Below are 141,091 nucleotides of genomic sequence, written 5' to 3'. Positions count from 1 at the left end.
GGCATGCACCACCACACCCAGCTACTTTTTGTATTTTTGGTAGAGATGGGGTTTCACCATATTGGCCAGGCTGGCCTCAAACTCCTGGCCGCAAATGATCCTCCTGCATCGGCCTCCCAAAGTGCTGGAATTACAGATGTGAGCCACCATGCCCAGCTGCAAATAGCACTTTTTCAAAGACATCATCCCTCAACACTCCTGACGGCCCTTCCCTGCTTCCTTTTTCTACTTGAAGTTTCACTTTGTATTGTAACTATTTCTTGAATGTCTATCTGCCACAGACCAGAGTGTCCCTCCCATGAAGGCAGGATTTGTATCTGTTTTGCTCACAGCTGCATCCCCATGCCTACAACTGCACCAGTGCCTGGCACAGGGGAGACACTCAGTTGTAATTGCTGAGTGAGTGGATATAAGAATAAATGGGGCCAGGCATGGTGGCTCACGCCTATAATCCCAGCACTTTGGGAGGCCGAGGCGGGTGGATCACAAGGTCAAGAGATCGACACCATCCTGGCCAACATGGTGAAACCCCGTCTCTACTACAAATACAAAAATTAGCCGGGCATGGTGGCGGGCGGCTGTAGTCCCAGCTACTCAGGAGGCTGAGGCAGGAGAATGGCTTGAACCCGGGAGGCGGAGGTTGCAGTGAGCCGAGATCCCACCACTGCAGTCCAGCCTGAGCGACAGGGCGAGACTCCGTTTCGATAGATAGATAGATAGATAGATAGATAGATAGATAGATATAGATATAGATATAGATATAGATATAGATATAGATATAGATGTATGTATATTCCATCTCCCCTGGTGGTTGTGAGGATGAATTGGGTTTGGATTTGCAGGCTTCCTGAGGTAGCGACATCGTCGATGCAAAGGTGGGCTTTTTGCGCGGCGCCTGTGCTTCCGCCTTCTGCCGCTCGGGGGCAGCAGGCGCCCGGCGGATTCGCCCGCGCGGCCGCACCGGGAAAGGAGCGGGGGCAAGTCCTCAGGAGGAAGCTGATGAAATCCTGGCCAACTCGCAGTGAGCTCATCCCGCCCGGGCGCCTCCGGAAGCCACGGGGCCGCCCGGCCTCCGCCTGGCCCGAGCGATAAAGCTCTTGTGCCGAACCAGGGCGGAAAGTCCTTCCTGAAGTCTGCCCTGCGTGGGGCCTGCTGCCAGAAGCCTGGGCCGGAGGGGAGGGGAGAGGACAAAGTAGCGAATGGTCCCCTGGCTGTCTTAGAAGGATGAAAAGTGAATTCTGAGCCTGGCTGTGGGAGTAAGAAAAAGGGCATTGGGGCCGGGCGCGGTGGCTCAAGCCTGTAATCCCAGCACTTTGGGAGGCCGAGACGGGCGGATCACGAGTTCAGGAGATCGAGACCATCCTGGCTAACACGGTGAAACCCCGTCTCTACTAAAATACAAAAAAAAAATTAGCCGGGCGAGGTGGCGGGCGCCTGTACTCCCAGCTACTCGGGAGGCTGAGGCAGGAGAATGGCGTAAACCCGGGAGGCGGGGCTTGCAGTAAGCTGAGATCCAGCCACTGCACTCCAGCCTGGGCAACAGAGCCAGACTCCGTCTCAAAAAAAAAAAAAAAAAAAAGAAAAAGAAAAAGGGCATTGGGGGAGGGAGAGCGGGGCGGAAGAGACAGAGACAAGAGATGGGAGAGACGACGGGAAGAAGAGGCAAAGGTGGGGAGACTGAGGCAGAGGAGGAAGAGAGAGAGACAGAATCAAGGAGGGACAGCTGAGAAAGTCAGATGGAGCAACAGAGACAGGGAGAGACAGAGATGGCAGAGAGGAGAGACAGAGATAGGGAGAGACAAAGATGGAGGAGACAGGGAGCTACAGAGGTGGCAGAGACAGTGATGGGGAGAGACAGAGATGGCGGAGACAGAGATGGAAACAGTGGTGGCGGAGACAGAGATGGGGAGAGACAGAGATGGCGGAGACAGAGATGGGGAGAGACAGTGGTGGCGGAGACAGAGACAGGGAGAAATGAGACAGAGTCGGGAAGAGACAGAAGTGGCAGAGACAGAGACGGGGAGAGACAGATGGCGGAGACAGAGACGGGGAGAGACAGCAGTGGTGGAGACAGATGGGAGAGACAGATGGAAGAAACAGAGGTGGGACACGGGAGACAGAGACAAAGGCAGAAAGAGATCTACAGGGAGACAGAGACAGGAGAGAGAAACACGGGAAAGAGAGAGACGGAGAGACCCCGGAGTGGCAGAGATGGGGGAGTCAGGAGCGACGCAGAGGTGAGGCAGATGGAGTCAAAGTAGGGGTTCAGAGGTGCCGAGCTGGAGGTAGGGGAGACGGGGCGAGGGGGCCGGGGAGGGGCATTCGGGGCGGGCCTGCGAGATCCGGGTGGGACGGGGCGGGGCGCGCCCCTCCCCTCCCCGCCCTCCCAGCCCCCAGCCCGGAGCCCCGCGGCGGCGGCGCGGGCCGAGTCTCCAAGTTACCAAGTTACCGCAGGATTCGGGAGCTTCTCACTGGCGCGGCCGCGGCCAATCAGAGAGCAGCGCCGCTGTTCTCGGGCAGGAGGCCTGGAGACACGCGCACCTTCCCCCGACACCCAGCGAAGCGCGCTGACACACAATCGCATCGGCGCGCTCACACACACACACCGTCCCAGAGACAAACAACGTCGCACCCCGCACATACACAATCACAGTGACACACACAGCGAAAGACACACGTCTCAGGAACACACAGACACACAGCATCACACAGACACACAAAATCGCAGTGACAGCCGGGCACGGTGGCTCATGCCTGTAATCCCAGCATTTTGGGAGGCCGAGGCAGGGGGATCACTTGAGGTCGGGAGTTCGAGACCAGCCTAACCAACGTGGTGAAGCCCCGTCTCTACTAAAAATACGAAATTAGCTGGGCGTGGTGGTATGCACCTGTAGTCCCAGCTACTTGGGAGTCTGAGGCAGGAGATTCGCTTGAACCCGGGAGGTGGAGGTTGCAATGAGCCAAGATCACTGCCACTGCACTCCAACTTGGACAACAATAGCAAAACTCCGTCTCAAAAAACAAAAAACCTCAGTGACACAGACAGTCCCAGGACACATAGCACTCCCCAGACCCACAACCACAGGTCCACACAGTGCTGCCCAGGCACATGCAATCTCCATGAGTTATGCACAGTCCCTTGAACACACAACATCACCCTGAAACACAGTATCAGTGACATACAATCAATGCAGTGACACTCATAATCCCACAACAAATTGGTCCCAACACACTCACTAGATCACAGTGATACAATCGCAACAGTGACACATTCAATCACAGTGAGACACAATATTGCACACACACAATCTATTAGACACATACACAGTTCCATGGACACACAACATCACACAACCAAAATGACACACAACCACAGTGACACACAGCATTTCACAGGCACATACTGTCGGTGATACACAGTCCCACAGACATGCTTTTCAGACAAAATCACAATGTGACACACACCCACAATCCCACCACGCACCACATTGTCCAGGCACACACAATAACAGTAGGATGTATGCACATCTTCCCCCGACACCCAGCACAGCACATGGTCACACACTGTCACAGTGACACAATCACAGTCCCACCACCCACAACACAAGTACCACTGACACACTCAGTGGCACACAATCCCACATACACACAGCATTGTATACATGTGCACACCATCACCACGACATACACACACAACCCCAGTGACACAGCATTACACAAACACATCCAACCACGACAACAGGACAGTACAGTGTGACATAGCACCTTCACAAATCTTCCTCCTAACACAACATCACTCTGACACACATACAATCCCAGCATGACAGAGACACAATCACATGGGCACACACATCTCACTGCCAGACCAGCGTGCTGCACAGAACCACACACATCACACCATCATGATCACACACAGCACACCAGAACATCACACAATTGTACACTGACACACAATCACATTGTCACAGCAGCCCATGACATGTAGCATTGTGACAAATGTAGCATGCTGACACACACCATCACACTGACACACAATCCATCAAGTGACACACAATAGCACACACTGACACAACCACCACCATAATGTGTGAACCCCCGACACAACAGCACACTAACATAGACCTACAGAGGACTCCAGCACACACACAGTCACACAAACACCCAACCCGCCCATCCCTGCCCTTGCCCCAGGAAGCTGTGTTAGATGTGGGACGGTGGGGGAGGGATGCGCTGTGTGTGTGTGTGTGTGTGTGTGCGTGTGCGTGTGTGTGTGCGCCAGCGCGGGCTGTGCCTCCCCCTCCCAGCCCTTCCCCGGGGGCGGGGCCGTGCGGCAGCCGCTGTTACCGGGTAAACTTCCCCGCCCCCCCCAGCGCGGCCATTAGTCAACTCCCCCCCCCAGGATGATGTCATCGCCTCATTCTGGAGGCTGAGTAATCCTCAACTCCGCCCCGCCAGGTACCAGGGTAGGGGCGGGCCGCACCTGGGCTCACCAAGTCTGGAGCTGGGATCTGGAGCTGCAGGCGGCGCTGCCTTAGGTCTCCCGGGGAGGGAGGGGACTGAGGAATTGGGCCTCTCTGAAGTGGCCCAGCCATGCACGTTAGGGTCTCTCGAGACTGGGGGCTCCCAGTCCGGATCCACGGGGCCAAGTAAAGGTGCTGCAGGGCTGGATCTTCCAGACCTGGGGGTCTGGGACTGGGGAGGGCCCCCTAACCTCTCCACTACCCCCTCGTCCCCAGCTACACCACTGTGAGGGGCTGGGTCGCTTGACCAAGTGTCTGGGGAATCTGAGACCCGGGGCTTGGACTTCTGGGGTCCTTGGCACTATGAGGCCTGGGACCCTGGCGCAGGGTGGGGGGTCGGTGCCAACAGGTAAGGAGAGCGACTCTGAAGTCCGATGCCCACGTCCTGGGAGATCAACCACCTGGACTCCGGGGAAAAGGGCTCATAGGGGTGGGAAGTGGGCAGGTCTGCACCCTGGGGCTGGGCAGGTGGTCCCACCTAGGTAAATTGGATGCCTGAGGGTCTGGTGACTGTTAGGGGCAGGAGTGTCTCCCATCATCAGTGTGGTGAGGGCCAAGATGCCCAGGAGCTCTGTGACATCTTAGGGTCGGGAGCCCAAAGGCCTGAGTCCGCGTTTCTTGTGGAAGTGGGATGTTTAGCCCTAGTTTTCCTGGGATCAGACATGGCTGTGTCCCCTTCTGGGGGGACCCTCAGTTTTTGTGTCCCGGAGCTGGGACATCTGCATCTCCTAAGAGGAGGGGGTTCATATCCTTGTTTTCACAGGTTCAGGCATGCCTGCGTCCTTTGGGGGTGCAGTGACACCCCTATTTTTATAGGGTCAGGACGCCTGGGTTCGATTCTGGAAGGGAACTTCAGCCACTATGTTCAAGAGCCACCATACCTAATCCTGTTTTGCGGGGTGGGGCGGGGGAACAACCAGTCCCTGTCTTCATGGAGTCAGGGTGCTCAGGTCTCCTTGTGGGAGGAGGGCCCTTGGTGTCTGTTTGCACAAGGCCAACTCCAGGTTGCCATTCTGGGAGTAGGAACAGAATGCGCAACCCCGTTTCCAACCCATCCCAACTGCCCATCCTCACCCGAGAGTGCGGGGCAGGGGAGCAGGGAGGTGGATGGTGCACAGCCCGGGTATCACCCAGCCGGTCGCAGGTTTGCAGGCCGCGCGCCCGGCAGCTCCCCGGGGCCCGGCTCCCCGCCCCCCGTGCCGAGGGCTCCCCCAGATCCGGGCGGACGCGGCGGTGGCCAATGAGCTCGCTCGCCGTCTCCGGGAGCTGGGCCGGCTCTGCCCGCCTGGCATTGGGCACGCGGTGGGCAGCGGCGGGCGGGGCCTAGGGGGTCCTCGCGCCTGGTTGGGCCAGGCTTGTTGCTGGGTAACGGGGCGGCGAGTTTCCCCTGGCAACGGCGGCGGGTACCGCTCACTGGCTGGCCGGGAAGGAGGGGGGGCGCGGGCGCAGGCAGGCCCCGCAGACCCCAGCAACAGCGCGCGGCCCCCGCCCCGCCGGGAAGCGGTAACCTTCACACGCGCGCCGGCCGCTCGGACCCTGCGGACGCCCGCGCCCCCGCCCAGCCCCCACCCGGCCCCGGTCCAGCCTCCGGGCCTGCAGGGTCGGCCACACCGAGGGGACCCGGGAGACCCCCTCCCCACCGCGGAAAGCCAGGACTCAGACCCTGCAGTGAAAAGTTAAGTCCTTCCCAACTCCCTCTCCCCAGGCTGCGAAATCTGCTTCCCCAGAATGGCAGACAAGATCTTGGAGATGAGACGGTTTTAGGTCTGCAGTCAACCAGCTCTATTTTGTCTCACCAGCACTTCACATCCGGCTTACTACCTCCGGGCACTATTCTAAGTATGTTACAAATACGAACTCATTTCATCTTCACAATATTTTTGGTCCTGCCTGTGCCGATCCCTTTTGGACAGAGAGGGAAACTGAGGCACAGAGCAGGGAAGCTGCTTGCTCAAGGTCATAATTTGAACCCATGTCGGGTTCAAATGACTCCAGCGCCCGGGCACGTTATCGTTCCTCTGTGCTGTGAGCCCGTGGGAGAGGCATTAACGTTCAAAATAAGAAACTTCACAGTCAAGAAAACACACTCGTGGCCGCCCTGTGGGCCACCAGTTTGAGACCACGGCCTCACCATGAGCATCTGTGCAAATAGACACCAGCTGTCTTCCTCCCAGAAGGAGACCTGGGCATCCTGACCCCATGAACACAGGGACTGGTCGTCTCTACCCAAACTGGATTCAGGCATCATGGTTTTTGAACATAGGGCTGATGATCCTTCCCAGAAGAGAATGCAGGCATCCTGGCCCCATAAAAATAGGGGTCCTGGGCCGGGTTCAGTGGCTCAGGCCTGGAATCCCAGCACTTCGGGAGGCCTAGGCAGTTGGATCACCTGGGGTCAGGAGTTCGAGACCAGCCTGGCCAACATGGCAAAACCCTGTCTCTATTAAAAATACAAAAATTATCCAAGCGTGGTGGTGCATGCCTGTAGTCCCAGCTACTCAGGAGGCTGAGGCAGGAGAATTACTTGAACCTGGGAGGCGGAGGTTGCAAGTGAGCCAAGATATCGCACCACTGCACTCAAGCCTGGGCAACGGTGAGACTCCATCTCAAAAAAAAAAACCGAAAAACAGAAAAAAAAAAACCCCACAAAAATTAGCCAGGCATGGTGGCACATGCCTGTAGCCCTAGCTACTCAGGAGACTGAGGCAGCAGAATCGCTTGAACCTGGGAGGCATAGGTCGCAGTGAGCCAAGATCGTGCCACCGCACTCCAGCCTGGGTGACAGAGCGAGACTTCCTCTCAAAAAAAAAAAAAAAGGGGTCCAGACCGGGCCCAGTGGTTCATGCCTGTAATCCCAGTACTTTGGAAGGCTGAGGTGGGGGAATCACTTGAGCCCAGGAGTCCAAGACCAGCGTGAGCAAAATCGTGAAACCTCATTTTTACTAAAAATACAAAAATTAGCTGGGCGTGGTGGCATGGGCCTGTAGTCCCAGCTACTTAGGAGGCTGAGGCAGGAGAATCACCCAAGCCTGGGAGGCAGAAGTTGCAGTGAGCCAATATCGTGTCTCTGCATTCAAGCCTGGGTATCAGAGTGGGACCCTGCCTCATAAAAGAGGCAGAGGGGTCCTTAGCTAGAGGTTTCCTTGCTTGGATTCTCAGAGTCAAGGGACTCCCACACTGGTAATAGTAATGATAGGTAAAATATATTAAACATCCACCATGCCCCAGTACTTTTATTGTTTAATTTTTTTGTTTGTTTATTTATAAAACAGGGTCTCTTTATTTTATTTATTTATTTATTTTTGAGACAGAATCTCACTCTGTCGCCCAGGCTGGAGTGCAGTGATGGGATCATAGCTGTCTGTGGCCTTGGCCTCCTGGGCTCAAGCGATCCTCCTTCCTCAGCCTCCCAAGTACCTGGGCCCACAGGTGCACACCACCACACCTGATTAATTTTTTAATTTTTTGTAGAGTTGGGGGTCTCACTATGTTGCCTAGGCTGGTCTGAAACTCCTGGGCTCAAGTGATCCTCCTGCCTCAGTCTCTCAGAGTGCTGGGATCACAGGCATGAGCCACTGTGTGCCTGGCCCAGTGTTTTATCTTTATTCACCTTCTGACTACACATCCTATGAGGTAGCGACCTGTGCTGTCTTGTCTTAACTCACAGATGAGGAAACTGAGGCACAAAGCTGTGACCAATTCCCCCAACATCACCCACAGCCAGTAGGTGGCACAGGGGATTCTAACTCAGGCCATCTAGACTCACAGCCCACAGTCTTTTGTGAGGACTGTATGCGGGCGTGGGAAACCAAGGCAGGAGAATGGGTTCAGGCCAGGAGTTCGAAACACGCCTGGGCAGGCAACAACCTCATCTCTACAAAAAATTAAAAAATTAAGGCCGGGCACTGTGGCTCAAGCCTGTAATCCCAGCACTTTGGGAGGCCGAGACGGGCGGATCACGAGGTCAGGAGATTGAGACCATCCTGGCTAACATGGTGAAACCCCGTCTCTACTAAAAAATACAAAAAACTAGCCGGGCGAGGTGGCGGGCGCCTGTAGTCCCAGCTACTCGGGAGGCTGAGGCAGGAGAATGGCGTAAATCCGGGAGGCGGAGCTTGTAGTGAGCTGAGATCTGGCCACTGCACTCCAGCCTGGGCGGCAGAGTGAGACTCCATCTCAAAAAAAATAAAAATAAAAATAAAAAATTAGCCAGGTGTGGTGGTGTGTACCTGTAGTCCCACCTACTTGGGAAACTGAGGTAGGAGAATTGCTTGAGCCTAGGAGGTGGAGGCTGCGGTGAGCTGTGATAGTCAGCTGTGATCATGCCACTAGACTCCAGCCTGGGCAACAGTGCAAGACCCTGTCTCAAAAAAAAAAAAAAAGAGGCAGCCCTTAACCCACCCACAAACTTCTTTTTCTTTGCCCACAAGGGTTTTGTGTTGTTGTTTTGCGGGTGGGGGTTGGTTTTTTATTTTTGAGACGGAGTCTTGCTCTGTCGCCCAGGCTGCAGTGCAGTAGCACGATCTTGGCTCACTGCAACCTGGGCCTCCCGGGTTCAAGCGATTCTTCTGCCTCAGCCTCCTGAGTAGCTGGAATTACAGGCATGTGCTACCGCACCCAGCTAATTTTTGAATTTTTAGTAGAGACAGGGTTTCACCATGTTGGCCAGGCTGGTGTTTTGTTTTGCTTTTGAGATAGGGTCTCGCTCTGTTGCCCAAGCCGGAGTACAATGGTGCGATCACAGCCGACTGCAGCCTTGAACTCACAGGCTCAAGCGTTCCTCCCACCTCAGCCTCCCAGTTAGGTTCCTGCATGTTGCCCAGGCTGGTGTGGAACTCCTGGGCTCAGGCAATCCGCCTTCCTCGGTCTTCCACAATACTGGGATTACAAGCGTGAGCCACCACGCCTAGCTGTAGGGAGGACTTTGACTAGTGACAATGCTTATGGCCAAATAGACTCTTGGCCTCTCCCCGTCTTTTCTACCTCCAGCCACCAAGCCAGATTCCCATTATCTTTCTTTTTTTTTTTTTTTTTTTTTTTTTTTTTTTTTTTTTTTTTTTGTGAGACGGAGTCTCGCTCTGTCGCCCGGGCTGGAGTGCAGTGGCTGGATCTCGGCTCACTGCAAGCTCTGCCTCCCGGGTTTACGCCATTCTCCTGCCTCAGCCTCCCGTGTAGCTGGGACTACAGGCGCCCCCCACCTCGCCCGGCTAGTTTTTTGTATTTTTTTAGTAGAGACGGGGTTTCACCGTGTTAGCCAGGATGGTCTTGATCTCCTGACCTCGTGATCCGCCCGTCTCGGCCTCCCAAAGTGCTGGGATTACAGGCTTGAGCCACCGCGCCCGGCCGATTCCCATTATCTTTCACACTCATTTTCTTCTCAAAAGAACATTACAGGCTGGTGCGGTGGTTCACACCTGTAATCTCAGCATTTTAGGGGGTCAAGGAGGGAGGATTGCTTGAGGGCTGGAGTTTGAGACCAGCCTGGGCAACATGGTGAAACCCTGTCTCTACAAAGAAACAAAGAAAGAAAGAACATTCCGGGGCCGAGCATGGTGGCTCATGCCCATAATCGAGGCACTTTGGGAGGCCAAGGAGGGAGGATCACTTGAGCCCAGGAGTTTGAGACCAACCTGGGCAACATGGTGAGACTCCATCTTTATAAAAAAAAAAAAAAAAAGAAAAAAGAAGAAGGAGAAGAAGGAGGAGGAGGAAGAGGAGGATGAGGAGGAGGAGGAGGAGAAGAAGAAAGAAGAAGGAGGAGGAGGAGGAGGAAAAGAAGAAAAGAATATTACAGGCTGGGCATAGTGAATCATACTTGTAATTCCAGCACTTTGGGAGGCCAAGGCAGGCGGATCATCTGAGATCGGGAGTTTGAGACCAGCCTGGCCAACATGGTGAAACCCCATCTCTACTAAAACTACAAAAATTATTAGCTGGGCATGGTGGCACATGCCTGTAATCCCAGCTACTCAGGAGGGTGAGGCAGGAGAATCACTTGAACCCAGGAGGTGGTGGTGGTTGCAGTGAGCAGAAATCGGGCCACCACATTCCATCTTGGGCGACACAGCGAGACTCCATCTCAAAAAAAAAAAGAGAACATTCCAGTACATCTGACCTCCGGGTATCTGCCCTGCAATGGGCAGTCTGGACACTGCTCAGTGAGTGAGAGGTGTGAAGTACAGGCAGGACCATGAGCTAGCAGAGGGCTAGAGACTGCCCTTCTCTCAACTTCATCACTGTCAAACACAGAGGAAATACTGGCAATAATTAGTTATACAAGTGATAATAGCTAACACTTATTAGGCACTTACTATATGTCCAATACTGCACTAAATGACTTCCAGTGTGATCTCATTTAATAAGTGTCTAAAGCAGCATTTCTCAAACGTATTTATTTATTTATTTATTTATTTATTTTTTGAGACGGAGTTTCGCTCTGTCGCCCAGGCTGGAGTGCAGTGGCCGGATCTCAGCTCACTGCAAGCTCCGCCTCCTGGATTTACGCCATTCTCCTGCCTCAGCCTCCCGAGTAGCTGGGACTACAGGCGCCCGCCACCTCGCCTGGCTAGTTTTTTGTATTTTTAGTAGAGACAGGGTTTCACCATGTTAGCTAGGATGGTCTCGATCTCCTGACCTCATGATCCACCTGCCTCGGCCTCCCAAAGTGCTGGGATTACAGGCTTGAGCCACCGCGCCCGGCCTCAAACGTCTTTAAACTTGATCTACGGCCAGAAAAATACTTTCCTTGTAACCTAATATGTATTCACTATACATCAATAAAATGTTCATAAAATATTACTTTCCCTTGACTTCATAATTTTTCAAAATTATATATATATATGTATTTTTTTTTTTTTAAGATGGGGTCTCGCTCAGCACCCAGGCTGGAGTGCAGTGGTGCAATCTTGGCTCACTGCAACCACGGTCTCCCGGGTTCAAGCGATTCTCCCATCTCAGCCTCCTGAGTAGCTGGGATTACAGGCAATGCAACCATGCCTGGCTAATTTTTGTATTTTAGTAGACCGGGGGTTTCACCATGTTGGCCAGGCTGGTGTCGAACTCCTGACCTCAAGTGATCCACCCTCCTCGGCCTCCCAAAGTGTTGGAATTACAGGCAAGAGCCACCATGCCCGGCCCGTAGTGTATTTTTGTTGTTGTTGGCGTTGTTTTGAGACGGAGTTTTGTTCTTGTCGCTCAGGCTGGAATGAAATGGCGCGATCTCGGCTCAATGAAACCTCCTTCTCTTGGGTTCAAGGAATTCTTCTGCCTCAACCTCCCAAGTAGCTGGGATTGCACCACCATGCCCGGCTAATTTCTGTATTTTTAGTAGAGATGGGGCTTTACCATGATGGCCAGGCTAGTCTCGAACTCCTGACCTCAGATGATCCACGCCCCCCAGCCTCCCAAAGTACTAGGAGTGAGGTGTGAGCCACCGTGCCCGGCCTGTAGTGTAGTTTTTAAAACTCTGGTCAAAGCAGTCATGTATGCCTATAATCCCAGCTACTAGGGAGACTGAGGTGTGAGGATGGCTTGAGCCCAGAAGTTTGAAACCAGCCTGGGTAACACAGCCAGATTCTATCTCAATTAAAACACCACTAACAAAACCTCTTGTCTAGGGCCAGTAAAATTGCAGGTAGAAGTTGTGGTAATACAAAATTGTGTACTTTTATCACCACTTACAAATCATACACCTAAAAAGAGTGAATGTTCTTGTGTTTAAATACATCTCAATAAAGCGCAAGTTGGTTGGGATGTGAATGCATCTTACTGAGAAAAATGCATTAAGATCAGCCAGGCATGGTGGTTCACACCTGTAATCCCAGCACTGAGGGAGGCCGAGGCAGGAGGTTTGCTCGAGCCCATAAGGTCAAGACCAGCCTGGGCAACATAGCGAGACCACCCATCTCTATTAAAAAAAAAAAAAAAAAAAAATTAGCTGGGCATTAAAAAATTTAAATTTTTTGGCCAGGCGCGGTGGCTCAACCCTGTAATCCCAGCACTTTGGGAGGCCGAGACAGGCGGATCACGAGGTCAGGAGATCGAGACCATCCTGGCTAACACGGTGAAACCCCGTCTCTACTAAAGAATACAAAAAACTAGCTGGGCAAGGTGGCGGGCGCCTGTAGTCCCAGCTACTCGGGAGGCTGAGGCAGGAGAATGGCGTGAACCCGGGAGGTGGAGCTTGCAGTGAGCTGAGATCCGGCCACTGCACTCCAGCCTGGGCAACAGAGCGAGACTCCGTCTCAAAAAAAAATAAAAATAAATAAAAAATTTAAATTTTTTAATTTAAAATTTAAAAATTTTAATAAAAATAAAAATAAAAATTACTTAGGAGGCTGAGGCAGGAGGATCTCTGTAGCCCAGGAGTTTGAAGCTGCAAGGCTATTGTACCACAAGACTATCTATTGTGCCACTACACTCCAGTCTGGGCCACAGAGTGAATCTTTTATCCAAAAAAAAAAAAAAAAAGCTGAGTGTGGAGGCTCATGCCTGTAATCCCAGCACTTTGGGAGGCCAAGATGGGCGGATCCTGAGGTCAGGAGTTCAAGACCAGCCTGGCCAATATGGTGAAACCGCGTCTCTACCAATAATACAAAAATTAGCTGGGTGTAGTGGCGCACACCTGTAGTCCCAGCTACTCGGGAGGCTGAGGCAGGAGAATTGCTTGAACCCAGGAGGTGGAGGTGGCAGTGAGCCAAAATCGTGCCACTGCACTCCAGCCTGGGCAACAGAGCAAGACTCTGTCTCAAAAAAAAAAAAAAAAGTAAGATCCATGTAAGTGATGTCATATATCATAATCCATGGTTTACTCATGAACCACAGTTTGGAAAACACCAGGAAGAAGGAAGGGAGAATGAATAATCAGGGAAAGGGAAAGAGAGAGGAAAGCTGAGGCGTTCCCAATGTTTCAAATGGGAAAATTTCATGTGAGATATAGATTAACTGCTTTTCTTGGGGAAGCTAAGAGTGTGTACTTGGAGGCAGTCAAGTTTGAGAAGTCTGACATCTTTTCTCAGCCAGCCCCATGCTAGGCACTGGAAGGTGACTCACTCTGATGAGGCGATTGTGATTGGGTGAGACCCGGTAGGGATGGAAAGTGTAGAGGAGGAGACAGGAGTCCACAGCTTTGGAAGAAGGAAGGACAAAACTCAAAACTCCCTGAACCAGAGCAGAGAAGGAAGTAACAATGAGAAACTGAAAAAGGAAAGGGAATAGAAAACTATGAGACAGGATAAAATTTGGCGTGGGGTCTGCCCGGGCATGTCCATGCCAGGTGCCCAGGGCTTCTTCTGCGACGTGGGTCCCCTGCCAGATTTGTGGTGAGTGTGGCCAGGTGTGCATGCTCCCGTGTGTGTGCAGTCAGTGGACCAGTTAGCAAGAAGCTGTCACAGGTGTGACTTCATGACATGTGTCGGTGGTCAGTTTCTTCTATGTCTATGTCTGATTTGGTCTGTCTATGAATGTCAGTTTCCTTCCTTTTTTCTTTTTTCTTTTCTTTTTTTTTTTTTTTTTTAGATGGAGTTTGCTCTTGTCGCCCAGGCTGGAGTGCAGTGGCAGGATCTCGGCTCACTGCAACCTCCGCCTCCCGGGTTCAAGCAATTCTCCTGCCTCAGCCTCTCTAGTAGCTGGGATTACAGGCATGCGTCACCACACCCGGCTAATTTTGTATTTTTAGTAGAGACGGGGTTTCACCATGTTGGTCAGGCTGGTCTCGAACTCCTGACCTCAGGCGAGATCCGTGCACCTTGGCCTCCCAAAGTACTGGGATTACAAATGTGAGCCATCGTGGGGGGCAAATGTCAGTTTCTGATAGTTTTAATGTGTTAGCTGTGAAATTGCGTGAGTGCATTTGTGTATGTCCCTGTTGGAGTGTGATTTGGATTTGGCTGTGTGTCCAGGTATCCCTGTAACAGGTGTCTGTGTGTGTCTGGGTGTGTATGTGTGTCCCCTGTGCCTATCAGCAAGTTTGTGTTTCCAGACAAGCATTCCGCCTGTGTCTGTTGTGGTTGCACCACCGTGTATGTGGTGTGGGTGCCTGTTCGGTAGGGTTGTTTGTGAACACAGTTCGTGGGCCCAGGTGTGATCATCAGTGTGGGTGTTTGTGCAACTGTGTGTGGCCCTGCCATTGTGTCCGTCTGCTTGTCCGGGGGGCCCTGTTAGTGGGTCTGTGCATTTGCGTCTGGGTGTGTGTGTTAGCCCCATCAGTGAGTGTGTGTGTTCGTGCCCCTGTCCATGGTGTGGATTTGTGAGACTGTGGCCTTGTGTCCATGAGTATATCCTCTGGGCTCTGCCTGCACGTGACTTGGTGGACCCTGGAACGTCGGTCGGTCTGTGTACGCATCCCTGGGGGTGTGGATCTGTGGGTCCCAGTCAGTGTGTGTGTCCGACTGTCCCGGTGTCTGGGCGATCTCCCTGGACCCCGCTGCACAGCGCCTGGGTCCTCCTCGCCTTGGGCCAGGCCCTGCCCCGTCCCCGGCTGCAGGGAAACCCCCGGCGCGGAGGTAGGGGGGGGCGCGGCGCGCGCCTGCAAGTCCCGACTTGTCCGCGGCGGGCGGGCGGGGCCGTAGCGTCACGCGGGGGCGGGGCGTGGGACCCGCCGGGCGGGGGCGGGGCGGGGCGGGGCGGGGCGGCTTTGGAGCGGGCCCGGGATCCGCCGGGCGGCCTGAGACGCGGCGCGAGCCACATGCGAGCGGGCGCCTGGCGGTGGCGGCGGCACCGGCGATCCCAGCAGCGGCGGCCACTACGCGGACGCGCCTGCGGCCCGGGGAACGGCAGCAGCCACAGCCACAGCAGCCGCCACTGCAGTTAGAGCGGCAGCAGCAGCGACAGCCCCAGCAACAGCCGCCGCGGAGAGCGGCGCTTGGCGGGCGCGCCCTCTTGAAGGAAGCCGCCCGCCCCCCACCACCGCCCCCTCCGGCGTGTTCATGCCCCCGGGGTGAGTGTGCGCGCCCTGACTCCTCGCCGGCGGCGATCGGCCAGGCCGGGTGGACTCCCTGGAGGAGGTGACGGGAGTGCAGGCGGAGAGCAGTGTGGGCGCCCTGCCTCCCCCCACCGCGCCTCCCTCCAAACCCCGCGAGGGACCCTGGGCCGAGGTCGCCGGGTGAGAGGCGGCTCGGCGTTGGGGCGCCGGTCTGGGCGCACAGGTGCCTCGGCGGTCTGGCGGGTTTGTTTACAAACAATGGGGTGCGGGCTTGGCAGCGCCCCCTGGCGGCCAGTGCGGCCCCGGGGAAGAGGGTCGACCCCGGGGTGCCCCAGCCCCCAGAGTCCGGGAGGGGCGGGGGGGCGGCACGGAGGGGCGGCCACACCCAGGGCGCGCGCCCGCTGGGGGCGGCGACGGGGGGCGGCTCGCGGGCCGTGGAGTCTGCGGCTCCTGCGGGCGGGGGCTGCGCCCCAGCAACAGCCGGTTATTGGCCCCGCGCTCGCCTGGCGGGCGGGGCGGGCGCACGTGGCGGCGGTGGGGGGGGCTGTGACAGCGGAGGGGGGCGTCTGGGACCGCCGTGGGAGCGCGCGTGTGCGGGGTTGTGGATCTGCAGGTGTCTCGCCTGGGTGTGTGCGCGTGTCTGGCTCTGAGTTTGTGCTGGGTTCTGCAGCGAGTGGTGGTGTCGATCCGGAGGAATGTTGGGGTTTCTGACCCGTCGGGGTGTCTGCGTGAGTCCCCGCGCCTGTTTGTGTGGGGTTCTGTCTGTGGGTGCCCTGCCTGTGGGGTGGGTGGACCTGCGTGTGTTCTCGGTGAGAGTTGTCTGTGTGTGCTGTTTTGGGGTGATACTGGGGGTCTGTTGCCTGCGTGTGCTGGGCTGCGGAGGTTGTAGTGTGTGTGTGTGTTGCTGGAGTGAGCTGTTTGTGTGTTTCTGTGTGTGTCTTGCCCGAGCGTGCGGTGTGTGCGCTTGTGTCTTGCCTGTGTGTTTCTGTCTTGGCTGAGGCTGTCTCTGTATCTCCGGGGCATGTGTGTCTTTGCCCAGCGTTTGTGATGCTGCGCCTGCTAAATGCAAATGTCTTGTTTTCTGTCCAGGTGTCTGTGTGAGTTCTCAGGTGTGTGTGTGTGTGTGTGTGTGTGTGTGTGTGGTGGGGGATTGTTTCAGTCTGGGTTTGGCTTGTGTGTCTGGCATCAGCGTCTGGGATTTGAGGGCCCAGGATCTGTGGGGTCTATACAGTGTAGACGGTGGGTGTTGCTCGCAGCCTCTGGATGGGGTTGTTTCTGAGCCTCTGTGTGTGTGTGTAGTGTATGCGTGTGTGTGTTGGGTCTGAGGGGCTTGTCACTGTGATCGGCTGGCTCATGTGTGTCATGTGGGCTGCGTGTGTGTAGTGTTTATGTCAGTCACGTGAGACCAGTGTTTTCTGTGGGTGCGCTAGGTGTGTGCGCTGCTGGGCTGTGTGGGATTAGAGTTAGCTGTAGGGTGTGTGTGTGTGTTGCTGACAGTTGGTGATGGTGTTTGAGGGCTGCTTGAGGAGGGTGGGTTGGTGTCTGCTGGTCGTAGCCTGCGTGTCTGGTGGTGTGTTGAGGTCTGATGGCATGTGTCTGTGTGTGCCTGATTTACGTGTGTCCTGAGAGTTGGTGACATGTGGGTGTGTTTTGGGGGTGTTGATGTATGTGTGTCCGTGGGTGTCTGTTTTGTGTTGATATGTGAGTCCAGAGGTGTGCCGGTCTTATCTCTGGAGTGAGTGTGTGTGTGTGTGTGTGTGTGTGGGGAGAGGGGCATGTTTGGGAACTGAGGCAGTGCCTAGCTGGTGTGTGTGTGTTTGTGTTTGCAATGGCTGCATTGTGTTTGCATGTGCCCCTGGGCATATCAACAGTGGGTCAGTGTGTGAGACTTTGACAGTTTGGATGTGTGTGTGGGGATGGGTTGTGCCAGCCAGTGTGGGCAGTACGTAGAGTGCTTGTGATGGTCTGTCTGGATGCTCCTGCTTTGGTCGGGGTGTATGTGTGTGTGTGTGTTGTGTGTACCGAGTAGTGATGTCTGAGACTGGGGCCATCTCAGTGTTTGTGTGCAAGTGGGAGGTGGGGTGGGTGGTCAGGCTGGCCAGTGCCGTGTGAGTCCTTGTGTGTGTGTTGTGGGGGCCTCACTGTGCCTCGCTGCCCTCCCTGTGTGCCCGTCGCTGTGTTGGGAAAGTTGTCCCCACCAGCCCATGCTGTGAGTCCCAAGTGGAGTGAGTTTGTGTTGTGGGACTGTCACAGCCCACGTACACACACCTGCTAGACCCCTCCATCCGTCCTGTGTGAGCCCTGCCTTTGCTGTGAGAGCCATCCTGTGCTCCCTGTCCCTCCTGTGTGCCCATCACCGTATGCAGGGGAGGCTCTCCAGACCACCCAGGACCCGGTGGTGTCATCCCCTGGTTGGGCGTGTCTCTGTGGGGCCATCACCCCCTCCGCATGCACACACACCTCCACTCTTCTCCATCTGGGTCCTGACCCCGGGTAGACTGGAGGTACAGTGGGTCCTGGTACTTCCCTGCTGACCTGCTCCTCCTCCCGTTTCCCGCAGGCCCCAGGGAGCGCCATGGCCCGCGCACGCCAGGAGGGCAGCTCCCCGGAGCCCGTAGAGGGCCTGGCCCGCGACGGCCCGCGCCCCTTCCCGCTCGGCCGCCTGGTGCCCTCGGCAGTGTCCTGCGGCCTCTGCGAGCCCGGCCTGGCTGCCGCCCCCGCCGCCCCCGCCCTGCTGCCCGCTGCCTACCTCTGCGCCCCCACCGCCCCACCCGCCGTCACCGCCGCCCTGGGGGGCCCCCGCTGGCCTGGGGGTCCCCGCAGCCGGCCCCGAGGCCCACGCCCGGACGGTGAGTGCCCGCCCCGCCCCCGGGGTGATAGGAGTCGGGAAGAGAGAGGACCTGAGACTCGGAGGAACTGGAGAAGTGGGAGAGGACGGGGTAGGGGGGAAGTGGCGAGCCCGGCCGGGCCACTGGGAGGGTGTGGCCAATGTGGTCTTTGTGTTGAAAGAAGCAGGAAGAAGGAGGCTGGGGGTGGAGGGGGAGGTCAAGTGGGAAGTCCCTCCTGGAATCTGACTGCAGTCCCCGAATTGCAGCCCACTGTCTCTTCCGGGCCTGGGGCAACAGCTGCATCCGAGCTGCCCTCCCCCAGTCTGGGTCCCCTAGACCCCCTGGAGGATTCTTGTTGCAGGGAGTGTGGGCCGAGCGGGAGGACTGTCAACTCTGGGCTCTGGGGAGGGGTCGAGGGGCCTTTGCCTTTATTTGCATCTCTTTGGCCAGGGTTGGCCCTCTCCGCAGTCCCGGCGGAGGAAGGAGAGGGGGAGGGGCCATTGTGTTGGGAAAGTCCCCTCGGGGAGGGGGGAGTCTTGGGGAGGGAAGGGTTAAAGGTCCCCTGCCTGATGGGCTGTTAACCCTGTGGTGCCCGGGGAGCCCCATCCCTGCCAGCAGGCACTGTAGCCCGGGAAAGTGAGTCCTGGTTTCCCATCCCCCATCCTGTCCCGGCAGCCCAAGGGGAGCAAGGAAAGAGAACACTTCCCTAGCTCAGTTCCTGGAAGCCCTGGAAGGGGACACCGATTTCAAGCCAAGGTCATAGATGTGGAAACTGAGGCCCTGGTTGTAGGCCTTAGGGAACCCTCAGACCAGGATCTGGTGGGACGGGAGGGCAGGAGCCTCCCAGGGCTCTCAGAAGGGGGTGGGGCAGCAAGGCATCTCCCGCGTCCCAGCCCCCAGGCCCGCGCTCTGAAGCTGCCACAGTCTCTGGCCTTCTGGTCTCTAGGCCTCTGCCACATCCGGAGGTGTGGCTTCCCTGTGGTTGGACACGAGAGGGCTGGAGACCTGAGGCTTGTGATCTGGGTGGGGTTCAGTCGCTGTATCCCTGTGTGACCTTGGGATACTCCCTACGGGCGGGCCTCAGTTTCCCTGTCTGTCACATGGAACAGGCAAGATGTGTCCCCGTTGGGAAATAGAGGTCGTTAAGCCTGACCACCCCCGGGGTCACCTGTCTGGCCGTCTACCTTCCACACTGACAAGGGCCGTGGGGACGTAGCTGGCCAGACAGGTGACCCCAGAGCGGCGTCCCCAGGTCCTTTTTGCTTTCTGGTGCCTGGGGAGGAAAAGCTGAGAAATTGACTCTAAGACGGGGCGAAGGGATCACTAGAAATGAGTCGGGGAGCAGTAGCTGGGAAAGAGGGAAGTGGGCCCGTACACTTCGAGGCCTGGAGGGGTAGTGGGTGCTGACCGCGCCCCTCTGCTTCTCCAAGGTCCTCAGCCCTCGCTCTTGCTGGCGGAGCAGCACCTGGAGTCGCCCGTGCCCAGCGCCCCGGGGGCCCTGGCGGGCGGTCCCACCCAGGCGGCCCCGGGAGTCCGCGGGGAGGAGGAACAGTGGGCCCGGGAGATCGGGGCCCAGCTGCGGCGGATGGCGGACGACCTCAACGCGCAATACGAGCGGCGGGTGAGTGCTGGGGGTGGGGTAGACGGCAGGTGGGACTTCCCGCCGGAGGAGGGGGCGGCAGGCGGCCCCCGCCAGATGTGCGGCAGCTGCTGCCCTGCGCGGCTGGGTCGCTCCGCGGACAGGCAGGTGGGGGGTGAGTGGGTGGGGGGTATCGCGCGCCCGCAGAGCCGCCCAGGGACTCCGCGCGGCGGCTGACATAGCCGGAGCCAGAGCCCGGGCCAGGGCCAGGGCCAGGGCCGGGGACTAGGCCGCCGCGGAGACTAGCGGCGCGCCCGCGGCCCGCGGCCGCGGGGACTGAGGGCGGCGCTGGGCGGCGCGGCTCATATATCCCGGGCTATTTATAGCTGGTGAGTCAGCAGCCGCGCCGCGCCCGCCCCCTGCCGTCCCTCTCGCGCGGCCCGCAGCGCCACACAGCTTCCCGGGCGCCGGGGCGTGCCGGGGACAGCCGGGGCGGGCTGAGGACTGCAGGGGAGGGCTCGGAGCTCCGCCCCGCGGGAGGCCCCGCCCCCAGCCCCTGGCACGGCCCCGATTTTTTAAAACAGATATTCGAAGCCCACAGCAGAGAATGGGAAATCACAAACATCGTGCGCCCACTAGCCAGCTCTGTTCAGTCCGAACATTACACCCGCATTGCTTATTAACAAACCAAACAAAACCGCAGAAACGCATGTGGTGAAGCTCCTCACTCTCCCCATCCCTTCCCCCTCCCTGCATCCAAAGGAAATCTCTCAAGTTGGCCTGTCTCAACCCCTGCGGGTGTTGCTTTTACTCCATATTTACCAGGCCAGAACCAGGGCTTAGGATCATGGGGCAGTCTTAGCTTAGCCTACATGACATAGTTTTTGTTCCTCCCCAGAATTCGTTTTTCCCTTAATATTAGGCTTCAGATTCACCATATGTTCAGCCAGGCTCGGTGGCTCACGCCTGTAATCCCAGCACTTTGGGAGGCGGAGTTGGAAGGACACTTTACCCCAGGAGTTCTAGACCAGTGTGGGCCACATAATGAGACCCCTATTGCTACAAAAAATATAAAAATTAGCCGGGTGTGGTGGTGCCAGCCTGCAGTCCCAGCTACTCGGGAGGCTGGGGTGAAAGGGTCCCTTGAGCCAGGGAAGTCCAGGCTGCAGTGAGCCATGAAGGGCCACTTAACTCCAGCCTGGGGGCAGAACAAGACCATCGCAAGAAAGAAACAACAAATACAGCCATTTTCGGCCGGATGCAGTGGGCCACTCCTGTAATCCCAGCCCTTTGGGAGGCGGAGGCAAGCGGATCACTTGAGGTTGGGAGTTTGAGACCAGTCTCACCAACATGGTGAAACCTTGTCTCTACTAACAATACAAAAATGAAGCCCGGGCACGGTGGCTCACACCTGTAATCCCAGCACTTTGGGAGGTTGAGGAGGGCGGATCACCTGAGGTCGGGAGTTTGAGGGGAGCCTGACCAACATGAAGAAACCCCGTCTCTACTAAAAATACAAAATTAGCTGGGTGTGGTGGTGCAGGCCTATAATCTCAGCTACTCGGGAGGCTGAGGCAGGATAATTGCTTGAAACTGGGAGGCGGGGGTTACCGTGAACCGAGATAGCGCCATTGCACTCCAGCCTGGGCAACAGGAGCAAAAATCCGTCTCAAAAAAAAAAGAAAAGAAAAATTAGCTGAGCATGGTGGCACACCAGTAATCCCAGCTACTTGGGAGACTGAGGCAGGAGAATCTCTTGAACCCAGGAGGTGGCGGTGTGGAGGTTGCAGTGAGCCGAGATCAGGAGATCAAGCCACTGCACTCCATCTTGAAGGACAGAATGAGACTCTGTCTCAAAAAAAAAAAAAAAAAAAAAAAAAAGCCATTTTCACTGCTACATAGTATTCTGTTGGATAAACATAGTATCCTTATTCATTTTCTCATTGATGGATAGATATGTATTTTTATTTTATGTTTAGAGACAGGGTCTCACTCTGTCTCCCAGGCTGGAGTGCAGTGGTTCAATCACAGCTCCCTGCAGCCTCCAACTCCTGGGTTTAAGGGATCCTCCCGTCTCAGCCTCCCAACTAGCTGGGACCACAGGCAGGTCCACCATGCCTGGCTAATTTTTATTTTATTTTTATTTTTATAGAGATCAGGTCTTTCTGCGTTACCCAGGCTGGTCTCAAACTCCTGGCCTCAAGTGATCCTCCTGCCTCAGCCTCCCAAAGTGCTGGAATTATGGGCCTGAGCTACCTCACTCAGCCTATTTTAAAATATATTGGCTTTCTTTTTTTTTTTTTTTTTTTTTGGAGACAGAGCTTCGCTCTTGTTGCCCACGATGGAGTGCAATGGCACGATCTTGGCCCATTGAAACCTCCACCTCTCGGGTTCAAGCGATTCTCCTGCCTCAGCCTCCCAAGTAGCTGAGGTTACAGATGTCCTCCACCATGCCTGGCTAATTTTTGTATTTTTAGTAGAGATGGGGTTTCACTGTGTTGACCAGGCTGATCTTGAACTCCCGACCTCAGGTGATCCACCCACCTTGGCCTCACAAAGTGCTGGGATTACAGGTGTGAGCCACTGTGCCCGGCCATTATTTATTGCCTTTTTTCCTCTCCTACACATGCATGTTTCCAGGTGTGCTCTTGTGTTTCTAGAGTAGGTACCTGGGTGGTCTGCCCACCATCCACCTTACTAGGTGATTGCTAGCTTGCTCACCAGGTGGCACCCACAGCAGTTTGACAGTGGTGGGTTTTATAACTTACGCCAATCCGATGTGCCCCCTTTGCCACCATCTCCTGGCCCCAAGAGTTGCTAGGGAGTGTTGAGGAGACTGGGCTGGTACCAGGCGACTCACTGCCAGGTAACAGGAGGAAGATGAGGATCATTTAACCTTCTGTAAAGTGAGTTTCTCCTTCCCCAGCACCTGAAGGGGAGGAGGTTAGGTGGTCCCCACTTAGCATAGAGCCTGCCTGTGGAGCTACAGGGAGTGGCAGAGAACTGCCGCTCTCTGTACGCTTTTTTGTTTTGTTTTTTGAGATAGTCTTGCTCTGTCGCCCAGGCTGGAGTGCAGTGGTGCAATCTCAGCTCACTGCAACCTCCGCCTCCCGGATTCAAGCAATTCTCCTGCCTTGGCCTCCCAAGTAACTGGGACTACAGGTGCATGCCACCATGCCCGGCTAGTTTTTGTTGTTTTAGTGGAGATGGGGTTTCCCCATGTTGGCCAGGCTGGTCTTGAACTCCTGACCTCAGGTGATCCACCTGCCTTGGCCTCCCAAAGTGCTGGGATTACAGACATGAGCCACCGTGCCCAGCCATTTTTTTTTTTTTTTGAGACGTAGTCTCGCTATGTCACCTAGGCTGGAGTGCAGTGGCGCGATCTCGGCTCACTGCAAGCTCCGCCTCCTGGGTTCACGCCATTCTCCTGCCTCAGTCTCCCGAGTAGCTGGGACTACAGGCGCCCACCACCACGCCTGGCTAATTTTTTTGTATTTTTAGTAGAGACGGGGTTTCACTGTGTTAGCCAGGATGGTCTCAATTTCCTGACCTCGTGATCTGCCCGCCTCAGCCTCCCAAAGTGCTGCAATTACAGGCATGAGCCACCGCACCCGGCCTGTATTTTTTTTTTTTTGAGACGGAGTCTCGCTGTGTCTCCCAGGCTGGAGTGCAGTGGCGTGATCTCGGCTCACTGCAAGCTCTGCCTCCCGGGTTCACGCCATTCTCCCGCCTCAGCCTCCCAAGTAGCTGGGACTACTGGAGCCCGCCACCACGCCCGGCTAGTATTTTGTATTTTTAGTAGAAACAGGGTTTCACCATGTTAGCCAGGATAGTCTCGATCTCCTGACCTCGTGATCCACCCGCCTCGGCCTCCCAAAGTGCTGGGATTACAGGCTTAAGCCACCGCGCCCAGCCCCGGCCTGTATTTTTAATAGAGACGGGGTTCCACTATGTTGGCCATGCTGGTCTCAAACTCCTGGCCTTAGGTGATCTCCCACCTTGGCCTCTGAAAGTGCTGGGATTACAGGTATAAGTCACCGCACTGGGCCTCTGTACACTTTTTAGTATTGCCTTTAATTTTTACCAGTCGGGAGCCTTTCCTAGGACTTAGCCTCCTGCCTTCCCACTTCCTAGCATGTTGGAGCTGAGAGGTCCCTAAAGACCACCTTGTTGGCCGGGCGCGGTGGCTCAAGACTGTAATCCCAGCACTTTGGGAGGCCGAGACGGGCGGATCACGAGGTCAGGAGATCGAGACCATCCTGGCTAACACGGTGAAACCCCGTCTCTACTAAAAAATACAAAAAACTAGCCGGGCGAGGTGGCGGGCGCCTGTAGTCCCAGCTACTCGGGAGGCTGAGGCCGGAGAATGGCGTGAACCCGGGAGGCGGAGCTTGCAGTGAGCTGAGATCCAGCCACTGCACTCCAGCCTGGGCGACAGAGCGAGATTCCGTCTCAAAAAAAAAAAAAAAAAAAAAAAAAAAAAAGACCACCTTGTTTTCACCCTGCCACTGGAGAGAAGGCAGGGGTTTCACTCAGCATTGCCTAGAGGTGCTTCTGTTGAAGCCTTTGCAATGGGGGGTGAACTCTTCCCAGTTCTCCTCCTTCCACAGAGTGTTCTAGAACTGCCAAGACTGTGGGCACCCTGCTCCTTTCTCCTCATCTTGCCGGCCCTGCAGGGAGGGGTAGGATAGGTTGCAGTCCATCCTTCAGCCCCTTGTGGGATCTTTCCTAAGTGTACAGCAGGGCTGGGGCGGCCGCAGCTAACATGTGCCACACACTCGCTGGGTGCCTAGCTCTCTGCTGAAGACATTCCGTGTTTGTCCTCTGCCTCCTGGTCTCAGGTCCTGGATGAGGATGTGACCTCCAAGACATGGACGTTAGCCCAGGTGTGGGGAGGAGCCGGAATAGGGGTGGGCGAGACAGTCGCCTCACTGCTGGAGCTGACCATCCCCTCTCCCCTCACCATACTCAGTCCCCTGCTAACTGCCCGGTCTCTCTTCCCCAGAGACAAGAGGAGCAGCAGCGACACCGCCCCTCGCCCTGGAGGGTCCTGTACAATCTCATCATGGGACTCCTGCCCTTACCCAGGGGCCACAGAGCCCCCGAAATGGAGCCCAATTAGGTGCCTGCACCCGCCCGGTGGACGTCAGGGACTCGGGGGGCAGGCCCCTCCCACCTCCTGACACCCTGGCCAGCGCGGGGGACTTTCTCTGCACCATGTAGCATACTGGACTCCCAGCCCTGCCTATCCCGGGGGCAGGCCGGGGCAGCCACTCCAGCCCCAGCCCAGCCTGGGGTTCACTGACAGAGATGCGGACTCCTGGGTCCCTGGCCAAGAAGCCAGGGGAGGGAGGGCTGATGGACTCAGCATCGGAAGGCGGCGGTGACCAAGGGGGTGGGGACTGAGCCGCCCGCCTCTGCCGCCCACCACCATCTCAGGAAAGGCTGTTGTACTGGTGTCCGTTCCAGCTGCAGGGGTGACACTGAGGGGGGGCTCTCCTCTCGGTGCTCCTTCACTCTGGGCCTGGCCTCAGGCCCCTGGTGCTTCCCCCCCTCCTCCTGGGAGGGGGCCCGTGAAGAGCAAATGAGCCAAACGTGACCACTAGCCTCCTGGAGCCAGAGAGTGGGGCGCGTCTGCCGGTTGCTCCAGCCAGGTGCCCAACCATCTTCCCTGAGCCAGCCGGCGGGTGGTGGGTGTGCCTGCCTCACCTTCATGCGGGGGTGGCCAGGAGGGGCCCAGACTGTGAATCCTGTGCTCTGCCCATGACCGCCCCCCGCCCCATCAATCCCATTGCATAGGTTTAGAGAGAGCACGTGTGACCACTGGCATTCATTTGGGGGGTGGGAGATTTTGGCTGAAGCCGCCCCAGCCTTAGTCCCCAGGGCCAAGCGCTGGGGGGAAGACGGGGAGTCAGGGAGGGGGGGAAATCTCGGAAGAGGGAGGAGTCTGGGAGTGGGGAGGGATGGCCCAGCCTGTAAGATACTGTATATGCGCTGCTGTAGATACCGGAATGAATTTTCTGTACATGTTTGGTTAATTTTTTTTGTACATGATTTTTGTATGTTTCCTTTTCAATAAAATCAGATTGGAACAGTGGATACTCTTTCTGCTTGCCTTCCCTGCAGCGTGGCCTTGAAGAGGTCTTCTTTTTTTTTTTTTTTTTTTGAGACGGAGTCTCCCTGTGCCGCCCAGGCTGGAGTGCAGTGGCCGGATCTCAGCTCACTGCAAGCTCCGCCTCCCGGGTTCACGCCATTCTCCTGCCTCAGCCTCCCGAGTAGCTGGGACTACAGGCGTCCGCCACCTCGCCCGGCTAGTGTTTTGTATTTTTTTTAGTAGAGACGGGGTTTCACTGTGTTAGCCAGGATAGTCTCGATCTCCTGACCTCGTGATCCACCCGTCTCGGCCTCCCAGAGTGCTGGGATTACAGGCTTGAGCCACCGCGCCCGGCCGAAGAGGTCTTCTAATCAGAGGCTCTGTGAGCCCTGCTTGTGAGTGGGTGGGAGAGGCGGGCCCGGGCAGTTGTGGCTCCATCAGAAGAAAGGCTAAGGGGCCTGAGCTCCACCAGACTGGGACACTCCCAGCCTTCATCATCCCCATTCCTGGTAAAAGTGAAGCTCGGCCTGGTGCCATGGGTCATGCCTATAATCCCAGCACTGTGAGAGGCTGAGATGGATGGATCTTTTGAACCCAGGAGTTCAAGACCAGCCTGGGCAACACAGTGAAACCCCATCTCTACAAAAAAAAAAAAAAAAAAAAAATTAGCCAGGCATAGTGGTGTGGGTGTGTAGTCCCAGCTACTCAGGAGACTGAGGCAGGAGGATCACTTGAGCCCAGGAGTTGGAGGCTGCAGTGAGCTATGATCAAGCCACTGCACTCAAGCCTGGGTGACAGGGTGAGACCCTGTCTCAAAAACAAAAAGTGAAGTCCCCAAAAGGGTAGGGGTTCTTTGTTGCTTTATCCTCACTTTGTCCCCAGTGGATAAAGTATGTTGTAAGGGCACTTGATATTTAATGGATGAGTGAATGACCCATAACATATTCAGAGGCACCACTGTGACAAGTGCTGGGGATAGAGTCATGAGACAGACCTCATCTCTGCCCTCACAGAGACAGAAAGGGACATCTGGCCTTGCACTGTGATCAGCCGTAGGCTGCCTCTCCAGCTGGAGGAGCACCTGGAGCTAAGATCACAGTCCCCGCACACTGCCCTGAGGCCTAACCAGGCTGGGCATAAGCAGCTGTGTTGAGTAAAAGTAGAAAGGGTCGCTCCTACTGCCATCTTCTGCAAATGGCCATGGCCACACACTGCCCTTGAGCCCTTTCCCTGTATTGATAACTGAGTGACAGAGACCTCAATGAGAAGCAGGGAGGTGGGCAGATCACCTGAGGTCAGGAGATCGAGACAAAAATCAGCTAAGCGTAGGGGTGAGTGTCTGTAATCCCAGCTACTCAAGAGACTGAAGCAGGAGAATTGCTTGAACCTGGGAGGTGGAGGTTGCAGCGAGCCAAGATTGTGCCATTGCATTCCAGCCTAGGTGACAGAGCAAGGCCCTGTCTGGAAGGAAGGAAGGAAGGAAGGAAGGGAGGGAGGGAGGGAGGGAGAGAGGGAGGAAGGCGGGGCATAATCCCAACATTTTGGGAGGCCAAGGTGGGCGAAGATCAGGAGTTCTAGACCAGCCTGGCCAACATGGTGAAACCTCGTCTCTACTAAAAATACAAAAATTAGCCAGGCGTGGCAGTGCACGCCTGTAATCCCAGCTACTCAAGAGGCTGAGACAGCAGAATCCCTTGAACTCAGGAAGTGGAGGTTGCAAGTGAGCCAAGATTATGCCACTGTACTTCCAGCCTGGGTGACAGAGGGAGACTGTCTCCAGAAAAGAAAAAGAAAAAAAAAAAAAAAAAAGAAAGAAAGAAAAGAAAGAAAGAGAAGCAAGGTATAGCCCAGGTGTGGTGGCTCACACCTGTAATCCCAGCACTTTGGGAGGCTGAGGTGGGAGGATCACTTGCAGAGTTCAAGAACAGCCTGGAAACATAGCAAGACTTCATCCCCACACACACACAAATACTTTTTTTAATTCGCTGGGCATAGTGGCACAAGCCTATAGTACCCACTACTCAGGGGGCTGAGGCAGGAGGATCATAGCTTGAGCCCAGGAGTTGGAGGCTATAGTGAGTTATGATCATACCACTGCATTCCAGGGCAACAAAGGGGGACTCTGAAGCAGGGTATATAATTATATAATATTTACAGACACAGGGTCAGTCCCAGATCCACCCCTTCCCAACTATCCTTGCTGCTAAAGGGACGCTAGGGGAAATGGCCCATCTGGATGGCCAGGGTGTGGTAACCGGGAACAATCACTTTGGAGAGGTATTTGATAAAACCGTGTGCTGTGATATGAATGAGTTCCCCGAAGTTCTTGGGTTGGAAATTTAATCCGCAGTGCTACAGATTTTAGAAGTGAGACATTCAAGAGGTAATTAGGTCACCAGGGCTCTGCTCTCAGAAATGCACTAATGCCATGACCACGGAAGTGAGTTTTCACAGGAATGGGTTCCTTATTAAAGAACGAGTTCACCCCTCTGTCTCTCAGATGAGATGCCTTCCTCCATGTTACAACGAAGTCAGAAGGCCCTCACCAAATACCGGCCCCATCATCTGAGACTTCTCAACCTTCAGATTTGTGAGCCAATAGATTTCTTTTTTTTCTTTTTTTGAGAGGGAGTCTCGCTCTGTCTCCTACAGAATTTCACTCTGTCTCTCAAGCTGCAGTGCAGTGGCACAATCTCAGTTCACTGCCTCCTCTGCATCCTGGGTTCACGCGATTCTCCTGCCTCAGCCTCTCTAGTAGCTGGGATTACAAGCGTGCCCCATCATGCCAGGCTGATTTTTTGTAGAGATGGGGTTTCACCATGTTGGCCAAGCTGGTCTTGAACTACTGATCTCAAGTGATCCACCTATCTTGGCCTCTCAAAGGGCTGGGATTACAGATGTGAGTCAGTGCGCGCAACCAGATTTCTGTTCATTACACATTTCCTAGTCTGTGCCGTTCTGTCAAAGCAAGACAAAACAGACTCAGACATGGTGTCAAGATGAGAATGCACATACCTTGTGGCAAGCAATAGCTTTTGTGGGCATCCCCCTTAGAAGAACACGGGTGCATACAAGTATCCAAGTACTGGCAATGCACAAAACCATCTAAGTATCCAACAGCAGGTGGAAGGGTAAATAGTCTCATGTAGTGGCCAGGCCAGGTGGCTCACACCTGTAATCCCAACACTTTGGTAAGCCAAGGTCAGGAGTTTGAGACCAGCTTGGCCAACATGGTGAAAGTCTGTATCTATTAAAAACACAAAAATTAGCCAGGCATGGTGGCAAGCACCTGTAATCCTAGCTACTTGGGAGGCTGAGGCAGAAGAATCGCTGGAACCCAGGAGGGGGAGGTTGCAGTGAGCCAAGATTGTGACATTGCACTCCAGCCTGAGCAACAAGAGCAAAATTTCGTCTTAAAAATAAATAGGGTTGGCCAGGCGTGGTGGCTCACGCCTGTAATCCCAGCACTTTGGGAGGCCGAGGCAGGCAGATCACGAGGTCAGGCGATCGAGACCATCCATCATGCCACTGCACTCCAGCCTGGGTGACAAAGTGAGACACCGTCTCAAAATAAATAAATAAATAAATAAATAAATAGATAAATAAATAAATAGGGTCAGGCACGGTGACTCATGCCTGTAATCCCAGCACTTTGGGAGGCCAAGGCAGGCGGATCATGAGGTCAGGAGATCGACACCATCCTGGCTAACACGGTGAAACCCCATCTCCACTAAAAATTCAAAAAATTAGCCAGGCGTGGTGGTGGGCGCCTGTAGTCCCAGCTACTCAGGATGCTGAGGCAGGAGAATGGCGTGAACCCGGAAGGTGGAGCTTGCAGTGAGCTGAGATCTGGCCACTGCACTCTAGCCTGGGTGACAGAGTGCGACTCCGTCTCAAAAAGAATATAAATAAATAAATACATACATATACACATACAAAAATTGGCCGGTGTGGTGGCAGGCACCTGTAACCCCAGCTACTTGGGAGGGTAAAGCAGGAGAATTTCTTGAACCCGGGAAGTGGAGGTAGCAGTGAGCCAAGACCATGCCACTGTGCTCCAGCCTGGGCGACAGAGCCAGACTCTGTCTCAAAACAAAAAACAAAACAAAACAAAGTCTGATGTAATCATACAACAGAACAGTATACATCCATTAGCGGGAATGAACTAGAGCTTTACCAACATTAAGAAAAATGACAGATAATGATGAACAAAAACTGCAGTGGCAAAATAGTGGGTATGTGGGTATTTATTAGAACATTTAGCTGAGTGAGGAGGCTCCTGCTTGTAATCCCAGCACTTTGGGAGGTTGAGGTGGGTGGATCACTTAAGGTCAGGAGTTCAAGACCAGTCTGACCAGTCTGACCAAGTGAAACTTCGTCTCTACCAAAAATACAGAAATTAGCTGGCATGGTGGTGGGAGCCTATAAACCCAGCTACTTGGGAGACTGAGGCAGGAAAATTGTTGGAACCTGGGAGTTGGAGGTTGCAGTGAGCCAAGATCACACTATTGCACTCTAGCCTGGGTGACAGAGTAAGACTCTGTCTCAAACAAACAAACAAAAAGTAATCAAATAAATACTCCAAAAGAAGGCAGGAAAAGAGAAACAGGGAAACAAATGGTAGACCTAAATTCAACCATGTTAATAATTCTAAGACATATTATGAGAAAGGGGAGCCAGTTATGGGAAGACGTCGCATCCTCTACCAAAGGGATGGCCATGCACTGCAGTGAAGGCAAAGCAGGGCTTTGGCCTGGGTGTGAACACTCTCTGCATGGCCTTTGCCCTGCTCACAAATATTTAAGCATGGAGACAAATAGAGGTTCTTTTATTTATTTATTTTTTTTGTGTGACAGAACTTCACTCATTTTGCCCAGGATGGAGTGCAGTGGCACAATTTCGGCTCACCACAACCTCCGCCTCCTGGGTTCAAGTGATTCTTCTGCTTCAGCCTCTCAAGTAGCTGGGATTACAGGCATGCGCCACCTTGCCCGGCTAATTTTGTATTTTTAGTAGAGACGGGGTTTCTCCATGTTAGTCAAGATAGTCTCAAACTCCCAACCTCAGGTGATCTGCCCACCTTGGCCTCCCAAAATGCTGGGATTACAGGCATGAGCCACTGCGCCCAGCCTCCTTTTTTTTGTTTTTTTGTTTTTTCTTTGAGACTGAGTCTTGCTGTGTCGCCCAGGGTGGACTGCAGTGGCGTGATTCTCACTGCAACCTCTGCCTCCCAAGTTCAAGCAGTTCTCCTGCCTCAGCCTCTCGAGTAGTTGGGATTACAGGCATGAGCTACTGCGCCCAGCCACCTAGATGTTTTTTCTAAACATGATATTCTTCATATTTATCCTGTTTGGGATTCACTGAGCCTTTAACATCTGTAGATTTTTGGCTGGGCCTGTTGGCTCACACCTGTAATCCCAGCACTTCGGGAAGCCAAAGCGGGTGGATCACTTGAGGTCAGCAGTTCGGGACCAGCCTGGTCAACATGGTGAAATCCCATCTATACTAAAAATATAAAAATTAGTTGGGTGTGGTGGTGGGCACCTGTAATCCCAGCTACTTGGGAGGGTGAGGCAGGAGAATCACTTGAACCCAGGAGGTGGAGGTTGCAGTGAGCCGAGATCACACCACTGCACTCCAGCCTGGGTGTCAAGAGTGAAACTCCAGCTGGTCATGGTGGCTCACGCCTGTAATCCCAGCACTTTGGGAGGCCGAGGCGGGCGGATCACAGCGTCAGGAGATTGACACCATCCTGGCTAACATGGTGAAATTCCGTCTCTACTAAAAATACAAAAAAAAATTAGCCGGGCGTGGTGGCAGGCGCCTGTAGTCCCAGCTACTCAGGAGGCTGAGGCAGGAGAACTGAAGAAGAATGGCGTGAACCCAGGAGGCGGAGCTTGCAGTGAGCTGAGATGCGCCACTGCACTCCAGCCTGGGCAACACAGTGAGACTCCATCTCAAAAAAAAAAAAAAAAAAAAAAAGAGTGAAACTCCATCTCAAAATAAATAAATAAAAAGTAAAAAAATTGTAAATTAAAAAATTAGCTGGGTGTGGCGGTGTGCACCTATAATCCCAGCTACTTGGGAGGCTGAGGTGGGAGAATTGCTCGATCCCAGGAGGTGGAGGTTGCAGTGAGCCGAGATCATGCCACTGCACTACAGCCTGGGCGATAGAGTGAGACTCCATCTCAAAAAAAAAAAAAAAAAAAGAAAAGAAAGAAAAGTACCAGCCAGATGCAGTAGCTCACATCTGTAATCACAGTACTTTAGGAGGCTGAGGTAAGAGGGTCACTTGAGGCCAGAGGTTAAGCCTGGGCAACACAGTGAGATCTCATGGCTACTAAAAATATGTATATAACTTTTTTGAGATGGAGTTTCACTCTTGTTGCCTAGGCCAGAGTGCAATTGCATGATCTTGGCTCACTAAAACCTCCACCTCCAAGGTTCAAGCGATTTTCCTGCCTCAGCCTCCAGAGTAGCTAGGATTACACGCATGTGGACCACACGTAGCTAATTTTTGTATTTTCAGTAGAGATGAGGTTTCACCGTGTTGGTCAGGCTGGTCTGGTGACTGCTGACCTCAGGTGATCCAGCCACCTTGACCTCCCAAAGTGTTGGGATTACAGGTGTCAACCACTGCACCCAGCCAATAATTTTTAAAAAGTTAGCCAGGGCGAAAAAATTAGCCAGGTATGGTGGTGCCTGCTTGTGGTCCCAGTTACTCAAGAGACTGAGGTGGGAGACTCACTTTGAGCCCTGAAGATCAAGATTTCAGTGAGCCATGATTGGACACCCCTGCACTCCAGCCTGGGCGACCAAGTACGACCCTGTCACTAAAACAAAACAAAACAAAACTGGCCAGGCACGGTGTCTCACACCTGTAATCCCAGCACTTTGGGAGGCTGAGGAGGGTGGATCATGAGGTTGGGAGTTCGAGACCAGACTGGCCAATATGGTGAAACCCCATCTCTACTAAAAATACAACAAAAATTAGCCAGGCATGGTGGTGGATGCCTATGGTCCCAGCTGCTCAGGAGGCTGAGGCAGAGGAGTTGCTTGAACCTGGGAGGTGGAGGTTTCGGTGAGCCGAGATCACGCCACTGCACTCCAGCCTGCGCAACAGAACGAGACTCTATCTCAAAAAACAAAACAAAAACCAACAAAAACCAACTTCTAAAATGCATTTATATACTCGCTAACCCTGGAACTTGGCTTTGGGAAGTCTTTCCTAAGTGTGCACAAAGAAAACAAGCTCAACGTCACTCAGCAGCAGACTGATTCAATAGTTAATGGTTCACCCGTTTTGGTTTTGGAATTTGATGCATGAGATATAAGGATCTCTGAGACATACTGAGAAAAAAGTACATTGGAGAAAAATAGTTATTTCTGAATACGTAAAATAGCAGCTAACATTGGGCAATTTTGACTCAAAGAATGAATTTATTTTTTAATCCTCACATATCTAAGGAATGTACCATTATTCTACCTATTTTAGAGATGGGGCAACAGAAAGTAGTGTGGCGAGGGTCACATGGTTAAGTGGTAGAATCTAGGTTTGAACATGGCAGTCTGGAAGGATTCACTCTCAACAGTTACCAGGGGTGACCTCCAGGGAGTGGATATGAAAGTGGATACAGCTAGCCGGGCGCAGTGGCTCATACCTGTAATCCCAGCACTTTGGGAGGCCGAGACAGGCAGATCATGAGGTCAGAAGATCGAGACCATCCTGGCTAACACGGTGAAACCCCATCTCTACTAAAAATACAAAAAAAAAAAAAAATTAGCCGGGTGTGGTGGCGGTTGCCTGTAACCCCAGCTACTCGGGAGGCTGAGGCAAGACAATTGTTTGGACCTGGGAGGCAGAGGTTGCAGTGAGCCGGTGATTGTGCCACTGCACTCCAGCCTGGGTGACAGAGTGAGACTCCATCTCAAAAAAAAAAAAAAAAAAAAAAAGTGGATTCAGTACAGCTAGGCTGGGCGTGGTGGCTCACACCTATAATCCCAGCATTTTGGGTGCTGAGGCAGGTGGATTACTTTAGGTCAGGAATTCAAGACCAGCCAGGGCAACATGGTGAAACCCTGTCTACTAAAAGTATAAAAATTAGCTGGGCATGTTGGCGGGGGCCTGTAATCCCAGCTACTTGGGAGGCTGAGATAGGAGAATCGCTTGAACCCAGGAGGCGGAGGTTGCAGTGAGCCAAGATCGCACCATTGCACTCTAGCCTGGGTGACAGAGCAAGACTTGTCTCAAAAAAAAAAAAGGATACAGCTAACATGTCCAAAAAGCATCTCATATTTCTCTCCAAAATACAGTTTAGCTGTGAAGTCAGCTGCTACTATTATGTGGCCAACATTGTGCTGACAGGCTGTGCCCTGCAGCGGAGAGGAATCTTCTCTTTATACTTGTATATTGCTTGAATATTTTACAAGCTTAGAAACCAAATCCACCCACCCTTCTGGACCTAGTTGAAGGCCCTCTTTCATGAAGGCCGACATGATGCTTTTCAGTGACTACTGGATCTCAGGGACTTGTGAAGGGAAAGTCCAAAATCTTATTCCCACTGAGCGAACAAGCCGTGCCACTACATGAATCTCTACTGAGTACCCCGCATTATGGCCTTCCCAATCAACGCCATTTCCATCTCTCCCTTGCTTGTGACGTGAGGCTGTTTCCTTATCTCCAGCACAGGCGGAGAACAGCATCTACCCCCATGGGGTTGCTGTGGGGATTCCAACTCAAAGAACAAGGACTCTGAAAAGTACCAGGCAGGTTGCATGCGTATAATGACCGTTAACTGTTATCATTAAACTTGTCACCTGCAACCTAAGCCATCTCTTCCACACCTGTAACGAGCTAATAGAACATATGTCGGCCGGGCGCGGTGGCTCACGCCTGTAATCCCAGCACTTTGGGAGGCCGAGGCGGGCGGATCACAAGGTCAGGAGATCGAGACCACGGTGAAACCCCGTCTCTACTAAAAAATACAAAAAATTAGCCGGGCGCGGTTGTGGGCGCCTGTAGTCCCAGCTACTCGGGAGGCTGAGGCAGGAGAATGGCGTGAACCCGGGAGGCGGAGCTTGCAGTGAGCCGAGATTGCGCCACTGCACTCCAGCCTGGGCGACAGAGCGAGACTCCGTCTCAAAAAAAAAAAAAAAAAAAAAAAAAAAAAAAAAAAACATATGCCAAGATAACTTTTTTTTTTTTTTTTTTTTTTTGAGATAGTCTCGCTCTGTTGCCCAGGCTGGAGTGCAGTGGCGCAGTCTCAGCTCACTGCAACCTCCACCTCCCATCGGGCTCAAGCAATTCTCTTGCCTCAGCCTCCTGAGTAGCTGGATTATAGTCGCACACCACCATGCCTAGCTAATTTTTGTATTTTTTTTAGTAGATATGGGGTATCACTGTGTTGGTCAGGCTGGTGTTGAACTCCTGCCCTTGTGATCCGCCTGCCTCAGCCTCCCAAAGTGCTGAGATTTTTTTTCTTTTTTGAGACAGTATCTCGCATTGTCACCTAGGCTTCAGTGCAGTGGCGAAATGCAGGTCGTTTCAGCCTCAAACTCTTGGGCTCAAGTGATCCTCCTGCCCCAGTCTCCCAAGCAGCTGTGACCATAGGCACAAGCCACCATACTCAGCTATTTCTTTTTTTGTGGAGATGGGGTCTTGCTTTGTTTCCCAAGTTAGTCTCGAACTCTTGGGCTGAAATGATTCTCCCACCTCAGCCTCCTACCACGCCTGACCAACTGAAGATTTCTTTTTTGAGATGGAGGATTGCACTGTCACCTGGGCTGGAGTGCAGTGATGCGATCTCGGCTCATTGTAACCTCCACCTCCCGGGTTCCAGTGATTTTCCTCTCAGCCTCAGCCTCCCCAGTAGCTGAGATTACAGGCACCCGCCACCATGCCTGGTTAATTTTTTTGTATTTTTAGTAGAAATGGGGTTTCACTATGTTGGCCAGGCTGGTCTCGAACTTCTGACCTCATGATCTGCCCATCTCAGCCTCCCAAAATGCTGGATTACAGGTGTGAGCCACCACGCCTGGCCTTTTTTTTTTTTTTAATGATCAATACAAACATCATGTGGGAGTTTATGAAATTTGTAGAAACTAGGTATTTCTTGCCTGGGGCTGGCAGCTTTCCCCTCGATTCCTGAGGGGTCCTCTGGGTGACTTAGTCTCTGCCATTAGAGGTACAGGGCAGAAAAGTTTGAAGCTTCTGGGGATTCTACAGTTTTGTTTTTATCAATCCAGACCCACCTGCTCCCCCTTGTGACCCAGGCTGCACATTACAGTCAAGAGTGTAATTAGCTCAAAATTTAAAGACCATGTGAATTCAGGCCGGGCGCGGTGGCTCAAGCCTGTAATCCCAGCACTTTGGGAGGCCGAGACGGGCGGATCATGAGGTCAGGAGATCGAGACCATCCTGGCTAACACGGTGAAACCCTGTCTCTACTAAAAAATACAAAAAACTAGCCGGGCGAAGTGGCGGGCGCCTGTAGTCCCAGCTACTTGGGAGGCTGAGGCAGGAGAATGGCGTGTACCCGGGAGGCGGAGCTTGCAGTGAGCTGAGATCCGGCCACTGCACTCCAGCCTGGGCGACAGAGCATGACTCCGTCTCAAAAAAAAAAAAAAAAAAAAAAGACCATGTGAAATTCATGCAGCAATGTTAACTGCTGACCCTGACACCACTGATTGCACTAAAGGTGGCCAGACATGGATCCCTTCCGAAATGCAGCCCGACTCACCTCTGGTGGGAGCAGGTGATGCAGGGTTGAGGAACGGAAGCCCTCCTATAGTGGAGACCAGTTTTCTCCCCAACTGACTGCTGTGGGATTGGAATAGGAGAGACTGATTTATTGAAACATCACACAATTTACATAAAGAAGAAACAGGAGCAAGAGTGGGGTGAACTGGAACGTGCTTTGGCTGCATCAAGGCAAACCTGGTCTTCCAATAAAAGCTCTGACCCGTAGCGGCTGTGGGACTTGGGGCATATTAAGCATCACTTTTGACTTCCTTTTATTATTATAATTCTTGTCACTGAAAATAGCCACTATTTAGCTGAATTACCCATTAGACAACTGGAGCCAGAAGCTTCTACACACTCTAGAATGTGAACAATTTAACTCTTGCTGCATCACCCAGAAAAAATGGTGGCAGGAATGGTGAGAGAGAGGAGGAATCTCTGAGTTAAGAGTCTCAAGGGAGATTTCTTCAGGTCTGAAAAGGCAACTGGTAGGATCATCCCATTCTCTCTCAGAAGCTTCTGAAGTGGAAGAAAAACAAGCAAATCCTAAAGCAAGTAACTTTATTATCATTCCTTTAAAAAGAACCAAGGAAAATTCACAACATATGTGAAACACAAACAGCTGTGGTTTAGGAGGTAAACAAAGGACCAACACAACCCTGAAATGCAACAGCCTCTGAGTGGCTTGGGCCGCATGTGACTGGGGTTCTGTTAAAAGGGCAGGCTCCTCCCTCCCAGCCCTGAAGCCCCAGGAACCTGCATTGAAAGACAAGCTCTCCTACTAATACTCAAATTGCAGGGTCTTGCCCTAACATCCAAGACTTGGTAACATCTCCTTTCTCCCAACACCCAGCTGGAACTCAACTAATCCTAAATGAAAACTCAAGAACAGCACACCAGATGCCACCTGTTGTTTGTCAGGGTCTCAAACTCCAGAGGAAATGCATTTGCCTGTCATGGTTTTCCTCTCTAAGGGCACCTGTCTGAACTTGGAGCTGTGCTTCCACTGGTGCCTCATGGGGCCTGGGCCTACTCTCAACCTGAAGTCACACTTTTCTCTGTAAGACATCAGGTGGGGAGTAAGTCCAAGAAGGTGGCAAGAGGCTCCCAAGCAACAGAGCATGCTCGTTCCTGGCAGGCATCTCCCACAACGCCCCAGAGGGCTGGCGAGGCTGTGACTGCATAAGGACAGACAAAGGGCAGAGGGGTGCTTGGAAGTGCTCATCACTCAGGGGAGCTGGCAGGCCCGGGATGACAGGCAGCCTGAACAGTGCTGGAACAAAGACAGCCACCCTGCGCCCCTTGTCGAGCAGCTGCTTGTGATGGGAAGCAGCACGTCGGCACCACCTCCTTCGTCGCAGGAAATGTTTTGTACTGGGCCAATGACTTCAGTTTTCCTTGCCTGGAGATGCCTTCTGAAGGAAGGGGACAGGGAATACAGGCGGGAATGCTGCAATTGGCATCTCCGGGGCTGCCAAGTCTTGAGTTCACTTGGGGCCAAGGCACTCTACAATCCCATTCCCCTTCATGCCATCGAAGAAGAAGAAGTTGTTGTGAGGAGGGTCCCGCTGAGACAGGGCCTAGGGAGAAAAATGAAAAGAGGGTTTATCTCAAGTGCTTTAAGAGGAATAGAGGGAAAAAAAATTCTAAAACCAGTCTAGGGCAGTGGTTCTCAACTGGGGTTGATTTAGATCCCAAAGGGCTATTTGGCAATGTCTGGAGACAATTTTGATTGTCCTATCTCTGCTCTGTCCCTTACAAGCTGTGTCCATGAGGAGATTATTTAACCTCCAAACATTACCTTCTCTACCTAACATGAGAATAAGAAATGTATTAGCTTGGGTTAAACTATGTATCTCAAAAATTTAAAGCAGGCCAGGGCCAGGCACACTCACACCTGTAATCCCAGCACTTTGGGAGGCCGAGGTGGGAGAATCACTTGAGCCCAGGAATTCAAGACCACCCTGTGCAACATGGTGAGACCCCATCTACATGAAAACTGAAATAGGTTGGGTGCGGTGGCTCACGCCTGTAATCCCAGCACTCTGGGAGGCTGAAGTGGGCAGATCACCTGAGGTTGGGAGTTCAAGACCACCCTGGCCAACATGGTGAAACTTGTCTCTACTAAAAATGGTGGCGCGCTACTTGGGAGGCTGAGGTAGGAGAATTGCTCGAACCCGGGAGGCAGAGGTTGCAGTAAACTGAGATTGCGTCACTGCACTCAGCCAGGGCAACAGAGTAAGACTCTGTCTCAAAAAGAAAAGAAAAAGGAAAAGAAAACTGAAATAAATTAGCCAGGTATGATGATGCGTGCCCAAGGTGCCAGCTATTCGGGAGGCTGAGGTGGGAGGATCGCTTGAGCCTCGGAGATTGAGGCTGCAGTGAGCTGTAATAGAGTCACTATACTCCAGCCTGGGTAACAGAGTGAGACCCTGTCTCCAAAAAAAAAAAAAACCCCCCCACACACACACACAAAACACCTTAAGACTAAAGCAATGACTAACACTGTGTTGTACCACCACTGGGCAACAGCAGAAATAATTATTCATGACTATTCAACTCAGAAAGGTGGCAGTTCTTAGGCTGTGGCCTTGATCACCTAAGGGGACACATTTAATCAAGGAGCACACTGATCCAGAAGGAGGATCTTCCATGAGGACATAAAATCGCTAGGCTTCCAAAGGGGGTCAGGGCTGGGATCCAGAGGGTCTGGACAATGCTATTTAGAATGGTGATTATCTTGTGGGGTTACCAGACAGAGCACTTTAAAAGACAAGAACAGGGCTGGGCTTAATGGCTCACACCTGTAATCCCAGCACTTTGGGAGGCCGAGGCGGGAGAATCACTTGAGCCCAGGAGTTCGAGACCAGCCTGGGCAACATGGCAAAACCCCGTATCTACAAAAGACCTGTCTTTTGAGGTAGGGTCAGCCCCTGAAACAACATACTGACTCTCATGAGAAAGGGTTTACAATTGTCCACAAATTTTCAAACAGGTGCTTAATCTGGAAAGGATTGAAATTTCACCACAAGCCACCATTTAAAGAGAAGGACATCACCTAGGCAAGCTGCCAGGGCAGAGTTTAATGGTTCCCAGGAGCACCGTCCCATCATTCATGAGGAAGGTGGCGCTACACATCCTGAACTGCTCCTCCTCAAACTCAGCACCAAACCCTTTTCATTTCCTCATCCATAAAATGGGGACAATCACATCTACTATATACAAATAGTGTTATCCAGCCATTTTTCCAGGGAAATTTTATTTATTTAAAAATGTTTTTAATTTTAATTTTTTGAGACAGGATCTTGTTCTGCTGCCCAGGTGGGAGGCACATTCTCGGCTTACTGCAACCTCCATCTCCCCAGCTCCCACACAGACCCTCCTACTACCTCCCAAGTAGCTGGGACTTTTGTAGACATGAGGTCTCCCCATGTTGCCCAAGCTGGTCTTGAACTCCTAGGTTCAAGTAATCCTCCCAAAGTGCTGGAATTACAGGCTTGAGCTACTGCACCCAGTCAAGGGAAAATTTATTCAGCATCTACTTTATGCCAGGTATTTGGCTAGACATTAAGGATTCTGAGAAGGTCTCTGTCCACATGGAGCTTGGATCAGAAAGAAGTTTGCTTCTCTGGGCTCATGTATAAAATAGGCAAATAAAAAGCACCTGCCTGCTAGAGCTTTTGGTGAGAATGAAATGTGACCAGGCTTGTAAAGTGCCTAGCATATAGTAAATTCTCAGTAAGCAGGAGCTGCTATTAGTAGAGGCCAGGAGTCCTTTACCAATACTGGGCATGCCACCAATCCAGCCAGGTGGAAGGGTCCAACAGTCCACAGCTGGAACTCTTAGACCCTGAAACCCAAGATACAGGAGATGGTATGTGTTTTACCAGGAGCCTGGGATGGCTGCTGCTTTCACTATCACCTCTCTTACCATAGACAGGGAGACCTGCCGTGGACGGTGGGGATGGAGAGAAAGGAAAACTGCTATAAAGCTAAGGAAGTAGACATGGATACAAAATAGGGTATCTAGAAGGATATAAGAAAGGAAAGACGCAAAAGATGATTCCAAGGGAGTAGACTTGCGCTTGCCCCCATCTCCTAGTGTAAGCTTTCCATAGTGCTCAGACAGTGTCTCAGGAGAGAAAGGCGAGTCTGAGGCCCTTGGACTGTAGGCCCTGCCTGCCAGCTGGCTGAAGGCTGACCTGTGATAAGTATGAAGGAGTACTGGGGATGAGAGCAGGGTATGGGGTGAACATGGGGCAAAAGGTAAAGTGCCTCCCAAGCAAGATGGGGTAGGAGGAGATTCCAAACACACCCAGCAACCAAGAATGCAGAGTACTCTGGCTATCTGGGATAAACAGAAACAAGATGCTGGGCACCAGCTGTCTCCAGAAGGCAGAAAGGAGGGGGCTGTGTGAGGATGGGGATGTGAGAAGCTACCACCAACAATGGGGTCAAGGCTACCTGCCCCAACCTACAGTCTCCATCCCACATGAAAAATTTAGGGGGAGCCCCTCAATGGGATGTACAGAAGTGAGGCTGATGGTGCGAGGGCAGCTGCCCAGGGGTCCATGCAGTCTCTACATGATGGTGCCGTTGAAGGCAACACCTGACACATGACTGCCACGTGGTGAAGAGGACAGGCTCAGCAACCAGAGTGCCTGAGCCCAAATCCTGGCACCACACTAGCCTGGGCAAGCAACTTCTTTCCTGCACTTTAGTTCCTCTTTTATAAACCAGGGATCACAGGAGTTCCTACCTCATAGGGCCAGTGGGAGATGAAATGAGTACCCACGTAAAAAACACTGTCTTTGTGTGGCAGACAGTGGGCTTTCAGTAAGTCTTGTCTATTATTATTGGTGGTGTCATCACTTTAGGCTACAAAAATATGTACATTCCCATTCACCACTTAGAACGTTCCCATTGCTGCACTCTTTCCTGCAGTTTGTCTACAGGGAGCCTCAGAATACTGCTCAAATAGTTCTCTGGGTGGCCATTACCCTCTTCTCAGATTGGGCATATAAACTGTAATTTTCACATCACTCTGGGTTACGTATAAAACTGAGCAAGGAAAGAGGTATGGCCATTGCACACTTTTCTTCCCCCTTCAAATATCTCCTCAGTGCCCATCATAGAAGAAAGTTAGATTGATCAAAGGAAGAATTTAGACCAGAGAGAAGGATCAGAAAAGAATAGACCAAAAAAAAAAAAAAAAAAAAAGCCATAGGAAAATGGTGTGACTAACAAATTGAGTCAAATGTCTCCAGAATTTACAGACCCCACGACAAAGTGTTAAGGGCTGGGTCTCCAAATTGTCCTCCTAAGTTCAAACTTGACATGTACATGGACATGGCCAATTATTTAACCAGGCATGACTCTGCTCCACAAGAAAGAAGGAAAAAGCCTCACTGGAGTCCACTAAGGCAGCCAAGAACCTGCAGAAGGCAAACTTAACATCTTTGGGCAACTAGGAAAGTCCGCAAAGAATGTACAATATGTTTGGGGGTATGGGATAGTTTTTGCACCCAAATGTTCCAGAAGACCCTCAAAAGGCTGTGCTAGTTACTGGCTATGTGACCCTGTAGGAAATGCTTCCCTTCTGAGAGAGACACTAACACCTACCTAACAGGGTCACGGGTCATCCTGTACAGAGCCTTGAGGGGCTCCTGGTGTGTTCATGGGGACACAGACATCGATTTCTCTGCAAATACCTACAGTGTGTGGGTTAAAAAGAGGGAGGCTTGGCCGGGTGTGGTGGCTCACACCTGTATTCCCAGCACTTTGGGAGGCCAAGGTGGGCGGATCACGAGGTCAGGAGATTGAGACCATCCTGGCTAACACGGTGAAACCCCATCTCTACTAAAAATACAAAAAATGAGCTGGGGGTGGTGGCGGGCACCTGTAGTCCCAGCTACTCAGGAGGCTAAGGCAGGAGAATGGCATGAACCCGGGAAGCAGAGCTTGCAGTGAGCTGAGATCGTGCCACTTCACTCCAGCCTGGGAGACAGAGCGAGACTCTGTCTCAAAAAAAAAAAAAAAAAAAAAAAAAAGGGAGGGCTTTGATGCCATGGTGATGAATGGAGATAAACTGTACAGAGGTTAAGAGCACAGGTTCGACTGGGCACGGTGGCTCAAGCCGGTAATCCCAGCACTTTGGGAGGCTGAGGCAGGCGGCTCACGAGGTCAGGAGATCGAGACCATCCTGGCTAACACGGTGAAACCCCGTCTCTACTAAAAAAATACAAAAAACTAGCCGGGTGTGGCGGTGGATGCCTGTAGTCCCAGCTACTCGGGAGGCTGAGGCAGGAGAATGGCGTAAACCCGGGAGGCGGAGCTTGCAGTGAGCTGAGATCCGGCCACTGCACTCCAGCCTGGGCGACAGAGCGAGACTCCGTTTCCAAAAAAAAAAAAAAAAAAGCACAGGTTCTGGAGCCCCTTTCATGGGCCCCAGTGTCTTCCTCTTAAGTGGGGATCATGATAGTACTCACTATAAGAGCCATGAGAAGCAGAATCCCCGACCAAAACAACAGGCACTGGATAACTAACACAGTTAGGGGAGAGCAGATCACACCTTCGAGGCACTATGGCCAACTGTGCACTGAGCACAGAGCTGGCACTCCAAGGTCATTTGCTGAATGGCCACCTGGATGGGCCAGAGAAAATGGGATGAGGTGGAAATGGGTAGGGCATGAAACAAAGATGAATGGGGTAAGAGAAAGCAGGCAGCTGTCTAAGACAGTTTCCATTCTCTCTGTCAGCACATATACAAAGTCATGGTTAACTATTTTCTGCTCCATAGTGATGTTTTACCTTCACAATTTCCTGTGCCAAAATCCCTCCAACCACCGCACACACTGGGGCCATCTCGGAGAAGCAGTAACTAAAAGAGAAGGAAGACAAGGAAAATGGAGCACTGGGAACAGAACTGTGACCATGACATCTGGAGAATAAAAACAACTCTCCTGAATAAAAACAACTTCTAGCAGGAGGGCCAGATTCAGACAGCAGTGTTAATGCTGGCATCTAGGCATGAAAACGAAATCTGAGCCAGGGGTTCGTAAGTGGTTGGAAAAGACCTTTGAACTTTGGCAACCAGAAATTCTTTCACAATACTTTTATTTTTACCTTTATAAGTTAAAGGAAAGACTATATCTGTGCTTCCTATATCTGTCCTAGAGATATCAGATGTTTCAGCGCCCTGGTCACATTCTCGCAATTCTCTTCTTACCCATAATGGGCAGTGGGTTCTATATGCTATTCCCAGACAAATGTCAGGGAGCAGGCCTGTGTTAACATGTAGGAGGCAAGGGAAATTTGAGGCCTGAAATTAAAGTATGAGGGCAGAAAGAGTCTTCACAACCCACATAGAAACCAGCCCTTCTGGGCCAGGATGGGGCATCCAGAGGACAAATTTTAGATGACACAGTCACCTGCCCCTCCAAGTCACCCATCCTAGTGAGCAAATCACTTTATTCCACCACTTCCCCAAAGGAAGTGTGCTCTGCCAGCTCCTACTCCTGAACACAATGGCGTGTGCTCACCAAGCAAACTGGAACACAGACAAGTGAAAGGGAAAGCCTCCCTACAGAACACTACCTCCAGTCTCCCCAGTTTGGTGCACATCCTTCTAGACATTTTTTTTTGGAGACAGAGTCTCGCTCTGTCACGCAGGCTGGAGTGGCAGTGGTGCAATCTCAGCTCACTGCAAGCACCGCCTCCCGGGTTCATGCCACTCTCCAGACAGCCTCCCGAGTAGCTGGGACTACAGGCGCCTGCTACCACACCCGGCTAATTTTTTTATTTTTAGTAGAGACGGGGTTTCACCATGTTGGCCAGGCTGGTCTCGATCTCTTGACCTCATGATCCGCCTGCCTCAGCCTCCCAAAGTGCTGGGATGACAGGTGTGAGCCACCACACCCAGCCCCTTCTAGACGTTTTAAAAAGTGCACAATCTAAATGGATATAATTAGGCCAGGCTTGGTGGCTGATGCCTGTAATCCCAGCACTTTGGGAGGTCGAGGCAGGTGGATCACAAGGTCAAGAGATCGAGACCATCCTGGCCCACATGGTGAAACCCCGTCTCTAATAAAAATACAAAAATTATGTTGACGTGGTGGGGTGTGCCTGTAGTCCCAGCTACTCAGGAGGTTGAGGCAGGGGAATCGCTTGAACCTGGGAGGCATAGGTTGCAGTGAGCTGAGATTGCACAACTACACTCCAGCCTGGTGACAGAGCAAGACTGTCTCAAAAAATAAATAAATAGGTATAATTTAAAACCCAAATATTATCAACTATTACTTGTTCTGTTCTATAACCTATTGAGGGACATTTAAGCTGTTCAACACTGTAATCATACGTCTCGACAAAGACACAGGTGTTGAAATAATTCCTTAAGGCAAATTTCTAAATATGTGTGTGTATATGTATGTGTGTGTGTATATATATATATAGACTACAAGCACCAGTCATCAATACCCAGTTAATTTTTCTATTTTTTGTAGAGACAGGGTTTCACCACATCGTCAAGGTTGGCCTCAAACTCCTAAGCTCAAAGCAATCTGCCAGCCTCAGCCTCCCAAAATGCTGGGATTATAGGTTTGAGCCACTGCACCAGGACAATCATGGCTTATTGGGTCAGGGAACCGCAGGTGCTTCAAAGACCACTGCTGGCCCTAAATGGAGTGGGGTTTGCTGTTGCCTACCTGAAGTTCCCAGCAGGAAGGGAAGAAAGGAGGGACTAGGGACTCTGGCAGACCTTACTGTTGATAAGAAATCAAGGTAGCATGTTATTGCTAGAGCAAGCACTGTGATGATACCTGGGGTGGGATGTGGGTTGGCTACTTATTACCTGATGCCTAGTACATAATAGCTGCTCAGTAAACTGTAGCCATAATTACTGCTACAAGCTGGAGGCACTGCAAAGCCAAGTTTAGGAAGCCCCTCAAGACATGGAAAGGGAATTAGGGTGAATGCATGATCCCAGAGCTGCTTGAAGGAGATTATGGATGGAGCGTGTGGTGGCTCACGCCTGTAATCTCAGCACTTTGGGACACCAAGGTGGGAGGATCATCTGAGGTCAGGAGTTCGAGACCTGCATGGCCAACATGGAAAACCCCATCTCTACTAAAAATACAAAAAAAATTAGCTGGGCATGGTGGCAGGCACCTGTAATCCCAGCTACTCAAAAGGCTGAGTCAGGAAAATTGCTTGGACCTGAGAGGCAGAGGTTGCAGTGAGCCGAGATTGTGTCATTGCACGCCAGCCTGGGCGACAAGAGTCAAACTGTCTCGAAGAAAAAAAAAAAAAAAAAAAAAAAAGGAGATTGTGACCTAGTCACCATCTGGTCTTCTCCAATCAAATCCTAAGCCTGTTTATGAGAGCAAAGAGGTGGTCACATAAGGTGAAAGCATGCAGTGTCCAAGTAAGAGGATGCTGGGAACATGGGTGGTTGTGCTGCTGGGGGTATAAATTGATAGGATAATGGGGGCAAAGTGGCAACGCCGACCAAATGATAAATTACATCCTTCTGACCCATCAACTCCCTTCCTCCTAATTATCCTGCAGTTATACCTGCACACGTACAACACAAGGTCACACACTACAGTGTTACACAGTTAGAAAAGCCTGTAATCTTTGCCACGGGCCAGGCACAGTGGCTCACGCCTGTAATCCCAGCACTTTGGAGGCCGAGGCGGGCAGATCACGAGGTCAGGAGATCGAGACCATCCTGGCTAACATGGTGAAACCCCGTCTCTACTAAAAATACAAAATATTAGCCGGGCGTGGTGGCGGGCTCCTGTAGTCCCAGCCACTCGGGAGGCTGAGACAGGAGAATGGTGTGAACCCGGGAGGCAGAGCTTGCAGTGAACGGAGATTGCGCCACTGTACTCCAGCCTGGGCGACAGAGCAAGACTCTGTCTCAAAACAAAACAAAACAAAACAAAACAGAAAAGCCAAAACACAACTTGAGTGAGCAGGCAACTGGTTTAATAAACTCCATCGCTTCACACACTGGAATACTGAGGAGCTGTGGAAAGGAGGGAGCAAACTATATACTGATCTGGAGATGTCATCAAGAAATAACAAGATCACGTAAAGTGAAAAAAGGTAGAGAATAGTGTTTACAGATCTTATATTGCCTTGAATTTTGAACGTGCATATAAGATACTTATTGTAAAAATCAGAATCTGCCCCCTCTTTATTTTTTATATATTGCTATTCTAGTGAAGAGGCAGAAGTCGACAGGAGCTAGCAGAATGTGGCAGGGGGGTCTCTGCAGGGCTTTGGGTCTAATAAAAGAGCTCCTCAAATTAAGGCAAATCCTGAAAACAAACTTCATCTGTCCAGACTAAACAGTGAGAAATACTGAGACCAACCTGACAAAGTCCTCAGGAAGCAGGTCAGGACTAATACCCAGTGAGTCAAGCACATCATTTCGTATCTGGAGCAACAACTCGGAATCTTCCTCATATGTATCAGAACTGGGATCTCTTCCTTTATCTGTACGGAACTTTAGGAGCACTGGGAAAAAGAAAAAGAAGGCAGGTTATAAAGTCGCTCTTTTTTTTTTTTTTTTTTTTTTTGAGATGGAGGCTCACACTGTCGCCCAGGCTGGAGTGCAATAGCATGATCTTGGCTCACTGCAACCTCTGCCTCCCGGGTTCAAGCGATTCTTCTGCCTCAGCCTCCTGAGTAGCTGGAACTACAGGCACATACCACCATGCCCCGCTAATTTTTGTGTATTTAGCAGAGATGGGGTTTCACCATGTTGGTCAGGCTGGTCTCAAACTCCTGACCTCGTGATCTGCCCGCCTCAGCCTCCCAAAGTGCTGGGATTATAGGCGTAAGCCACTGCACCTGGACACCTTTTTTATTTATTCAACAAACATAGTCAGAGAGGCAATCCAACAATTGTAAACACAATTTACCTTACTGTGAAAAGTGCTGTGATAGTATAATAGGGGGTCTGGCACCCTCTGTAGAGTGGTATTAGGAAGGCTTCCCTGAGGAAACAACAATTCAATGATGTATGAGTTTGAAAGGGGCAGAAAGCAGTGGAAGCTTCCAGTAGAGGAAAAAGGCTCTATTAACACCTGGAAGAGCCAGGTGCGGTGACTCATAGCTGTAATCCCAGCACTCTGGGAGGCTGAGGCAGGTGGATCACGAGGTCAAGAGTTCGAGACCAGCCTGGTCAACATAGTGAAACCCCATCTCTACTAAAAATACAAAAATTAGCCAGGCGTGGTGGCACACACCTGTACTCCCAGCTACTCGGGAGACTGAGGCAAGAGAATCACTTGAACCCAGGAGGCAGAAGTTGCTGTGAACCAAGATTGTGCCATTGCACTCCAGCCGGGTGAGAGTAAGACTCTGTCTCAAAAAAGTAAAATTAAAAAAAAAAAAGCTGGGCGCGGTGGCTCACGCCTGTAATCCCAGCACTTTGGGAGGCCGAGGTGGGAGGATTACCTGAGATCAGGAGTTCAAGACCAGCCTAGTCAACATGGTGAAACCCTGTCTCTACCAAAAATACAAAAATTAGCCAGGCACCTGTAATCCCAGCTACTTGGGAGGCTGAGGCAGGAGAATCGCTGGAACCCAGGAGGCAGAGGTTGCAGTGAGCCGAGATGGTGCCACTGCACTCCAGCCTGAGCAACAGAGTGAGACTCCATCTCAAACAAAAAAAGGCCCAGAAGAGGCCGAGTGTGGTGGCACACATCTGCAATCCCAACACTTTGGGGGGCCGAGGCGTGAGGATCGCTTGAGCCCAGGAGTTTGAGACCACCCTGGGCAACATAGTGAGACCTCACTGCTACTAAAAAAAAAAAAAAAAAAAAAAAAAAAATTTAGCCAGGTATGGTGGTGCCTGTAGTCCCAGTTACTCAGGAGGCCAAGGCAGAAGATCACTTGAGCCCAGAAGGTCAAGGCTGTATGAGCAGAGATCTCATCACTGCACTCCAGCCTGGGTGACAGAATGAGACCCTATCAAAAAAAAAAAAAAAGAAAGAAAAAAAGGAAAAGAAAAGGAAAAAGGGAAGGGAGAAGGGAAGGGGAAGGGGAAAGGAAAGGGGAAAGGAAAGGGAAAAGGGAAGGGGAAGAGGAAGGGGAAGGGGAAGGGAAAGGGGAAGGGAAAGGGGAAGGGACCCAGAAGAGAGATGATAAGGAGTGGGAGGTATGCATTCTAGGCAGGACCAGTTCAAAGGCTGCTTTAGCCAGAAAGGCCAGACAAATACTTAGACCCATCAAACAGGCACAAACAAAACCTCCTTTACTATGAAAACTACCTCAATCCCCATAAACGGATGTTTAATTTTGGTTGTGAACCAGAGGAAAGGTTCAGATGATGGCTGTGAGTCAGAACTATTGTGTAGGAAGACCCCAGTAAGGCTAGAACTTTTATCCCAAACAAAGACAAATAGGAGCAAAAGACTGATTAGGCTGGGTGCAGTGGCTCATGCCTGTAATTCAAGCATTTTGGGAGGCCGAGGCGGGTGGATCTTCTGAGGTCAAGAGTTTGAGACCAGCCTGGTCAACATGGTGAAACCCTGTCTCTACTAAAAATACAACAAATTAGCCAGGCGTGGTGGCAGGCACCTGTAATCTCAGCTACTCAGGAGGCTGAGGCAGGAGAACCGCTTGAACCCAGGAGGCAGAGGTTGTAGTGAGCCAAGATCACGCCACTACACTCCAGCCTGAGCGACAGAGTGAGATCTCATCTCAGAAAAAAAAAAAAAAAACAAACAAAAAAAACAAAACACTGGCCAGGTATGGTGGCTCACGTCTGCAATCCCAGCACTTTAGGAGGCTGAGGCGGGCAGATCATGAGGTCAGAGGTTCGAGACCAGCCTGGCCAACATGGTGAAATACTGTCTCTACTAAAAAAATACATAAATTAGCCGGGCATGGTGGCGCACACCTATAGTCCCAGGTACTTGGGAGGCTGAGGCAGTAAAATCACTTGAACCTGGGAGGAGGTTGCAATGAGCCGAGATCGTGCCACTGCACTCTGTCTGTGTGATAGAGCAAAACTCCATCTCAAAAAAAAAAAAAAAAAAAAAAAAGACAAAAAAAGACTGATTAACATACCAACACCTTCTAACTGCCCACTACACCTTGTCCACAGGTAACGTGCCTGTGGGTGGGCAGGCATTCTTTCTCCCTACATGCTGCCCAAGGAAAGGGCACAGCCAGTCTCAAGCCTTATCTCTAAGGACAATACTCCTTCTCCCACATCACACAGGATATTTCAGAACAGACATAGAGACATGGATCAGCTTCTAGGCCCACGCCCTGAGTGCGCTGGGACCATATTTCACACCTGGAGACGGGGCTTTACAGTTTGCCAGTTCTTTCACTGATGTCCCTTCCGTATATGTTGACTGAAAAAGTAGACTTACTCAGCAAATTATACTCTCTACCAGGACAAGGGGTTCCTACATAAAAGTTAAGGTAAATTGAAAACTACCAGGAGTTGCTGTGAGGCTCTTTAAAAATGCAAGTATTTGGGCCAGGCACGGTGGCTCACACCTGTAATCCCAGCACTTTGGGAGGCCGAGATAGGCAGATCACGAGGTCGGAGATTGAGACCATCCTGGCTAACACGGTGAAACCCCGTCTCTACTGAAAACACAAAAAAATTAGCCGGGCGTGGTGGTGGGCGCCTGTAGTCCCAGCTACTCGGGAGGCTGAGGCAGGAGAATGGCATGAACCTAGAAGGCGGAGCTTGCAGTGAGCCGAGATCAACTGGGTGACAGAGCGAGACGCTGTCTCAAAAAAAATAAAAATAAAAAATAAAAAAAAGCAAGTATTTGGTACCCACCCCAGACTGAAGCAGCAGAGTCACACTTTTTAAAGACCAAATAGTTTTGATAATGAGCAGCCTATGTTGAGGACCATTCTCTAAGTAGAAGTCACTCCACCAGCCTGGCCGAACATTTACTTTGTGCCAGAGAGACCTGGGTGCTAAAGGTCCAATGTCGAGTGAGTGAATCTTGGTCTCTGCAACTGTGAAGGCAATGGGTGGGAGAACAACTGAGGAGGACAGAGTTTTAGAAGCTGCAACAGGTGGCTCCACTGAAGCCTGGGAGAAGTTCAGAAATGGGTTATAAAGTGTTCCAAGAAGACCTCAAATCATAGATGCCCAGGTTAAAAAAAAAAAAGACACACCCTGCTTCTGCACTATGCTTTTCTCAGTGCCAATGTCAAAGGCCCCTGGCCTGTATTTCTCTGGTAACGTTCAGGTGTCCAGTATAGATGGGGCTCTGCACATCAGAGCAGAAGTAATTTCTTTTTTTCTTTTTGAGACAGTCTCATTGTCTGTTGCACTCCAGTCTGTTGCCCAGACTGGAGTGCAATGGCACGATCTCGGCTCACTGCAACCTCTGCCTCCCGGGTTCAAGCCATTCTCCTGCCTCAACCTCCCGAGTAGCTGGGATTACAGATGCCTGCAGCCCCACCCAGCTAATTTTTTGTATTTTTGGTAGAGACGGGGTTTCACTAAAAATACATAAATTCCTGGTCTCAAACTCCTGACCTCAGGTGATCCTCCTGCCTTGGCCTCCCAAAGTGCTGGAACTACAGGCATGAGCCACTGCACCCGGCTGGTAATTTCTTTTAAAAAAAAGGAAAGAAGCCAGGCGCGGTGGCTCACGCTTGTAATCCCAGCACTTTGGGAGGCCGAGGCGGGCGGATCACAAGGTCAGGAGATCGAGACCATCCTGGACAACATGGTGAAATGCCGTCTCTACTAAAAATACAAAAAAAAAAAAAAAAAAAAAAATTAGCCGGGTGTGGTGGTGGATGCCTGTAGTCCCAGCTACTCGGGAGGCTGAGGCAGGAGAATGGCGTGAATCCAGGAGGCGGAGCTTGCAGTGAGCCAAGATTGCACCACTGCACTTCATCCTGGGAAAGAAAAGAAAAAAGCTCCAGAAAACCCATGGACTCTGAATACTGTTTGCTTTCTGAGAATGTTACTCTCTTCTCTTTTTCAAGAACACAGCTTCTGCAACCCTCAATGCTACCTCAACACTTGGTAGCCAACTGAAAGCTATGACAATTGGCCAGGCACAGTGGCTCATGCCTGTAATCCCAGCACTTCGGGAGGCTGAGGCAGGTGGATCACCTGAGGTCAGGAGTTCAAGACCAGCCTGGCCAACATGGTGAAACCCCATCTCTACTAAAAACACCAAAACAATTAGCCGGGCATGGTGGCGGGTGCCTGAAATCTATTACTCGGGAGGCTGAGGCAGGAGAATCTCTCGAACCCAGGAGGTGGAGGTTGCAGTGAGCAGATATTGTGCCACTGCCTGAGCGACAAGAGCGAAACTCTGTCTCAAAAAAAAGCTGTAAGGCTGTGACCATCTGGATGCCAGAGAGCACTGATCTGCTACCACCCAAGACTTCTAATTTTGTAGATGTGCTGCTGGTACTCCGATTGTAGTAAATAAATAAATGCAACTGAGTAACCATTTGGGGGCAGGGTAGAGAAATGACTGCAGAAGTGGAAAGTACTGCCTGTTTGGACCAAGCCTCTTTTCCAAAAATGTCCCATAAAATAAAGGAGGCCAAGGCGGGTGGATCACAAAGTCAGGAGTTCAAGACCAGCCTAGCCAAGATGGTAAAACCCTATCTCTATTAAAAATACAAAAATTAGCTGGGTGTGGTAGCAGGCGCTTGTAATCCCAGCTACTGGGGAGGCTGAGGCAAGAGAATCGCTTGAACCTAGGTGGCAGAGGTTATGGTGAGCCGATATCGTGCCACTGCACTCCAACCTGGGTGACGGAGTGAGACTCTGTCTCAAAAAAAAAAAAAAAAAAAGAACAAACAAAAAAAACCAAATTAAGTAAATAAATGAATAAAAATAAAGAATCCAGCCATCTGTTAGTATAGCCAAAGCAGAGGATATTACATCAAACGTCGAATGCTAGTCCTGTCAATCACTCCTGAGAGAACAGGGCAACAAGACCCAGAATGGGTATCAACACTGCCTGAGCAGATGGAGGCGATGCTGAGCACGGGCTGCTCATAGGGCATAGTCTGAGGCCCTGCAGCAGTCACGTGGCAACTGAGGCTGCCTGCTTTCCAGGTGCAAGGTGGTGGACAGTGGCAGGAGTCCTGTGCTAGATGGCTCTTCTTATTTCTGTGTCACTGGGACAGAAGCATCAACTGTCACATGTGACCAACAAGAGGTGATTTTTTTTCAGCTGTTACCACAAAGCTTTTCATCTTTTGGTTTGAAAACATAGCTGTGGGAGTACCAAAGCCCAAAGCGTTATAGTGCCTACTATGTGCCAGACACCATACTAAACATTTCACATGCATTAGCACTCATGGAATCTTCACAATAACCTGGGGTAATTATTATCACCCTTCCTACTGGTTTTTATTGTTGTTGTTGTTTTGAGACAGAGTCTCGCTCTGTCGCCTAGGCTAGATTGCAGTGGCATGATCTCAGCTCACTGCAACCTCTGTCTCCTGGGTTCAAGTGACTCTCCTGCCTCGGGCTCCCCAGTAGCTGGGACTATAGGCACCCACAGCCACGGCCAGATAACTTCTGTATTTTTAGTAGTGACAGGGCTTCACTATGTTAAACTTCTGACTTTAAGTGATCCTTCTGCCTCAGCCTCCCAAAGTGCTAGGATTATAGGCATGACCCACTACGCCCGGCCTACCCTTCCTACTTTGCAGATCAGGAAACTGAAGTTCAGAAACATTAAACGACTTGGTCACTGTAACTCCCAAGTACTGGAGCAGAAATGTAAACTCAAATCTAGCTTCAGAAATTGTACTTCTTAACCCTAATGGAATCCAAAAGAAACTGCAGGTCCATACGGGGACAGAGCACCTAGGATTCCAAGTGGTCTGGTTCTTTGCTACCCACCTCAGGGGATCCCCCATTTGATCATGTTTTTGTCAAATGCATTTTTCCAGATGGGCCTTGCCTCTGTTAATTTCAAGCTGTAAGTTCAGTGGGTGAGAAGTGGGGATGGAGGTCATACAAAACCTTGCCCATCAATCTTGAGAGAGTAAGACCAGGAATAAATACGATGGCATTAAGAGCAGAAGCAAAGGCAGCGGCAGCTGGCCCTGCTGTTTCTCTGGGCCCCTTGCCTGTTCCTGGTGCAGTTCGGCTGGACGAGGGCCGGCAGGCTGGCACCGTCCACATACCTCGCTGACCACATCTGAAGTCCTTGCAGGGCCTCTGGGAAGGGGGCCAATCAGTCCAGCCACTTATTTGCAGCAAAACAAACAGAAGCTGTCTTTTTTCACTCTTTCTCGAAGGTCAGACTCCAGTTAGCAGCAGTGGAGGGGGGCAGGAAGAAACCCTTGTTTTTGACAGGCAGCAGCCTCAGAACTGACCCTAGCCCCTGACAAGTTCTTGCTTATTAAATTCTCCTCTTTGTTCTGCTTTATGCCCCGCCCGAAGAGGCGGCGCACACACATACCACTGTTGACTCTGCATTTCTGAAGAGCACCTCCCACCAGTTTACACATTATAAAACTGTTCCGTTAAGATCAAACACTGTCAGGGATAGAGAGCTGCTTCACCAAAAGATGACTCATCAAATCGTATCAAAACACTGCACAAAATTAGAGTTCCAAACTTGATTAACTTCATCTGAACCTTTTAATTAACTCAGGTTGCTGAAGTCTGGGGGGATGACATTCATCGCTGGAGATGATGGGCTAGTGTCTGGGCTTAGGTTCAGGACTTGCCCATGTAATGGAAAAGGCCAACTTTGGAAAAGAGAAACCAAGCACAGTTTCACATATTTAAAAGAAAAAACTGTGGATATGTGGATATACTACCACCTTTACAAAATAATGTAAGCACTCAAATTCAAATTTAATCTCAGTTCATAACATCAGGTTAGAGCTATAACAGGAATCTGGACAGCAACATTTATTAATCACTGTTACATAAACTATTACTTTTTTTTTTTTTTTTTTTTTTGAGATGGAGTCTCGCTCTGTCGCCCAGGCTGGAGTGCAGTGGCCGGATCTCAGCTCACTGCAAGCTCCGCCTCCCGGGTTCACGCCATTCTCCTGCCTCAGCCTCCCGAGTAGCTGGGACTACAGGCGCCCACCACCGCGCCTGGCTAGTTTTTTGTATTTTTTAGTAGAGACGGGGTTTCACCGTGTTAGCCAGGATGGTCTCGATCTCCTGACCTCGTGATCCGCCCGTCTCGGCCTCCCAAAGTGCTGGGATTACAGGCTTGAGCCACCGCGCCCGGCCCATAAACTATTACATTTAACTATTATGCCTAAATTTATTCACCAAGGCTACTGAATAAACCACTATTTTAATAGGAAGAAAATGAAGTCACTGTCACAAATTAGCCCCTAATTGCTGGCCCCCAAAACAGTTTCAATTGTGGGGGGTAGGGGAGCTGAATCTATATCAAAACTTCATTTACATGAGAAAGGCCTAAAGTTTTTCGGTGCCAGATACCTCAGCCCCAATTCTCTGGCTCCCTGCGGCTGAACATAGACTCCTCCTCAGGGTTGGCTTTTTTTTTTTTTTTTTTTTAGACAGAGTCTCTTGCTCTGTCACCCAGGCTGGAGTGCAGTGGCGCAATCTTTGCTCACTGCAACCTCTGCCTCCCGGGTCCAAGCGATTCTACTGCCTCAGCCTCCTGAGTAGCTGGGATTACAGGCGCCCACCACCACGCCCGGCTAATTTTTTTTTTTTTTTTACTAGAGATGGGGTTTCACCATGTTGGCCAGGCTGGTCTCAAACTCCTGACCTCGTGATCTACCTGTCTCAGCCTCCCAAAGTGCTGGGATTACAGGCGTGAGCCACTGTGCCCGGCTCCAGGGTTGGCTCACTTTATGGAGAGTTGCTGTCTCTGGAAACAGCCTGGTAATCTGCTCCACTCCCAGGTGACATAAATTTCCAGAAAAAAATGCAAAGTATGGTAGTCCTCTTATCCAACAGCCTACTTCCTAAGGCAAAGCCCTGGGCCTGACATTCAGTCAATTGTTCATTCAATAAATATACACTGAGCAATGACTGTGCCAGGTGCTGGGCTGGGCAGGCGAGGGCAGAATGATCTGTCCTCTCACAGCATTTCAGAGGGCAATCAACAAAAACTACACAGGAGATAACAAAATGTCCTAACTGGAAAATGGGCTTTGAGAGAGCCTCAGGGGGGTGCAAAGAGGTGCCTTGTCAAGTGACCAGGCCCTCTACAGTTGGCAGAACCACCTCGGTCCTCACAGTCCCTGAATATCTGTCTGTCCCATCCTCTGCACCTTCTCTCTGCAAAGCCTGTCCCTGGCCTGGAGAGCTTTCCAACTGGAGGGCAGCAGGGAAGAGCACAGCTCTAGACTCCCTATTCTTTCACTTACTGTGACCTTGGGCAAGTGACAAGGACCCTGAGCCTCCTCTGCAAAATGGGAATCCCAAGGGCACTTATGGGGTTTGAAGATTAAATGAACCAATACATGTAAAGCACCCAAGAGTGCCTGGGGCAATATCTTCCAGGTCTGTCACTGCTCTTAAGCAAAGTGCAGAAACCCAGCTCACACTAGCCCTAGAAAAGCTGACACTTGCTGTGGTGACCTGTGCCACACAGTAGCTCATTTAGCTCATTTACCATTAATTCAGCTGTGAGCTCTGGACACAACACTGCCTCAGACCTCCCTGTCTCCTGACATTCACTCCCAGCACCCTGTTTTTCCCTCAGACACTCTTACGCAGTTTGTGATTTTTTTTTTTTTTTTTTTTTTTTTGAGACACGGCTTCAGTCTGTCACCCAGGCTAGAGTGAGCGGCACAATCTCAGCTAATTGCAGCCTGGACCTCCTGAACTCAAGTGATCCTCCTGCCTCAGCCTCCCAAATAGCTGGGACTACAGGCATGCACCACCACACCTGGCTCGTTTTTTATTTTTTGTAGAGACGGGGTCTCACTATGTTGCCCAGGCTGGTCTCAAACTCCTGAGCTCAAGTTGTCTACCTGCCTTAGTCTCTGAAAGTGCTGGGATTACAAGCATGAGCCATCACACCCAGCCCAGTTTGTGGTTTTATATTCACCTGTGGAAATTAGTACAAGGATTGGCTTGTCTCCTCCATTAGATTTTTATGCTCTGTGGGGCAGAGGCCATGTCTGTTTGTTCACTACTACTATATACTTGACACCTGGCACAGGGCTTGCTCCATAGCTGGCACTGAAAAAAATATGTCACACAGGAAGCCTGTTTGAAGAATAAAGGATAACTAGGGGAGAAGGGCTCATGACAAAGTGACACAGGCCGGGCAATCCAGAGGCCAGGCGCGGTGGCTCACGCCTGTAATCCCAGCACTTTGAGAGGCCAAGGCAAGCAGATCAACTGAGGTCAGGAGTTTGAGATCAGCCTGGACAACATGGTGAAACCCTGTCTCTGCTAAAAACACAAAAACGAGCCGGGTATTGTGGCAGGCACCTGTAGTCCCAGCTACTTGGGAGGCTGAGGTACAAGAACTGCTTGAACCCTGGAGGCAGAGGCTACGGTGAGCTGAGATTGTGCCACTGCACTCCAGCTGGGTGACAAAGCGAGATCCTGGCTCAGAAAAAAAAAAAAGTGACAAGAGCTCCTGGAAATCCAAAGCAGACCTGGTCTGTTACTGACTGAACTGAAAAGTGTTCGAGCTATCTGGGATGGTTCTGTCTCTTAGCAAGTGTTACAAACATGCTACACACGGAATACTCAGCGAGAAAAAAAGGAAACAGCAGCAGCAGATACACAGGGCACCATGTCTGCCCTTAACAGGGAAACACAATAGGAGTCCCACTTTCACCACTGCATCTGAGGGCTAGGGTGCAGAACAGTCTATAGGTGTGAAGCTCAGAGGAGGGACATAGCTGGGCTGGGGGAGGAGGCAGGGATACTTCATAGAAGCCACCCTGATTCTGGATCTCCTGGCCTCTTACCATTCATGGCATCTTGCCATCTGCTCAGTTTACCTCCACATTACTTTCCTTTGTTTACCTCATTCTATTTTTCTCTTTAACCCAGAAACTTAAAAGTATGTGTGTACATGTATATTCATTCATCCATTCTTCAAAAATCACTTCCTGAGCACCTGCTCTCCACCGCTACCCTATGCTAGCTGTGCTGGGGACCCAGAAGCGACCCAGACAGCCCCAGGCCTTGCCCTCACACGTGGAGCTCACAATCTCCAGAGGGCAGGCTCATAAGCCTCTGTCTGTTGCCACAGCCACATGGTGCTTTCATCTCTTTCTCTAGAAAACTTCACCTCCGGAGCAGCCGCCCCTGAAGACTCACTCTGAAATGCCCCCTTTTTGTGCTCCAAGTCCTGCCCACGCTTTCGTCTTTGCAGTGAAACCCAGTCTATGGCCTCACCAGGCATCAGCTCAGAAAAGGGAAAGAAGCTGTGCCTCGTTATTTGCATCTCACTCTACTGAAGAGATTCTGAGGTGCCGGATGAAAGTTGTTGATGGGGAAAAGGAGCGTGCACTTTCTCAGAAACAAGCTCAAAAACAAGATGCCATTTTTTGCCTACCAAATTAAAGACCAAGATGACTCAACCCGAGCAAGGCTGAGGGACCTCGAGCGGAGGGGAGCACGAACGCTCAGTGAACCATGTAAAAATGTGGTATTAAGGATCCCTATAAAAGGTCCTGACCTTTACCCACTGAATGAATTACCTATAAATGTTCACTGCAGTGTTGTTTACACAGGATGAGCCCCCCTTATCCAAAATGACAGGGAGCAGAAGTGTTTGAATTTTGGGTATTTTCAGACTTTGAAATATTTGCAATGTGCTTACTGATAGAGCACCCCAAATCTAAGAATCCCAAAACCAAAATGCTCCAATGAGCCTTTTTTTTTTTTTTTTTGAGACAGAGTCTCACTCTGTTGCCCAGGCTGGAGTGCAGTGGCAGGATCTCAGCTCACCGCAAGCTCCACCTGCTGGGTTCAAGTGATTCTCCTGCTTCAGCCTCCCTAGTAGCAGGGACTACAGGCACCCACCACTACACCTGGTCAATTTTTTTTTTTTTTTTTTTTTTTTTTTTTTGAGACGGAGTCTGGCTCTGTGGCCCAGGCTGGAGTGCAGTGGCCGGATCTCAGCTCACTGCAAGCTCCGCCTCCTGGGTTCACGCCATTCTCCTGCCTCAGCCCCCCAAGTAGCTGGGACTACAGGCGCCCGCCATCTCGCCCGGCTAGTTTTTTGTATTTTTTTAGTAGAGACGGGGTTTCACTGAGTTAGCCAGGATGGTCTCGATCTCCTGACCTCGTGATCCACCCGTCTCGGCCTCCCCAAGTGCTGGGATTACAGGCTTGAGCCACCGCGCCCGGCCAATTTTTGTATTTTTAATAGAGACAGGGTTTCACCATGTTGGTCAGGCTCGTCTTGAACTCCTGACCTCTGGTGATCCACCCACCTCGGCCTCCCAAAGTGCTGGGATTACAGGCATGAGCCACCGCGCCCAGGGCCAATAAGCATTTTTTTGAGTGTTATGTCAGCACTCAAAACATTTCAGATTTTGGGGGCGGGATGCGGTGGCTCATGCCTGTAATCTCAGCACTTTGGGAGGCCGAGGCGAGTGGATCAACTGCGGTCAGGAATTCAAGAGCAGCCTGACCAACATGGTGAAACTCCGCCTCTACTAAAAATACAAAAACTATATGGGCATGGTGGCGGGCGCCTGTAATCCCAGCTACTTGGGAAGCTGAGGCAGGAGAATCGCTTGAACCCAGGAGGTGGAGGCTGCAGTGAGCCGAAATCACGCCATTGCACTCCAGCTTGGGCGACAAGAGCAAGACTCTGTCTGAAAAACAAAAAAACAGAAACAAAAAAGACTGAACAAGGTAGGTACAACTGTTACCACCCCCATTTTAGTGGTAGGAAAACTGAGGCTTAGGAGAGGTTTATGGTCATGACGGATTTAAAAGTCACCACATTCTTAACCTCTATGTTATAGTGTCACCTCTGGAACAGAGACAAAATAGAAGACATGCCAATTTTTACAAAAATCACTTGAAAATGGATTTGGTGCCCCTAACCTAGAGCCCATCAATTTAGAATAATGTAAACCACCATTTCAGATTAGCCCCAGCCCAATACTCGATTCCTTTCCTTAAAAATGTCAGGCAATTCTGCTGGGCGTGGTGGCTCACACCTGTAAGCACTTTGGGAGGCCGAGACGGGCGGATCACGAGGTCAGGAGATCAAGACCATCCTGGCTAACACGGTGAAACCTCGTCTCTACTAAAATACAAAAAAAATTAGCAGGGCGTGGTGGCGGGCGCCTGTAGTTAGTCCCAGCTACTCAGGAGGCTGAGGCAGGAGAATGGCATGAACCTGGGAGGCGGAGCTTGCAGTGAGCTGAGATTGCACCACTGCACTCCAGCCTGGGTGACAGAGCGAGACTCCGTCTCAAAAAAAAAAAAAAGTCAGGTGATTCCAGAGCTTGACTCTCACCTTTAAACTGAAACATTCTAACTAGTATGAGAAAACTAGTTTACAAAAAGAAAAAGGAAAAAAAAAAAATCTAAAAGTCACAGGGAAATAATGTGGAAAACAAGTATAAACTTCCATGGGCCCCTAATGCATTGCTTTGCCAACCACACCCTCTGGTCACAGAACTGTTCTGACAGAGCCCTCTACATTCAGAGCCACCCTGCCTGGTCACAAGCAGCAGGGAGAGAGGGTCTTGTCTCCAGCCCAGCACTTGAGCAGCACATGACCTTGACTCTAGGCATCTGCTGCTCTCTGCCAACCCCTCTTGCCGAGGGAACATGGCACAGGACATTCCCGTGACTGTTGTCTGACAGTCAGAGAAAAGATGTGAGGCTTTAAACAAGAATTGCAGCTGGGCCTTGGGGCCTGTGAGCAGCTCAAACACAGGCTACTGCCAAGGGGGTGGGGGAGTGGGGGAGATGTGGGCCTGCAAAGAAAAACAGCAAGGCAGGTTGCTGACAATGTTGCCCATTATTATAATCTGGTCTTGGTGGACCTCAGTTTCCCATCTGCAAAAGTGGAATAAGAAAATGTCACGAGGCGTCTGTGAAGTTCAGACAAAATAATCATCGTAATGGTATTATTACTAATGCTAATAATTAAAATCTGAGTACTTTGTCAGGCAATGCTTAAACACAAGGCCCTGGGGATGACAGTGTGACAGCTCTGGCTCAAGTCTAGACTCTAACACTTACGGAGTGTGGTGACCCTGGACAAATGACTTAGCCCTTCCAAGATTCAATTTCCTCATGTCAAAATAGGACAAGACCTGATCTAGTAAGGATGTAATGAAGATTTAATATGATCACAATGCATGTAAAGTACATGAACCGGCCAGGCACAGTGGCTCACGCCTGTAATCCCAGCACTTTGGGAGGCCAAGGTGGGTAGATCACCTGAGGTCAAGAGTTCGAGACCAGCCTGGCCAACATGGTGAAACCCCATCTTTACTAAAATACAAAAATTAGCCAGACATGGTGGTGGGCACCTGTAATCCCAGCTACTCAGGAGGCTAAGGCAGGAGAATTGCTTGAACCTGGGAGGCGGAGGTTGCAGTGAGCCAAGATCGCACCACTGCACTCCAGCCTGGGTGACAGAATGAGACTGTTTCCCCCCCCCGCCCCCAAAAAAAGAGAGAGAGACAGGGTATTGCTGTGTTGCCCATGTTGGTCTTGGACTACTGGCCTCAAGCAATCCTCCCACTTTGGCCTCCCAAAGGGCTGGGATTATAAGCATGAGCCACGGCACCCCACCTGTAACCAAGAGCTATTAATTTATAATGTGTGCCAGGCCTTCATCTAATCCTTCGAGTACTGTGTGGCATAGACTTGCTGCTGAACCTCTCTTGCAGACTGAGGAGCAGAGTCGGTGACTAACCAGTTCTGTTCTCTCATGAGCTCTCTGCTGTAAGGCACGGAGTCACATTTGTGGGTCACCTCTGCCCTTCTCCTCACCTCTCCTGTTTGCAGGGTGGTGCCTTCTTCCTTTCTGAATGACTGTGGTCTGCATTCTCTACCACTGATAAGGCAGTGGTGTGCACACACGCACACACCACACACACACACACACACACACAACTATGCTTTTTTTTCCTTTTCCTTACAAATTATTTTTAAACATCTGTGGTCATGACAACAGCAAATCAACAAGCACTCAGCTGCTGCCCCATTATCGGAACCCATTTCCCTGTGGCTGTCTCCTTCTCAGCAGTTTTTGTCATTACTGGACACCAAAAACCCACTGGGGAAACGTCATACCCAAATAGCGATGGCTGCCTATGGCCTGCTTTGCAAAGGTTACAAGTTCTAAAATAAGAAGTTTCTTCTGAAGAGAACTAATCACCAAATCAAGCCAGCATCCAAAGACAAAGTCATTTAAAAATCACAAAACAGGAAAGTTGGGAGTGTGAATGAGGGGAAATTGAAGAATGAGGAAAGAAAGTTTTCTAAATTATCTAACAGGCTGGGTGCAGTGGCTCACGTCTGTAATCCCAATGCTTTGGGAGGCAGAAGTGAGAGGATCACTTGAGCCTAGGAGTTCAAGACCAGCCTAGGCCACGAAGTGAGGCCTCTTTACAAAAAAAATTTAAAAATTTGCCTACAAGAATCCCAACTACTCAGAAGGGTGATGTGGGAGGATCACTTGAGTCCAGGAAGTTGAGGCTGCAATGAGCTGTGATCATACCACTACACTATAGCCTTAGAGCAAGACTCTGTCTTTAAAAAAAAATTATGTAAAATTAACAAGTGGCCAGGTGCAGTGGCTCACACTTATAATCTCAGCACTTTGGGATGCTGAGGTGGGAGGATCACCTGAGGCTAGTAGTTCGAGACCAGCCTGCGAAACCCCATCTCTACTTAAAATACAAAAATAAGCCAGGCGTGGTGGCGCACCCCTATAATCCCAGCTACTCAGGAGGCTGAGGTGAGCGAATCGCTGGAACCCGGGACTCAGAGGTTGCAGTGAGCCGAGATCGCGCCACTGCACTCCAGCCTGGGTACCAGAGCAAGACTGTCTCAAAAATAAAAATAAATTGAAAAGGAGAAAACAGAACTATTTCTAAAGCTCTCCTATACATGATCACTGAGAGTAAAAGGTTATCATCATCTCCCACGTTCTTTTTTTGGGACAGTGTCTGGCTTTGTCACCTAGGTGACAGTGCAGTGGCGTGATCTTGGTTCACTACAACCTCTGCCTCCTGGGTTCAACCAATTCTTCCGCCTCAGGCTCCAAAGTAGCTGGGATTACAGGCACACGCCACCACGCCCAGATAACTTTTGTATTTTAGTAGAGAGGGGGTTTCACCCTGTTGGCCAGGCCAGTTTGAAACTCCTGGCCTCAGGTAATCTGCCCGCCTCGGCAGTTGTGCGGCTGTGCAATCACAACTCACTGCAGCTTCAACCTCCTGGGCTCAATGGATCCTCCCATCTCATCCTCTTGAGTAGCTAGGACTACAGGCATGCACCACCGTATCTGGCTAACTTTTGTATTTTTTGTAGAGATGCGGTCTCGCTTTGTTTTCCAGGCTGGTCTTGAAACTCCTGGGCGCAAGTGATCAATTTGCCTCAGCCTCCCAAAATATTGGCATTTATAGGGGTGCACCACCAGGCATAGCATAAAAGCATGTGATAAGGAAACATCTCCACTGTTTCACCACAAACTGTTCCCCATTGATTTTAGCATCTTGATTCTTGAAAGAATTGTTACTACTATGGTGATAGTCAAAGATAGATTTTGTTATCTTCATAATTCCTTGTTTATATTAATTGATTATTTTTCTTGTTCTTCTGACATGCTACCACACCCAGCTAATTTTTGTATTTTGAGTATAGATGGGGTTTCACCATGATGCCCAGGCCCTGAAGTACTGGATTATAGGCATGAACCACCATGCCAAGCCTGATCAACCAATTTCTCTTCACCCTTTTTTTTTTTTTTTTTGAGACGGAGTCTCGCTCTGTCGCCCAGGCTGGAGTGCAGTGGCCGGATCTCAGCTCACTGCAAGCTCCGCCTCCCGGATTTACGCCATTCTCCTGCCTAACCCTGCCGAGTAGCTGGGACTACAGACGTCCGCCACCTCGCCCGGCTAGTTTTTTTGTATTTTTAGTAGAGACGGGGTTTCACTGTGTTAGCCAGGATGGTCTCGATCTCCTGACCTCGTGATCCGCCTGTCTCGGCCTCCCAAAGTGCTAGGATTACAGGCTTGAGCCACCGCGCCCAGCCCCTTATCATTCTTAGAGCACTTCCTTACTTTCTGGCATAGCAGAAATCACCTGTAATTTTCCTACCCCAGCACTGGAATCAGCCATTTCTCCAAGGAACCCTGGTTTCTGTTTAGTGGGGAAAGGTATTAACATCTTCGCATGAGTGCATTCAGTGCTTCTGGGATGTCTCTGGGCATAAACCCTCTCAACAAATAGTTCTAGGAAATAAACACGTGTAAAAGTGGATATGCATACACACATACATATTGCTACATCTACATATAAGAAACCATGAGTTCATCTAGATAACTTCAATTCCAATCCAATACCACATGTTTCCTTCTAGCCTTTCTCACTGTCCATATTCATAGGAACATTCCTTTCTGACAATAAGAAAACTTGATTCTCATTATCAACACTACATTTATCTATATGCTCAATCTTAGAAGAAACAGTAAGTAGTTTCAGAATTGCTAACCCACACCACTGTGAAAAACCTACTAGGCCAGGCAAAGTGGCTCACACGTGTAATCCCAACACTTTGGGCAGGAGGCTCACTTCAGCCCAGGAGACAGAGACTATCCCTGGGCAACACAGTTAGACCCGTCTCTACAAATAATACCAAAATCACCTGGGTGTGGTATTGCATGCCTGTAATCCCTACTACTTGCCTATAATCCCAGCTACTTGGGAGGCTGTGACGTGAGGATCACTTGAGCTGGGAGGGAGAAGCTGCAATGAGTTATGATCATGCCACTGCACTCCAGCCTGGGGTACAGAGCAAGACCTCATCTCAAAACAAAAACCCTACTAAGTAGAGTTCAATATTTATTTAGAGTTTTTCTTTTTTTTTGAGACACAGTCTCACTCTTTCTCCCAGGCTGGAGTGCAGTGGTGCGATCTCAGCTCACTGCAAGCTCCGTTTCCTGGGTTCACATCATTCTCCTGCCTCACCGTCCCGAGTAGCTGGGAATACAGGCGCTCACCAACACGCCCGGCTAATTTTTTGTATTTTTAGTAGAGACGGGGTTTCACCATGTTAGCCAGGATGGTCTCGATCCTGACTTTGTATTCCGCCCATCTCCGCCTCCCAAAGTGTTGGGATCACAGGCGTGAGCCACTGCACTCGGCCTTTTTTTTTTTTTTTTTTTTTTTTTTTTTAAAGATACTCTGTCGCCCAGGCTGGAGTGCAATGGCAGGACCTCAGTTCACCGCAACCTCTGCTTACAGGGTTCAAGCAATTCTCCTGCCTCAGCCTCCCCAGTAGCTGGGATTACAGGAGCGTGCCACCACGCCTGGCTAATTTTTTTGTATTTTAGTAGAGATGGGGTTTCACCGTGTTGCCCAGGCTGGTCTCAAACTCCTGAGCTCAGGCAATCCACCTGCCTCAGCCTCTCAAAGTGCTAGGATTACAGTTATGAGCCATCGTGATTGGCTAGATTTTTTCCTTTACTTTGAGGGTATACAGTCAAAATACTATATTCAACAGCTACTTGGGTTAGCTCCTTTTTCCTCCCTGCTTCAGTGCACAAATGTAATTTAAAATACAGTAATTAATACATTTTAAGAGAAAAACACGTTGGGCGTGGTGGTTCACGCCTGTAATCCCAGCACTCTGGGAGGCCGAGGCGGGCAGATCAAGAGGTCAGGAGATCGAGACCATCCTGGCTAACACGATGAAACCCCGTCTCTACTAAAAATACAAAAAATCAGTTGGGCATGGTGGCGGGTGCCTATAGTCCCAGCTACTCGGGAGGCTGAGGCAGAAGAACGGTGAGAACTCAGGAGAAGGAGCTTGCAGTGAGCCGAGATCGTGCCACTGCACTTCAGCCTGGGCAACAGAGCAAGACTCCGTCTCAAAAAAAAAAAAAGAAAAAGGAAAAAGAAAACCACAGGCTGGGCGCGACAGCTTATGCCTATAAACTCAGTACTTTGCGAAGCCGAGGTGCATGGATCACTTGAGGTCAAGAGTTCAAGACCAGCCTGGCCAACATGGTGAAACTCCATCTCTACTAAAAATACAAAAATTAGCCAGGCATGGTGGCGTGTGCCTGTGATCCCCGCTACTTGGAGGCTGAGGCAGAAGAATCACATGAATCTAAAAGGCGGAGGGTGCAATGAGTTGAGATTGCACCTGTAACTCCAGCCTGGGCAATAAAGCTAGACTCTGTCTCAAACATAAAATACAATAAGGCTGGGCGCGGTGGCCGAGATCGTGCCACTGCACTCCAGCCTGGGCAACAGAGCAAGACTCCGTCTCAAAAATAAAAAAAAAATAAAAATAAAATAAAATAAACATAAACATAAACAAGTAAGCAAAGGCTTTGGCCTGGGAAATGGGTTTCCCTTTCTTATGGTAGTACTTTCCCTTAACTTGGCTGGTTTCTGAGAAACCTGGGTGGTATAGAAAAAATGCAGACATGCAAGTCACTCCTGGTTATCTGGATTCAGTAACATGAGCTAGAAGCAGGGACTCTGCATTTTTCAACTGTTTCCTGGGTGATTATCATAGACAGACAGATAGATAGACAGACAGATAGATAGATAGACAGGCAGAGAGATAGATTTTTTTTTTGGAGATGGAGTCTTGCCCTGTCATCAGGCTGGAGTGCAGTGGCGCTACCTCAGCTCACTGCAACCTCTGCCTCCCAGGTTCAAGTGATTCTCCTCCCTCCTCCTGCCGAGTAGCTGGGACTACAGGTGCATACCACCATGCCCAGCTAATTTTTGTATTTTTAGTAGAGACGGGGTTTCACTGTGTCGGCCAGGATGGTCTCGATCTCTTGTCCTCATGATCTGCCCACCTCAGTCTCCCAAAGTGCTGGGATTACAGGCATGAGCCACTGCGCCTGGCCAGGTTCTGATATTCTATCAATAGGGAAACCACTGGTCCGCTCTCTCTAAGCTTCAGTCCCTCTGAGGCTCAGCCTCTGTCCTGCTGGCCCTGGGCATGTGTTGCTCTGCAATATTCTTCCCTCTTTCCCACCTGGCAAACACCTGTTCTGCAAAATATAGCTCAGATCTCCCCTCCTCTGTCAAGACTTCACAACTCCCCAGAGATGGCCAGACCTTCAGTTTCCTAAGCTCAAATAATAAAATACTTTTGATTATTATGGAATAATGCAAATGTATTTAAAAACAGAACAATGAGCCAGGCATGGTGGTGCTTTCCTATAGCCCCTCTTTGGGAAACTGAGGTGAGAGATTTCTTGAGGCCAGGAGTTCAAGATCAGCCTGGGCAACATAGCAAGACCCCCCCCGGTCCCAATCTGTACAAACAAATTTTTAAAAATAGCTGGGCATGGTGGCACACGCCTGTAGTCCCAGCTACTTTGCAGGTCGAGATGAAAGGATAACCTGAGCCCAGGAGTTCAAGGTTATAGTGAGCTATGACTGTGCCACTGCACTCCGGCCTGGAAAGCAGAGCAAGACCTTGTTTTGGGGGGAAAAACAAACAAACAAAAACTGAGAACAACACATGATAGTTTCTATAGCCCTCTGTTATGGCTGTCCTCACAAGGAGTAGAATTATTTGTTTGTATTTTACATCGGCAAGGAGACTTATTCTATTCCTCTTCCTCTGACGAGTCCCAGCCATGAGATCTGGTACATAGCAGGTGCTCACAAAATGTTTGGTCTAAGAATATTTTCAGCTTCAATTCTGTGGCTCAAAGATGGTCTAAGTACTTTTCCATAACTCATCAGAACAGAGACTGAGCAAGTTAAGATTGCCAAGAATTATCTGATAAGTATTCTCCTCTTGAGATGAAGTCCATTTCTTCCTGCTCTAGGCTAAACCTGTATGTTATTGTTCATGCTGGTAAGTGAATGCTGTTTCCATACCAGACTTGATATTTTTAGCACTCCTGTTATGATAAACTCACAGTAACCTCAAAAAGAACAAATCAAAGTCAACTTTTTGCCACAGGAAACCAGCTCACGCTTATTGTTTTGCAACATGCCATGGGAGAATAATAAAAAGATGAGACCTTTTGCTCATAGATGGCGAGGCCAACTCTCAAGACAGTGGAAAAATGCAGCAGGAAGCATTCAGTCTGGCCACTAACTTATTAAGTAAACTGGAAAAACACCCAATACCTAAACATGGCAAGCACATGCATGTGGACAGCGGGTGGCTGAATTGTGAATGGGGCAATAAAAAACTTCTACCTGTGAGTGAGAGCCCAGCGTAACATTGGAATCAAAAGCCTAATTGGTGCCACAGAGGCAGACATGAAGGCAAAATGACCCTGTGGGGACCCCAGTGGGCACACTGCTCTCCCTCTATAATAGGGCAAATGACCAGACAAGCAAAAACCACTCATGCAAAAAATATTTATTTATTGAGCACCTACTATGTGCGCCATCAGGCAATGGTGAAACAAAATCAGGTTTCTTTGTGAGGTATTCTTAGGTATGCATCCCAGCCAAGCACCTTGTCCCCACTAGGAATTCCTAAGGCATCGTCAGTCACATTAGTCATGTTCCTAGAAACAATTTTGGAAACAAATTCCAAGCACTGGGAAAAATGGAAAACATGCATGCCTTTCAAGGTGAGACTGGTCATAGATGATGGTACATCCAAAGGATACAACATTATGCTGCCAAGAAAGCAAAAGAAGCCACTCTATATATGCTCTTTCCCTATAATTTACACCATCAAGTGTAAACAAGCAAGTTCCCAACCAGTGTTTCACAGTTTGATTACACAAATACAAACGATAATTGTTAACCATTTTAACAAGATACTAAAAAACTTAACACTAGTTCCCCTAGAAATTTAGAAGACAGAAAAATGGGGAGGGTTTAACAAAGAAAACTTTTTATGCCTTCAAAAAGTTTGAAGACTTTTTACTATGATGCTTATCTAACAGAAATACGATTCAAATGTTTCTTGGGGAAAAAGAAGACAATTATCTGGGCCTAAATTCAGATAATCTTTGTGTCTAATACTATCTGCACCAGTTTTTTCTAGTATCGTGGTGATCTTGTTTCCCTAACTCAAAACTCCAGATTTGAAATTTAATGAGATGTATTAGTTTAGAGATATTTAATTTAATTTATTTTATTTCGAGATAGAGTCTCGTTTTATCGCCCAGGGTTGGAGTGCAGTGGCACAATTTTGGCTCACTGCAACCTCGCCTCCTAGGTTCAAGAGGTTCTCTCACCTCAGCCTCCCAAGTAGCTAGGACTAGAGGCGTGTGCCACCAAACCTGGCTAATTTTTGTATTTTTTAGTAGAGACGGGATTTCGCCATCTCGGTCAGGCTGCCCTCGAACTCCTAGCCTCAAATGATCCGCTCACCTCAGCCTTCCAACATGCTGGGATTACAGGCATAAGCCATCGCACCCAACCTACAGATCTATCTTAAATATGTTGAAAACTAAGTCCACAGGTAAAACAACCTAAATTCCACAGGTAAAGTCTAAATTCTGACTGTCTATAAAACCATGGATATGATTTTCAGCAGTCACAACCATGCTCAACCTTGGTCTCCTTAAAGGAAAATGAGATAACAACTATACTTTAAAGATTGTCACAAGACTGTGAGAAAATATATCAACTTAGGTGCCAGGAACATGGAAACAAGAGTAGTGCTTACAAAGTTTACCACTCAACTTGGATATCCCCCAAAGCCACCCTACATTCTGAAGTCAGAATGTTACTGAGACTTTACAGTAGGCCAAAAAAAAAAAAAAAATCAAGGCCACTTTTAAATTATTTCTACTTCTAATGTGCTAACTTTGATCGTAAAAAATCCTTCCTGGTGCTACACAGTATCTGATTGTAAAATGTTCCCATAAGAGCCAAAGAGAAAAACCAGAATGCTATAAAAGTTGGGTTGCCCAGCACGGTGGCTCATGCTTGCAATCCCAGCACTTTGGGAGGCCAAGGTGGGTGGATCACTTGAGGTCAGTAGTTCGAGACTAGCCTGACTGACATGCCAAAATCCTGTCTCTGATAAAAGTACAAAAATGAGCCGAGCATGGTGGCGCATGGCTATAATCCTACCTACCCAGGAGGCTGAGGCAGGAGAATTGCTTGAACCTGGGAGGAGGAGGTTTCAGTGAGCAGAGATTATGCCACTGCACTCCAGGCTGGTAAACAGAGTGAGTGAGATTCCATCTCACAAAACAACAACAAAAGCTGTGTCCCTGGAACCTTTCACATCCACCATCTCACTACCTTCCTTACAGCTGGGAGAAAGAAGAATTTTCCCCCTCAGCCCACTTTACAGATCAGGAGGCGAGATCTAAAATTTATACACTGAAGCTTATCCTAGCTGAGATGGGGGCGGGAGCTGTGAGCTGAGCTCAGGTCTATTGGTCTCCAAAGTCTGTGCTTTTTCCCTGACAAAGCACTGCTTACCACTCGATATGGACTTCACCTTTAATGCTATGGGTGGCAAGCAAAACAGGCTACAGCAAAAATACGATTCTAACTATAATAAAACTTTGGGATTAACTGGAGAATCTTCTATTTAAATTAATGAAATAATGTCTACTACATTAATTAAATAATAATTTAAAAGAAATACGGCCGGGCGTGGTAGCTCACACCTAAAATCCCGGCATTTTGGAAGGCCGAGGTGGGTGGATCACGAGGTCAGGAGATCGAGACCATCCTGGCTAACAGGGTGAAACCCTGTCTCTACTAAAAATACAAAAAATTGGCCGGGCGCGGTGGCTCAAGCCTGTAATCCCAGCACTTTGGGAGGCCGAGACAGGCGGATCACGAGGTCAGGAGATCGAGACCATCCTGACTAATATGGTGAAACCCCGTCTCTACTAAAAATACAAAAAACTAGCCGGGCGAGGTGGTGGGCGCCTGTAGTCCCAGCTACTCGGGAGGCTGAGGCAGGAGAATGGCGTAAACCCGGGAGGCGGAGCTTGCAGTGAGCTGAGATCCGGCCACTGCACTCCAGCCTGGGCGACAAAGCGAGACTCCGTCTCAAAAAAAAACAACAAAAAATTAGCTGGGTGTGGTGGCACGCACCTGTAGTCCCAGCTACTCCGGAGGCTGAGGCAGGAGAATTGCTTGAACCCTGGAGGCAAAGGTTGCAGACTGCGCCACTGCACTCCAGCCCCAGCAATGATGAGAGACTCCATTGCCCAAATACCAAAACAAACAAAAACCCGGCTGGGCACGGTGGCTCACACCTATAATCCCACTTTGGGAGGCTGAGGCAGGTGGATCACCTGAGATCAGGAGTTGGAGACCAGCCTAGCCAACATGGTGAAACTCCATCTCTACTACAAACACAAAAAATGAGCTGGGCATGTTGGCAGGCGCCTGTAATCCCGGCTACTTGGGAGGCTAAAGCAGGAGAATCGCTTCAACCTGGGAGGTGGAGGTTGCAGTGAGCTGAGATGGCGCTATTGCACTCCAGCCTGGGCAACAGAGAGACTCAGTCTCAAAAAAAATAAATAAATAAATAAAATAAAATAAATACACAGGACAGGCCCGGTGGCTCATGCCTGTAATCCCAGCACTTTGGGAGGCCGAGGTGGGCGGATCACCTGAGGTCAGGAGTTGGAGACCAGCCTGACCAACATGGAGAAAACTCGTCTCTACTAAAAATACAAAATTAGCTGGGCTTGGTGGCACATGCCTACAATCCCAGCTACTTGAGAGGCTGAGGTTGCAGTGAGCCGAGATCGCACCACTGCACTCCAGCCTGGGCAAAGAAAGTGAGACTCCTACTGGGGCGGGGGGGAGAAAGAAATACACAAATGGTGTTGAAATAAAATTTTAAAAGGCTGGCCGGGCGCGGTGGCTCAAGCCTGTAATCCCAGCACTTTGGGAGGCCGAGGCGGGTGGATCACGAGGTCAGGAGATCGAGACTATCCTGGCTAACATGGTGAAACCCCGTCTCTACTAAAAATACAAAAAACTAGCCGGGCGTGGTGGCGGGCGCCTGTAGTCCCAGCTACTTGGGAGGCTGAGGTGGGAGAATGGCGGGAACCCGGGAGGCGGAGCTTGCAGTGAGCCGAGATCACGCCACTGCACTCCAGCCTGGGAGACACAGCGAGACTCCGTCTCAAAAAAAAAAAAAAAAAAAAAAAAAAAAAAAAAAAAATTTTAAAAGGCTGAAAGACAACACACAGGAAGGAACTTTATTTTATTACATTCTCACTGACTACTCAGAATGTAGAAACTTGAAATTGGCTGGCTAACTTAATCCTATCATTTTATAATTCAGTAAGCAAAACCCTAAAGATGTAAGTTGACTTGTTTGCCCCAGGTCATAAAGACACTTAATGGGAAGTATATTTGGCAGAAGGTAACCTCACCTGGGGAAGCTGCCATGCTCTCCTGGAAAAATTCAATGAGGTCAAATTACTGGAGAATCTCATTTCTATGAATAACCAAGCAAAATATTGAAAGAAGTATTTCTCAATATGAGGTCAGGGCTGGGTGTGGTGGCTCACGCCTGTAATCCCAGCACTTTGGGAGGCTGAGGCGGATGGATCACGAGGTCAGGAGATCAAGACCATCCTGGCTAACTGGTGAAACCCTGTCTCTACTAAAAAAAGAAAATACAAAAAATTAGGCGGGCGTCTATAGTCCCAGCTACTCGGGAGGCTGAGACAGGAGAATGATGTGAACCCGGCAGGCAGAGCTTGCAGTGAGCCAAAATCACGCCACTGCACTCCAGCCTGGTGACAGAGGGCGACTCCCCTCAAAAAAATAAAAGAAAAAGAAAAAAGAAAGTAAATCACATCCTTGTGCCCACTGCATTTCGAACACTCCTTATAGTTTCAGGTTTAGCACTCCTGTAGAGACACAACAGCTCAGGAGGACCAAGAGGGAATAAAAACATTTTCAGAAATGTACAATACATACAATAAAAGTTAGGACTTGTCATCTGCTACAAAGAGAAAAGCCGAGGAAAGGTTATATTGGATATCCAAAATATTGGGAAGGGCACTGTGTGTGGTGTAAAAGAACTGGACCCTGGAAGAGTTGGGAGACTTGGGTTAAGACATAGTAATATCGGACCACAGCTCATATGAACAGAGTCCTTTCCTTTCTAGACCTCATTATTTTTTTTGGTTTTTTTGAGACAGAGTCTTGCTCTGTCACCCAGGCTGGAGTGCAATGACAGGATCTTGGCTCACTGCAGCCTCTACCTCCTGGGTTCAAGAAATTCTCCAGCCTCAGTCTCCTGAGTAGCTGGAACAACAGGAATGCGCCACCATGCCTGGCTAATTTTTTTTCTTTTTTCTTTCTGAGACAGAATCTCGCTCTGTGGTACAGGCTGGAGTGCAGTGGTGCAATCTCAGCTCACTGCAAGCTCCGCCTCCCAAGTTAATGCCATTCTCTTGCTTCAGCCTCCCGAGTAGCTGGGACTACAGGTACCTACCACCACGCTCGGCTAATTTTTCTGTATTTTAAGTAGAGATGGGGTTTCATTGCGTTAGCCAGGATGGTCTCCATCTCCCGACCTCGTGATCTGCCCGTCTCGGCCTCCTGAAGTACTGGGATTACAGGCGTGAGCCACCACGCCCAGTCTATTTTTTTTTTTTTTTTGAGACGGAGTTTCGCTCGTTTCCCAAGCTGGAGCACAATGGTGCTATCTCAGCTTACTGCAACCTCCACCTCCCAGGTTCAAGTGATTCTTCTGCCTTAGCCTCCCTAGTAGTGGGAATTACAGGCGCCCACCACCATGCCCAGTTAATTTTTTGTATTTTTAGTAGAGACAGGGTTTTACCACGTTGGCCAGGCTGGTCTCGAACTCCTGACCTCAGGTGACTCACCCGCCTCGGCCTCCCAAAGTGCTGGGATTACAGGTATGAGCCACCTCACCTGTCCTAGGCCTCATTTTTATCATGAAAAGAGAGTTGGACTAAGTAGAATTGAAAAGTGGTTCATTTTGTGTGCCAGGACACAGAATGACTGCAAGCAGTGCTGTATGAAGAATTCTGAAGCTATAGGGAAGGTGGCTTGATGGTTTAGATGTGCTGGCCAACGTGGAGGGCTTCCTTAGCCATGTTTTTCATAGGTGAGGGATGGAGGGAATGGAAAATACGTATTTGCCATTCTTGGCCTAGACGATACTTGGGGTTGCTTCCTTTTAACACTGTATGATTGACTGGGCACGATGGCTCACGCCTGCAATCCCAGCACTTTGGGAGACTGAGGCAGGAGGATCACCTGAGGTCAGGAGTTTGAGAGAGCCGGGCCAACATGGAGAAGCCAAAAATACAAAAATTTGTCTCTACCAAAAATACAAAATTTGCGAGCGTGGCGGTGCATGCCTGTAATCCCAGCTACTCAGGAGGCTGATGCAGGAGAATTGCTTAAACCTGGGAGGTGGAGGTTGTGGTGAACCGAGATCGCGCCATTGCACTCCAGCCTGGTCAACAAGAACGAAACTCTGTCTTAGAAAAAAATAAAAAAAAAATAGGCCGGGCGCGGTGGCTCAAGCCTGTAATCCCTGCACTTTGGGAGGCCGAGACGGGCGGATCACGAGGTCAGGAGATGGAGACCATCCTGGCTAACACGGTGAAACCCCGTCTCTACTAAAAAATACAAAAAATGAGCCGGGCACGGTGGCTCAAGCCTGTAATCCCAACACTTTGGGAGGCCGAGACGGGCAGATCATGAGGTCAGGAGATTGAGACCACCGTCATCCTGACGGTGAAACCCCGTCTTTACTAAAAAAAAAATACAAAAAACTAGCCGAGTGTGGTGGCGGGCGCCTGTAGTCCCAGCTACTCGGGAGGCTGAGGCAGGAGAATGGCGTAAACCCAGGAAGCGGAGCTTGCAGTGAGCTGAGATCAGGCCACTGCACTCCAGAGCCTGGGCCACAGAGCGAGACTCTATCTCAAAAAAAAAAAAAAAAAAAGAAAAGAAAAGAAAAAAATAAAATAAAGTAAAACATTGTATGATTATTACTGACCTATACACTTAAGTTATAATGATAAATTTTATGTTATGTGCTTTTTACCACAACAACAACAAAAAAAGAAATTTCTGACTGTTAACAACTGAACTGAATGTTTTGATCACCATATCCAAAGCCCTGGAACTCAAAACTGAAAATGACAGATAATGCCATCTTGGAGAGAGCGGTAAACATGATAGGATATATTATCCGGCAAAGTGTCATAGGCTCTCACAAGACTGTTGCCATAATCCCCACTGAGGGATGGAATTAAGGGTAAACAGGCTGGGCGCAGTGGCTCACGTCTGGAATCCCAGCACTTTGGGAGGCCAAGGCGGGTGGATCACCTGAGATCAGGAGTTCAAGACCAGCCTGGCCAACATGACCCATCTCTACTAAAAATACAAAAACTAGTCGGATGAGGTGGTGTGCGCCTGTAATCCCGGCTACTCGGGAGGCTGAGGCAGAATCACTTAAACCTAGGAGGCAGAAGTTGCAGTAATTCGAGATTGTGCCAAAGCACTCCAGCCTAGGTGACAGAGCTGAAGTCCGTCTCCAAAAAAAAAAAAAAAAAAAAAAGGGAAAAACAGAGCCAATCACAAATCATCTACTCTGGAGTTGAAAAGTGTACACGCCAAAAAAAAAAAAAAAAAAAAAAAAAAAGGAGAGAAAAGAAAAAAAGCACATATCTTCACAGATGACAGTTCTCTAGGACTTGCTCTGTGCCAGGTGTTTTGCATGTATATCACCTTAATCTCACAAAGGCCCTCAGGCAACTGCTATTAACACCACCAGCTGCAGAGGGGAATCTGAGGCTGAGGCTCAGGGAATTTGAAGTCAGTGGCTCAAGATCACCCATCTAAAAGAATATGGTAGTGGCCCACTGGAAGCCAGGTCTGTTTTGATTCCAGAGGTCTTGTTCTTTTTTTTTCCCCCGAGACAGAGGCTGTGTCACCCAGGCTGGAGTGCAGTGGGGTGATCTTGGCTCACTGCAACCTCCGCCTCCTGGGTTCAAGCGATTCTACAGGCACGCGCCACCATGCCTAGGTAATTTTTGTATTCTTAGTAGAGGTGGGTTTCACCATGTTGGCCAGGCTGGTCTCCAACTCTTGACCTCGTGATCTGCCCGCCTCAGCCTCCCAAAGTGCTGGGATTACAGGTGTAAGCCACCGCGCCTGGCCCAAAGGCCTTGTTCGGAACAATCATGCGCCACTGCCTGCCACAGAAGTCATAAAGCTACTGTTTCTTCCTCAACCACCTGCCCACCCCTCCAGCCTCATAACTGCTGATGCTGATGGCCAGGGGCACCTGCATTGAATATCCACTTTGCTCGTAGATAACAGTTTTGTCCCCTCAGTTCAATGACCCCTGTGATGTTGAGATGAATGAGAAAATATTCTGGAAACTGCAGAGGGTTAAATCAGGATTTCTTCACCTCAGCACACTACTGACATTCTGTGCTGGATAACTCTCTGTCATGGGGGGCCTGTCCTGTGCACTGTGGGATATTTAGTAACACCCCTATCCTCTACTCACTAGATGCCAGTAACATCTCCCCACGCAGCTCTAACAACAAAAAATGTTTCCAGACATCACTGCCAAATGTCCCCAGTTGAGAGCCACTGGATAACGGTAAACTCAAAGGCCAGTTGACTCTTTTCTTTTTTTTTTTTTTTCTTTTTTTGAGACGGAGTCTCGCTCTGTCGCCCAGGCTGGAGTGCAGTGGCTGGATCTCAGCTCACTGCAAGCTCCGCCTCCCGGGTTTACGCCATTCTCCTGCCTCAGCCTCCCCAGTAGCTGGGACTACAGGCGCCCGCCACCTCGCCCGGCTAGTTTTTTGTATTTTTTAGTAGAGATGGGGTTTCACCGTGTTAGCCAGGATGGTCTCGATCTCCTGACCTCGTGATCCGCCCGTCTCGGCCTCCCAAAGTGCTGGGATTACAGGCTTGAGCCACCGAGCCCGGCCGTTTACTCATTTCATAAGCAGCAGTTAGAGATGCTCAAGTCAGACCCAAACCTTGGCAAATTAGCAGCCACTGTTCCCTGAGGGCTTTCTATGTGTGAGGCAGTCAGCAACATGCTTCTCCCAAAGGACCCAGATGCTGCTCCCACATGGAACCCCAGACTGGAGAAGACTCTGCTCTGACTGCTGGCGCCTCTTCCACACCTGGTCCCACTATCAAGAGGAGGCATTTTCTGAGTGCAGCCCACTCACATGCAAGACTCATTCCTGCTCAACCCATTTAATTATTTCCATACAAATGGATATTTGGGACTTTCCTGCTGGGCACGGTGGCTAACACCTGTAATCCCAGCACTTTGGGAGGCCGAGGCAGGTGGATCATCTGAGGTTGGGAGTTTGAGACCAGCCCGGTCACCATGGTGAAAGCCCATCTCTACTAAAAATACAAAAATGAGCTGGGTGTGGTGGGGGGCACCTGTAATCCCAGCTACTCAGGAGGCTGAGGCAGGGGAACCGTTCGAATCAGGAGGTGGGGGTTGCAGTGAGCCAAGATTGCGCCACTGCACTCCAGCCTGGGCAACAGAGTGAGACTCTGTCTCAAAGAAAGAAATGCATAAATAACAACAACAACAAAAATACTATTTTAAGAATTATCACGCCTGTAATCCCAGCACTTTGGGAGGCTGAGGCGGGCGGATCACCTGAGGTCAGGAGTTCAAGACCAGCCTTACTAACATAGTGAAACCCTATCTCTACTAAAATACAAAAATTAGTTGCAGCCGGGCGCAGAGGCTCACACCTGTAATACCAACACTTTGGGAGACTGAGGTGGGCAGATCACCTGAGGTCAGGAGTTTGAGACCAGCCCCTGGCCAAGATGGTGAAAATACAAAAAAATACAAAAATACTCAAAATACAAAAAATTAGCCATGTGTGGTGGCAGGTGCCTGTGAGCCCAACTACTCGGGACGCTGAGGCAGAGGAATCGGTTGAACCCGGGAGGTGGAGGCTGCAGTGAGCCAAGATCACACCACTGCACTCCTGAGCAACGGAGTCAGACTCCATCTCAAAAAAAAAAAAAAAAATTAGCTGGGCATGGTGGCGCCCGCCTGTAATCCCAGCTACTCGGGAGGCTGAGATAGGAGAATTGCTTGAACCTGGGAGGCAGAGGTTGCAGTGTACCGAGATCATGCCACTGCACTCCAGCCTGGGCAATAGAGCTAGACTCCATCTCAAAAAAAAATTAAAATTAAATTAAAAGTGCCAGGTTTGCCAGGCGCAGTGGCTCACACCTATAATCCCAGCACTTTGGGACACCAAGGTGGGCAGATCACGAGGTCAAGAGAGCAAGACCAACCTGGCCAACATGGTGAAACCCTGTCTCTTCTAAAAATACAAAAATTAGCTGGGTGTGGTGGCACACGCCTGTAGTCCCAGCTACTCAGGAGGCTGAGGCAGAAGAATCGCTTGAACCCAGAAGGCAGAGGTTGTAGTGAGCCAATATCGCACCACTGCACTCCAGCCTGGGGACAGAGCGAAACTCCATCTCAAAAACAAACAAAACAGTGCTAGGCACAGGAAGAACACTGAAAAGCCAACCAATACTTACTAATAGTCTCCTGAGTACCAGCAAAGATGGACTGATAAGTAGTTCATTAATAGTAAGAGGAAAAACAACCCCACCTTTCATGAGCCTGAGGCTGGTTTTGAGGCAGTGAAAGAATTCTGAAGAGGGGACTAAGCGCTGGTGGCTTACGCCTTTAACTCCAGCACTTTGGAAGGCCAAGGCGGGGATTTCACTAGAGTCCAGGAATTCAATACCAGCTTGGGCTACATGGAGAAACTTCGCTTCTACAAAAAGTATACAAAAATTAGCTGGGCACAGTGGTGTGTGCCTGTAGTACCAGCTACTCAGGAGGCTGAGGCATGGGGAGCACTTAAGCCCAGGAAGTACAGGCTATAGTGAGCCATGATCGTGCTACTGCATTCCAGCCTGGGTAACAGAGCAAGACTTTGTCTCAAAAAAAAAAAGGCCGGGCGCGGTGGCTCAAGCCCGTAATCCCAGCACTTTGGGAGGCCGAGATGGGCGGATCACAAGGTCAGGAGATCAAGACTATTCTGGCTACCACGGTGAAACCCCGTCTCTACTAAAAATACAAAAAAATTAGCTGGGTGTGGTGGCGGGCGTCTGTAGTCCCAGCTACTCGGGAGGCTGAGGCAGGAGAATGGTGTAAACCTAGGAGGCAGAGCTTGCAGTGAGCTGAGATCCGGCCACTGCACTCCAGCCTGGGCAACAGAGCGAGACTCCGTCTTAAAAAAAAAAAAAAAAAAAAAAAGGTGAAGAGAAATTGGTCGATCAGGCTTGGCATGGTGGCTCATGCCTATAATCCAGTACTTCAGGGCCTGGGCATCATGGTGAAACCCCATCTGTACTCAAAATACAAAAATTAGCCGGGCGCAGTGGTGCATGCCTGTCATCCTAGCTACTGGCGACACTTTGACACCAGAATCGCTTCAACCCAGGAGGTGGAGGTTGCAGTGAGCTGACATTGTACCCCACTGCACTCCAGCCTGGGTGACAGAGCAAGACTCTGTTTAAAAAAAAAAAAAAAAAGAGGCTGAGGCTGCTCAATCTGTGACCTGTAACACTATTACCACAGGGTCAACTTATGGAGGTCATTTCAACAAGTAAAAAAAGCAAAAGTCATCAGAATCCAGAGTTCAATGGTGGACCTCATCCCCTTCACATGCCTTTCTCAAGTGATCACTGAGAACTAGCCAATGAAGAATGTCACCCAAGGCAAACATCACAAAACCATCTGGACCTTGCAACCACATCTGCAGAAATCTGAGCCAAAAGCCCTCCCTGGGTAAGTTGTGCTTTGAGGCCTCACCTTGAAGGAGAAAGTAGTCGGAGGTTGTGCGCTTCAGAGCAGCCTTTGCTTTCTCACTGCTCCAGTCCACCTCCAGGGCTTCTTTAACAGGACAGAAGACCACCTTCTGTGGAAAAAAGGCAGAACTGCTTAGGAATAACATACGCTGACTTTCAATCACAAGGCAGTGGCTCTTCTCTATCGTAGAAAAATCTCATTATTTAAAGTTTACTGAACATTAAAAGAAGCAGGGGCCATTTGATCCAAGAAATGCTTATTGAACACTCACTATGTGCTTACCTTGAGGCTGGGGATGGACAACACAAACTCCCTGCACTGAAGGAAGACAGAGCCAAGCTCCCAAAGACCTGCTTCCATTCTGGCTCTTTAACTCTGGCTAGGCCAGGAGCAGTGGGTCACGTCTGTAATTCCAACACTTTGGGAGACCAAGGCAGGCGGATCACATGAGGTCAGAAGTTGGGAGACCAGCCTGGCCAACATGGTGAAACCCCCATCTCTACAAAAATACAAAAATTAGCTAGGTGTGGTGGCGGCTGCCTGTACTCCCAGATACTTGGGAGGCTGAGGCAGGAGAATTGCTTGAATCCAGGAGGTGGAGTTTGCAGTAAGCTGAGCTCGTGTCACTGCACTCCAGCCTTGATGAAGGAGTGAGACTCCTCAAAAAAACCAAACCAAAACAAAAAACACCTGGCTGTATTCACACTACAGGAATACTTCCACGATGAGGGGCAAGAATGTAAGTCTAACAATATTCTATAAAACGTTTTTGTAATAGTAAACAAAACCAAAAATTAAATGTTTCCTGGCAGAGGAATGGTTTAATGATGATACATGACAGTAATAAATAACAGCAAGATAAACAATAAAGGAGATGGGACAAAGCTCCAGGTTGTGGAAACAGGAACAGCATTTGCAAAAGCCCAGTGGTAGGCAGAAGGATGGCTAGGACCTATAAAGCTCAAATTATCTTGATAAATGCAATGACATATATTTTTACTTTGAAATACCATTTACAAGGCCAGGCATGGCTCACACCTGTAATCCCAGCACTTTGGGAGGCTGAAGTGGGTGGACTGCCTGAGGTCAGGAGTTCAAGACCAGCCTGACCAACATAGTGAAACCCCGTCTCTACTAAAAATACAAAAATCAGTCGGACGTGGTGGCGGGCACCTGTAATCCCAGCTACTTGGGAGGCTGAGGCAGGAGAATAGCTTGAACCTAGGAGGGGGAGGTTGCAGTGAGCCAAGATCGCACCATTGCACTCCAGCCTGGGCAACAAGAGCGAAACTCTGTCTCAAAAACAACCACCACCACCACCACCACCACACATTTACGGTTGAGTGTGGCGGCTCACTTTTGTAATCTCAGCACCCTGGGAGGCCAAAGTGGCACAATCACCTGAGTCCAGGAGTCAAAGACCAGCCTAGGCAACAAAGTGAGACCCCGATCTCTACAAGTTAGCTGGGTGCAGTGGCATGCACCTGTGGTCCCAGCTTCACAGGAGGTTGAGGCAAGAGAATTGCTTTAGCACAGGAGGTAGAGGCAGCAGTGAGCCAGACTGTACTGCTGCAATCCAGCCTGAGTGACAGAAAAAAAAGAAAAAAAAAAGACTGAAAAGACTGAAATATTTGGAAATGACACATGTGGCATCATGCTGGGACCACTTTCACAAATGGTTCACACATAAACACACACACACAAAAATAGTTTTGGTTTTGTTTATTGTTTTTTTTTCCAGACAGAGTCTCCCCCTCTGTCACCCAGGTTGGAGTGCAGTGCATGATCTCAGCTCGCTGCAACCTCTGCCTCCTGGGTTCAAGTAATTCTCAGGCCTCAGCCTCCCCAGTAGCTGGGACTACAGGTGCACGCCACCATGCCCGACTAATTTTTGTACTTTTAGTAGAGACAGGATTTCACTACATTGCCCAGGCTGGTCTCGAACGCCTGACCTCAGGTGATCTGCCTGCCTCGGCCTCCCAAAATGTTGGGGTTATAGGCGTGAGCCACTGTGACTAGCCAGAAAAAAGCAGGTTTTAGAATTAGCTACTCCTCAGAAGTTTAAGATAGCCCAGCTGGGGGAACACTGTTAGATCCCATCTCTTAAAAAAATTATTTTAGGCCACGCGTGGTATAGACTCTGTATATTTTTAAAAGGTTGGTGGTGGGCGATGGCGAGCGGGGGATGCAAATAATTTCAAACTTACAGAGGTGTCTTTCTTCCTCCCTCTCTCTCCATGCCCTCCCAACCAGATATTTAAAGAACAGAGAGACAAGACGATAACAGCGTAATTTGGGAAGCTAAGTGAACCAAGATCTATCAGTTACCAGGCTGTTTACAAAAGCTTGCTAAGGATGCAAACAGATTTGACAGATAAAAGTTCAAATTGTTGCTGGGCGCAGGGCCTGTAATCCTGCCACTTTGGGAAGCTGAGGTGGGCGGATCACGAGGTCAGGAGATCAAGACCATCCTGGCTAACATGGTAAAACCCCATCTCTACTAAAAACACAAAAAAATCAGCCCAGCGTGGTGGCAGGCGCCTGTAGTCCCAGCTACTCGGGAGGCTGAGGCAGAAGAATGGTGTGAACCTGGGAGGCAGAGCTTGCAGTAAGCTGAATTCCACTGCACTCCAGCCCGGGCGACAGAGCAAGACTACGTCTCAAAAAATATATATATATAAATTTTTTTTTTTTTTTTTTTTTGAGACGGAGTCTCACTCTGTCGCCCAGGCTGGAGTGCAGTGGCCGGATCTCAGCTCACTGCAAGCTCCGCCTCCCGGGTTCACGCCATTCTCCTGCCTCAGCCTCCCGAGTAGCTGGGACTACAGGCGCCCACCACCGCACCCGGCTAGTTTTTTTTTTTTTGTACTTTTTAGTAGAGACGGGGTTTCACCGTGTTAGCCAGGATGGTCTCGATCTCCCGACCTCGTGATCCGCCCGTCTCGGCCTCCCAAAGTGCTGGGATTACAGGCTTGAGCCACTGTGCCCGGCCATAAATTTTTAAAAGTTCAAATTGTTGACTGGGCGCGGCGGCTCACACCTGTAATCCTAGCATTTTGGGAGGCCAAGGTGGGTGGATCACTAGAGGTCAGGAATTCGAGACCAGCCTGGCCAACATGGTGAAATCCCGTCTCTACTAAAAATACAAAAAAAATTAGCCTAGTACGGTGGCAGGTGCCTGTAATCCCAGCTGCTCGGGAAGCTGAGGCAGGAGAATCACTTGTACCTGAGAAGTGGAGGTTGCAGCGAACCAAAGTCATGCCACTGCACTCCAGCCTGGGCAACAGGGTGAGACACCGTCTCAAAAAAAAAAAAAAGTTCAATTTGCTAGTGAAGATTAAACAGTCATTTTTAGGTGGCTTTCCTTCAGGAGTTAAATCCATTGTTAAAGATAGTATATAAGATGTTTTCACTGCCCTCAAATCTTTTTGTCAATGGGTCTGTTTGACCTCAAGAAATAAGTCATGAAGTCGGCCTGGTGACATTTAATGCCTGCTATATAGACCACCAGGCCCTTCTCAACAAGTTTGAAATACACATCAAGTCATTTGCAATATGGTCTGGGAATGCCATCAAAATGAGGAAACACAGTATTACCAGGCAGGTTTCAAAAATTATCAAGAGTTCAATTTGGAGTCTCTGTTGTTTGCCTGACTACAAGCAATGAACCAACTAATATGTTAGGCTACTATATGATGAAACGGAGTAGGGGGTGGGTGTGGTGTTTTAGAATTTCAGTCCCAGGCAGGTCTTGCCTATGAGCTAACACTTTCAGGGCCTGGGCAAGAGTATGAATGAACACCCATATATCATGTCTACATATTTAGTTATAAATCACACTAACAAACTATTAAGTGAAGTATATTGTATTATTCTGTCTTGACAAATACGCCTTCTTCATAACCACCTGGAAGGCCTGGATCAAATTTGAAATTTTCACACTCCTTAGGAGTTCTATGCCAGAATAAGGCACACCGGGAAAGCTGGCCCCCATCCGTGCCCACTTCTCTTCCCATGCCTGACTCTGTCCCACAATACTGGTGGGTCTGCACTTGAGTGTGGCTACCCAGCTCATCCTTTCTCACCAAACCCCCATGCCTATGGCCTAAGCATTCAGACATTGTGACAAGGCCTGCACTGCACAGGCAAAACAGGGAAGCAGCTCACAAGAAGCTTGGGGTTGTCTGGGCAGGAGATTTCTGGGGTCCTAGGTATCCATACTGTGCTCTACAACTGGGGGAGAAAGCCACAGGTGACAGCCAGAAGTGGGCACAGGGCCCCAACCAGGCCAATCAGATTTTCTCTCCTGGGAACGGAAAATGTGAAAGTTGGAATGCAGAAATGCAGATACACATAATGACAATGCTCTAAAGGGAAAGGCCACAAATTCCTAATGCCTCTCGGACTCCCCAGTGGCCCTGGTTTTTATTACTCCTCTCAGATAACAATATTCAGTGCTTCTTGCAGTCTACTTAACATCCCTTTTGGTTCAAACTAACTCATAATAATTAAAAACAAAACAAAACTTAACCAAGCTGCCTAACCTGTAGCAGCAGATGCAAAAGGCGGTACACCTGCCTTACCCACTCCACTGGCATTAGGTTTATAAAGAAAAAATATACCTCACAATGCCTTCAGGGAATCAGGAGTCTTTCAGGTGAGGCGCCCACAGTGTCTGCCAGGGAGTGGCATCCACTATCCACTGGAATGAACACCCGAAAACAGGTAACTTACATGCCTCCTCTTCTCCATTTCCTCAGCTCAAGAATGCCTCTGCCTAGAATGCCTGAGCCACTCTCCACCATCCTTCACATACAATTCTGGGCTTAAGGATTTTAATCAACAATCTAGTTAAGACTAATAACAAGGTGGGGTGCGGTGGCTCACACCTATAATCCCAGCACTTTGGGAAGCCCAGGCACATCAGGAAAGTCGTGGATCGCCTGAGGTCAGAAGTTTGAGACCGGCCTGGCCAACATAGTGAAACTCCGTCTCCACTAAAAATACAAAAATTAGCTGGACATGGTGGCACATGCCTGTAGTCCCAGATGCTTGGGAGGCTGAGACAGGAGAATCACTTGAATCCAGGAGGCAGAGGTTGCAGTGAGTCGAGATCACGATCATGCCACTGTACTCCAGCCTGGGCAACAAAGCAAGACTCCGTCTCATAAATAAATAAATAAATAAATAAATAAATAAATAAATAAATAAGACTTGGCTCATGCCTGTAATCCCAGCACTTTGGGAGGTTGAGGCAAGTGGATCACAAGGTCAGGAGTTCAAGACCAGCCTGGCCAATACGGTGAAACCCCTTCTCTACTAAAAATAAAAAAATTAGCTGGGCACGGTGGCTCACGCCTGTAATCCCAGCACTTTGGGAGGCTGAGATGGGCGGATCACGAGGTCAGGAGATCGAGACCATCCTGGCTAACACGGTGAAACCCCATCTCTACTAACAATATAAAAAATTAGCTGGGCGTAGTGGCGGGCACCTGTAGTTCTAGCTACTTGGGAGGCTGAGGCAGGAGAATGGCATGAACCTGGGAGGCAGGGCTTGCAGTAAGCCAAGATCGCACCACTGCACTCCAGCCTGGGTGACAGAGCGAGACTCTGTCTCAAAAAAAAAACCCACAAAAATCAGCCGGGTGTGGTGGCAGGTGCCCGTAGTACCAGCTACTCAGGTACTACAGATGCAAGAGAATCACTTGAACCCGGGAGGTGGAGGTTGCAGTGAGCCTAGATTGCGCCACTGCACTCCAGTCAGGGCGACAGATCAAGAATCCATTTAAAAAAAAAAAAACAAAAAACTAATAACAAGCCTTCTTACAGCATTAACTCACCTCCTCTCTTCAAATGGGGATCAGTTTCCTGAGGTAGGAAAAGGCACAGCACTGAACAGACCAGACTTTCAATAAATACGCATGAGCTGACAGAATCCGACCTGCTTTTCATTTGCTAAAAACCTATGAGTAAATATAAAAGATGAATTATCACCTGACGCGGTGGCTCAAGCCTATAATCCCAGCAGTTTGGGAGGCTGAAGCGGGAGGATCACGAGGTCAGGAGATCGAGACCATCCTGGCTAACAAGGTGAAACCCGTCCCTACTAAAAATACAAAAAATTAGCCGGGCATGGTGGCGGGCACCTGTAGTCCCAGCTACATGGGAGGCTGAAGCAGGAGAATCGCTTGAAGCTGGGAGGCAGAGGTTGCAGTGCACTGCACTCCAGCCTGGGCGACAGAGAAAGACTCTGTCTCAAAAAAAATAATAAAAGATCGGGCCGGGCGCGGTGGCTCAAGCCTGTAATCCCAGCACTTTGGGAGGCCGAGACGGGCGGATCACGAGGTCAGGAGATCGAGACCATCCTGTCTAACATGGTGAAACCCCGTCTCTACTAAAAATACAAAAAACTAGCCGGGCATAGTGGCGGGTGCCTATAGTCCCAGCTACTCGGGAGTCTGAGGCAGGAGAATGGTGAGAACCCAGGAGGCGGAGCTTGCAGTGAGCCGAGATCGCGCCACTGCACTCCAGCCTGGGAGAATGAGCAAGACTCCGTCTCAAAAAAAAAAAAAAAAAAAAATAATAATAATAATAATAAAAGATGAGTTCTCCACATAGCCCACCAACCATCAAATCGTTCTTGTTAGGAGCCATTTAGAATAGTAGGAAATGGCAATAACCTCAATAACCTCGATACAATAGGAGACTGATAAAATAGATTACAGCTAGGCAAGAAGAGGAAAAATGACATAGACATTTAAAATCACGCTATCCGGCCGGGCACGGTGGCTCACATCTGTAATCCCAGCACTTTGGGAGGCTGAGGCGGGCGGATCACAAGGTCAGGAGATCGAGACCACAGTGAAACCCCGTCTCTACTAAAAATACAAAAAATTAGCCGGGCGCGGTGGCGGGTGCCTGTAGTCCCAGCTACTTGGGAGGCTGAGGCAGGAGAATGGCAAGAACCCGGGAGGCGGAGCTTGCAGTGAGCCGAGATCGCGCCACTGCACTCCAGCCAGGGGAACAGAGCGAGACTCCATCTCCAAAAAAAAACAAAAAAACAAAAAAACAGAAAAACAAAATAAAATCACGCGCCCCCAAGCAGATTTGGGGAGTGCTTATTGAGTGAAAAAAGCAAAAGACAAAACCATGTACATATATATATACACACACATATACAAGCCAGGCGCAATGGCTCACGCCTGTAATCGCAAAACTTTGGCAGGCTGCTGTTGGTGGATCGCCTGAGGTCAGGAGTTTGAGACCAGCCTGGCAAACAAGGTGGAATGCCCTCTATTAAAAACACAAAACTTAGCCGGGTGTGGTAGCACGAGCCTGTAATCCCAGCTACTCAGGAGGCTGAGGCCAGAGGATCAACTGAACCTCGGCGGTGGAGGAGATCGCGCCACTGCGCTCTAGCCTGGGCAATAAAGCAAGACTCTGTCTCTAAATAAATAAATAAATGGTGTAGTACTTGCATATACTTTATGCACATCCTTCCATATACTTTATTTATTTATTTATTTTTGAGACAGAGTCTTGCTCTGTCACCCAGGCTGGAGAGCAATAGGGCGATCTTGGCTCACTGCAACCTCTGCCTCCCAAGTTCAAGCGATTCTCTTGCCTCAGCCTCCTGAGTAGCTGGGTTTACGGGTGTGCCCCACCATGCCCGGTTAATTTTGTATTTCCATTAGAGATGGGGTTTCACCATGTTGGCCAGGCTGGTCTCCAACTCCTGACCTCAAGTGATTCACCCACCTTGGCCTCCCAAAGTGCTGGGATTTCAGGAGTGAGGCACTGTGCCCAGCCTCCCATATACTTTAAATCATCTCTAGATTACTTATAATACCTAATGTAATTGCTACATAAACAGTTGTTATATTGTATTGCTTGGAGAATGACAAAAAAAAAGTCTGTACATGTTTGGAACAGATAGACACAATGTTTTTTCCCAAATATTTTATTAATATGATTTTAATATTTTTTTTGGATGTACTCCAAGCACACCAAATATTTGTGATCCACAGTTGGTTGAATCCATGAATGCAAAACCCATTAATAAGGAGAGCTAATCTTATATATTATATGTATTAAACAGTGCTCCAATGTTGTTGTATATACATAGAAAAATACTGAAAGGAAGGTTACAGTTATTTGGTAGTAGGATTAACATTTCGTTAACTTCTTCTGTATTTTCCACATTTGGAATTATGAACTTATTTTACTTAAAAAAAAATTTTTTTTTTGAGACAGTGTGTTTGTTGCTCTGTCACCCAGGATGTAGTACAGTGGCACAATCTCAGCTCACTGCTGCCTCCACTTCCCAGGCTCAAGCAATCCTCCTGCCTCAGCTTCTCCAGTAGCTGAGACTACTGGCACGTGCTACCACGCCCAGCTAATTTTTGTGTTTTTGGTAGAGACGGGGGTTTCACCATGTTGCCCAGGCTGGTCTCGAACTCCTGGGCTCAAGTGATCTGCCCACCTTGACCTCCCAAAGTGCTGGGATTACAGGCATGAGCCACTGCACCCAGCCTTATTTTACTTCTTAAATCAGGCCGAACATTAGTAACAGGTAATATAATTCTGCATATAAAGATGAATATAAAGGCCGGGCGCGGTGGCTCAAGCCTGTAATCCCAGCACTTTGGGAGGCCGAGGCGGGCGGATCACAAGGTCAGGAGATCGAGACCACAGTGAAACCCCGTCTCTACTAAAAATACAAAAAAAAAATTAGCCGGGCGCGATGGCGGGCGCCTGTAGTCCTAGCTATTCAGGAGGCTGAGGCAGGAGAATGGCGTGAACCCAGGAGGCGGAGCTTGCAGTGAGCCGAGATCGCGCCACTGCACTCCAGCCTGGGCAACAGCGTGAGACTCCGTCTCAAAAAAAAAAAAAAAAAAAAAAAAAAGGCCGGGCGCGGTGGCTCAAGCCTGTAATCCCAGCACTTTGGGAGGCCGAGACGGGCGGATCACGAGGTCAGGAGATCGAGACCATCCTGGCTAACACGGTGAAACCCCGTCTCTACTAAAAAATACAAAAAACTAGCCGGGCAAGGTGGCGGGCGCCTGTAGTCCCAACTACTCGGGAGGCTGAGGCAGGAGAATGGCGTAAACCCGGGAGGCGGAGCTTGCAGTGAGCTGAGATCCGGCCACTGCACTCCAGCCTGGGCGGCAGAGCGAGACTCCGTCTCAAAAAAAAAAAAAAAAAAAAAAAGATGAATATAATCCCCAGGTCCTACCCAATCAAAATTCCTGGGGTAGGGGGGGTGGAGGATTAGAGGGGCCAAGAATCTTTAAAAAGCTTTAAAAAAGTATTCTAACAAATGACAACCACAATCAAAACACATTTTTCACACTCAGCAGAATGGAAAAAAAACGCCTGAAGTTACCAAATGTTACTGATACATACTCTTGGTTCTAGAATATAAATTGATAAAACCACTTTAGAGTAACTTAACAGGGTCTGGTAAAGCTGAAAATGCCCTTATCTTAATTTTACTCCCAGGTACATACCCAAGAGAAATTAACACAATAGACCAAGGAGATCATCTATACACACACAAACAAAATGCTTATGCAGCACAATTTGTAACAGCAAAAACTTGCACACTCAAATGCTCATAAATAGAAAAATAGATATATAAATAGTAATGCATTCATGCAACAAAGACTCTAGCAAAAAACAAAAATAAAAACAAAACAAAAAACAAAAAGAAATGCCCTGCAGGGCTATCCAAGAGAACTAGCTGTGATGATGGAACAGAATGTAATCTGTGCTATGCAATACAGATGCCAATGGCCACATGTACTTACTGGCCACTTGAAATGTGACCAGTGAGACTGAGGAACTAAATCTTTTATTTTATTTGATTTTAATTAATTTAAATAGCCACCTGTGGCTAGTGGCTACCAAAATGGACAGCAAAGCCCTAGAACAACATATAAACAGATGGCCTCATAAACATGTTGCTGCTCCTTAAAAGCAGGTGGCAGCATGCATACAACATAAAATCAGTTTTTAAGAAGCTAAAAAGCATCCAAAACAATTGTATGTATTGCTTGGAAATACATAAGTAGTAAGAAGAAATGCATGGGAATGAGAAACCCAACTGAGGAGGGTGGTAACTTCTGTTGGAGGGAAAGCCAGAGGGCCTCACCGTACCAGTAATGTTTGGTGCTTCAAACTGAGTGGCAGGTCTATGATGGTAAGCTAAATCATTCTTAATTTATGCCTAAAATATTGTATAATAAGTTCCATGTCATTGCTTAGATTTATAAACACGTGATAAAACAGGAAGTCAAGCAGGGCTGTATCTGCCCCTTCCAGGTGTCTTTTTTAATTCACACAAATGTACCAGTAGCTCTGGGGTTACTTACCTGGTGAGGGCACAGGGAGAAGAAATAGAAGATAGAGAAGCAGCACACAGATTGGTACAAAAGTACTAAAAATGTTTGTGTTTTTAAAGTGGATAGTGTTTGTTTTGTTCCGTTATCTGTATGGATGTTGCCTATCTTCTTTTGTGCATGAAATATCACAATAAAAAAATATATAGGCCAGGTACGGTAACTCACGCCTATAATCTCAGCACTTTGGGAGGTCAAGGCAAAAGGATCGCTTGAGGCCAGGAGTTTGAGATCAGCCTGGGCAACACAGGAAGATAATTCATCTAAAAACAACAACAACAACAAAAAACCCCCAAAAAACTTAGCAGGGAATGGTGGCACATGCCTGCAGTCCCAGCTACCTTGAGGTGGGTGGGAGGATCCTTTAGCCCAGGATTTCAAGGCTGCAGTGAGCTGTGTTTGTGCCACCGCACTCCAGCCTGGGCTACAGAGTTACATCCTATCTCAAAAATAAATAATACATAAAATTAAATATAGATAGATAAGCTAACATTAGTATCCCCCACCCCAACTAACTCTCCGACCTGGAAAACTTGCTATCAGCATTACACCTAACTGCAAATTTACAACCCTCGTTGCCCTATTTTCACTCCTTTGAACCAAGTAGTTCTGATTAATAATTAGCAGGATTGGCCAGGAGTGGTGGCTCACGCTTATAATCCCAGCACTTTGGGAGGCTGAGGCGGGCAGATCACGAGGTCAGGAGATCGAGACCATCCTGGCTAACACGATGAAACCCCGTCTCTACTAATAAAAAAACACAAAAAAACTAGCCCAGCGAGGTGGCGGGTGCCTGTAGTCCCAGCTACTCAGGAGGCTGAGGTAGGAGAATGGCGTAAACCTGGGAGGCGGAGCTTGCAGTAAGCCGAGATCCAGCCACTGCACTCCAGCCTGGGCGACAGAGCCAGACTCTGTCTCAAAAAAAAAAAAAAAAGAAAGAAAATTAGCCGGGCATGGTGGTGGGCGCCTGTAGTCCCAGCTACTCGGGAGGCTGAGGCAGGAGAACGGCATGAACCCAGGAGGTGGAGCTTGCAGTGAGCCGAGATTGCGTCACTACACTCCAGCCTGGGCGACAGAGTGAGACTCCACCTCAAAAAACAAAAAAAAATACAAAAATTAGCTGGGCATGGTGGCGCACACCTGTAGTCCCAGTTACTCCGAAGGCTGAGGCAGGAGAATCACTTAAACGCAGGAGGCGGAAGTTGCAGTGAGCTGAGATCATGCCACTGCACTCCAGCCTGATGACAGAGCGAGACTCCATCTCAAAAAGAAAAAGAGAAACAAAGAAACAAATAAACAAAAAACAAAAGGCCAGGATTTTGGACCTCTCTGGTCCGAGGGTTCCAGTCCAGGCAACTGAATGACTTCTAAATATTTCTGGGCAAGTCTATTGTCTTCTTTGATATTCTGTTCTCTCAGCTTAGCTCAAATAACCTAAACCATGAGAATTAATATACTAGAAGGTTAATTCATTTCATAGGTAACAAAGAAGGTCACTTCAATTACTCTTTTTTATTTTTTTATTTTTTTTTATTTTTTTTTATTTTTTTTTTTTTGAGACGGAGTCTCGCTCTGTCGCCCAGGCTGGAGTGCAGTGGCCGGATCTCAGCTCACTGCAAGCTCCGCCTCCCGGGTTTACGCCATTCTCCTGCCTCAGCCTCCCGAGTAGCTGGGACTACAGGCGCCCACCACCTCGCCCGGCTAGTTTTTTGTATTTTTAGTAGAGACGGGGTTTCACCATATTAGCCAGGATGGTCTCGATCTCCTGACCTCGTGATCCGCCCGTCTAGGCCTCCCAAAGTGCTGGGATTACAGGCTTGAGCCACCGCGCCCGGCCCCAATTACTCTTTTTTAAAACGGAAATAATCAGGCTGGAAGTTTTGGCTCATGCCTATCATCCCAGTACTTTGGGAGGCCGAGGTGGGTGAATCACTTGAGGTCAGGAGTTTGAGACCAGCCTGGCCAATATGGAGAAATACCGTCTCTACTAAAAACACAAAAATTAGCAAGTGTGGTGGCGCACACCTGCAGTCTCAGCTACTCTGGAGGCTGAGACAGAAGAATTGCTTGATCCCGGGAGGCACAAGCTGCAGTGAGCTGAGATTGTGCCAGTGCACTCCAGCGTGGTTAACAGAGCAAGACTCCATCGCAGAAATAACAACAATTTTTAAAAATTAAAAATTAGGCCGGGCGTGGTGGCTCAAGCCTGTAATCCCAGCACTTTGGGAGGCCAAGACGGGCGGATCACGAGGTCAGGAGATCGAGACCATCCTGGCTAACACGGTGAAACCCCGTCTCTACTAAAAAATACAAAAAACCAGCCAGGCGAGGTGGCGGGCGCCTGTAGTCCCAGCTACTCGGGAGGCTGAGGCAGGAGAATGGCGTAAACCCGGGAGGCGGAGCTTGCAGTGAGCTGAGATCCGGCCACTGCACTCCAGCCTGGACCACAAAGCGAGACTGTCTCAAAAAAAAAAAAAAAAAAATTTAAAAATTAGCCAGGTGTAGTGGATGTCTGTAATTCCAGCTACTTGGGAGGTTGCAGTGAGCAGTGTTTGAACCACTGCACTTCAGCCTGGGTGACAGAGTAGTGAGACCTTGCTTCAAAGAAAAAAAAAGGAAGAAAATAATTTCCTCCAGGGTTGTTGGATTATGCTGCAGTTAACAGCCACCACTACACTGAACAAATATTCCCTGGACATGACTGTGCTAGACACTGGACTAGGAGTCTAGCAGTGAACAAGACTGCCTTTCCCCTATGGAGCTTCAAATGGAAAGGGGGGAGACAGAGACAATCAATCTCAAGGGCCATCAGCAGTGGTAACCAAGGTACCACATGAAAGAAAAAGAACTCGACTGTTTCTTTAATGACGGGTGTGGGAGAGGATGAGAAGGTTGTCAACAAATTGCTCAGAAAGAGGGAGTCAAAAGAATGAATCACTCCTCAACTGTGGAATTTCTCAACTAATTCATGAAAAGTGTATTAATAGTACTCCAAATTAGTCACCTATTTCAGGAGCAGAAGTAAAATTAAATCTGTATTTCTGGTGCAGTCAGGAACAAATCCTACTTTGTCTTTAATTTTTAAAGAGCTATTAGAGAGTAACCACTGTCAGGCATCTCATCATCTCTGGCAGCACCTGACACAAATAACTCACGATAAAGAAACGTAAACATGGGAGCATGACAGTGGCCTTTTACCCTAAAGGTTTTCCAGAATGATCCCGATGTTCACACATTTTATCCTACCATCCTCCTAATATGTCACATTACCCTAGAAACTTCAGGGGGATCCTTCTTTGTCAATCATAGGGTGAACCTATGCCCGTACCCACTGTCTACGCTCTCGCCTTCTTCCACAGCTGTGTGACCTTGGTCAGGTCACTTAATTTCTCGTAGCTTCTTTATCAGCTGTAGGTGTGGACAACAAGACTGGATGTGATTCCCTGCGCTCAACACTGCCTTGCACACAGTAGGCATTCTGCAACTCACAGAAAGAGCTGGCTGTGGCAGTGAGGGCAGCCAGAGCAACTCTGCCCCTACATCATTCTTTCAGTTTATCCTACTTCCTCGGACGGAGCACTGCTCCGGGCTCTGGTGCCTGGAAAGTTTGTCCCTCACATGCCAACACAAACAACTCTTCCTCTGGGAAACTTTTGTGGGCACTTCCTCACCACCACCTCATTGCTCTCTCCTCTGTCTCCTGAACGTCAGTGTCCATGTGAGGCTTGTGCCCGAGACCTGATTGTGACGAAATCTGTCTCAAATCTTCTCCTGGGCACCAAAGAAAGCAAACAAACTACTGAGCACCTATTTCTGGAAAAGGCATTTTCTTAAGGCCTTATTTATCAGAATGGCACAGGTGCTAGAAAGGCCCACCAGCTTCCTAGAGGGTGTGAAAACCACAGGCTGTTTTTCCTTTTTGTTTTTTAACGTTACTAATTTAGGAGCACAAAGTGTACCTTGAAGCAAAAGTGGCTTTACAACCTTTGATTAAACCTAGGGAAAAGGGGGAGGGGAAGGGAACCCTAACCAGAAAACCTTTCACAGGAAACAGGAAGCGGCTGCTTCCCCACCCCCACCCTGCACTCTCTGAGCACAACCCAACTAGTTATTCTGTACAATTAGGCAGAACGGCAGCATCAGAATCAAGGAATCTTTGGTGTTGGAAGAGAACCTTGAAATCACAGGGCCATCTGTACCAAAACGGAAGGAGGCATGTTATTGCAAGGTGACAAAGCCATGGCCAAAACCCAGTCCAGCCCACTCTGTCCGCAGGGCCCTTGGGAGGCCACACAAAGGCAAGGTTTGGAATCCCGGGGATTGTCAGCAGGAATGCACTGAATGCCTCGTAACCTTAAGGGCTTGGGGTTGGAATCTGAGCCTGAATTGTTCAAGTGTAACAGCTGACTAACAATGTCAGCTGGAGAATATTTTGATACCTTCCAGCTCAGCTCCACATAGGAAGAGGCTGCACAAAAACCTCTGTGCCTGCAGGGCCCTCCGTAATGGTAGGCAAAGGCCTGGGCTGCCTACATTCTCCTCATAGCGACATCAAGTGGTTCCCAAAAGGTTTCCAGATCCACCCCAGTGGGCACCATCAGAACTGACTCCAGGGAAACTTCCAGCTGTGAATGGCTAACAAAGCTAGGCACTCTCTCCATTTGAATGTGAAAGACCCGCCTCAATCAGAGAAGGCCCTTAAGCCATAAAACCCTTCACACCAAGGCCAAGTGTCACACTTGTAAGAGGGTGTGATTTATAAACTGACAGCACCCACAAAGCAGCTTTTGTACTCCTCCGTTTGTTAACAATTTATCTCCCCCCACCAAATTCATGGAGCTATTCAGATAAATCTTGACTGGGCCTCAAAAAGAAAGAAAGGCAGAAAGAAAGGGACCCAAGTTTTGGCCAAAACACCAAGGTTCACTCTGGATAATTACGGTTCTGTGAATAGACACTAAAATTAGGGCTTAATTCCTCTGTATCACACTTACAGCACCAAACTACTCCAACACAAACACAAAAAGAGAAAGAAAATCTCCAACGCCGCCTTGCTGGAGACTCTGAGAGTTCCACTTTTGTGGTTTTCTGCAGTCTCTTTTGTGGTTTCTGAACTCTTTAGAATCCCCTCGTTAGCGTAATTTAACTCAACATTCTGACCAACTGTTTTTCTTTCTCAACATTTAAATCTACAAAGCAAAGAGTAAATATGGGCTTGGTCATGTCTTTCCTCTCAGTTCAATGAAACCAATTCTGGCCCCTTCATCTTGCTTTCCCCATCGCATGGTTCCCATCTCAGATTCCAGCACTAGCAACAGAAACCATCATCTTCTGACCCCTTCTCCACTCCTTTTTTTTTTTTTTTTTTTTTTTGAGACGGAGTCTCGCTCTGTCGCCCAGGCTGGAGTGCAGTGGCGCGATCTCGGCTCACTGCAAGCTCCGCCTCCCGGGTTCACGCCATTCTCCTGCCTCAGCCTCCCGAGTAGCTGGGACTACAGGCGCCCACAACCGCGCCCGGCTAATTTTTTGTATTTTTAGTAGAGACGGGGTTTCACCGTGGTCTCGATCTCCTGACCTTGTGATCCGCCCGCCTCGGCCTCCCAAAGTGCTGGGATTACAGGCGTGAGCCACTGCGCCCGGCCTCCACTCCTTTCTAAAAATGTAATTATTGCACCTGATCCAAATAGAGGCTGAGCACCCTAATATAAACTACATTAACAAATATGAATCTGATAACACCTGTCAACATTGAAAAACTTTTCTTATTAAAGGTTGTTTGGCAAAAGGAAAAAACAGGCAAAGAAAACTTTTTTTTTTCTTGACACAGTCTCGCTCTGTCACCAGACTGGAGTTCAGTGCTGCCGTCTCGGCTCACTGCAACCTCTGCCTCCGGGGTTCAAGCTATTCTCCTGCCTCAGCCTCCTGAGTAGCTGGGACTACAGGCATGCACCACCTTGCCCGGCTAATTTTTATATTTTTAGCAGAGAAAATACAAAAAATTTTTTGTTTTGCTTTTTTTTTTTGTTTTAGACAGGATCTTGCTCTGTTGCCCAGGCTGGGGTGCAGTGGTGTGACCATGGCTCATTGCAGACTCCACCTCCCAGGCTCAAGCAATCCTCCACGCTGAGCCTCTGAGTAGCTGGGCCTACAGGTGCTCACCACACCAGACACATTTTTACTTTTTTTTTTTTTTGTAGACATAGGGTCTTGCTATTGTAACCAGGGCTGGTGTTTTGCCACTTAAAAAAAAAAAAAGTTTTCTGGTCGGGCATGGTGGCTCATGCCTATAATCCCAGCACTTTGACGGGGGCTGAGGCAGGTGGATCACGAGGTCAAGAGATAAAGACCATCCTGGCCAACATGGTAGAATCCCATCTCTACTAAAAATACAAAAATTAGCTGGGTGTGGTGGCACATGCCTGTAGTCCCAGCTACTCAGGAAGCTGAGGCAAGAGAACCTCCTGAACCTGGGAGGCGGAGGTTGCAGTGAGCTGAGATTGCACCACTTCAGCCTGGACACAGCGAGACTTCACCTCAAAAAATAAAAATAAAAAAAAGAAGTTTGGAGCCGGGCACAGTGGCTCACGCCTGTAATCCCAGCACTTTGGGAGGCCAAGGCGGGTGGATCACCTGAGGTCAGGAGTTCGAGACCAGCCTGGCCAACATGGCGAAACCCTGTCTCTACTAAAAATACAAAAAAAATTAGCCAGGGGTGCTACTTGGGAGGATGAGGCAGGAGAACTGCTTGAACCCAGGAGGTGGAGGCTATAGTGAGCCGAGATCATGCCACTGCACTCCAGCCTGAGCGACAAGACAAAAATTCCGTCTCACCAAAAAAAAAAGTTTGGGACAGAGCCTACAAAAGTTTGCATTTCTCATTGTCTTGAAAAATCCCATCTGGAATCACTGGGCCCACATTCCCTCACAGCAACAGCTGGCTGACACTAAGCTGTGGCAGTCTCCCTTTAGATAGGACAAGCACTCGCCCCACCCCTTCAAGAAGTGCTTTCTCTTCTCCTTTTCAATCATCATTGCCCGTCCCCTCCAAGGCCCTAGGGTTTCTGACCTCTGCTCCCACATTACACATACCTTTTTGACCATCGTTGTCTCAGAAGAATCAAGTTTTGCTCTCTTGGTATCGGGCCCATCTTCTACTCCTTGGCTAACTTTGGCAATTTTAGTTTTCTCCCTAGAGGGTGACAAGGGGAGGGAATGTAATTTTACCCTAGGAATCATGCTACTGGAATCAAAAAAAGCCTCTCCAGGTCACAGATTGGGATGGTGGTTAAGGGCAAAAGCTTTGGAGTCAGATCTCGGTTCAAATCCCAGTTCTGCCATTGATAACATGATGAGTCTGGTACTCACACTGTTGGGCACTCAGGAAATTACCGTGGGAAAAACAGAGCAGCATACGTTGCTCAGCACACTGCCAGGCACACAGCTGCTCTCAATAAATCAAAGTGATTACTTTGTAAAGACTCTACTTGAATCATGAAATAAATAGCCAAACTTGGCCGAGTGCAGTGGCTCACGCCTGTAATCCCAGCACTTTGGGAGGCCAAGTTGGGCAGATCACTTGAGGTCAAGTGTTTGAGACCAGCCTGGCCAACATGGCAAAACCCCATCTCTACTAATAGTACAAAAAATTAGCCAGGCGTCGTGGCGTGTGCCTGTAATCCCAGCTACTCGCGAGGCTGAGGCAGGAAAATTGCTTGAACCCAGGAGGCGGAGGTTGCAATGAGCTGAGATCACACCACTGCACTCCAGCCTGGGCAGCTGGGTGAAACTCCGTCTCAGAAAAAAAAAAATTGCCAAACTTAATTCTGCCCCTCTGCTGTGGGCATCTTATGTTAAAATAATCTGGACTGCTTTCCACTACTATGACTTCTTTAAAATACGCCCAAAGAAGCCAGGCACAGTGGCTCACGTTTGTAATCCCAGCACTTTGGGAGGCTGAGGTGGGTGGACCACCTGAGGTCAGGAGTTCGAGACCAGCCTGGCCAACATAGTGAAATCCCATCTCTACTAAAAATACAAAAATTAGCCGGGCATGGTGGTGGGCGCCTGCAGTCCCAGCTGCTCGGGAGGCTGAAGTAGGAGAATAACTTGAATCCGGGAGGTGGAGGTTGCAGTGAGTCAAGATCGTGCCATTGTACTCCAGCCTGGGTGAAAAGAGCAAAACTCCATCTCAAAAATAATAGCCGGGCGCGATGGCTCATGCCTGTAATCCCAGCACTCAGGGAGGCCGAGGTGGGTGGATCACCTGAGGTCCGGAGTTTGAGGCCAGCCTGACCAACATGGAGAAACCCTGTCACTACTAAAAATACAAAATTAGCCGGGCATGGTGGCACATGCCTGTAATCCCAGCTACTCCAGAGGCTGAGGCAGGAGAATGGCTTGAACCTGGGAGGCGGAGGTTGTTGTGAGCCGAGATCGCACCACTGCACTCCAGCCTGGGCAACAAAAGCAAAACTCTGTCCCTAAAAAATAAATAAATAATAATAATATGCCCAAAGAACTAGATTATCCTAAAGCCATAAAACACTAGAGTTAGGAGATGTCTGTAACATGACTGTCCTTCCCCCATCTTGATTTTACAGGCAAGAAACTTGGAGACCAGAGAAATTTCAGTGATTTGCCTGAGAGGCTGAACAAGAGAACAGTTCTCAGTCTCCTGGTAGGAAGCTCCTACCTCACAGAGCCTGTCTTTCTTTTTGGAGGGGGTGGTCAGAAACTGCAGCCAAAATACCTAACTCATATAGTTTTACAATAACAGATCATCTGCCATCTTTCACCCAGAGACTACAAAGTCAAAACACTACAAGTCCTGTCATGTGAGAATTACCAAATTCTGCAGCCTCAATGTTCAACATGAGAGGATGAGGTCTGTTTGTTCTACCAGAGTCGTCTCTCTGGATATTGGATAGCTTTTCCAAGGTAGACTTTGGCTGAATGTGCCTCCAGAGTCACTCAACTAACTATTTTGTACTCATTTTACTATCTCTCAACTTGAAAACATGTAAGTAGGCCAGGCACGGTGGCTCATGCCTGTAATCCCAGCACTTTGGGAGGCCAAGGTGGGCGGATCACCTGAGGTCGGGAGTTCGAGACCAGCCTGACCCATACGGAGAAACCCCATCTCTACTAAAAATACAAAATTAGCCAGGCTTGGTGGTGCATGCCTATAATTCCAGCTACTTGGGAAGGCTAAGGCAGGAGAATCGCTTGAATGTGGGAGATGGAGGTTGAGGTGAGCCGAGACTGCGCCATTGCACTCCAGCCTGGGCAACAAGAGCAAAACTCTGTCTCAAAAAAAAAAAAAAGAAAACATGTAAGCCCAGGCTGGGGAACAAATGTTTACAATCAGAGCAAGCCTTCCCTATGCAGAAAATGTGACTTTACCACCTGAAGCCCAGACTGATCAAACAAATACCCATGTGGTGTACTTTTACTGCTGTAAAACTCTGCTTGCTTTAGGCTTTAGATTTAGTCCATCATTGTGGAAAGCAGGGGCATACCTCCTAAAATTCTGAACCCACAATCTATTGTATGTGGCAAGTTGTTAATGACTTGGTTTCAGAATGTTCTAAGTATTATAATCAAATTATTTCCTTAGATGGTTGTTTTCTACCAGTAAATAAGACTAAATTTTGAAAAGTGTTATGTTGTCATCTAGGCGCAATGGCTCATGCCTGTAATCCCAGAACTTTGGGAAGCCAAGGTGGGAGGCTCACTTGAGCCCAGGAGTTCAAGACCAGCTTGAACAACATAGCTTAGATCCTGTCTCTACACATAAATACATACATACATACATACATACATACATACATAATTTTTAAAAAAAAGTATAAAAAGGAGAAAATGTTACATTCTCCCCGCCTCTCCCAACACTTACTCTACAAACTCATGCTCTCCTAGATTGGCAAATGTGTATCCATGGTAGCCAAAAACATCTCCTGTAAAGAACTTGATGCTATTTTTGTGACAGATCTGGTCAACTTTAACTATGACATCCCTGGAGCAGCAAGTCAGACACACCTGCAGAAAGAAAGAAATTGGCTGGGTGTGAGTTTTGCATACTGTGAATCACTGCCCTGATGTCTAAATAAATCTTAATGAACAGTCTCTCTGGGCATGTTTAAAACACGTTTCAAACTGGTACAACAGGTTCTTTGCGTCCTATGGCTAGAAGACAAAAGAAAAGTTGCAGGTTTCAATGTGTAGAAAATATAAGTTGCCGGGCGTGGTGGCTCAAGCCTGTAATCCCAGCACTTTGGGAGGCCGAGACGGGCGGATCACGAGGCCAGGAGATCGAGAGACGATCCCGGCTAACACGGTGAAACCCCGTCTCTACTAAAAAATCCAAAAAAACTAGCCGGGCGAGGTGGCGGGCGCCTGTAGTCCCAGCTACTCAGGAGGCTGAGGCAGGAGAACGGCGTAAACCCGGGAGGCGGAGCTTGCAGTGAGCTGAGATCCGGCCACTGCACTCCAGCCTGGGTGACAGAGCAAGACTCCGTCTCAAAAAAAAAAAAAAAAAAAAAAAAAAAGAAAAGAAAATATAAGTTATGAGACTGTCATGTTCTGCAGCCAAAATAAAATGTGTTTAGCTAAAAAGTAAAAGCCATTCAACAAATGTTTTCTGTAATCCATGAACATATACACATCTCATAGTTTTCATGAAAAAAAAAATAACTTAGCAAGTTGTTTCTAAACCGTTAAATCTATTAAAATCCAAATAAGCTACAGTGAGAAGTAAAACCAGTTTTTTAAACTGACCCAAAGGTCATGTTTAAATACAAGCGCTTTTTTTCCCCCTCCTTTTGATTGATATGTTAAGATAAAGAAGATAAACAAGTCCTGTTGAGATCATTTTTCCACAGATTGCGGTGTGAAACTTTATCTGAATTTAAGGACAAAAGAAAAGGTTATAGACCAAGTGACCTTCCATTTGGGCTTAGACAATGAACTGGTGATTCACTCAGTGGAATTATCAGTGTTGCTCTGGGGCCTCCAGGTTGTATTCCAGTAAGTTGAGGTATTGGAAATGGCTAAGTTCTACTGCACAAAATACCGTCTTTCTGGGAGAAGCTTTGTGATCATGGTCAAAAGACAACTTCCAAATTGCACATGCTTTCTCCTGAACAAAAGGGCATTTTCACTTGATAGACCCTCTTTGCCGTTGTCTAGCAGCCTGAATACCGAAATAACACTCACAGAGAAATATATTCCTTTGGTGTTTCAAAGGATGCAGCCACCCAAGGAAAAATCCCATCTAAAAGGCAAGAAATCCACAGGTGAACATGCAACCAATTGATCAAATGGAACCCTGCAGAGTCTAAAGTAACTATCAAACCTGCAAGGACCAGCCAAACACGGCCTGCAAGGCAGACAACATAGTCCCATGCACACAGATTACACAATCAACTGGCCTCACACTTCAGTTTTAACAAACCCTCTCTCTACTTCTACAAGTTCGAGGGACACCTGGCATAAAATAAATGTGGTTACTGCAGATAAGAAAATGAAGACTTATGCCCAAATGGAAAGTGTCCCAATACCTGAAGTTAAAAAATAGAAAGGACTAGGAAAAAGAAAACAGGACAAATGCACAGATGATCCATCTTTCCAAGCCCATATTTGAACAGATGCACATATGAAATAGAAAAGTGTAAAAACTGGAGGCTAAGGCAGAGAACTGCTTAAACCAGGGAGGTGGAGGTTGCAGTGAGCTGAGATCATGCCACTGCACTCCAGCCTGGGCGACAGAGTGAGACTCCATCTCAAAAAAAAAAAAAGAAAGAAAGAAAAGTGTAAAAAACAGGCTGGCTGCGGTGGCTCACACCTGTAATCCCATCACTTTGGGAGGCCGAGGCAGGTGGATCACCTGAGGTTAGGAGTTCAAGACTGGCCTGACCAACATGGTGAAACCCCAACTCTACTAAAAATACAAAAAATTAGCCAAGCATGGTGGTCAATGCCTGTAATCCCAGTTACTTGGGAGGCTGAGGCAGGAGAATCACTTGAACCCAGGAGGCGGAAGTTGCAATGAGCCAAGATTGCACAATTGCACTCCAGTCTGGGCAACAAGAACAAAACTCCATCTCAAAAAAAAAAAAAAAAAAGCGTTAAAAAACAAACTGCCTAACCCAAATTCTAACCTCTCATATAACATACTGGGACCTTTCATTTGAAAAACTAGTAGCTCATCTATGACTATTTCACAGTTCTCAAGATTTGTTAAGCGTTTCCAGAACGCAGGGAACTATGTCTGAAAGGTCGCAGACATTGACAAAGAATTTAATTTATCCTTTCACCTCCGCATAGATTTGGCAGTGAAACCAAATGAGGCTGGATATGCCTCATTTAGTTTATGACTACAGTGATTTTTCTCTAGTTATCCATGGCAACATGGTCAACGTGACTGTGAGAAACAGACAGACAGACATAGATAGACCAAGATCAGGTGTGCTTTTTCTTTAAGACAAAACACAAGCTGTAGTTTGATATTTCCAACAAAAAAATGCCTCTGCCACAGAAATTAATCACCAACTTGTTAAGTTTTCGGAAGAAAACATTTGCAATAACATGGATTAAAGTTATGTGCAAAGATTCTGGAAGGAAGACAAAACACCAAAGACGAAACCTGGCTGAGGGAACATATGCCCAGAGAAGAAGCCAGCAGACAGCAAGTCACCAATAACTACAGCAGATCCAACAGACTGGACCTCTCTAGCAACACATTCACACAATATACTAAGCCTAAACAACAGAACAGCTTATACATTTTATTGGGAAAAAGCTCAGAATTTGATATTTGAATACTCTCAGATTGCTTTGGGATTTGAAAGTACACAACTAGCACCTTAATTTGTTTACTTCCCACAGCAGATTTTACATTAAGAAACTTACAGCATCAAATTGAGTGAAAAATGACTCTGGTTTCTTCTCTATATCCTCAGTGTCCACCTTCACATCCACCATGGGGTTGAGATTCTGAGCTCGCTCCAAAGAGGCTTCAGCCCTATTTCGGCCAACAGACCCAGTACGAATCAAGAACTGAGCTCCAGGATCTTCGGGAGATACCTAGGAATAATATATGTATTTTTTTAATTATTGAATTTTTAGGGAAAATAAATCTGAAAGACAATCTTTAAATTTTAAAGCATAGCTAAAATACCTACCACTTAAATTTTTTTTTTTTTTGAGACAGAGTCTTGCTCTGTCGCCAGACTGGAGTGCAGTGGCATGATCTCGGCTCACTACAACCTCCGCCTCCCGGGTTGAAACGATTCTTCTCCTGCCTCAGCCACCCAAGTAGCTGGAACTACAGGAGCGCACCACCACGCCCAGCTAATTTTTGTATTTTTAGTAGAGACGGGGTTTCACCACATTTGCTAGGATAGTCTTGATCTGTTGACCTTGTGATCCGTCCGCCTCAGCCTCCCAAAGTGCTGAGATTACAGGCATGAAACACAGAGCACGGCCCTAAAATGTATTATTGTTCCTGTAGCAATTTTCCTTATGCAGGCTTCCTTCCAAGGCTTTAAAATGACTTTAAACTTTTTTAAACTGGTCATTGATGGTTAAAGAGCACCCCCTTGTGTTTATAAAGAAAATTCACTCTCAACAAAAAAATCCATGCTTTCTTCTTCTATGCAAATTTGTAACTGCTAACAAATGACTGATGACCAGTGGCAAGAATTGACTAAATACTTAGCATGTGCCCAACTATAAGCATTTGGGGAAATACACCAGTAGTTTACAGGATTAAGTCTCTGTCTTCCAGTGGTTTAAAAGTAGACCAGTGTGGGCAGGGCGCGGTGGCTCACACCTGTAATCCCAGCACTTTGGGAGGCCGAGGCAGGTGGATACCTGAGGTCAGGAGTTCGAGACCAACCTGGTCAACATGGTGAAATGCCGTCTCTACTAAAAATTCAAAAATAAGCCAGATATGGTGGTGTGTGCCTGTAATCCCAGCTACTTGGGAGGCTGAGGCAGGAGAATCACTTGAACTCGGGAGGTGGAAGCTGCAGTGAGCTGAGATCATACCACTGCACTCCAGCCTGGGCAACAGAGCAAGACTCCGTCTCAAAGAAAAAAACTAGACCAGTGTGGAGTGTGGCCTGGCACAGTGGCTCACATCTGTAATCCCAGCAATTTGGGATGCCAAAGCAGGAGGATCACTGCTTGAGGTCAGGAGCTCAAGACTAGCCTGAACAACACAGAAAGGCCCTCTCTCAAAAAACAACAAAAAACTGCAACCTCATGAGAAAACTTATTAAAAAAAAAAAAAACCAGTTCAAAAATCAGACAAAATTAACAATGCTTGAAATGAACTTTTAAAAAATATAGACAGACTAAGGCCAGGCGCGGTGGCTCACGCTTGTAATCCCAGCAGTTTGGAAGGCCGAGGCAGGCGGATCACCTGAGGTTCAGAGTTCAAGACCAGTCTGACCAACATGGTGAAACCTCAAAATTAGCCAGGCATGGTGGCGCATGCCTGTAATCCCAGCTACTCCAGAGGCTGAGGCAGGAGAATCACTTGAACCGGGGAGCCAGAGGTTGCAGTAAGCCGAGATTGTGCCATTTGTACTCCAGCCTGAGCAACAAGAGCAAAACTCCGTCTCAAAATAATAATAATAATAAATATATATATATAGACAGGCTATGTCATCCAGGCTAGAGTGCAGTGGCTATTCGCAGGCACGATCATAGCACATTGCAGCCTCAAACTCCTGGGCGCAAGTGATCTTCCCACCTCAGCTTCCCAATTAGCTGAGCCACCACATCCAGTTTCTTTCTTGAGACAGAGTCGCTCTGTCTCCCAGGCTGGAGTGCAGCGGTGCGATCTCCACTCACTGCAAGCTCTGCCTCCTGGGTTCACGCCATTCTCCTGCCTCACCCTCCCAAGTAGCTGAGACTACAGGTGCCCGCCACCACACCCGACTAATTTTTTTTTTTTTTGTTTTTTTGTTTTTTGTTTTTTGTTTTTTTAGTAGAGACGGAGTTTCACCGTTTTAGCCAGTATGGTCTTTTTTTTTTTTTTTTTTTTTTTTTTTTGAGGCGGAGTCTCGCTCTGTCGCCCAGGCTGGAGTGCAGTGGCGCGATCTCGGCTCACTGCAAGCTCCGCCTCCCGGGTTCCCGCCATTCTCCTGCCTCAGCCTCCCGAGTAGCTGGGACTACAGGCGCCGCCACCACGCCCGGCTAATTTTTTTGTATTTTTAGTGGAGACGGGGTTTCATTGTGTTAGCCAGGATGGTCTCGATCTCCTGACCTCGTGATCCGCCCGTCTCGGCCTCCCAAAGTGCTGGGATTACAGGCTTGAGCCACCGCGCCCGGCCGCCAGTATGGTCTTGATCTCCTCGTGATCTGTCCACTTCGGCCTTCCAAAGTGCTGGGATTACAGACATGAGCCACTGCGCCCGGCCTTGTTTATTTTTTTTTTTTGAGGCGGAGTCTTGTTGTCTCCCAGGCCACCGCGCTCGGCCTCACATCCAGTTTCTTAATGAACTCTTAAATTCGATTAAAACTCAGAGAGAGGCCGAGGTGGCTCAAGCCTGTAATCCCAGCACTTTGGGAGGCTGAGACGGGCGGATCATGAGGTCAGGAGATCGAGACCATCCTGGCTAACACGGTGAAACCCCATCTCTACTAAAAATACAAAAAAACTAGCCGGGCGAGGTGGCGGACGTCTGTAGTCCCAGCTACTCTCTAGTCCCAGCTACTCGGCAGGGTTAGGCAGGAGAATGGTGTAAACCCGGGAGGCGGAGCTTGCAGTGAGCTGAGATCCGGCCACTGAACTCCAGCCTGGGTGACCGAGCCAGACTCCGTCTCAAAAAAAAAAAAAAAAAAAAAAAACTCAGAGAGGAGGCTGGGCAGGGTGGCTCAGGCCTGTACTTCCAGCACTTTGGGAGGTCGAGGCGGGCAGATCACAAAGTCAGGAGTTCAAGACCAACCTGGCCAACATGGTGAAACCCCGTCTCTACTAAAAATACAAAAATTAGTCAGGCATGGTAGGGCACGCCTATAATCCCAGCTGCTCAGGAAACTGAGGCAGGAGAATTGCTTGAACCTGGGAGGCAGACGCTGCAGTGAGCCGAAGTCACGTAACTGCACTCCAGCCTGGGCAACAGAGTAAGAAGACTCTGTCTCAAAAAAACAAAATAAAATAAAAAACTCAGAGAGGAGGAGAGATGAGTGGGGACTGAAACAGGGGAATTATTTCACTCCTAAGGCTGAACATCAGCAGAGCAGAGCCTCAAAGAATAATATAATCCCCTAACAGCCACCAGTAAGATTACAGATTCCATACTGCTCTCAAAGGATTTCTTCACACATCAAACAACTAATTGAACCATTATTCTCTGCAAATAACCTTGCCACCTTCACCAAGACTAGATTCAACAAAAGTAATCTCCCCTCATCACCCCCTACCAACCATCCACAGCACACTCTCTATCTTACTACCTTTTCCTCCAAGAAAATGAGCTGGCCCACTTCCCATTCCAGGCTAACCCTGTATCCTTGACCCATCCCATCCTGCTTCTTCAGGGATCTCATTATGTGCTGAGAAGCTGCACCACACAATGGTTAACAGTAAGGCTCTGAAATAATTCAGGCTGAATTCAATCTTTGATTCAAATCCTGGCTCAACAACTGTGTGACCTTGAGCAAGAATGTGGGAATCCCATATAAAACGAGGACACAGATAAAAACATACAGTTGAGGTCGGGCACGGTGGCTCATGCCTGTAATCCCTGCAGTGTGGGAGGCTGAGGTGGGAGGATCACTTGAGGTCAGAAGTTCGAGACCAGCCTGGCCAACATGTTAAAACCGCATCTCTACTAAAAACACAAAAATTAGCCAGGTGTGGTGGCACACACCTGTAATACTAGCTACTTGTGAGGCTGAGGCAGGAGAATCACTTGAACCCAGGAGGCGGAGGTTGCAGTGAGCCAAGATCTCACCACTGCACTCCAGCCTGGGTGACAAGTGAGACTCCATCTCAAAAAGACAGACAACAACAACAAAAATACGGTTGAGCCCAGAAAGTTCAAGACCAGCCTGAGCAACATCACGAAACCCAGTGTCTATAAAAAATACGAAAAATTAGTCAGGTGTGGTGGTGTGCACCTGTAGTCTCAGCTACTGGGAGGCTTAAGTGGGAGAATACCCTGAGCCCAGGAAGTTAAGGCTACAGTGAGCCATGATCATGCCCACTGCATTCCAGCAAGGGTGACAGTGAGACTGTCTCAAAAAAAATAAAAATACACATACAATTATCACTTCATCAATATCAGTCCACAGATCACACCTTCCTTGCTATGCTCTCCTCCCCTGCTACACATTCTAGTCTCAATTTGGGCCCTCTTAGGTGTGGTTGTCCCCAAGATTCCATCTCAGAACTACTCATCTTTTCACTCTGTATAGCTCCATAAACCAACTCAATGCCTCTTTAGTTTCTACGAAAATCTGCCATTATTTTTCAAATCACTCTTTCTGGTAAAGATTTCTTCCTGATCCACCTGAGTCTTCTCTACTGTACTGCCCATCAGCCATTTCCTCTCAGATATCCATAGACCCTACGTGTCTGTCTGCTTCTGTGCGCTGTCTCCAGAGTCCACCAACCACCCACCCAGTCACTCAAGCCAGAAGCCTGGTCTTCATATCCTTGCTATTTCCACGAGAGTGTTCCATAGTGAGGTGGCTGAGAACATGGGCTGTGGAGTCAAGATGCCTGAGTCTCGGCCATACCACTGGGGCCTTGGATGGGCCAATACTTTTCTTCCTTTTTCTCTGTTTTTCTATCTGTAAAACAGGGATGATAATGGGTCCTTGATCTCAGATGTGTCATGAGGACTCTATGAGATAATACAACTGCAGCTCTGAGAACAGTGCCTAGCCCCTTTAGTGTCGGCTGCTCTGGTTATTCCTGGCTTTCTTTAAGCTCCCATACACAGACCTCCCGATTCTACCACCTAAATCTATTTCTCACATCTGTGTGCTTCCTGCCACCCTATCAGCAAGGCCACTTTCGCCTCTTACCTAAACTACTAAAAACTGCCGTCTAAGTGGTCTTCTGCCCTGTATTTTGTGCCAACCATAGTTAATACAGTAATTAGTGATCTACACATAAAGCCCAAAGCTAACCATGTCACCCTTCCTGTCATTTGAAACTCTTCAGTGAATCTGCACCACCCAGAGGATTAAAAGCTTACAGTGGGGCTTCCTAGGAGCCCCTCCTGACTTGGACTTCACCAGCAACCTGTCCCTACCCACCACTTTGGGTCTCACACTCTAAAAACACCAAACTACTTTTATCTTCCATTTCTACCACACTGTTGGGTGCCTTTGTAACACTGCTATGTCCCCTGCCTAAACACAGCCCTTTATCTTGACAAATCCTCCTTGTTCTTTAAGACTTAGATCAGGACTCCAGGAAATCTTTCATGTCTCGCAACCTGAGTCAGGTAGCCTGCTCTGGTTTCTAGGGGAGAGAAGAAAAACAACTTGAGAATGGGAACCAAACCGTGAGCATCTTTCTATCACCAGCATCTAGCAGACTTCAGGGCACCCAGTAGGTACTATCAGATGCTTTTTGAACATAAACTAAATAATATGTTCTAAGATGGGTGCAGTGGCTCACACCTGTGGTGTCAGAATCACTGTTCTGTGATTGGCCTCCATTGTTGGATTCTTGCAACCAGATGAAGTAGTTATGTAATCCCAGCTACTAGGGAGGTTGAGGCATGAGAAGTGCTTGAACCCGGGAGGCAGAGGTTGCAGTGAGCTGAAGTTGCATCACTGTACTCCAGCCTGGGCAACAGAGTAAGACTCTGTCTCAAAATAAATAAATAAAATAAATAAAATGTCACTGAGGCATGGGAATGTAGAGAGAGAAGCACTTATTTTCACCTTGAAGATGAGCCTGGGCCGGGCGCGGTGGCTCAAGCCTGTAATCCCAGCACTTTGGGAGGCCGAGATGGGCGGATCACGAGGTCAGGAGATCGAGACCATCCTAGCTAACACGGTGAAACCCCGTCTCTACTAAAAAATACAAAAAATTAGCCGGGCGAGGTGGCGGGCGCCTGTAGTCCCAGCTACTTGGGAGGCTGAGGTAGGAGAATGGCGTGAACCCAGGAGGGTGGAGCTTGCAGTGAGCCGAGACCATGCCACTGCACTCCAGCCTGGGGCACAGGGCAAGACTCGTCTCAAAAAAAAAAAAAAAAGAAGATGAGCCTGGTCAGAGAAAGCTACACTGGAGTTGGGCTCTACCATCATATTAATCAAGCAGCATTATGTCAGCAGGGCGTGGTAGCTCACACCTGTAATTCCAGCACTTTGGGAGGCTGAGGCCAGTGGATCACTTGAGGTCAGGAGTTCGAGACCAGCCTGGCCAACATAGTGAAACACCGTTTCTACTAAAAATACAAAAATTAGGCCGGGTGCGGTGGCTCAAGCCTGTAATCCCAGCACTTTGGGAGGCCGAGACGGGCGGATCACGAGGCCAAGAGATCGAGAGACAATCCCGGCTAACACGGTGAAACCCCGTCTCTACTAAAAAATACAAAAAATTAGCCGGGCGAGGTGGCGGGCGCCTGTAGTCCCAGCTACTCGGGAGGCTGAGGCAGGAGAACGGCGTAAACCCGGGAGGCGGAGCTTGCAGTGAGCTGAGATCCGGCCACTGCACTCCAGCCTGGGTGACAGAGCAAGACTCCGTCTCAAAAAAAAAAAAAACAAAAAAAAACAAAAAAAACAAAAATTAGACAGGCATGGCCGGGCGCGGTGGCTCACGCCTATAATCCCAGCACTTTGGAAGACCGAGGCGGGCAGATCACCTGAGGTTGGGAAGTTCAAGACCAGCTTGACAAACATGTAGAAACCTCATCTCTACTAAAAATGCTAAATTAGGAGGGCATGGTGTTGCATGCCTGTAATCCCAGCTACTCAGGAGGCTGAGGCAGGAGAATTGCTTGAACCTGGGAGGCTGAGGTTGCAATGAGCCAAGATCGTGCCATTGCACTCCAGCCTGGGCAACGAGAGCTAAACTCCGTCTCAAAAAAAAAAAAAATTAGCCAGGCGTGGTGGCGCGTGCCTATAATCCCAGCTACTTGGGAGGCTGAGGCAGGAGAATTGCTTGAGTCTGGGAAGTGGAGGTTGCAGTGTGCCGAGATTGCACCATTGCACTCCAGTCTGGGCATCACAGCGAGACTCCGTCTCACAAAAACAAACAAACAAACAGCATGTCAGATCATTATTCCTAATTACTGGATACTTGTTAGGTTCAAGCACTATACAAAGCAGTCTGCACACATTCTCTCTGATCCAGTGTTTTTTAAAGTGATGACTGGACCACCTAAATCACAATCTCCTGAAACACCTTTTATTTATTTATTTTTTTAAGGCAGAGTCTCGCTCTGTTGCCCAGGCTGGAGTGCAGTGGTGCCATCTCAACTCACTGCAAACTCCACCTCCCAAATTCAAGCGATTTTTGTGCCTCAGCCTCTCGAGTAGCTGGGATTACAGGTGCACACCAACATGCCTGGCTAATTTTTGTATATTTAGTAGAGACAGGGTTTCACCATGTTGGCCAGGCTAGTCTCAAACTCCTGACCTCATACGATCCACCTGCCTCAGCCTCCCAAAGTGTTGAGATTACAGGCATGAGCCACTGCGTCCGGCCCTAAAATACCTTTTAAATGCACATACTCCTGAGCTCATCTCAGACCTAAATGAGAATCACTAGGGGTGAAAGCTAGGGCACCACAAAGCCTCCAGGCCACTCTGCATTTTCATTTAGTCACTCAGGTCATTTTCAGGCACAAATTGGAAAAACACGTCTCTATGCCTCACAAGCAACCACCAAGGGAGATATTATTAACCCCATTTTACAGACAGGCAAGCTCAATGAGGGGCTGTGAGTCTCCACTGCTCATCCAGCTAGATGTGGTGGAGCTGGAATTCAAACCCAACAATAGCACCTTCAGTCTCCAGAGGCAATGGTTCATTAATGTTAGCCCTCTTTTCACAGCCCTTAAGGCACAAGTAGGAACTCACAAAACCTGCAGGTCTTCATACTGGAAAGGGGAGCCAGAGCAGGGGAGGAATGAGCTGACAACAGCGCACCTGTTCGTGATCCAGCATGGTCAGTCCTTTCACTCCTGCCAAGATGAGATTCTTGGCAATTTCAGCCCCAAGTCCTTTCATGCCGACAAGAAGCACCCGGGAGGCCCGCAGCCTATAAGACAAACATTGTTAACCTGATGATACAGAACAGTAAGCTTGCAGAATCACAGAACAAAAAATACACAAATTATTTTGTTTTGCCAGGCACGGTGGCTCACACCTGTAATCCCAGCACTTTGTGAGGCTGAGATGGGCGGATCACCTGAGGTCAGCAGTTTGAGACCAGCCTGACCAACGTGGTGAAACCCCATCTCTACTAAAATACAAAACTTAGCTGGGTGTAGTGGCAGACGCCTGTAATCTCAGCTACTTGGGAGTCTGAGGCAGGAGAATCACTTGAAACCATGAAGCGAAGGTTGCAGTGAGCCGAGATCACGCCACTGCTCTCCAGCCTGGGCAACAAGATTGAGACTCTGTCTCAAAAAAAAAAAAAATCATTTTGGTTCTAACTGCACTGAGCCATCACACCTCAAATCTAGGAGAGAGACAGGCTCCAATCCATACTGCACATAATAATTCATTCCACAAATATTTATTGAGTACCTACTATGCCAGGCATCCTTCTATGGTATGGAAATCAGGCAGTGAATCAGAAAGACACAGTCCCTGCCCTCATGAAAAAGTAGGAGCAGATAAACAAATAGATACATATTATGTGAAAAAGTGATAAAAATCAAATGTGACAGGAATCAAGAATGATGAAGAACACTATTTGAGACAGAGAAATCATACAAGCCTTTCTGAGGAAATGCCATATGAGCAAAAATCAAAATGAAATAAAGGACAAACACACAGATATTTGGGAGCAGAAAATTCCAGATAGAGAAAACAGCAAATGCAAAAGCCTTGAAGCAGGAGCGCTTGGCATGTTCTAGGGATAGGAATGACAGACAGGCTGAAAAGTTGGAACCAGGGGCCACATCATGAAGGCTCTTACGTGCAATAGAAGGATTCTGGATTTTCTTCTAAGCATGATGGAAAGCCATGGGGGTAGGAAGATGTCACAGTTAAGGTGAGGGAGGATGATGGTGGCTCAAACTAGTATGACAGCAGAAGAGGTCCTGAGAAGAGGCGCTAGTTAAGTATAATACACAAGCAAAACACACAGTGGCACGAAAAGAGGATATACACAGGGAATCGTTTTAACCCTTTTTTTTTTTTTTTTTAAAGACGGAGTCTCGCTCTGTCACCCAGGCTGGAGTACAGTGGCTGATCTCAGCTCACTGCAACTTCCACCTCCCAGGTTCAAGCAATTCTCCTGCCTCAGCCTCCTGAATAGTTGGGATTACAGGCACCTGCCATCATGCCCAGCTAGTTTTTGTATTTTTGGTTGAGACAGGGTTTCACCATGTTGTTCAGGCTGGTCTCGAACTCCTGACCTCAAGTGATCCACCCACTTCAGCCTCCCAAAGTGCTGGGATTACAGGCATGAGCCACCGCGCCCGGCCTTGTTTTTAGCTTTTTAAATCTGTAAAGTGACAGAAGATGAGGCTGAAAAAAGGCAATCAGAGGTCAGGCCATCCCAAGGCTTATCTGAGATCAATAAGAAGCAGAACAGATCCACTATATCTTATCTGAAATTTCTTGAACCAGAAGTATTTCAGAATCACAATTTTTCAGATTTCAAAAAGGAAATATAGACTTTACATCATATATTATGAAACAACTCATCAAGATCTTGGGCTGCATCATGTAACCAAACTCATTAATAATTCTGCAGCAAATGTATTATTCATATTGAAAAGGATTTAGTAATAACTAAGAATAGCTTCACACAATTCAAGTTCTGCTGGCTAATAAGTTTGCTATTAATTTAATTAAAAACTAAATAAAATTTAATCACAACATTCCACCCTCACAAAATGCACCATTTCTTCCTCTCAATGCCTAGCTAAGCCTTTCCTCTTCAAAACCCAACTCCAATGCCATTTCCTCAAAAAAGCCTTTTTTATCATGGCTGAGTCGACACCAGCAAGCACTCCCCCTCCCCGAACTCTTCCAGCAATAGCTACATATAAAAAGTCCCTGACAATAAATCTCCTCTCCACGACCTACATTTCTACATAGCTCTACAGACTCTGCTCTGCAGTTTTTTAAAATTCATTACTCAGCTGGGCCCAGTGACTCACGCCTGTAATCCCAGCATTTTGGGAGGCTGAGATGGGTGGATTACCTGAGGTCAGGAGTTTGAGACCAGCCTGTCCAACCTGGTGAAACCCCCTCTCTACTAAAAATACAAAAAAAAATTATAGCCAGGTGTGGTGATTCACACCTGTAATCCAAGCACTTTGGGAGGTCGAGACGGGCAGATAGATCACTTGAGTACAGGGGTTCGAGACCAGCCTGGCCAACATGGCAAAACTACGTCTCTATTGAAAATACAAAAATTAGCCAGGCGTGGTGGCGGGTGCCTGTAATCCCAGTTACTCGGGACACTGAGGCAGGAGAATCACTTGAACCTGGGAGGCGGTTTTGCAGTAAGCTGAGATCATGCCAGTCTGGGCGACACAGTGAGACTGTTTAAAAAAAAAAAATAGCCTGTTTAAAAAAAAAACAAAAAATTAGCTGGGCGTGTTAATGGCAGGCACCTGTAATCCCAGCTATTTGGGAGGCTGAGGCAGAAGAAGCACTTGAACCCGGGAGGCAGAGGTGTCAATGAGCCAAGACTGCACCACTGCACTCCATCCTGGGTGACGGACTCTATCTCAAAAAAATACAATAAAATAAAATTCATTACTCAACTGCCATCGACACCAAATATCATGCTTACGTTTTGTTTTGTTTTATTGAAACAGGGTCTCATTCTGTGAAACCAGACTGAAGGGCAGTGGCAAGATGGGCTCACTGCAGCCTCAACCTCCTAGGTTCAAGTGATCATGCCACCTCAGTCTACTGAGTCCTGGGACTACAGGTGCACACCACTGCACCTGGCTAATTTATGGATTTGGTTTTTTTTCTTGTAGACACAGGGTCTCACGATGTTGCCCAAGCTGATCTCTAACTCCTGGGCTCAAGCAATCTTCCTGCCTCTGCCTCCCGCCAAAGTGCTGGGTTTACAAATCCCATCACTTTGGGAGGCCGAGGTGGGTAGATCACCTGCGATCAGGAGTTAGAGACCAGCCTGGCCAACACGGTGAAACCCCATCTCTACTACAATTACAAAAATTAGTCGGGTGTGGCACAGCGGCTCACACCTGTAATCCCAGTACTTTAGAAGGCCGAGGCGGGCGGATCACGAGGTCAGGAGATTGAGGCCATCCTGGCTAACACGGTGAAACCCTGTCTCTACTAAAAACACAAAAAATTAGCCGGGCACGCTGGCAGGCGCCTGTGGTCCCAGCCACTGAGGAGGCTGACACAGAAGAATGGCGTGAACCCGGAAGGCGGAGCTTGCAGTGAGCCAAGATGGCGCCATTGCACTCGACCCTGGGCCACAGAGTGAGGCTCCCTCTCAAAAACAAAAAAAAAAATTAGCCGGGCGTGGTGGCAGGCACCTGTAATCGCAGTTACTTGGGAGGCTGAAACAGGAGAATCGCTTGAACCTAGGAGGCGGAGGCTGCAGTGAGCCGAGACCGCACCACTGCACTTCAGCCTGGGTGAAAGAGCAAGACTCCTTCTCAAAAAAAAAAAAAAAACCCCAAGTGGGCACAAAAATGATACACATTCGGCCGGCCGCAGTGGCTCACACCTGTAATCCCAGCACTTTGGGAGGCCGAGGCGGGCAGATCACAGGTCAGGAGACGGAGACCATCCTAGCTAACACGTAAAAACCCCGTCTCTACTAAAAATACAAAAAAAAAAAAAAAAAGGCCGGGCGCGGTGGCTCACGCCTGTAATCCCAGCACTTTGGGAGGCCGAGGCGGGCGGATCACAAGGTCAGGAGATCGAGACCACGGTGAAACCCCGTCTCTACTAAAAATACAAAAACTTAGCCGGGCGCGGTTGTGGGCGCCTGTAGTACCAGCTACTCGGGAGGCTGAGGCAGGAGAATGGCGTGAACCCGGGAGGCGGAGCTTGCAGTGAGCCGAGATCGCGCCACTGCACTCCAGCCTGGGCGACAGAGCGAGACTCCGTCTCAAAAAAAAAAAAAAAAAAAAAAAAAAAATTAGCCGGGAGTGGTGGCGGGCGCCTGTAGTCCCAGGTACTCGGGAGGCTGAGGCAGGAGAATGGCGTAAACTCGGGAGGTGGAGCTTGCAGTGAGCGGAGATCGCACCACTGCACTCCAGCCTGGACAACAGAGCGAGACTCCGTCTGGAGAAAAAAAAAAAAAATAAAAGAAAATATACACATTCACGATAGCATCATCCATCTACTTCCCTCGACTTCCACATCCACCACTCTAGTTTGAGCCACCATCATTTCTTTTTTTTTTTTTTTTTTTTGAGACGGAGTCTCGCTTTGTCGCCCAGGCTGGAGTGCAGTGGCCAGATCTCAGCTCACTGCAAGCTCCGCCTCCCGGGTTTACGCCATTCTCCTGCCTCAGTCTCCCGAGTAGCTGGGACTACAGGCGCCCACCACCTCGCCCGGCTAGTTTTTTATATTTTTAGTAGAGACGGGGTTTCACCATATTAGCCAGGATGGTCTCGATCTCCTGACCTCGTGATCCGCCCGTCTCGGCCTCCCAAAGTGCTGGGATTACAGGCTTGAGCCACCGCGCCCGGCCGAGTCACCATCATTTCTGTCCTACAAAACTACAACAGGCTGGATGCAGTGGGTCACACCTGTAATCCCAGCACTTTGGGAAGGCAAGGCATGAGGATCACTTGAGCCCATGAGTTGGAAACCAGCCTGGGCAACAAAGTAAGACTCCATCTGTACAAAAAAATAAATAAAAATTAGCTGGGGCCGGGCGCGGTGGCTCAAGCCTGTAATCCCAGCACTTTGGGAGGCCGAGACGGGTGGATCACGAGGTCAGGAGATCGAGACCATCCTGGCTAACACGGTGAAACCCTGTCTCTACTAAAAAAAATACAAAAAACTAGCCGGGTGAGTTGGCGGGCGCCTGTAGTCCCAGCTACTCGGGAGGCTGAGGCAGGAGAATGGCCTAAACCCGGGAGGCGGAGCTTGCAGTGAGCTGAGATCCGGCTACTGCACTCCAGACCGGGCGACAGAGCGAGACTCCGTCTCAAAAAAAAAAAAAAAAAAAAAAAAAAAAAAAAAATTAGCTGGGTGTGCCAGGCACAGTGACTTACGCCTGTAATCCCAGCACTTTGGGAGGCCAAGGCAGGAGCATCACGAGGTCAGGGGATGGAGACCATCCTGGCTAACATGGTGAAACCCCGTCTCTACTAAAAATACATAAAATTAGCTGAGGCGGGCGGATTACTTGAGGTCAGGAGTTTGAGACCAGCCTGGCCAATATGTGGAAAACCCGTATACAAAATTTACAAAATATACAAAATATATACAAAAATTAGGCCGGGCGTGGTGGCTCACGCCTGTAATCCCAGCACTTTGGGAGGCTGAGGCAGGGAGATCACAAGGTCAGGAGATTGAGACCATCCTGGTTAACATGGTAAAACCCCGTCTCTACTAAAAATACAAAAAATTAGCCGGGCGTGGTGGTGGGTGCCTGCAGTCCTCGCTACTCGGGAGGCTGAGGCAGGAGAATGGCGTGAACCCAGGAGGCAGAGCTTGAGGTGAGCTGAGATCGCGCCACTGCACTCCAGCTTGGGCTAGAGAGCGAGACTCCACCTCAAAACAAACAAACAAACAAAAAAATCAGCCAGGCATGGTGGCACATGCCTGTAGGCCCAGCTACTCGGGAGGCTGATCCTAGAGATCATCCTTGCTCCCATGTTAGGACCTTGGCATTAGTGCTTCCCGCTGCTTCTTCCCTCAACTTCTTGAGGGACACATTCTTTAGGTCCCAGCTCAACTGTCACCTCCTCAGAGAAGTCCATACTGGCCACCTAATTTAAAATAGGTCCACATCCTCTATCTCGAATTATGCTATTTGTTTTTGTTTTTATTGAGATGGGGCCTATGTTGCCCATTGTTTTGATTGACATAGGGCCTCACTACGTTGCCCAAGCTAGTCTCAATCTCCTGGCTCAAGTGATCGTCCAACCTCAGCCTCCCCAGTAGCTGGGATCACAGGCACACATCACTGTGCTAAGCTACACTACTTGTTTATATGTTTGCTGACCCTCCCATTAGAATGTAAACTCCAGAAACCACTGTATCCCTAGAACCAATAACTTCCTTGGCATTTAGGACATACTGTTACTCAAATGGCTGTGAATTAATATACACACCAAAACAAACCTGTGTCCATCAGCAGAATTATAGAAATCTGGTACATAATAAAATAATAATAGCCAACATTTATCTAACATTTACTATGTGCCAAGCACTGTGGGCTCTTTGTATGTATTATGTCAGTTAATTCCCATAAGACTCCATCACACACACATACACACACACAATTAACTGAGTGTTATGGCATATGGTCCCAGCTACTTGTGGGGCTGAGGTGGGAGAATCCCTTGAAACTGGTGGGGGGAGGGGGAGGTTGCAGTGAGCTGAAGATCACATCACTGCACCACTGCACTCCAGCCTGGGTGACAGAGTGAGAAAAAAAATTTTTAGTTGGCTAGGCGCGGTGGCTCAAGCCTGTAATCCCAGCACTTTGGGAGGCTGAGACGGGTGGATCACGAGGTCAGGAGATCGAGACCATCCTGGCTAACACGGTGAAACCCTGTCTCTACTAAAAAATACAAAAAACTAGCCGGGCGAGGTGGTGGGCGCCTGTTGTCCCAGCTACTCGGGAGGCTGAGGCAGGAGAATGGCGTAAACCCGGGAGGCGGAGCCTGCGGTGAGCTGAGATCTGGCCACTGCACTCCAGCCTGGGCGACAGAGCGAGACTCTGTCTCAAAAAAAAAAAAATTTTAGTTGTAATTGTCAAATATCAATAAAAACTCCAGAAACTTGGCCTCAATTTAAGCAACCAAATCTGCTCTAGGAAGCTGCTTCTTTATTCCATTTTAGTTTAATTATTATTTATTTATTTTTGAGACGGAGTTTCGCTCTTGTCACCCAGGCTGGAGTGCCATGGCACGACCTCAGCTCACTGCAACCTCCGCCTCCTGGGTTCAAGTGATTCTCCTGCCTCTGCCTCCCAAGTAACTGGGGTTACAGGCACCCACCACCACACTTGGCTAATTTTTTTTGTATTTTTAGTAGAGATGGGGTTTCACCATGTTGGCCAGGCTAGTCTCGAATTCCTGACCTCAGGTGATCCACCCACCTCAGCCCTTCAAAGTCCTGGGATTACAGGCTGAGTTACTGTGATGGCCTTTACTCTCTTTTAATCCACAACAGTCCCTTCACTTGTTTTTCCCATGAAACTGACTTATGGAAGAAAACTAGGACAACTGTCTTATACAATGCCCCACAATTTGTACATCTTATCAGTCTGCATATTTTCAGGGCTTCCATTTCATAAAGGAACTCCAGTCTCCAGAGTTCTCCTATCCCACCTAGAGCCCTCTTAGAGGCAAGTCAATTTGCTCTGTGGAGCCTCCTTCCTCATCTGAACAGAGAAGGAAATCACTGCCCTTCCTACTCCAGAGAGCTGCTATAAGACTCAGGTGAAGGCTGGGGGCTGTGGCTCACGCCTGTAATCCCAGAAGTTTGGGAGGCCAAGGTGGGTGGATCACCTGAGATCAGGAGTTCACAGCCTGACCAACATGGAGGAATTCCGTCTCTACTAAAATACAAAATTTTACAGCGGGCGTGGTGGCACATGCCTGTAATCCCAGCTACTCGGGAGGCTGAAGCAGGAGAATTGCTTGAACTCAGGAGGCAGGGGTTGTGGTCAGCTGAGATTGCACCATTGCACTCCAGCCTGGGCAACAAAAGCGAAACTCCATCTCAAAAAAAAAAAAAAGAGTCAGGTGAAAATGCCATCCCACTGCTAGGTATATACCCAAATGAAAATCAATCAGGCCTGGTGTGGTGGCTCACGCCTGTAATCCCAACACTTTGGGAGGCCAAGGAGGGCCAATCACCTGAGGCCAAGAGTTTGAGACCAGCCTGGCCAACATAGTAAACCCCATCTCTACTAAAAATACAAAAATTAGCTGGGCGTGGTGGCAGGTGCCTGTAATCCCAGCTATTCCAGAGGCTGAGGCAGGAAAATCGCTTGAACCTGGGAGGCGGAGGTTGTACTGGGCTGAGATCATGCCACTGCCCTCTAGCCTGGGCGACAGAGCGAGACTTGGTCTAAAAAAAAAAAAAAAAAGGTATCTGCACTCCCATGTTTATTACAGCACTCTTCACAATAGCCAAGATTTGAAAGCAACCCATGTGTCTATCAAAAGACAAATGGATAAATAAATTGTGGTACACTTGGGAGGCCGAGGCGGCCGGATAACGAGGTCAGAAGATCAAGACCACAGGGAAACCCCGTCTCTACTAAAAATACAAAAAATTGGCCAGGCATGGTGGCTGGCGCCTGTAGTCCCAGCTACTCGGGAGGCTGAGGCCAGAGAATGGCATGAACCCAGGAGGCGGAGCTTGCAGTGAGCCAAGATCACGCCACTGCACTCCAGCCTGGGGCGACAGAGCGAGCAAAAAAAAAAACAGAAATTGTGGTACACGAGGTCAGGAGATCAAGACCATCCTGGCTAACAAGGTGAAACCCCGTCTCTACTAAAAATACAAAAATTAGCCGGGCGTGGTGGCGGGCGCTTGTAGTCCCAGCTACTCCAAAGCCTGAGGTGGGAGAATGGGGTGAACCCAGGAGGCGGAGCTCGCAGTGAGGTGTGACTGGCCACTACACTCCAGCCTGGGCGGCAGGGGGAGACTCTGTCTCAAGGCCAGGCGCGGTGGCTCACGCCTGTAATCCCAATACTTTGGGAGGCCAAGGCGGGCAGATCACGAGGTCAGGAGATGGAGACCATCCTGGCTAACACGGTGAAACCCCCTCTCTACTAAAAATACAAAAAGTAGCCGGGTGTGGTGGCAGGCGCCTGTAGTCCCAGCTACTGGGGAGGCTGAGGCAGGAGAACTACAGGAACCTGGGAGGCGGAGCTTGCGGTGAGATGGCGCCACAGCACTCCAGCCTGGGCGACAGAGTGTCTGTCTCAACAACAACAAAAAAAAGAAAGAAATCCTGGTACAAAGGCTGGGCATGGCGGTTCACACCTCTAATCCCAGCACTTTGAAGGGAGGCAGGAGGATTATTTGAGCCCAGGAGCCCGAGACTAGCCTGGTGCAACCCCACCTCTACTAAAATATTGGCTGGGCTTGTGGCACATGGTGTAGTCACAACTACTGGGAGGCTGAGGTGGGAGGATCACCTGCGCCCAAGTGGTCAAGGCTGAAGTGAGCTGTGATCACACCATTGCACTCTAGTCTGGGCAACAGAAGGAGACCCTGCCTACAAAAAAAAAAAAAAAGGAACGAGATACTGTCATTTACAACGACATGGAAGGAACTGGAGGTTATCATGTTAAGTGAAATAAGTCAGGCATAGAAAGACAAACTTTGCACGCTCTCACTTATTTATGGGAACTAAAAAAAAATTAAAACAATTGAACTTATGCAGATAGTAGACTGATGGTTACCAGAGGCTAGGAAGGATAGTGGGGGGTAGAGGGGTACAAAAATATAATACAATGAATAAGATCTGGTATTTGATAGCATAACAGGGTGACTAGTTAACAATAATTTGTTGTACATTTCAAAGTAACTAAAATAATATAATTGGATTGTTTGTAACACAAAGGATAAGTGCTTAAGGTGGTGGATACCCCATTTACCCTCATGTGATTATTACCCATTGTATGCCTGTATCAAAGTATCTCACATACCCCCAAAATATATACACCTACTATTTACTCACACACAAAAAATGTTTAATTTCTTAAAGACTTCACTGAAAATGGACATAAAAACACTTTAAGGCCGGGCGCGGTGGCTCAAGCCTGTAATCCCAGCACTTTGGGAGGCCGAGACGGGCGGATCACGAGGTCAAGAGATCAAGACCATCCTGGCTAACACGGTGAAACCCCGTCTCTACTAAAAAATACAAAAACTAGCCGGGCGAGGTGGCAGACGCCTGTAGTCCCAGCTACTCGGGAGGCTGAGGCAGGAGAATGGCGTAAACCCGGGAGGCGGAGCTTGCAGTGAGCTGAGATCCGGCCACTGCACTCCAGTCTGGGCGACACAGGGAGACTCTGTCTCAACAAAAAAAAAAAAAAAAAAAAAAACACTTTAATAAACTCTCTAAGACTGTCTAAAAATAGAGTACAAATTACAAATAACCTCTTCCATCCCTCCTACAACCCCCAGCCAGTCCTTTTCATGTTCTCCATCAAATTCAGTACAGCTCCACTCCCTCAGAATAATTCCCACCTCCCACAAATTCCATGCCCTGACCTTGACTTGTCCCTTAGGTCATCTACCACTCAGAGGCCCCCCATCCATTCTTCACTGCTTCTCAGAAAAATCATCCCTATCCCTGTGAAAGTTCCCTAACTACATTCCAGTTTAAATCTCACCAACTTTGCCCCACTTCAAACAAAACTATCTACTGCCACAAACCCCTTCGATTAACCCTTCCAGGACTTTAGAATCCCCTCCTCAACCCTTTAGGACCTCATAACACCCCAAGCTTCCTCAAAGTTTCCTCCAACTCACATAAAACCTCTTTCCACTCCATCCAGAAAATAGCAGTCCCTAAAATCAATGCAGCCCACCTATGTCCACAGGCATATTCGCATCACTTAATTCCCAATCTATTCCAGGTGGCTTCAACCTTCCCACCAATGTTAATGCCTCATGATGACATCCCCGACCTCATCAAAGACCCCACAGATCTGAAATGAGCCTGAGGTAATTCCCATCCCACCACTGCACACTCCAAAACCTCCTGAAAGCTCCCACCCCCTCAAACTAAATTCTCCTGACGTGTCTGCTTCCCCAACCCCTCCATTAATTCTATACACTGTACTCACACAATGCCCACCATCACCCAAATTTTACCTCTGAACTCAACCCCTCACGTATTTCTACTTAGTTGTATAAAAAAACAAATCTGGGCAGGGCATGGTGGCTCACGCCTGTAATCCCAGCACTTTGGGAGATCGAGGCAGGTGGATCACAAGGTCAGGAGATCGAGACCATCCTGGCTAACACAGTGAAACCCCGTCTCTACTAAAAATACAAACAAACAAAAAAGCCAAGCATGGTGGCGGGCGCCTGTAGTCCCGGCTACTCGGGAGGCTGAGGCAGAAGAATGGCGTGAACCTGGGAGGCGGAGCTTGCAGTGAGCCAAGATCATGCCACTGCACTCCAGCCTGGGCTAGAGCGAGACTCCGTCTCAAAAAAAAAAAAAAATCTGAAACCTAAAAGAGAACTGACTTTTCCCTGACCCCACCAAACCTACAGCTCCCCATATCTTTCAAAATGGCAATTCCATCATTCCAGGTGCTCAAGCCAAAAACAGTGGTGTCATACTGGATTTCTGTCCCAAATCCTGTTCCCTCTTCTACCTTCAAAACATATATATATCCAGAATATATATATATTTGACCTCTTCTCTTGAGTTTCAAGCTACCAATATTTTTGTCTCAACTAGATTACTGCAACAGTCCAGCCAGAATCTTTACTTCATTTCTGCCAGGAATGGAAACACAAACCAGGCCAGGCGCAGTGGCTCACGCCTGTAATGCCAGCACTTTAGGAGGCCAAGGCAGGCGGATCACGAGGTCAGGAGATGGAGACCATCCTGGCTAACACAGTGAAACCCTGTCTCTACTAAAAATACACAAGATTAGCCGGGTGTGGTGGCAGGTGCCTATAGTCCCAGCCACTCAGGAGGTTGAGGCAGGAGAATCGCTTGAACCTGGCAGGCGGTGGTTGCAGTGAGCCAAGACTGAGCCATTGCACTCCAGCCTGGGCGACAGAGCGAGACTCCATCTCAAAACAAAAAAAAACAAACAAAACAAAACAAAACAAAAAAACCCACAGATCATGTTACTCCCACACTCAAAACACTCCAACAGGTTTTCCCCACACACTTAGAATAAAAGTTACTCAACTCATTTGGTTCTTGCCACCTTATTTCTCTAATTTGACGATCATGCCTGGGCCTCTGGGAATTTGCACTTGCTGTTCTCTCTGCTAGGAAAGTTCTCCTAGATGATCACAAGGCTTTTTCCCTTCTTAAGAGGCTCAATGTTACCTCTTCAGAGCCCTTTCCCAGCCAACCTATCAAAACAACCCTCCCACTTCACCATCCTTTAATGACTGACACATATGTACACATTTGTGGAATTTTTTTTTTTTTTTTGAGACAGGGCCTCCTCACTCTGTCACCCAGGCTGGGGTGTAGTGGCGCGACCACGGCTTACTGCAACCTCCGCCTCCTGGGGGCTCAGGTGATGCTCCCACCTCAACCTCCAGACTAGCTGGGACTATAAACTCATGCCGCCATGCCTGGCTAATTTTTGTATTTTTGTAGAGACTGGGTTTGGCAACGTTACCCAGGCTGGTCTCAAACTCCTGGACTCAAGAGATCCCCTCCCCCCAACTCAGCCTCCCAAAGTGCTGGGATTACAGGTGTGAGCCACTGCGTCCCGGGTAAGTAAAAATATTGATCGGTGAGGCCAGGCATGGTGGCTCAGGCCTGTAGTCCCAGCATTTTAGGAGTCTGAGCTGGGGGGAGATCTCTTGAGGCCAAGGATCGCTTGAGCTTGGAAGTTCAAGACCAGTCTGGGCAACGTGGCAAAACCCCATCTTACAAAAATATATATATAAATATTAGTCGGGGCCGGGCGCGGTGGCTCAAGCCTGTAATCCCAGTACTTTGGGAGGCCGAGATGGGCGGATCACGAGGTCAGGAGATCGAGACCATCCTGGCTAACACGGTGAAACCCCGTCTTTACTAAAAAATACAAAAAAAAACTAGCCAGGCGAGGTGGCGGGTGCCTGTAGTCCCAGCTACTCGGGAGGCTGAGGCAGGAGAATGGCGTGAACCCGGGAGGCGGAGCTTGCAGTGAGCTGAGATCTGGCCACTGCACTCCAGCCGGGGCGACAGAGCGAGACTCCGTCTCAAAAAAAAAAAATAATAAATAAATAAATAAATATTAGTCGGATGATGTGGTGGGGTGCGCCTGTAGTCCCAGCTACTTGGGAGGCTTAAGAGGGAATATCACTTGAGACTTGGAGGTCGAGGCTACAGTGAACTGTGATCCCATCACTGCACTCCAGCCTGGGCGACAAAGAGGAGAAAAAAAAAAAAAAGAAAAAAAAGCCGGGCACAGTGGCTCAAGTCTGTAATCCCATCACTTTGGGAGGCAGTGGCGGGCAGATCAGTTGAGGTCCGGAGTTCCAGACCAGCCTGGCCAACATGGTGAAAACCTGTCTCTACTAAAAATACAAAAATTAGCCGGGTGTGGTGGCGTGAGCCTGTAATCCCAGCATTCGGGAGGCCGAGGCGGGTGGATCACTTGAGGTCAGCAGTTCGAGACCAGTCCGGTCAACATGGCGAAACCCCATGTCTACTAAAAATACAAAAATTAGCCGGGCGTGGTGGCGGGCCCCTATAATCCCAGCTACTCGGGAGGCTGAGGCAGGAGAATCGCTTGAATCCGGGAGGCGGAGCTTGCAGTGAGCTGAGATCGCGCCACTGCACTCCAGCCTGGGCGACAAGGGAGAGACTCCGTCGAAAAAGAAAAGAAAAGAAAAGAAAAGAAAACCCCATCCCTAAGCTACTCCACAATGCCCAAACTATGTCTCCTGTCTTACCAAGGTACAGCCCCATACCAGACACAAGCAACCTTTTCCGGAGCCTACTGCCGTCCCCCTCCAGACTCTCCGAGCCTCTCAAGAGTTCCATTTGACATAACTTGCTCCAAAACTCCTCAAAACCCGCATTCTTTCAGCCTGGCCCGCCCCTGAGCACCCACAAGAATGTAAGCTCCCGTCGGCCCGGTTGGCCAGTCCAGTCTCCCCCGTATCCAGCACGGAACCGGGTCCCACACCATCGAATGAATGAACTATGTCCTTCACCTCACCCCTTCCACGTACCCCAGCCCCTCTTATCCCCTAACCGCGACCTAAATCCCACAATCACCGCTTTCGGGCCTCGGATTTCCTGAGTTTGAATTCTCCCGCTCCCTCAGGACTCCCCAATCAGAGCCCCCTTCAGAGCTCCCATCCTTCGGAACGGCTCTCCCAACCACTTCCCAGACCTTCCAGAAACATCCCCAATCAACTCCTCTAGTTCCCTCAGGAGCGAGACGATCCCGGGGCACATAATTCCCGCCTCCTCCCTTCAAATCACACCTTCCCGCTCCTTCCGGGCCGCAAACGCCTCAGACTAGACGCCCCCTCCAGACCCTCGGCGCCTCAAGCCGCGCCGGCGCTGACCGTTTCTGGGCCTCCAGTCCCCACAGGCGGATCTGCCGGTCATACTGCGCCGCCTCCTCCTCGCTGATGCCGCCGCCAGCCTCCTCCTTCTCCACCATGGCGCCGGCTCTTCCTGCCTCAGCTCACGTCCCGCTCACGCCAACCGCCCGCCAGCCCCGCGCGCCACCAACCTCCGCCGGCAGCACACCCGGGGTGCTTCTGCGCGTGCGCAGACCCCCTCCCACGCCTGCGCAGTACCTCGTCCAAGGAGCCTGGGACCAAAAGTACCTCACGAGACTCAAAGGCGGTCCGGCAACTGCATGTCACGTGACGGAGGGTCCAACCAATCCTAGCCCCAAAAATGGCGCCGGTTAAGGCCCCGAGGGCGTTGCCCAGGTGGTCACTTATGAGGCGCTTAAATTCTGCAAATATTTAAGGCGTGCATACTGAGATCCCAGCAATAGGGATGTTGTAAAATAGGGTATTGAGTAAAATCGACAAAGCCCTGTCCTCATGGAGTTTACGATCCAGTGAGAAAAACCCAAAGAGAAATAAATATAAACCCAGCGATGACAAATGCTTTGGAGAAAAATAAAGCAGGACATGGGGCTACAGAGTAACAGGGGTGGTCAGGGAAGGCTTATCAGAGGTGACATTGAACTGTCAATTTTCTTTTTTTTTTTCATACAGATGAGGTCCCGCTGTGTTGCCAAGGCTGGTCTCGAAATCCTGGTCTCAAGCTATCCTCCCGCCTCTGCCTCCTAAAGTGCTGGGATTACAGGCATCAGCCACTGTTCCCAGGCTTTCATGTCCCTACTATGCGTTGCACTTTGTGCCCAGCCCTGGACATACAATAATAATAAAAAATGGACACATCTCTGCTTTGGAGGCAGTCACGGCCCAGTGGGAGAGAGAAGCATTGAGAAAACAGGAATAGGCCAGGCGCGGTGACTCACGCCTGTAATCTCAGCACTTCGGAGGGCCGAGGCAGGCAGATTAGTTGAGATCAGGAGTTCGAGAGCAGCCTAGCTAACATGGCGAAATCCCGTCTGTACTAAAAATAAAAAAAAAAACAAAAAAACAGCAGAGCATGGTGGCTCACACCTGTAGTCCCAGCTACTTGGGAGGCTGAGGCAGGAGAATCGCTTGAACCCAGGAGTTGGAGCTTGTAGTGAGCCAAGATCATGTCAGCACTCCAGCCTGAGATAGAGCGAGACTCGGTCTCAAAAAAATAAATAAATAAAATAAAAATAACAGAAAAGAAAACACGGATGGCCCCAGGTGGGCAATATAGTGAAACGCCATCTCTATTCAAAATGCAAAAATTAGCTTGGTGTGGTGGCACTGAGCCTATAGTCCCAGCCACGTGGGAGGCTGAGGTGGGAGGATTTCTGATGTTAGAATCATAGGCTTTTTAGCAGGGCACAGTGGCTCATGCCTGTAATCCCAGCACTTTCGGAGGCTGAGGAGGGCAGATCACGAGGTCAGGAGTTTGAGACCAGCCTGGCCAAGATGGTGAAACCCCCTCTCTACTAACAATACAAAAATTAGCCGGGTGTGGTGGCATGCCCATAGTCTCAGCCAATTGCCAGGCCGAGGCAGGAGAATTGTTTGAACTGGGAGGCAGAGGTTGCAGTGAACCAAGATCCTGCTACTGCACTTCAGTGTGGGCGACAGAGACTCTCATCTCAAAAAAAAAAAAAAAAGCCACCACGCCCATCTATTTTTTTTTTTTTTTTTTTGAGACAAGAGTCTCTGTCGCCCACACTGAAGTGCAGTGGCTCAATCTCCACTCACTACAAGCTCCACCTCCCAGGTTCACGCCATTCTCCTGCCTCAGCCTCCTGTGTAGCTGGGACTACAGGCGCCTGCCACCATGCCGGGCTAATTTTTTAGTGAAGACCAGGTTTCACCGTGTTAGCCAGGATGGTCTCGATGTCCTGACCTCATGATCCGCCCATCTCGGCCTCCCAAAGTGCTGGGATTACAGGCTTGAGCCACCGTACCGGGCCTAATTTTTGTATTTTTAGTAGAGACAGGGTTTCACCATAGTGGCCAGGCTGATCTCGAACTCCTGACATCAAGTGATCCACCCACCTTGGCCTCCCAAAGTGCTGGGATTACAGGCGCGAGCCACCACACCTGGCGGAATCATGTATTTTTATTTAAGAATTGGCATCTGGCGTGGTGGCTCACGCCTGTAATCCCACCTAAGCACTTTAGAAGACTGAGGTAGGAGAATCACTTGAGACCAGGAGTTCAAGACCAGCCTGGGCAACATGACAAGACCCCTGTCTCTACAAAAAAAAAAAAAAAAATTTTATTAGCTGGGTGTGGTGGCGCATGCCTGTAGTCCCAGCTACTTGGGAGGCTAAGGTGGAAGAATCCTTGAGCCCAGGCGTTGGAGGCTGCAATGAGGTATGATGGCACCACTGCACTCCAGCCTGGACAACAGACCTTGTCTCAAAAAAAAAAACAAAAGGTGCCTAAGATGTTTTTCAGATCCTGAATTCCAGCAGAACAGCTGATGCCAACCAGTGTGAAGACCCCAGAGAGGAACCAAATTGACAGGAGAATAGAGTTTCTTCAACTCCCTGTTTCATTACTTCACCCTGCACTCAACCAACCAACGATCCCCACACTTCAACCCACTCCAAAACCCTTAAAAAGCCCTGAACTCCCTGGGGAGGTGGATTCGTGGTTTCCTTCCATCTCCTCCCTTGGTTTTCAGTGGCCCTATGATTAAACCTCTTTCTCTGCTGCAACCTGGTGTCTCCCACTATTGACTTGCTGCAAGTATGGGGCAAAGGACCTATAATGGCTGAAAAACTTTCAACAGGCCAGGCACAGTGGCTCATGTCTGTTATCCCAACACTTTGAGAGGATCACTTGAGGCCAGCAGTTTGAGACACAGCCAGACCCCATCTCTACAAAAAAATATATAAAAATTAGGCCGGGCACGGTGACTCATGCCTGTAATCCCAGCACTTTGTGAGGCAGTGACAGGAGGATCACCTGAGGTCAGGAGTTCGAGACCAGCCTGGCCAACATGGTGAAACCCCGTCTCTACTAAAAATACAAAAATTAGCCAGGTGTGGTGGTGTGCGCCTGTAATCCCAGCTACCCAGCAGGCTGAGGGGAGAGAATCACTGGAACCTGGGAGGGTTGGGAGTTCAAGACCATCCTGACCAAAGTGGAGAAACCCTATCTCTACTAAAAATTAGGCTGGGCGCGGTGGCTCACGCCTGTAATCCCAGCACTTTGGGAGGCTGAGGCGGGCGGATCACGAGGTCAGGAGATTGAGACCATCCTGGCTAACACGTGAAACCTCCTCTCTACTAAAAATACAAAAAAAAATTAGCTGGACATGATGGCGGGCGCTTGTAATCCCAGCTACTCAGGAGGCTGAGGCAGGACAATGGCGTGAACCCGGGAGGCAGAGCTTGCAGTGAGCTGAGATCCTGCCACTGCACTCCAACCTGGGCGACAGAGTGAGACACTGTCTCAGGAAAAAAAAAAAAAAAAAATTAGCCAGGCATGGTGGCACATGCCTATAATCCTAGCTACTTGGGAGGCTGAGGCAGGAGAATCGCTTGAACCTGGGAGGTGGAGGTTGCAGTGAGCCAAGATTGTGCCATTGCACACCAGCCTGGGCAACAAGAGCAAAACTCTGTCTCAAAGAAAAAAAAGAAAGAAAGAAAGTAATCCTGAAGGTCTACGGCATATAGTAATTCGTAATTGGTTAGGGAGTGACCCGGGTTCTTACCCGTGCCTATGCCGTAACTCTTGTAAAATGATCACTTTGTGAAAAAGAGCCCTGGAAATAAAGCTAATTGCTGCGCAAATTATTTTATCCTGTACTTGTAGACTCATTAAAGGTCTAAAAGTGTCTCCCTTTCCTCTCCTCACTTCTACTTTTTTATAATTTCTGGGAAAAATTAAATGTGATGGTATAGTCTCATGTTTGGAAACATACATCCTTTTTTAAAAAAACATTTTTATTGGTCAGGTGCAGTGGCTCACGCCTGTAATCCCAGCACTTTTGGAGGCCGAGGCAGGCGGATCACAAGGTCAGGAGATCAGGACCATCCTGGCTAACATAGTGAAACCCCGTCTCCACTAAAAAGAAAAAGCAAAAAAAAATTTAGCCGGGCGTGGTGGCGCAAATCTGAGGCAGGAGAACGGGTTGAATCTGGGAGGCAGAGGTTGTAGTGAGCTGAGATTGTGCCACTGCACTCCAGTCTGGCTACAGGTCGAGAATCCTTCTCAAGAAAAAAAAAAAAAGAGAGAGAGAGACATTTTTATTGAGGTGAAATTCACATAATATAAAATTAGGCAGCATTTTGAAGTGCACAATTCAGTGGCCTTTAGTACTTTCACCATATTATACAACCACCACCTCAATCTAGTTCCAAAATACTTTCAGCCGGGCGCGGTGGCTCACGTCTGTAATCCCAGCACTTTGGGAGGCTAAGGCAGGCAGATCATGAGGTCAGGAGATCAAGACCATCCTGGCTAACACGGTGAAACCCTGTCTCTACTAAAAACGCAAAAAATTAGCTAGGCGTGGTGGCGGGCGCCTGTGGTCCCAGCTACTGGGGAAGCTGAGGCAGGAGAATGGCGTGAACCCGAGAGGCAGAGCTTGCAGTGAGCTGAGATCGCACCACTGCACTCCAGCCTGAAGCAACAGAGCAAGACTCCATCTCAAAAAAAAAAAAAAAATTTCATAATCCCAAGAGTGGTGGCTTAAATCTTTTAAATGGCCAGGAGTCAACTATGACCTTGCTATGTAAACAATTTCAAAAGAACTGTACAGTTCAGTGTTACAGCTTAGCATAATTTAGTATAAACTGTCTTTTCCCCACTTTTTAAGAGCTACCATTAACTTTATTCATTAGTTGATTATTAACTAGGAATGCTATATTGCAGAACATCTTGGCATGTCTGGTCCTTGTCCTCTAGTCCCAGTAACAAACCCCTCACCATTATGATGATGAAAAAAGGTAAGTTCCCAAAACGATCCCAAGGAAGCACCACTGTTCCCTTGAGAACCAGATGACAACCAAAAATAAGTCCTTAATTTTCCTTAATAATTTCCAAAATGTCCTCTAGGGGGCAACATTATCCCTTCAGAACCAGGTAGATGAATCACTCCTCTTCCAGCCTGGATCTCAGTACCTCTCACCTCCTCAAAGACTCTGCCATTGGATTAGCAAGGAAGAAAGGGAAAAAAGCTATAGCTTGCTGGTAGGGAGGCTCCAACACAATGGAATGCCTCTCTTTGGCCAATGGTCTCCTCCTTTGTTCTCCAGGTGTCTCCAGGGGTTGGTGCCAAATGGTAGTACTTCTTCCACACTCTGGAGGAACTTCTGTGAGAATGCCTCCTCGTTCACAGTGCGAATAACCCTCCCAACAGCCATCCCAGAAACTAGAGAAAAAAACAGGTCTTTCATCAGCATAATAATGTACTGGCCGTTTGCAGTGACTCACACCTGTAATCCCACCACTTTGGGAGACCGAGGTAGGAAAATCACTTAAGGTCAGGTGTACAAGACCAGCCTGGGCAACATAGGGAGACCCCCTTCTCTACAAAAAAGAAAAAATTCTGTCCGGCCGTGGTGGCTCACGCCTGTAATCACAGCACTTTGGGAGCCCAAGGCAGGCAGATCATGAGGTCAGGAGTTTGAGACCAGCCTGGCCAACATGGTGAAACCCCATCTCTACTAAAAATACAAAAATTGGCCAGGTGCGGTGGCTCATGCCTGTAATCCCAACCCTTTGGGAGGCTGAGGCAGGCGGATCACGAGGTCAGGGAATTGAGACCATCCTGGCTAACACGGTGAAACCTCGTCTCTACTAAAAATACAAAAAAAAAAAAAAAAAAAAAATTAGCCTGGCATGGTGGCAGACGCCTGTAGTCCTAGCTACTCGGGATGTTGAGGCAGAAGAATGGTGTGAACCCAGAAGGCGGAGCTTGAAGTGAGCAGAGATCGTGCCACTGTACTCCAGCCTGGGCAACAGAGTGAGACTCCATCTCAAAAAAAAAAAATTTATTAGGCATGGTGGTGTGCACCTGTGGTCTCAGCTACTCGAGAGGCTAACACTGGAGGATCACTTGAGCCAATGAGGCGGAGGCTGCAGTGATCTGTGATTGTGCCACTGTACCTTAGCCTGGACGACAGAGCAAGACCCTGTTTCATAATAATTAAATAATTATAATAATAATATCGATGTACCAAGAGCAGAAAGAAACAAGTACCATGGAAGTATTAGCTGACTTACATGCATTTGAGGAAATTCAATTAAAAAAAACTACAGGGGGCCGGGCGCGGTGGCTCAACCCTGTAATCCCAGCACTTTGGGAGGCCGAGACGGGCGGATCACGAGGTCAGGAGATTGAGACCATCCTGGTTAATACGGTGAAACCCCGTCTCTACTAAAAAGTACAAAAAAACTAGCTGGGCGAGGTGGCGGGCGCCTGTAGTCCCAGCTACTCGGGAGGCTGAGGCAGGAGAATGGTGTGAACCCGGGAGGCGGAGCTTGCAGTGAGCTGAGATCTGGCCACTGCACTCCAGCCTGGGCGACAGAGCGAGACTCCGTCTCAAAAAAAAAACAAAACAAAAAAAAAAAAAAACAAAAAAACAAAACTACAGGGACCTGCCAGCCCAGAGATATTTTGGAGGTCCCAGAGAAGAGTTATGTTAGAATTTTATTTTTTCCTAAATACAGGGCAAACTGCTGAAACTTTCATCCCCTACCCACCCATCCTTTAATGGAAAAGGTGGTAAGAAAAAGCCCTTTGAAATGTTGGGGGCCGGGCGCAGTGGCTCACGCCTATAATCCCAGCACTCTGGGAGGCCGAGGTGGGCGGATCACGAGGTCAGGAGATCGATACCATCCTGGCTAACACAGTGAAACCCCGTCTCTACTAAAAAATACAAAAAATTAGCTGGGTGTCGTGGCGGGCGCCTGTAGTCCCAGCTACTCGGGAGGCTGAGGCAGCAGAATGACGTCAACCCGGGAGGCAGAGCTTGCAGTGAGCCGAGATCGTGCCACTGCACTCCAGCCTGGGGCAACAGAGCGAGACTCCGTCTCCAAAAAAAAAAAGAAAAAAAAAGAAAGAAATTTTGGGGGCAGCTTGTATCATGGCCGGGAGACCTGCTCCTCTCACTCTTCAGCAAAGAAAACTGTAAGGCTGGTGGAGCCCAGTGCAAGGGGAGATTCTCTAGTCTGTCCAGGATGTGGTGCAATCAACTCTACCATTTAGGTTTTATAACCAAGCAGATGCACAAAATATGTGCGTGCAGTACAATACACTGTTCTTTTTCTTTCTTCTTTTCTTTTTTTTTTTTTTTTTTTTTAGACAGAGTCTCACTCTGTTACCCAGGCTGGAGTGCAGTGGCACAATTTCAGCTCACTGCAATCTCCACCTCCCAGGTTCAAGTGATTCTCACGCCTCAGCCTCCCGAGTGGCTGGGATTACAGGCGTGCGCCATGACGCCCAGCTGAATTTCTTGTATTTTTAGTAGAAATGGAGTTTCGTCATGTTGGTCAGGCTGGTCTCAAACTCCTGACCTCAAGTGATCTGCGCACCTTGGAATCCCAAAGTGCTGGGATTACAGGCACGAGCCACCTCGCCTGGCCCTGTCTTTTCTTCTATTATGGACATTTGAGCAGTTCCCAGTTAGGGGCATTTTTTGTTTGTTTGTTTGTTTGTTTGTTTGTTTTTTGAGACGGAGTCTCGCTCTGTCGCCCAGGCTGGAGTTCAGTGGCATGATCTTGGCTCACTGCAACCTCCGCCTCCTGGATTCAAGCGATTCTCCTGGCTCAGCCTCCCGAGGAGCTGGGGTTATAGGTGCCCACCACCATGTCCAGCTAATTTTTGTATTTTAGTAGAGACAAGGTTTCACATGTAGGTCAAGCTGGTCTCGAACTCCTGAACTCAAATGATCTGCCCTCCTAGGCCTCCCAAAGTGCTGGGATTACAGGTGAGAGCCACCATGCCTGGCCATTTAGGGACTATTTCTTTTCTTTTCTGTTTTTTGTTTCGTTTTGTTTTCTGGCTCACTGCAACCTCCGTCTCCTGGACTCAAGTGATCCTTCTCCTTCAACCTCCCAAGTAGCTGTGACTGCAGGCATAAACCACCATGCTTTGTTAATTTTTGTATTTTTTGTAGAGACAGGGACTCGGTATGTTGCCCTACTGGTCTCAAACCTCTAGGCTCAAGCAATCTTTCTGCCTCGGCCTCCCAAAGTGCTGGGGTTACAAGCATGAGCCACTGTACCCAGCCCAAAGTGGTTAGTTGTTTTATTTATTTATTTATTTTTTTATTAGACGGAGTCTCACTCTGTCGCCCAGGCTGGAGTGCAGTGGCACCATCTCAGCTCACTGCAAGCTCCGCCTCCTGGGTTCACACCATTCTCCTGCCTCAGCCTCCCGAGTAGCTGGGACTACAGGCACCCGCCGCCACGCCTGGCTAATTTTTTGCATTTTTAGTAGAGATGGGGTTTCACCGTGTTAGCCAGGATGGTCTCGATCTCCTGACCTCGTGATCCGCCCACCTCGGCCTCCCAAAGTGCTGGGATTACAGGCATGAGCCACTGCGCCTGGCCCCAAAATGGTTATTTAAAGTCACGGCAGTGTAAGAGCATTCCAATCATTCCACATAATCATGTAATACCTGCTTTAGTCACACCGTGGAATACTATCCAGAAATGAGAATGAATGAACTATAACTATATGCTATAAATATAATGTGGAATGAAAGAAGCCAGATACAAAAGAGTACATATTATACATTCAATTTTTATGAGAAAATTAAGACAAATTAAGAGAATATTTATGTATGTGGCTAGAAGTTAGAATGGTGATTGCTTTAGAAGGAGCAGTGACTATATGGGAACAGGATGGGGACTCTGCTCGCCTTCTAATTTTCTTTTTTTTTTTTTTTTTTTTTTGAGACGGAGTCTGGCTCTGTCACCCAGGCTGGAGTGCAGTGGCGCGATCTCGGCTCACTGCAAGCTCCGCCTCCCGGGTTTACGCCATTCTCCTGCCTCAGCCTCCCGAGTAGGTGGGACTACAGGCGCCCGCCACCTTGCCCGGCTAGTTTTTTTTGTATTTTTTAGTAGAGACGGGGTTTCACCGTGTTAGCCAGGATGGTCTCGATCTCCTGACCTCGTGATCCGCCCGTCTCGGCCTCCCAAAGTTCTGGGATTACAGGCTTGAGCCACCGCGCCCGGCCAGCCTTCTAATTTTCTGTTTCTTGATTTAGCTGCTGGTTATATAGAACATTCACTTTGCGTAAATGTGTCAAGCTGCATACCTGTGATTATATACTTTTTCTGTACATATGTTATTCTTCAATAAAAAATAGCCCAAGGCTGATGAGGGCGGATCACCTGAGGTCAGGAGTTCAAGACCAGCCCGGCCAACATGTTGAAACCCTGTCTCTACTAGAAATACAAAAATTAGCCGGGTGTGGCTGCGGGCGCCTATAGTCCCAGCTACTCAGGAGGTTGAGGTAGGAGAATCACTTGAACTTGGGAGGTGGAGGTTGCAGTGAGCCGAGATGTGTCACTGCACTCCAGCCTGGGCCACAGAGCAAGACTGTCTCAAAAAAAAAAAAAAATCCACAATAAAAATGAAATAAAATAGGGATATATATGTGTGTATGTGTGTGTATGTGTATCTATCTATCTATCTACATATATATACATTTTCTGTTTTTTGATACAGAATCTTGCTCTGTCACTCAGACGTGGAGTGCAGTGGTACCATCTCGGCTCACTGAAACCTCTACTTCCAGGGTTCAAGTGATTCTTGTGCCTCAGCCTCCCAAATAGCTGGGATTACAAGCATAAGCCACCGCACCTGGCTAAGAGTCATGTTTTTAACTTTTAAAATGTGTCCCTGGTCGGTCACAGTGGCTCATGCCTATAATCCCAACACTTTGGGAGGCCGAGGCAGGCAGATCAGGAGGTCAGGAAATTGAGACTATCCTGGCCAATATGGTGAAACCCCGTCTCTACTTAAATTACAAAAGTTAGTCAGGCGTGGTGATGGGCGCCTGTAATCCCAGCTACTCAGGAGGCTGAGGCAGGAGAATCGCTTGGACCTGGGAGGCGGAGGTTGCAGTGAGCGGAGATCCCACCACTGCACTCCAGCCTGGGCGAGAGAACAAGACTCTGTCTCAAAAAAAAAAAAAAAAAAAAAAAGTCCCCAGGCTGGGCATGGTGGCTCATGCCAGCAATCCCAGCACTTTAGAGGCTGATGAAGGCAGATCACTTGAGCTCAGGAGTTCAAGACCAGCCTGGGCAATATAGTGAAACCCCATCTCTACCAAAAATTCAAAAAATTAGCTGGACGTGGTGGCACGACCTGTGGTCTCAGCTACTCAGGACGCTGAGGCAGGAGGACTGCTTGAGCCTAGGAGGTCCATGATGTAGTGAGCCATGATTGTGCCACTGTCCTCCAGCCTGGGTGACAGAATGAGACCCTGTCTCAAAGAACAAACACATACACATGACTCTCATACAAAAACAGGGTGAGCAGATGTCAAAGATGTTATTGAACTCATTAATGATGAAAGCAGCAGAAAAATAGAGATGGTTGAAAGAAGGAGCAATGGATATTCTAGAGCGTGTTGGGGGCAGTAAGAATGTTGCAATTATGTTGGGAAATTGGATACAAAACTGGTAAATTTCTTTCAGGCTTGTCTGTTATGCCAGAGCAGTTATTCCAAAGGAGAATCTTATGCAAATTACTATCTAACTTTACTGAGTCTAGACACTAATCAACAGCTAAATAGTAAGTTAGCTGGGTGCAGTGGCTGACACTTGTAATCCCAACATTTTGGGAGACTGAAGTGGGAGGATCACTTGAGGTCAGATGTTTGAGACCAACCTGGGCAATATAGGGAGACCTCACCTCTACTACAACGCAAAAAAAATTAGCATGGTGGTGCACACCTGTAGTCCCAGCTACTCAGGCAGCTGAGGCAGGAGGACTGTTTGAGCCCAGGAGGTCAAGGTTGCAGTGAGCTATGATAGTGCCACTGCATGATAGCCTGAGGCACAGAGCAAGACTCTACTTGAAAATAAATAGTTGGCTGGGCACGGTGGCTCACACCTGTAATCCCAGCACTTTGGGAGGCCGAGGCGGGTGGATCACGAGGTTAGGAGATGGAGACCATCCTGGCTAACACGGTGAAACCCCGTCTCTACTACAAATAAAAAAAAATAGCCGGGTGTGGTGGTGGGCGTCTGTAGTCCCAGCTACTCGGGAGGCTGAGGCAGGAGAATGGCGTAAACCCAGGAGGCGGAGCTTGCAGTGAGGTGAGATCCGGCCACTGTACTCCAGCCTGGGCCACAAAGCAAGACTGTCTTGGGGAAAAAAAAAAAAATAAGAAAGAAAATAAACAGTTACAAGAGCATCCAAAAGGTAGGAGAGAGGGAAAGGAACAGGAAATTGACAGAAAGTAGCGAAAGTTGCCAGGCGCAGTGGCTAATACCTATAATCCCAGCACTTTGGGAGGCTAAGGTTGGCGGATCACCTGAGGTCAGGAGTTCGAGACCAGCCTGGCCAACATGGTGAAACTCTGTCTCTACTAAAAGTATAAAAATTAGCCGGATGTGGTGGCAAGTGCCTGTAATCCTAGCTACTAAGGAGGCTGAGGCAGGAAAATCGCTTGAATCTGGGAGGCAGAAGTTGCAGTGAGCCAAGACCGTGCCATTGCATTTTAGCCTGGGCAACAAGAGCAAGACTCTGTGTCAAAAGGAAAAAAAAAAAAAAAGAAAGTAGCTAAAGTCAAAACAATGGGCCAGGCACAGTGGCTCACGCTGGTAATCCTAAGACTTTGTGAGGGTCAAGTGGGAGGATCACTTGAGCTCAGGAGTAGTTCAAGACCAGCCTGGGCAACATGGTGAGACCCTGTTTAAAAAACAAAAAAACAGACAACACACACACACACAAATTAGCTGGATCTGGTTGCCCACATATGTAGTCTCAGCTACTCAGGGGACTGAGGTAGGAGGATCACTTGAGCCAGGGAGGTTGAGGCTGTAGTGAGCCACGATTGCACCACTGCACTCCAGCCTGGATGACAGAGCGAGGCTCTGTCTTAAAAATAAATAAATAAAATTAAAAAACAAAAAAAAAAGTCATGGGAGGCTGAAGCAGGAGAATCGCTGGAACCAGGGAGGCAGAGGTGGCAGTGAGCCGAGATTGCACCACTGCACTCCAGCCTGGGAGACACAGCAAGACTCCGTCTCAAAATAAATAAATAAATAAATAGGCCAGGCATGGTGGCTCATACCTGTAATCCTGGCACTTTGGGAGGCCGAGGTGGTTGGATCACCTGAGGTCAGGAGTTCAAAATTAGCCTGGCCAACATGGTGAAACCTCATCTGTACTAAAAATAATTTAAAAAAAAATTAGCTGGGTTTGGTGGCGGGCACCTGTAATCCCAGTTACTGGGGAGGCTGAGGCAGGAGAATCACCTGAACCTGGGCGGGGGAGGCGGAGGTTGCAGTGAGCTGAGATTGAGCCATTGCACTCCCAGCCTGGAAAACAACAGCAAAACTCAGTCTCAAAAAAAAAAAAAAAAATTAGCCAGGTGTTGTGCGTGCCTGTGGTCCCAGCTACTCGGGAGGCTGAGGCAGCAGAATCGCTTGAACCTGGAAGGCAGAGGTTACAGTGAGCCGAGATTGCGCCACTGCACTCCAGCCTGGGAGACAAGTGAGACTCTATCTCAAAAACTAAATAAATAGGCAGGGCATGGTGGCTCACACCTGTAATCCCAGCACTTTGGGAGGCCGAGGCAAGCGAATCATGAGGTCATGAGTGTTAGACCAGCCTGGCCAACATGGTGAAACCCTGTCTATACTAAAAACATAAAAAATTAGTTGGGCATGGTGGCACACGCCTGTAATCCCAGCTACTCGGGAGGCTGAGGCAGGAGAATCACTTGAACCCGGGAGGCAGAGGTTGCAGTGAGCCGAGATTGTACCACTGCACTCCAGCCCGGGTGACAGTATGAGACTCTGTCTCAAAAAAATAAATAAAAATAAAAATAAAAAATCAGATGAAGTGTCAGAAGGGCTTGGTAGACAATGTTCCACAATGTTCCAGTATAAAACTGAAGAAGTACAGGGAATTCCTGCTTGGTGGGATTTTCGTTTTCCCCATTACTTAAAAGCAGATGACCATCTAGAATGGTAGAATGGCCCTGTTGAAACTTCAGAGATGGGGGCCCTTCAGGACCGTACCTTGAAAAGACAATAGCGGTCCTCTTAGATGTGGTCTATGTTCTCTATCAGTGGTTTTTGTCCATAACACAATACATGAAGTCCAAATATCAAGGTGTAAAGGAAGGAATGGCACCATCCATAATCGCACAGTGAGCTACTTTGGTGTCCTTCCTTTCCATTCCTACAAACCTGCAGTATTAGTTCTTGGTGTATTAAAGAAAACTTTTTTGGACAACATACCTATGAGCATGAGTGAACACTTTATTACAATCTTACATGCAAGGAAAAAAGGTCCCTTGTAGGCCAATTAAGATTCACTCTAATAGGGACATTTTATAGGAGAAGAGAATCATTATCTAACCATTAGATCTGAGACTGGATCCAGAAAGATAAAGGTAACACAGTTCTTGGCTGGCAGTCAGCTGACTATCAACTGGGGTACCAGGTGGGATGGTAGGGGGAGCACCAGCTTCTCAAAACAAGTTTCATCCACTGATAATTTATTTTAAGCATTTTATCAGGAATTTTCTTTTCTTTTCTTTTCTTTTTTCTGAGACGGAGTCTCACTCTGTCACCCAGGCTCTAGTGTAGTGGCACCACGATCTTGGCTCACTGCAATGTCTGTTTCCTGGGTTCAAGCGATTCTTCTGCCTCAGCCTCCTGAGTAGCTGCAACTGCAGGTAACTGCCACCACACTCGGCTAATTTTTTGTATTTTTAGTAGAGACAGGGTTTCACCGTGTTAGCCAGGAAGGTCTTGATCTCCTGACCTCATGATCCACCCGCCTCTGCCTCCCAAAGTACTGAGATTACGGTTGTGAGCCTACTTTATTAATATTATTATTATTATTATTGAGACGGAGTCTTGCTCTGTCGCCCAGGCTGGAGTGCAGTGGTGCCAGCTCAGCTCACTGCAAGCTCCGCCTCCTGGGTTCACACCATTCTCCTGCCTCAGCCTCCTGAGTAGCTGGGACTACAGGCACCCGCCACCACGCCTGGCTAATTTTTTGTATTTTAAGTAGAGACGGAGTTTCACCGTGTTAGCCAGAATGGTCTTGATCTCCTGACTTTGTGATCTGCCCACCTTGGTCCCCCAAAGTGCTGGGATTACAGGCATAAGCCACCGTGCCCGGCCTATTATTTTTTTTGAGATGGAGTTTCGCTCTTTGTTGCCCAGGCTGGAGTGCAATGGTGAGATCTCTGCTCACCGCAACCTCTGCCTCCCAGGTTCAAGCGATTCTCCTGCCTCAGCCTCCCAATTAGCTGGGATTACAGGCGTCCGCCACCACGCCGGGCTAATTTTGTATTTTTTAGTAGAAACAGGGTTTGGTCAGGCTGGTCTTGAACTCCCAACCCCAGGTGATGCACCCACCTTGGCCTCCCAAAGTGCTGGGATTACAGGCGTGAGCCACCATGCCTGGCTCTATTTATTTATTTTTTTATTGATATGGAGTGTCGCTCTGTCACCCAGGTTGGAGTGCAGTGGTGCCATCTTGGCTCACTGCAGCCTTTACCCCCTAGGTTCAAGCAATTCTCCTGCCTCAGTCTCCCGAGTAGCTGGGATTACAGGCGCGCCACACCATGCCTGGCTAATTTTTTGTATGGGTTTCGTCCCGTTGGCCAGGCTGTCTCAAACTCCTGACCTCAAGTGATCTGCCAGCCTCGGCCTCCCAAAGTGTTGGGATTATGGGTATGTGCCACCACGCCCTGCTGCCAGCTGGAACATTTAAAAAATAGTAGGATCAATATACCAGGAAGTCACATGGTGCCTCTGTCTCCAGCTTTATCAATCTTGACGAGGTTTTTCTCTCTTCCTGGAATCTAAGTGGTCTTTGCTTTGTCAGGGCCTGAAATAAGGTATTCTTTTCTTTTTTTTGTTTTTTGAAACGAGAGTCTCACTCTGTCGTCCGGGCTGGAGTGCAGTGGTATAATCTCAGCTCACTGCAGCCTCACGACCTCCCCGGCTCAGGCGATTCTCCCTTTTCAACATCCCAAGTAGCTGGGACTACAGGTGTGAGCCATCATGTACTGCTAATTTTTGTATTTTTAGGAGAGAAGGGATTTTACTATGTTGGTCAGGCTAGTCTCCAACTCCCGAGCTCAAGCGAGCGATCCGCCCGCCTCGGCCTCCCAAAATGCTAGGAGTACAGGCGTGAGCAACATCGCCCCGCCTGAAATAAGGTATTTCTTCTGCTTGGAACCAGCTCTTCTTTTTCATATACCAGCCTAAAGAGCAATTTCAAGACTCTCCTCTAACACTCCACCCACCCCCTTTATTCTTTAACTCTGTTTCTCTCGGG

General features: G+C 49.0%; 2 protein-coding genes and 1 long non-coding RNA gene across 15 annotated transcripts; 1 reads left to right on the top strand and 2 right to left on the bottom strand.

Annotated features, from left to right (window-relative positions):
• The first annotated feature begins 13,633 nt into the window (after positions 1-13,633).
• Positions 13,634-25,945, top strand: BBC3 (BCL2 binding component 3). 7 transcript variants are annotated; one of them, XM_065534664.1, is made up of 4 exons: positions 13,634-13,840; positions 18,002-18,290; positions 19,700-19,890; positions 24,854-25,945. In XM_065534664.1, exons 2-4 carry the CDS (start codon positions 18,017-18,019, stop codon positions 24,968-24,970), a joined length of 582 nt encoding a protein of 193 aa, XP_065390736.1. In that variant the 5' UTR covers positions 13,634-13,840; positions 18,002-18,016; the 3' UTR covers positions 24,971-25,945. The 7 variants fall into 7 exon arrangements, with proteins under 7 accessions (XP_065390736.1, XP_005589748.1, XP_045236122.1 ...); XM_005589691.3 differs by lacking the exon at positions 13,634-13,840 and adding an exon at positions 15,186-15,456; XM_045380187.2 differs by lacking the exon at positions 13,634-13,840 and adding an exon at positions 15,993-16,054.
• A 7,417-nt stretch (positions 25,946-33,362) lies between these two features.
• LOC141409115 (uncharacterized) lies at positions 33,363-36,802 on the bottom strand. Its single transcript, XR_012427758.1, has 2 exons — positions 36,682-36,802; positions 33,363-33,697 (listed from the first exon to the last, which is right to left on the bottom strand). It is a non-coding gene; the product is annotated as an uncharacterized lncRNA (long non-coding RNA).
• Positions 36,803-37,227: 425 nt separating this feature from the next.
• On the bottom strand, positions 37,228-125,862 carry SAE1 (SUMO1 activating enzyme subunit 1). Of its 7 annotated transcripts, XM_045380181.2 has the most exons (10): positions 125,566-125,739; positions 112,121-112,244; positions 111,124-111,235; positions 102,907-103,080; positions 99,893-100,035; positions 97,087-97,186; positions 79,601-79,706; positions 47,060-47,204; positions 43,494-43,563; positions 37,228-38,263 (listed from the first exon to the last, which is right to left on the bottom strand). In XM_045380181.2, exons 3-10 carry the CDS (start codon positions 111,202-111,204, stop codon positions 38,171-38,173), a joined length of 912 nt encoding a protein of 303 aa, XP_045236116.1. In that variant the 5' UTR covers positions 111,205-111,235; positions 112,121-112,244; positions 125,566-125,739; the 3' UTR covers positions 37,228-38,170. The 7 variants fall into 7 exon arrangements, with proteins under 7 accessions (XP_045236116.1, XP_065391737.1, XP_065391736.1 ...); XM_065535665.1 differs by lacking the exons at positions 112,121-112,244; positions 125,566-125,739 and adding an exon at positions 125,803-125,862; XM_065535664.1 differs by lacking the exon at positions 112,121-112,244 and having other exon boundaries at positions 125,482-125,739.
• Between the last annotated feature and the right edge of the window lie 15,229 nt (positions 125,863-141,091).

This window comes from Macaca fascicularis, chromosome 19, assembly GCF_037993035.2.
Source record: "Macaca fascicularis isolate 582-1 chromosome 19, T2T-MFA8v1.1".
Taxonomy (NCBI): domain Eukaryota; kingdom Metazoa; phylum Chordata; class Mammalia; order Primates; family Cercopithecidae; genus Macaca; species Macaca fascicularis.
This window is presented reverse-complemented; position numbering and strand designations above follow the sequence as displayed.

What these genes read in the sequence shown, in the direction of transcription:
- SAE1 (XM_005589684.3), bottom strand. Translation starts at nt 125,663, where the DNA reads ATGGTGGAGAAGGAGGAGGCTGGCGGCGGCATCAGCGAGGAGGAGGCG. An exon ending in GGAGAGCATGAGTTTGTAGA is followed by an intron (nt 97,187 to 99,892) that starts GTAAGTGTTGGG and finishes GTCACCCTCTAG; the next exon opens with GGAGAAAACTAAAATTGCCA. An exon ending in CTTCCTGAGGACTTTGTCAG is followed by an intron (nt 43,564 to 47,059) that starts GTTGGTCTCAGT and finishes CTTCTCTTTTAG; the next exon opens with TTACTGCTTCTCCGAGATGG.
- BBC3 (XM_045380184.2), top strand. Translation starts at nt 16,137, where the DNA reads ATGTTGGGGTTTCTGACCCGTCGGGGTGTCTGCGTGAGTCCCCGCGCC. An exon ending in TGGACCTGCGTGTGTTCTCG is followed by an intron (nt 16,251 to 18,001) that starts GTGAGAGTTGTC and finishes CGTTTCCCGCAG; the next exon opens with GCCCCAGGGAGCGCCATGGC. An exon ending in ACGCGCAATACGAGCGGCGG is followed by an intron (nt 19,891 to 24,853) that starts GTGAGTGCTGGG and finishes TCTCTTCCCCAG; the next exon opens with AGACAAGAGGAGCAGCAGCG.